Genomic DNA, 144,179 nt, shown 5'->3' with positions numbered 1-144,179 from the left:
GCCACTTCAGCCCCAATGATGAGGAACGTCCTGGATGACCGAGAGCGGTTGTTGTACCGGAGATCGTCGATGCTGTGCACAACCTCATACTGGAGAATCGATGAATTTGAGCTAAAGCAATAGCAGACTTCATGGGGATTTCCCGTGAAAGTGTTTGTGTCATTATCCATGAACATTTGGACATGAGGAAGCGATTTGCAAAGTGGTTCCCCAAATGTCTGACAACAGATCAGAGAAGCATGAGAGTGAAAACTTCCTGCTCCATTTGTCAGCGTTTCTGCACTGATAAGAACTTCCTAGATCGACTTGTCACTATGGATGAGACCTGGATTTATTTGTATGACCCCAAAAACAAGGAGCAGTTAAAAGAGTGGAGGCACAGTGGTTCTCCTCGTCCAAAGAAGTTCAGGGTGCAAAAATCAGCCACTAAGGTGATGGCATCTGTGTTCTGGGATAAGGAGGGTGTGCTGCTAGTGGACTACCTTCAAAAGGGTTCCACCATCAATGCAAGGTATTGCATTGTACTTTTGGACCAATTGAAGGTAGCTCTGAAGGCCAAAAGGTGCGGCAAGCTTTCCACAGGAATCTTGTTCCTGTAAGACAACGCCTCCGCTCACACTGCACAAGCGACCACGGCAGAGCTGGGCTTCCAGCTGATTGACCACCCACCTTATCCACCAGATCTAGCTCCCTCCGACTATCATCTGTTTCTAAACCTGAAGAAACACCTCAAGGGTACCAAATTTCACACCATATCTGATGCCATGGCTGCTACGGATGCCTGGCTTGAGGCACAACCGAAATTCTTCTTTTTGCTAGGCTTACAGAACTTGGAATACCGATGTAAGAAGTGTGCTGACATCAGTGGAATAAATGTACAGTTTCATCATCCTATCTAGTTTCTATCTGGGTAAAGCCAAAGACTTATCAGCAGCCCCTCGTATTTGACCTCTGGGAGCTGGTGCAACTTGTACGGTTTTTCTGCCAGATCTCCAGCTTTATAGGGAATCGCTGACCCCCATTTATGCTTATAGGGTAGCCTTTATGCACAGCGGGTGGCCTGGGTGTCAAATTGACTGACCAATAGGTCCAGAGGTCTTATCTCCCCCATCATAATATTATAACCAAAATCATAGCGTGAGCGTACCCCAATAACTTGTATATGGGAGTAGTTCCGAATACTTTCTGCACATTTACTATCAGTACTTGACTCTTTTAGTAAAATTATCTATAGAATCATTTACCCTTTACCATATACATTGTAACCCCTCTTTCTGTGACGATCTTTCTATTCCAGTGCGTTCTCTACCTCTGGAGCTTGAAAATTATCCACCCCAAAACCCTGTTCTTGTTGCGAGGGAACCACGAGTGCCGACACCTGACGGAGTATTTCACCTTCAAGCAAGAATGTGAGTTTTCCTGTCCCCGTCCTTCCTCCCCAGGGATGACGGATGAATGTCTTCTGCTGCCCAATATATATATATTTTTGTTTGGAGGCGCTGTTCTAGCCCCGCCATGTGCCCCCTGATCCTGGCATCTTGCCCTCTGCGCCCGCGTTCTTCTGATCTTTAGGCAAGCCCCCTGCCCTACCCTGTGTGGATTCTGCTGTGTCACTCGCTGCTCTCAGCGCTGTGGCTTTGCCCATCTGCTTCACTGCTACTTAGATATGTATATCCCTTAAGTATCTCTAACTGCGGACTGAATTAGGCGCCATTTATAAAACCTGCCCTACGCTCTACCTATTCTGAGTGCCCATGAACTCCGCGAGCTGCATGCATGCCACGCACCTAATCCCACGCCGTACAGCTGCTCCCTGTGCTGTCAGTGCAATCTGTTACTCCGTGCCCATCTGTGGCCATCACATCCAGATGCTTTCAGCACCACATACAGATCAGTGTGCCCATCTGTTCTGCCTGCCGCACTCATTTTCCGGGCCTGTCCCCGTGCAGGGAACACATTGACAGCTGTCCACATCTTGATTTTTTCACTGATATTGTGCCGCTGTACTGTGCATGAAACCCCTTAAATAAAACTATCACTATGGGGTCTATAAATTAAGAGTGGGGGGGTCCTCAACTAGTTTTGGTAAAGGTCCTGTGTCTGATGTCGGAGCTGAACACTAACGATAAAGATGTCGTATTGTTAATGTTTCACAAACTTTGTAGAATTATCTACATCAAGACTACCGAAGACCCCAGACACCTAAAATCAATTCAGCCTTTTTATTCCTACCACAGACCGGATCCATAAATTAAAGACCCCAAGACCTGACCCCTAAAACTAAATCCAATACCAGATCAGACCCCTGAGATTAAGCAGACCAAGGACTAGACCAGGGGTCGGGAACCTTTTTGGCTGAGAGAGCCATGAACGACACATATTTTAAAATATAAGTCCATGAGAGCCATACGGGGGAGCGGCGGTAGTGGAGAGGCTCAGAAGGTCCCAGGAGGCAGGATAGGCAATGCTGCGGGCAAGAGGGTCAGTGTGCGGAGGGTCGGCGATACTGCTGCGGGCTTGTAGGGTGTCACAGCGGCGGGCGCCATGGATCTGCCGGTGGGCTGCTTTGAATTTCTCGCAGTTGATGAGATCGACTTTAAGAAAATGGCAGTGGCGCGTGCGCAGATCGACGTGATGGACTTCAAGAAAATGGCTGCAGAGTCCTATCTGCGAATGTGACTCCTCTGCGGCCATTTTCTTGAAGTCAATCTAATCAACTGCGGGAGATTCAAAGCAGCACACCAGCAGATCAATGGTGCCCGCCGCCGCAACACCCCACGAGCCCGCAGTATCACCAGCCCTGCGCCACCACTGCCGCCCTGGTAAGCCATATGCAGTTTGCAAGACGCAACCCCAGTTTTCCTCCAGTTTTGGGGGGGACAAAGTGCGTCTTACAAACCGGAATTTTTTTTGTTAATTAAAGATTTGTCTGCGAGCCAGATGCAGCCATCAAAAAAGCCACATCTGGGTCGCGAGCCATAGGGTCCCGACCCCTGGACTAGGCCGCTAAGATAATTCAGACTCCATAAGACAGAATAAGACCCTAAAACAAACAGCTAAAATTAATCAGACCCCAGAGAAGACCCCTGACAGTAATCAGACCCCACACTAGACCTTAAACTAGACCCCTAAAATTCAGCAGATCACAGACTAGACCGTTAAAATAATTCAGACTAAATAAAACTGAATAAGACCCCAAAACAGACAGCTAAAAAGACCCCAGTAAAGACCCCTGACAGTAATCAGACACCAACCTAGCCTCTAAAAATTGATCAGACCTTAAACTAGACCCCTAAAATTAATTCAGACCATAGACTAGCTTCATAAATGAATGTGGACCCCAGAACAGACAAAAAAATAAATATATATCCCTGCTGCTCCGGGTTCTCTTCACTGTCGGGCCCTATTGCATAGACCTTGGCTGACATCGGGACCACACGTCCCGGGCCCCTGACAGATCTCCTAAATGTATTGGAGGAGACACAGCCCCTCTCCAATACATATATTGTACCCTGAAATGGCCCTTTAGGGGGATTTTGTAGGCGTAATTCAATTAATCCAATTCGGGGCCTTAAATTCCCCTAAGAGTATGAGTTCACGTGTTGTGAGCAGGTGTCGACCCCGACCATACGGACACTGGGGGGCTCCTGACTGCGACAAGTGTGTGCACATATGTAATCCTATGGAAGCAGCGGTGTGTAGTTCAGTATTTCATGCTTGTTTAGGGTGTGAATAATTTTCCTTTCCCTTCAGGTAAAATTAAGTATTCGGAGCGAGTGTATGACTCCTGTATGGATGCCTTCGACTGCCTCCCACTAGCAGCCCTGCTGAACCAGCAGTTCCTGTGCGTGCACGGGGGCCTCTCCCCTGAAATCTCTTGCCTGGACGACATCAGAAAGGTGAATTCTCTATGCAAATTGCCGGATAATGAACATTTCTGCAAGTTTTGTTCATTCACCTATTTTATTACCGTCATTTACATTCTGGTTAAACCCAAGAGGCAGAAAGCTCCTTATAAGCTGTGTTCCCCGCTTTCTATACTTAGTTTTCTGGGACCTTCATTCATGTTTTCTTCCTTCTCTGTGCCTCATCAGTTAGACCGATTTAAGGAGCCCCCCGCCTTTGGCCCTATGTGCGATCTGCTGTGGTCCGACCCAGCCGAGGACTACGGCAATGAGAAGACGTTGGAACATTTCACCCACAACACGGTGCGCGGCTGCTCCTACTTCTACAGGTAACAAGGCAGCCGATCCTTGTATTTATTACATACTAGCTGTAGTACCCGGGCGTTGCCTGGGATAGTAACTGTCTCTCTGTCTCTCTCCCAGTCTCTTTCTGTCTGTCTCTGTCTGTCTCTTTCTGTCTGTCTCTTTCTGTCTGTCTTTTTCTGTCAGTCTTTTTCTGTCTGTCTCTGTCTGTCTGTCTCTTTCTGTCAGTCTGTCTCTTTCTGTCTGTCTCTTTCTGTCAGTCTGTCTCTTTCGGTCTGTCTGTCTCTTTACACGTCTGGTTCTTTCCACGACTGTCTCTTTCCCCGGTCGGTCTCTTTCCCCGGTCTGTCTCTTTCCCCGGTCTGTCTCTTTCCCCGGTCTGTCTCTTTCCCCGGTCTGTCTCTTTCACCGGTCTGTCTCTTTCCCCGGTCTGTCTCTTTCCCCGGTCTGTCTCTTTCCCCGGTCTGTCTCTTTCCCCGGTCTGTCTCTTTCCCCGGTCTGTCTCTGTCCCCGGTCTGTCTCTGTCCCCGGTCTGTCTCTTTCCCCGGTCTGTCTCTTTCCCCGGTCTGTCTCTTTCCCCGGTCTGTCTCTTTCCCCGGTCTGTCTCTTTCCCCGGTCTGTCTCTTTCCCCGGTCTGTCTCTTTCCCCGGTCTGTCTCTTTCCCCGGTCTGTGTCTTTCCCCGTCTGTATGTCTCTTTCCCTGTCTGTATCTGTCTATCTCTTTCCCTTTCTTTGTCTGTCTGTCTCTTTCCCTGTCTGCCTCTTATTCTGTCTGTGCCTTTGCCTCTCTGTCTCTTTCTCTCTTTATCCGTCTCCTCACAGACTTCTTTTTACCTCACACATAAGCTTCTTATACTATGAATGTCCTTTGTTCCTATAGCAACCAATCAAAGCTGATTAATAACCTTTAGCTCGCAGCTCCATTGACTTTAATGGAGGCAGGTTTTTTGGGGAGGAACTGTAAAACGCAGGGTTAAATTTTCCCGTCAAAACATAGTCTCTAACATTCTCTGAGTCACATGGGGCGTCTGTGCAAAATTTCGTGATTGTAAATGCGACGGTGCGGATTCCTTTAGCGGACATACACTCAGCTTTATATAATAGATGGAGTACTTATTTATCTGCCGCATGTTCACACTGATTTGCGAGATTTGTTTCGCATTTCATCCCAACTAAACGGACCTGCTACATGTTTAATGTCTGTATCACTTGTCTGATTCCATGCAGATGTTTTTTTGCTTCTACTGTAATCCGTGCAGATTTTCCACCTGCAAAACCTGCAGTGTATGCACCATGTGTGAACATACTCTTATTAGTACTTTCTGAATTTCAGCTATCCTGCGGTCTGTGAATTTCTGCAGAGCAACAACCTCCTGTCAGTGATTCGAGCCCATGAAGCGCAGGATGCTGGGTAATACGTCACCTTCACTATTTATTCCATATGTCTCACTAATCCTGATTGTCTATGAGGCATTAAGGCCATACATGTTAAGGGGGCTTTACATGCTGCGACATCGCTAACGATATATCGTCGGGGTCACGGTGTTTGTGACGCACATCCGGCGCCGTTAGCGACATCACAACGTGTGACTTAAAGAAGCGACGATCAATGATCGTAAAAAATCGTTGATCGTTGACACGTCGCTCCTTTTCATAATATCGTTGGTGGTACATGCCGCTGGTTGTTCGTCATTCCTGCGGCAGCACACATCGCTATGTGTGACACCGCAGGAACAATCTCCTTACCTGTGTCCACCGGCAATGCGGAAGGAAGGAGGTGGGCGGCATGTTACGTCCACTCATTTCCGCCCCTCCTCTGCTATTGGGCGGCCGTTTAGTGATGTCGCTGTGACGCCGAACGCACCTCCCCCTTAAAGGAGAGATTGTTCGGTGTCTCCAGCGCCGTCGCTGAACAGGTATGTGCGTGTGATGTTGTTCGCTACGGCAGTGATCACCACATGTCTCAAGAACGACGGGGGCAGGTGCTATCGCTCGCGACATCGCTAGCAATCGCTTGCGATGTCGCAGCGTGTAACACCCCCTTTAGTCTAACACCGGTAACACCGATATTGACCATTTTAGTCCAGAGCATGAAAACGGCCATACACATTATAAAGCTGTCGTCTGAATGATACTTTGGCATACATCCATCCAGCCCATCTCTCCCATACACTGGACGCTTATTTGGCTGAGCATGTCTGTGTTCTCTATGAGAAAGTCGCCGACATCCATCTCTGACGTCTCTCCCATACACAGGCCGCTTATTTGGCCGAGCACATCTGTGTTCTCTACGAGAAAGCTGCCGACATACATCTCTACGGGCGGGTTATGTATGAGATTGCAAAGCAATCGACAGTCCGAAATTGGGCATGCGCAATCAAGATGTTGGCCGACGACGCCATACACATTAGACAGTCGGCTGAATCTGTCAATATTGACAGGTTGAGTCAACACTGGTCTAATGTGTATGGAGGGATTCTAGGATCCAGCATGTCCGATTTCAGACCGCTGACCCTTCTGTTCTGCAGAGGCTACCCGCCCCCAGAGATGTCTGACAATGGCGCTCTGTTAGAAGACACTGGAGTGTTTGGTAGCGTGAGCACTGCTGTGTATGAGAGAGTCAGGGAAGATAGCTGCCTGCCGAACAATCATCTGAACCAACGTTTCGACGACAGCCATCTAAGGCCCCCAACAGATGGTTGTCAAGGGGGGGGGGTCAAGGATCCAGCATGTCCCATTTTGGACTGTTGAGCTTTTGATCTTTCTGTTTTGTATAGATAAGCCGCCGCAGAGATGTCTGACAACGTCACTCTCATAGAAGACAGGAGTGTTCGGTAGAGCGAGCACTGCTGTGTATGAGAGAGTCAGGGAAGATAGCTGCCTGCCGAACAATCATTTGATCTATCATTTAGCCGACAGCCATCTAATGTCTATGGGACCCCCAAGAGATGACTGTCAGGGGGTTAAGGATCCAGCATGTCCGATTTCGGACGTCTGATCCTTCTGTTCTGTAGAGATAAGCCACCCCCAGAGATGTCTGACAACGGAGCTCGCCTCTCACCTTGCTCAGCATTAGGGGGGACCAAACCCCTATATTCTATGCAAGGCTGATTACTACAGGGGGGGGGGCTTAACTGCCCCGCTAAACCATAGCGGGACCCGGATGAGTGCAGAGATGAGACTGATCATTTTTAATGTCTGTTTTCCTCTCTGCAGATACCGAATGTATCGGAAGAGTCAGACGACAGGTTTTCCCTCCCTCATCACTATTTTTTCTGCACCGAATTACCTTGACGTCTACAACAACAAAGGTGAGCCAACAGCTGGTGTCGGTGTGACAGTTGTTTCCCTCCCAGAATTGCTGCCTGTAGTACATGATCACTACGTTGTTGCCATATACTATACATGCATGGTAAAGGGAATTGCTGTAATACTGTCGGCGTTCCTTGTTGTTCACCCTTCCTCTTCCTGGCAGAGACACCGATGCACTCACCACTGCTCTGTGCGGACCTCACCCATCCAATGCACTCACCACTGTTCTGTGCGGTCCTTACCCATGTCCACGGTCGTGGCTTCCAGCTCTCTGGTTCTGTGCACATCATTCCGGTCTCCTAGGAGTGCACTTAGGGTGCGCACTCTCCCCACTTCTTAAAGAGGTCGTGCACTTAATCTGGAAGTGCCTCCAGCCTATGGCTGAAGGACACTAGGTATTTAAGGCATCTTCCCCCTTTGGGAGGTGCCTGAGCAACAAGGTTTCTGGCGTGTTTGATTCCCTCTGCATGCCAGCCTATATCCATTGCCCATATCTCGTTCCTGTAACCCGTCCATTGTTCAGCCTGTGAACCCTACACCGTCCAGTGTTCAGCCTGTGAACCCTACACTGTCCAGTGTCCAGCCTGTGAACCCTACACCATCCAGTGTCCAGCCTGTGAACCAAATCCTGTCCAGTGTCCAGCCTATGAACCCTACACCATCCAGTGTCCAGCCTGTGAACCAAATCCTGTCCAGTGTCCAGCCTGTGAACCCTACACCGTCCAGTGTCCAGCCTGTGAACCCTACACCGTTCAGTGTCCAGCCTGTGAACCCTACACCATCCAGTGTCCAACCCGTGAACCCGACACCGTCCAGTGTCCAGCCTGTGAACCAAAACCCGTCCAGTGTCCGTCCTGTGAACCCCCCAGATCTGTGATTTGCTAGTGTTTTTGCACTCACACCTGCCTGACTTGAACCCATCCTGCCTGTCTCTCTTGGCCTTTCCTTTTACCTGTCCTCTCCCTTGCTCCTGACCCCCGGGGTCAGCTGCTACTACCAGGGATTGTATGGGAGTGGTACCTGGTGTCTACCAGCAGTCAAGTCCAACCTCACCATCCGAGGCTCTGGTGTATATCCGGTAGGCACTTAGTTACGCCCCTACGAGGAAAGCCTGGCCCGTGGTGCAGGGGGTCCACACGTGGGTGACAATTTCTGAAATATCATACAAATTTCCTCTCATGCATCATGAAAGAAAACTACACAAGTACGGCCTGGAATACTCAGCTGGTGTCTATAAGGATAACACGGCCTCCCCCTTCTGCCGGCCAGATGTTGAGGGGCACTCGCCCTGACACACGCTGTCTGCAGATGAATTTCTGGCATGGGATTTATCCCTGGTCATGCTGCAAGGATCATTAAAGGGTCGGACATTGACTTGTAGTGTAGATTTCTCTACTAGGAGATAATTGTAAGATCGTTTTTTTTCGTTGTTTGAGAGTGATAATTTGCATGGTTGTAAGGTCCTCCATACACATCAGATATTGGCAAATTGGTCGACCGCTGCCCCTCCTGGCTGCCCCCATACAGAGGAATGCTCGGCTCTGTAGAGCGTTCCTGTACTCTCTGTTTTCTTCATAAAGTTCCATATAAACATGTCATAAGTTAACAAAGTGTTGGCCATGTGAGCTCAGATCCTGATCCGAGTCTCAGATCAAGGGTAGAGGAGCTCAGTAAACCTCATCAACTCCTTTGAAGCTGGTCCGGTGTCTATAAATGAAAATCCCCATCCAATGCATCTTCTCAAGTCGTATTGATTTACTGAGACTTCACAAGGAGCTCTAAGTTACAGATTATTGCTTCAGAGCTTCTGGGGTCTGTATTCCTCAAGGTTAGAGCAAAATATCTGTAAGGGAGATCATCTCTCTTATATCTCCCAACTTTGAAAAGTAAGAGAGGAGGGCACATTTTTATTTTGCGCTAAACCTGCACCCTAACCTTGCCCAGTCCCAGTTATGTGTATACACAGAAATACTGCTCCTCGTGAAGCCCTTCAAGGTTCCCACACAGTAGGGCACCCCTTAATGGCCCCGTGTTTCTTTTAAAACAGTAAAATTCATTTACATATAGTAGGACGCTCCCACTGTATTTGAGGCCCACACAGACCCCCCCAATCACAAAATATGATTCCCCCATAGATGCTCCCACAGTATGACGCCTCCCCCAGACCTCACCACACAATATGATGTTCCCCACTGAGTACACATACACACACAACTTTGCTAAATTAATATACACACAGCTCTGGTGCATCAACACGCAGCTCGGCTGCATCAACACACAGCTCTGGTGCATCAACATGCAGCCCGGCTGCATCAACATACAGCTCTGGTGCATCAACACGAAGCAGTGCTGCATCAACACACAGTACTGCTGCATCAACACACAGCTCTGGTGCATCAACAGACAGCTCTGGTGCATCAACACGAAGCAGTGGTGCATCAACACACAGTACTGCTGCATCAACACACAGCTCTGGTACATCAACAGACAGCTCTGGTGCATCAACGCGAAGCAGTGGTGCATCAACACACAGCTCTGGTGCATCAACACGAAGCAGTGGTGCATCAACACACAGTACTGCTGCATCAACACACAGCTCTGGTACATCAACAGACAGCTCTGGTGCATCAACACGAAGCAGTGGTGCATCAACACACAGTACTGCTGCATCAACACACAGCTCTGGTGCATCAACACGCAGCCCGGCTGCATCAACACGAAGCATTGCTGCATCAACACACAGCTGTGGTGCATTACCACGCAGGCCGGCTGCATCAACACACAGCTCTGCTATATCAACATACAGCTCTGCTACTTGAAAACACACTAACACACACTAGGCTATGCTATATATAGCTCTCCTCTCTCATATATATATACACACACAGTGTATATATATATCTATATATCTCACACAATCAGCTCTGCTAAGCACTCACACACTGTCTTTTATAAATACACACACTCATCTCTGTTGTATACACACACACTCTTAACTTCTATAGATACACATTCAGATATATATTGAGTGTGCTGATGTAGCATAGCTGTGTGTGTGTCTATATACATACACACACACACCTCTGCTACATCAACACACTCAACTCCCCTACATCACAACACAAATATTCAGCTTTACTAAATAGAAACTCACTCAGCCCTGCTGTATATCTCACATACACAGACTTGCTACACACATACACCATGACTATGTCCTGCTCCTCTTTCCTTTTTTCCGCTGCCGGTCACGTGACTTGAGATTGTCTTGTAGCGTAAGGGTTTGGTAGGCCCTTTATTCTTTACATTGACTGACCAGAAGAGAAAGGACCTGTTTGCTCCACCATCATATTCAGCTGTAACTAATCAGAGGACACAGCTGCAGCCGGCCTCCCAGGACAGCGGTACAGCTCCCCAGATGCGGGACAGTCCTGCTGGATTCGGGACGGCTCGGTGGTACGTTCTATGTGCATCTCCTGGTGAGAATAGTGCTACAGTGTGTATGTGATTGGGGGACTTGTGTTGGATTTCTATCCTCTATCCTCTTACAACTTGATGGCCGGGGTAGTGAGCGTCCTGTAACCAAATTGTCATTTGCATAACAAATTTTAGTATCAGTAAAAATGGGGATGTCTGCAAATACACTCATCAGATGTGCAAGGGTCCTGCTACACATGACAAATGAATGAACAAGAATTGATCGAAATCTATACCACGGTCTCCGCTATGGATCATTATGAGTTAACATCATCCCAGTCTAGCATTATGTGATAATGAAATAATCCGTATATGTGCGAGGCTGCCGGAGCTGGCGCCACCACCACATGTCTTTGTGAGGAGCAGCTCCTGCCGCTGCCGGTGTGTGGGAGGCGTGTGCTGGAGCCGTCTGCAGTACATGTAAAATTGCTTCTTATTGTCTCTTACAGCCGCAGTGCTCAAGTATGAAAACAATGTCATGAATATCCGTCAGTTTAATTGCTCTCCACATCCTTACTGGCTGCCAAACTTCATGGATGTGTTCACATGGTCCCTGCCCTTTGTGGGGGAGAAAGGTAAAACGCAAAACGTGCACAATACACGGTCACTATTGTCAGATTATTATCAGATTGTCCTGCAGAGGCCGATTGTGGAAGCAGGAAAGGAGAGGCCGAGGGCCTGTGCCTGGGGGAAATGGACCTGTGCTGTGCAGGGGCCAAAATAAACACTAAAGTGCAAGTGGAAATGCTGAGAAAACCCCTGTACAGGGAACACAATGTCACACTGATGTCAGCAGGAAGCCCACTCTGCAGTACCTCGCCAACCCACCGGAGGGCGCAGCTGTCTCTGTGTTTATCTATCTATCCATCCCTCTATCTATCTATCCCTCTATCTATCCCTCTATCTATCTATCTATCCCTCTATCTATCCCTCTCTCTATCTATCTATCCCTCTATCTATCCATCTATCTATCTATCCCTCTATCTATCTATCTATCTATCTATCTATCCCTCTATCTATCTATCCCTCTGTCTATCCCTCTATCTATCTATCTATCCCTCTATCTATCTATCCCTCTATCTATCTATCTATCTATCTATCTATCTATCCCTCTATCTATCTATCCCTCTATCTATCTATCTATCTATCTATCTATCCCTCTATCTATCTATCTATCTATCTATCTATCTATCTATCTATCTATCTATCTATCCCTCTATCTATCTATCCCTCTATCTATCTATCTATCTATCCCTCTATCTATCCCTCTATCTATCTATCTATCTATCTATCTATCTATCTATCTATCTATCTATCTATCTATCCATCTATCCCTCTATCTATCTATCTATCTATCTATCCCTTTATCTATCTATCCCTCTATCTATCTATCTATGGCTTTGCAGGTGATGGCCATTGACAGTTCCTCTCTGGTTATCCTCCCTGATTCATCCCTAGTGTTATGTTTTGCTATTGACCCTGTCACTGCTGGTAGCATGAGGTGGTACCATTAAGGGTTTCATCAGTAGCCCAGCTCCTCCAAGTTGGCGCACCCACATATATTATTACAGGAAGGTTTGCCATATCTCCCAACACAGTCTCAAGAGCATGGAGCAGATATTGGGACATGGGCCATTACATGAGGAGAGCCGGGCAGGGCCATGACCCAGCGCCAGGGTGATCCTTTTATATGAGGAGGGACCCCTATATAATGACCTCCTGTGGCCTCTGGTGCACAAGTATCTTACTACGAGCTGCCAGAAACAGATTCCATGAAGAGCGGTATTATATAGCATTGTCAGTAGCGTTGCCATATCTTGCTCTTTTTCTCTGCAGTTACGGAAATGCTGGTGAATATTCTCAGTATATGCTCGGACGACGAGCTGATCACAGATGGAGAGGACACACTGGAAAGTAAGATGGCCATGCTGCTCTTATTCTTTATATTTCCTGAACTTCTCATTACAAGGCGTTTTGCACATTACTTATGTCCTGGTTTACACAGACCTAATATGCAGTCATTTCCATTATAATATAGAAACCAAAGCATTCATGAGAAGGCAATTATTATTATTATTATTATTATTTATTTATAGAGCACCATTGATTCCTGGTGCTGTACATGAGAAGGGGGTTACATACAGATTACATATACAAGTTACAGTAGACAGACTAGTACAGAGGGAAGAGGGCCCTGCCCTTGCGGGCTTACATTCTAAAGGATTTTGGGAAGGAGACAGTAGGTGGGGTGTAGGTTGGGCGTCAGCTCCGCACGGTGGTGGGGCAGCAGCTCCGCACGGTGGTGGGGCAGCAGCTCCGCACGGTGGTGGGGCAGCAGCTCCGCACGGTGGTGGGGCAGCAGCTCCGCCCGGTGGTGGGGCAGCAGCTCTGCACGGTGGTGGGGCGGCAGCTCCGCCCGGTGGTGGGGCGGCAGCTCTGCACGGTGGTGGGGCGGCAGCTCCACACGGTGGTGAGGTCATTGAGGGTTATAGGCATTTCTGAACAGGTGGGTTTTCAGGTTCCGTTTGAAGGTTGCAAGTGTAGTAGATAGTCTGACGTGTTGAGGCAGTGAGTTCCAGGAGACTGGGGATGCTCGGGAGAAGTCTTGGAGTCGGTTGCATGAGGAGAAAATGAGAGAAAAGGAGATCTTGGGAGGACCGGAGGTAACGTGGTGGAGTGTAGTGGGAGATTAGTTCAGAGATATATGGAGGAGAAAGATTATGCACAGCTTTGTAGGTCAGTGTTAGTAGTTTGAATTGGATACAGTAGAAGATTGGGAGCCAGTGAAGGGATTTGCAGAGAGGAGAAGCGGGGTGGTATTGAGGCGAGAGGTGGATCAGTCGGGCAGCAGAATTAAGGATGGACTGGAGAGGGGTGAGCGTGTTAGCAGGGAGACCACAGAGGAGGATGTTGCAGTAATCCAGGCGGGAGATTATGAGGGCATGCACTAACATTTTTGTAGATTGTGGATTGAGAAAAAGGCGGATTCTGGAAATATGTTTGAGTTGAAAACGGCAGGAGGTGGTGAGGGATTGGATGTGTGGTATGAAGGACAAGGCAGAGTCAAAGGTCACTCCGAGGCAGCGAACTTTGTGTGCTGGGGAGAGCATGGTGTTATTTATTGTAATAGATAGATCAGGTGGAGAGTGTAGGGGAGATGGAGGAAACATGATCAGTTCAGTTTTGGCCACATTGAGCTTTAGGAAGCGAGAGGAGAAGAAGGAAGATATAGCCGATAGGCACTCTGGGATTCTGGACAGCAGAGATGTAACATCTGGACCAGAGAGGTAGATCTGAGTGTCATCGGAATATAGGTGGTACTGGAAGGAAGCCATGGGACTTTATGAGTTGTCCCAGGGCAAATGTATAGATGGAAAAGAGTAAGGGTCCCAGGACAGAGCCTTGAGGGACGCCAACACAGAGATGGCGGGATGAAGAGGTTGTGTGGGAGTGGGAGACACTAAGGCTATGTGCGCACTAGAGATGTGAAGTTTCTCAAGAAAATTTCTTGAGAAACTTCTGGGAGTGAATGATTTCCGGACCTCCGGAAAAAATCCGCACCAAATCCGCATGCGGATTTGACGCGGATTAGCCGCGGAATAGCCGCGGAATTGCCGCGATTTTCCCGCGGGTGGTTCCCTGCGGATTTTTGCAGGCTGTACTGCAGAAATCCGCAGGGTACCTGCAGAAATAATGGACATGTTCATTTTCTCAAGAAAGTTTCTCGAGAAATTCTTCATGCGGAAATTTCTTAAGAAAAATCCGCACAAGTGCGCACAGCTTTTTTTTTTTTTCATAGAAATTGCTGGGAAATGTCTGCACAAAGATTGCAGACATTTCTCAAGAAATTTCCGCGGCAAATCCGCGGGTAAATCCGCGGGTAAAAAGCTCTAGTGCGCACATAGCCTTAAGGTGCGGTTGGAGAGGTATGAAGAGATCCAAGACAGGGCGAGGTCTCTGACACCAAGGGAAGAGAGGATCTGTAGTAGGAGGGAGTGGTCGACAGTGTCAGAGGCTGAGGACAGGTCTAGAAGTAGGAGTATAGAGAAGTGGTTGTTAGCTTTGGCAGTAAGTCATTCGTGATTTTAGTCAGGGCAGTTTCAGTGGAATGATGTGGACGGAAGCTGGACTGTCGGCTGTCAAAGAGAGAGTTAGAGGAGAGGTGGGAGGAGAGTTCAGCATGGACATCCTGCTCCAGGAGTTTTGAGGCGAATGGGAGTAGCGATATGGGGCGATAGCTGGTAGCAGAGGTTGGGTCGAAGGAATGTTTCTTTAGGATGGGTGTGACTGTTGCATGTTTAAAGGCAGAAGGGAAGGTACCAGTTGTTAAGGATAGGTTGAAGAGATGGGTTAAGGCTGGAATTAGGATAGTGGTGAGGTTGGGGAGGAGGTGGGATGGGATGGGATGGGATGGGATGAAGTGTGCAGGTGGTGAGGTGCACTTTTGAGAGAAGATGTGCAAGCTCTCCTTCGGTGATGGTGGGGAGGAAGTTTATGGGGGAGGAGCAGTGGTCTGTTATATGAAGGGGTTGTGTGTGGTGGTTGAGTTGAAAAGACTTGTCTGGTTTGGTCGATCTTTTCTTTGAAGTGTGTAGCAAATTCTTCTGCGGAGATGAGGGAGGTTGGAGGGGGCAGCGGTGGGCGAAGGAGGGAGGTAAAAGTATGAAATTAGTTTTCCTACCACCAGGGGGATCCACTGTAAATGCATTTATTGCAGAGTTCGCTTGGAGCTGTATATGGCGCCTATATACCGCATATACGTATATAGTATAAGCCGAGTTTTTCAGCCCACTTGTTATGCTGAAAACACCCCCCTCGGCTTATATTTGAGTGAGGTTCCCACTAAAATATTATTCTCACCTGTCCTCTGTTCCTGCGGTGTCCTCTTACCTGCTTCTTGCCGACCACAGGTACATAGACCCCTCCATGATCGCGTCCAGTGCACGGGGCTACTGCTGCCATCATTACTTTACTTCAGTTGAATGCTTTGCGGTGCTGCAAAGCATTCAACTGCAGTAAAGCGATGACGACAGTGGCGACACCGGACGCAATCATGGAGAGGGTCTATGTGTGGTCTGCAAGAAGCAGGTAAGAGGACACCGCAGGAACAGAGAACAGGTGAGAATATTTTTTTTGTGTGTGTGTGTATGTGAACAATGGCGTAATAGTGGACAAGAAGGGTACTGGAATGAGGACATTACTACAGGATGGGGCACAAGGATTGGCACATTACTACAGGATGGGCACATTACTACAGAAGACAAGGATGGGCACATTACATTTTATTGGTATCTATTTTTATTTTAGAAAAGTACCAGTAGCTGCTGCATTTCCCATCCTAAGCTTATACTCGATATATATATATATATATATATATATATATATATATATATATATATATATATATATATATATATATATATATATATAAAAATATATATAACCTGCCTTTCCTAGATCATTGTGTATAGAGTGTACATATGCAATGCTAAGAGCATGCACCCCAGCAGTCATAAAGAGATAGCCATGACCAATCGTTATCACTTCATATACTGGAAATATCCCTTTACCTTTGGTAATGGTCTGGCATAGGGGCTGCATTTATGGCGGCTCAGCATTCAATCCAACCTTTGTCATCAATTTCATATATACACTCACCTGATAAGTTATGATGCACAGCGTAATATTTTGTAACCTGCCACACAGATGATTAAATAATTCACTTTCTAGACATATTACACCCAGATGAAACCACAGTTTGCACCAATTACTGGTGTCTTTACCGCAGATATTGAGAAATGGGATAGGATTAGGTTTATGAGAGGAGACGTCCAGTAGTTGAGACCCCTTACCCCCACATGTAGAAGGAGAGGGCAGAGGTCTGGCAGCCAGGGTGTCCTGTATCAGACGTCAGGCAGTTTTACTTCTTTCCTTGAATTAATAAACTCTTTCTGTTTCCTTCTAGCTGGAGCTTCTGTGCGTAAAGAGATTATCCGGAACAAGATCCGAGCGATTGGGAAGATGGCCCGCGTGTTCTCTGTGCTCAGGTGACGTGTTCAGAATAAGTGCTATATACCTCGTATATGTGAATATATATACTAGCTGTAGTACCCTGCGTTGCCTGGGATAGTGACCCTCTCTCTCTCCCACACTTCCTCTCTCCCTTGCTCCCACTTTCCATCTCTTCCACTCTCCCTGTCTCCCACTCTTCCTCTCTCCCACTCTTCCTCTCTCCCACTCTTCCTCTCTCCTACTCTTCCTCTCTCCCACTCTTCCTCTCTCCCACTCTTCCTCTCTTCCTCTCTCCCTCTCTCCCACTCTCCCACTCTTCCTCTCTCCCACTCTTCCTCTCTCCCACTCTTCCTCTCTCCCACTCTTCCTCTCTCCCACACTTTCTCTCTCCCACTCTTCCTCTCTCCCACACTTTCTCTCTCCCACTCTTCCTCTCTCCCACACTTTCTCTCTCCCACTCTTCCTCTCTCCCACTCTTCCTCTCTCCTACTCTTCCTCTCTCCCACTCTTCCTCTCTCCCACTCTTCCTCTCTTCCTCTCTCCCTCTCTCCCACTCTCCCACTCTTCCTCTCTCCCACTCTTCCTCTCTCCCACTCTTCCTCTCTCCCACTCTTCCTCTCTCCCACTCTTCCTCTCTCCCACACTTTCTCTCTCCCACTCTTCCTCTCTCCCACACTTTCTCTCTCCCACTCTTCCTCTCTCCCACACTTTCTCTCTCCCACTCTTCCTCTCTCCCACACTTTCTCTCTCCCACTCTTCCTCTCTCCCACACTTTCTCTCTCCCACTCTTCCTCTCTCCCACACTTTCTCTCTCCCACTCTTCCTCTCTCCCACACTTTCTCTCTCCCACTCTTCCTCTCTCCCACACTTTCTCTCTCCCACTCTTCCTCTCTCCCACACTTTCTCTCTCCCACTCTTCCTCTCTCCCACACTTTCTCTCTCCCACTCTTCCTCTCTCCCACACTTTCTCTCTCCTACTCTCCCTCTCTCCCACTTGCTGCCACTCTCCCTCTTTCTCTATCACCACCGAAATCATATTACCTGACACATAAGCTTCTTATACTAAGAATGTCCTTCGTTGCCTATAGCAACCAATTACAGCTCCTATTAATGACCAGTAGCAAAATAGTTTGATAGTTTGTGCTTTTATTATTAGTTTTGCTGTTATCTGACCTGTGATATTTCATCCCCAGGGAGGAGAGTGAGAGTGTGCTGACACTGAAGGGCCTGACACCCACCGGAACCCTGCCCCAGGGAGTGTTGTCAGGAGGGAGACAGACTCTGCAGAGCGGTAACGTTTACTCTTTACGCCACCTCTTTTCTTCTGTATTGTACTTAGTCATGTTTCGGAGTCGTGTGTGAGGTGCACGGGGGTACAGTACCGGCACATAAAATACTGTCACCCTAAACTCAGGAGCTGAGTAATCCAGAATAGAGTCATACGTATATAACCGAACTTAGAGCATTATCACAAGGCACAAACAAAAAACATGTCAGACTCGGCTCTGCTACAAGTGTACTTTGGGTGGATTCTGTGAGATATCACCTGCAATAATGTGATCACTGATAAACATAAAGGGCAAGCGAGCAGCAGCAGTCATCAGTAGGATACGTAAAGAGAACCGGTCATCAGCATTTAACCTATTAGGCCATGTGCCCACAGGATAATATACCCGCAAACTTTGCCGCAGATTTGTCCGAAGGTTTCCCGCAGCTGCTCCCTGGAATCTGAAGCTATCCATTGCTGCAGGATTTGAGCATTTTTGTTGCGGTAAACCTGCATGACAAGTGCGGAAATACCTGCGGACGTCCCACCCTGTATCTCCATAGTGGAAAGGCGGGACATCCGCAGCATATTCCGCAGATGCACATACTGCAGCATTGATACAGCACTCCCCAAATCCCATAGGATAACATGGGTAGTGTCTGTACATGCGCAAACCTGTGGATTTATCTTTAAAATCCAGGTAAATCCGCAGGTTTTCCGCGGCAAAATCCATGGGTACGTTGTCCTGTGGGCACATAGCCTTACAGTAAAGGTACGGCAATAATGGCCCCGTATATATAAAATATAATCTTTTATTGAAAAGTCTCTTAAAATCAACATATATCAACAACAGTACATAAGTAAAAATATACAGAGGAAATTACAGACATAAATCCCACTAGTAGGGGGAGGGGGGAATTCAGGGAGAAAACCAATCCGAAACAGTGGGCAAGTACCTGACTAAAGTCAATCTCTGAGTGGGGTGAGACATCGAGCACATATATCACATCACAGCTAAAATAGCCAGAGTGAGTATACCCCTATCACCCTTCCACACAAAGAAGCATATATAATATTAATATGTCAGCTTACCCAGAATGGATGAAGATCTCCCAGAGAGCCCCAGCAACCCCGACGCGCGTTTCGCCTGGTGACTTTCTCAGGGAAGTTGCCTGATTTTTTGAATGTGTAAAAATTCGTAGCCTGGTTCTTGTTTAATTTACCTTGGTGCAATGAACTGTTTGTTCATCGAGACAGGACTGAGAGTAGGGTCTTGGGTTCTGTCATGGCCCCTCCTTTTTCAAATGTCGCGCTAGCATCACCCTCGCCACAAGCGGATTTTGTGCATAGCCATCTCCCGGCATTCTCCTGCAAAAAAAAAAAAACTGCTGTTGTTGGCGCATGTGCAGAACATTGAGCCGAGATCTTTATTTGCGCATGCACTGCCTACAGTACCATTTTGCTGATGGCCGCCAGAGGTTAATCCAAGCATGTTCCTCCTTCGGCACCATTTTGCCGGAGAACGCCGGAAGGTGGATGTGAGCAAGGGCGGCACTGAAAAAGGAGGATCATACATATGTGGAGGGACCACGACAGAGCCGAGGACCCCTACTCACGATCCCGTCCCACTGACCCGCAAAGCCTGTTACACCAGTAACCAGAACAAAGTTACGGAATTTTTCACTACACTTATCCATTAAATCAGTATAACGGGGCCATTATGGCCGTACCTTTACTGTGATAGGTTAAATCCTGATGACCGGTTCCCTTTAATGATTGCAGGGGCATGATCACTGGGACCCCCACTGATCCTGTGTATGAAGGGGCTGCAGAGCATTTCCTTCTTGCAGAGCGATTCTCCCAGGCACTCGGCTGTGCAGAGAACCCTGCAGCACAATCCCATTCACTTCAATAGTGCTGTGCTGCTAACTGTGAAGAGGGCGCAGCACTGAAACCCTTCACTTCCCAGCGGTTGGACCCCAAGTGATCATTTATTATTAGGAATACCCCTTTAATGTTACTTAGAGTCGGTCGAGCGCTCACAGTGACTGTTGGTTAGGACATGACTGGGATGTAAGTGTCATCATAGACTTTTATATGCCGCACCTCACTGTGGGTTGAGGCTAATACACCCTGTGTGCACTGGTCCATCGATGGCGGTTCACACATGGGTATGATATATGAGAGGATTGATGTGGGGATGTTCCTCCTCATCCTCTCCGCCTCGCACAAGCCTGCACAGGTTACACATGGGGTACAACGGCACAATGATGAGCTCTGTATTCCCGGAGAAGCACTGACACAACCTGCCGGGATCTGCACCAGACATTCCTGGATTTCCATTCACAATGAAGGAGCGTGTTACTATTAGTGGACAGATATCTGCACAATTTTAATTGTATGAACCAATCTAGAGGATTTAGTTTCCTAAAATAATAATGGAGCAATGCTAGGCCGGCAGCGATACCACGTTCCCTGCTGATGCCCTGCAGGCACTGACGGTATAGTGGATGGCCTGATCAGCACTGTCCGTTCTGCGTGCACAGCTCAGTGCTGCGCAGAACATCTGGGTCCAAGGTTGTGAATATTACATGTGCGGCCCCAGGGAAGAGTGCAAGGAATTGTGTCAGCGTGTTCCCTGGACCATGTGCATAGGATTGGTAGTTCGATGTGACCCAGATATACGTCTTATACATTGTCTCTCTGTCTCCCGTACAGCCACAGAAGAAGCGGTTGAGGCTCAAGAAGGTAAAGTAGAAGTTGCAGTTCATGAAAAGTACACTAGAGGGAGCTCTGCTGATAGGAAATAGCAGGACACAGGAGCCAGACTGATGGTTCAACGTTTGGGCCTAAAAACAAGCAAAACCTTTTTAAAGGGAACTTGACAGTAATATTACCCCTGTGCGTGCAGGATAGGGCGGTGTAAAAGAGACATTTTATGGCGCCATCCTCTGCATCGTTGTGCTGGAATTCAGCTTTTATTGATATGCAAATTAGTCTGGCAAGCGCACTGGCGGCCATATAAGTTCACTTGCGGTCTATGGCACCTTTGTGTTTCCACCATACCGATGTTGATTGACAGTGGAAAGCACAGGGAACGGGTAAGATTTTTCCGCTGCTGTCAATCAAGAAGCAGGGGACGGTGAGAAGCAAAAAGAACCCAGGGCTCCCTGATCAAGGTTCCCCCTATGACCTGATCAAAGGTGGGATCTCTGACTGCAGTTACTGTGTTTGCCCGAAAATAAGACACTGTCTTTTATTTGTTTTGCCCTGGAAAATGTGCTAGGGTTCATTTTTGGGGTAGTGCTTATTTTGGAGGTAAGTTTACCCCCAAAAAAAGCAGACTACCCCCCAGGAGAATCATACTTACCAGTCCCCAGACATCTTCATCGCTCCCAGGTCCTCAGCGCGCGCTCCCTGCAAGTTCTTGTCTTCTCCACAGCAGTCTTCCCTGCTGCCGGTCAGCCAGCACTCACACACATGCATCAGACACACATCAGACATGTACACACACACAGCGCATCGAGGACCTACGGTGGAACACATCGATGTGTTCCACCTCTGGTCCTCGATGCATTCCACCGCAGGTCCTCGAAGCACTCTACCTCAGGTCCTCGATGCATTCTACTGCAGGTCCTCTCGTTCCACTGCATCCCAGGTCACCCGAGCAGTACGGAGTTACTGGTGGTGTGTGTATCTGTGCGTTCGTTCCACCACAGGTCCTCAATGCGTTCCACCACAGGTCCTCAATGTGTTCCACCACAGGTCCTCGATGTGTTCCACCACAGGTCCCTGATTCATTCCACCGCAGGTCCTCTCGTTCCACAGAATCCCAGGTCACCTGAGCAGTACAGTGTTACCGTGGGGTGTGTGTGCGCGCGCACGCGTTCCACCGCAGGTCTTCAATGCGTTCCACTGCAGGTCTTCGATGCGTTCTGCTGCAGGTCCTCAAGCATTCCCACTGCAGGTCCTCGAGCATTCCACTGCAGGTCCTCTCTTTCCACAGCATTCCAGGTCACCAGAGCAGTACGTTGTCATCGGGTGTGTGTGGTGTCTGTGTACGTTCCACTGCAAGGCTTCGATGCATTCCACCGCAGGTCCTCACCTTCCACAGCGTCCCAGTCTGATGTGTATTATTGCGGGGTCGGTCTTCTCTCTTTTGGGGGTGTCTGCTTTCTATAATGCAGTGTCCTGCAGTATTCTTCACTTTTTTAGCTGCACGGACACTTCATTAATGAACCGCGACTAGGGATTATTTTCAGGGTACTTCTTATGCTTAAGTCTTACGCTGAAAAGGCTGAAAATTCCTGCTAGATCTTATTTGTGGGGTAGGGCTTATTTTTGGGCAAACACTTTATCTAAGGGTTAAATGGCAGGATTCACACGTTACCCCTATGTTTAGGCTGTCGTTAGTCAGCAAAGCGCACGTGGCACCGATAAAGCATTTATTCTAGAGCGCTGGTGTTGTTGGGGATGAGGCTCAAGCGATGTCTCTCTGGATCTGACTGCTGTTCCAAATTATATTGTCGTGTGTGCACAGCGAGAAAGAATAACAATTAGTTGAATCAATTATGAATCTCTCACGACTGACGAGCCGACAGACTGATCTTTATTCTTAGACAAAGCCCTTATAGGACCAAGAAGTAAAAGGGTGTAAACAAAAGTTTAGTCCAATCAAGTATCGTAGGTCGGGGCTCAAGACGTATAGAAATTAGCATAATCTCTTCTGGATTGGTCAGTCCAAGCTTTAGGAATTTCTCCTTTGTTCATCACCTCGGGTGTAGACAGGATGCGGCAGCGATCTTCAAATTACATATACTGATATATACTGTGTTAAGGAAAATCACTAAATATGCAATATACATATATACGTGTTAGTTTACATCTACTAAACTATATACCGGAGTCTATGAAATGGCTGAATTAAGTATTTTTAGTTACTTAATTCTTATCCAAAAACACTGTTGTCTGGGATTTTTTAAATTTTTGACAATTGTAAGAAATCCTGAAAAAAAAATATTCCCTTACCTCTTGAATTCCCCACTGCTCCATTGCTGACACTCCTGGTGGTCCCTGCCATTTCCAAAAGGGATGATATCCTGTCCATCAATCACCTGACTGCTGCAGACAATCACTGGCTTCATCAGTGACGTTTTCACATGACAGCAGGTAACTGATGGGATGTCAGCCCTTTTAGTACCAATTGGGGCTAGTGCATTGGCAGGAGAGCCAAGGGGTGAGTAACCGTCCTCCAGGTGCTTTCTATTAGCGAGCCTCTTCTGCCAGCAGTTGCTTTTTTATGTGTTTTTGGATGATAACGTGACCCCTGCCCCTAGCCTAAGTAATGCAGAAACATATATAACGTTTTCTTCTCCTTTCTCTTCCGCCCAGCAGTCAGGGGATTCTCTCCCCAACACAAGATCCGCAGCTTTGAAGAAGCCAGGGGTCTAGATCGAATCAATGAGCGTATGCCGCCTCGTCGTCCCACCACCCCCCAAGACATCAATCTGAACTCAGCCGACAAGAACAGTAACAGGAGCCAGCAGTGACACTGCCGCCGGCGACATACACGGCGTCATCAAACCACCAACACATGCTCGAGGGCAGGACTCTCAAACCAGGCCAACATATAAAAGCACGTACACACCGATGTGCACACACAATACAACCATGCTGCTCCATCTACACACCCAGTGGTACCGCAATCATGTGTACAAGTATTAACCGCTCATCCTCCAGGTATGTATAAGAATACGGGGTCCATACATAACTCTCCCGATACATACACTCATTTTCTCTAGACCGATCTGCAAACATACAGGAGCCTCAGACACACACGTACGGACTGATGTACACGCCGACACTTTGTAACACACAGTTTGTGATCACACACACACACCGAGCTGGTCTGTCCTCCAGTTTGTATCCTCTTTGTAAATGTTATTTGCGTTCTATATATATATATTTATACATGTGTAATATAAATACCCTGTTTTTTAATGTAGGGTCCATCTAGCGGCAGCGGCTGCAGTATTGTACCATATTACCAGGGCCAGTTTGCAGCGCCCCCCTCCTGCAGAGCCACCTGCATTGCACCCGGGTACAGATTCAGCGATCCGCTCCTTGTGTAGGTGGGCGCACGGCGTTATTGATCAGGTGCTAGTCACGGCTTCTTGCTTTCTCCGAGAAGTGACGTAAGGACATCACCAAATACTCGGAGAAATGCAGAACCTGATTCTGCCAATGAAGTGTAATAACCCATCGCCCTAGGAGGTTGCATAGCATGGCATGTCCAAAGCATCAAATGCATGATCACCGCACACATGGCTGTCCTCCATTAAGTGATGGGAACTACCATGGGGGTACACTCATACATTGCACTGAACACGTGAGAACAAGCGCTCTCCTCTGAGCTCTGGGTGACCGATTGCACTGCCGTGGGTGGCTCTGCACACATACACTGCGCTGCGGTGGGTTGCTCTGCAGTGTGTGTCGCTACTCTCTCAAGCACTAATAATCATATACGAGAGAGATCACGTATTTCGGGCTTTATTTTTAAGGGGTTATGCTGCCCCCTAAACACTCCTGATCACATGTCCATCTCCACACCCCACAGGGCACATCCATTATATTAAGGGAGTGCATTTAGGGCTATCTACATTGAAAAACCTTTGTACCACAAGGGCTTGAGGTGACACAAAGTTGTTTCTTTAGTGTGGCACTCAGATACTGGGCTCCCTATTGACCGGGGACCCAAACTGCCATTGCAATAAGGCACTCAGGAGTTGGGTTACCTTCAGACAATCTCATATTCAGCACATCTCCTGCAGGGGTCTTTAAAGCACCATGGAAGAGCCACCTTATGGCGGTGTCCTCGGGTGCTTCTAGTGATGAATAGCACAATAATTAAACTCACTGCTCCCATCTTTGCGTTTTATTTCGATAGCCTACTTGGAGGGAGTCGGGAGATGCGCTCGTTTCTCTATGCCCCATCTTCATTCTTTCTTCTCTTTATTAAGTCTATGATTTGCTGAGTTGTCTTGTATTACAAAGGAGGAAATGTTTTTAAAAAAGTAAATGATTTTTTTCCACAAAAGATTGGGAGAAAAAAAAATGTTCAGATTAAACTGCAAAATAGTTAATGCAAAGTGTGGCTTGTATTTAATTCCTGCCATTGGTGATGTGTGATATGTCAGTGTACGGCCTCGGACGCGAGTGTGCACTGTGTGGCATCAGATGTGAGTGTGCACTGTGTGACATTGGACGCGAGTGTGCACTGTGTGACATCAGACGCGAGTATGCACTGTGTGGCATCGGACGCGAGTATGCACTGTGTGACATCGGACGCGAGTATGCACTGTGTGGCATCGGACGCGAGTATGCACTGTGTGACATTGGACGCGAGTATGCACTGTGTGGCATCGGACGCGAGTATGCACTGTGTGACGTCGGACGCGAGTATGCACTGTGTGACATTGGACGCGAGTATGCACTGTGTGACATTGGACGCGAGTATGCACTGTGTGACATTGGACGCGAGTATGCACTGTGTGACATTGGACGCGAGTATGCACTGTGTGACATCAGACGTGAGTATGCACTGTGTGACATCAGACGTGAGTATGCACTGTGTGGCATCGGTCATGAGTGCACTGTGGTATTGGATGTGAGTATGCTTTATATGATATCAGATGTGTGTCTGCGTTGTGTGGCATCAGTTATGAGTGTGTGATGTATGGCATCAGAAAAAAAAATGCTCTATATGACAGGACATAAGTGTGCACTGTATGGCATTGGACTTGAGTGTGCTCTGTGTGGCCTCGGATATGAGTCTGCATTGTGTGGCCTCGGACATGAGTGTGCACTGTGTGGCCTCAGACATGAGTGTGCACAGTATGGCCTCGGACATGAGTGTGCATTGTGTGAGATTTGCTGCACGTATGTACTGTGTGGCATTGGACGCGGGTGTGCAGTGTATGGCATCGGACGTGAGTATTCGCTGTGTGGCATCGGACGTGAGTATGCGCTCACACTGTATGATTCCCTCATAGTCCCCTTTACAAGTACTATTAAAATAAAAAAACCTCACCTAACCCAGGAGGCCACCAGCAGACAGCGGCAAGGACAAATTTCTATACATTTTGAACCGATATGTGAGAACCGTTCTTATTCATAACTGGTTACAACATCTAAGTGATTAGAAAGAAGCGGCGCCCCCCACTGTTACTCCTCCTCCTCTCCACACAATGGCAGAGCGCTGTGTCACATCTACATTGCCAGCCCCCAGAGCACTTAAAGACTGAATTGCATATGACTTCTTGGCTAGATTTCTCATGACTGGCACATCAGATATCTACAAAAAAGGTATGTTATTTATTTGAGGACAAGCGCCTATATAGCTATACACTACATCCACATGTATAAGTGTGCCGACACATTCCTTTTAACTTGCATGATGAATACCACTAGAATTGCTATTCGGCAAGGTTTTTTTTTTTTTACTAAATAGGCAAACGAGGGCGTGTCGGGGAGTATTTATTCAAAGTTTTTTTTCTCTGTATTTGTGTTTTTTAACTACACTTACCAGGTTAGTAATGGGGGTGTCTGATAGACGCCTCACTATTACTAACCCCTTGGCTTGATACCAGCTGTCAATTGACAGCTGACATCAACTCCGCAAGTAGTACCCCAATTGGAACTGCACCAGGGCAATCGGGATGAGTCGGGCAAAGTATTAGAATTGCACGTGGGGTGACTGCGTGCTGCTATTTGTAGGCTGGAAGGGATCAATAACCATAGATCTTCCCAGCGTATTGGGAATTGTAATGTCAATTGTTTTTGCCATTTGGGTTTTGCACTGCAAAGCTGAGTTTTTGACCAAAGTTCTGCAACAAAAAGGCTGCAGTTTGAACAGCATAGTGCGGTTTAGAAAACCAAATTCCCATAGACTTTGCTTGAAAAGCAGAACACATCCATTTTGGCATTAAACGCTGCAGATGAAAAAGCAGGTAAAAAGCAAAGTGCGTTTTTACCCTAATACCAGCCCCCAGCTGTCTGCTTTACCTTGGCTGGTTATCAAAAATAGGGGGGACCCCACCCCTCTTTTTAAAAAAATTTTAATGTCAAAAAGCGGTGTGAAATCCCCTCTTATTTTGATAACCAGCCAAGGTAAAGCAGACAGCTTAGGGTTGCAGCCTGCAGTTGTCTGCTTTACCTGCGCTGATTATGAAAAATAAGGGGGAGTCCATGGCATTTTTTTTATCTTTATTGCTCACAGCAGTATACAGACATCTTCAGGATTCAATAAAGCCTTTCAAAAACTTTATTAACATACGAACAGCACCCAAACTCGGATACATCCGCGATCGAATCCGAGATGCGCTGCAAACCCCAAACTTTATCGTTTAGGTTTCTGACCTATTAGAGAGAAAAAAAAATATATGCCGGACAACTGAAGCCGGTGAGTCTTATACACATTTGTACGACAACCCAATAATCCAGAATATTTGATAATCCAGCTCCTGCCAGCTGTTACTGACACTGTGCAGGTACTATATATGTCTTTATCTGAGCATCTATGTGCGTGCGGTGCTGCAGGATTACTGCCTCGCTGCCATATGACCTTTGTGTAGTTTTATGGCGTTTTATAGGTAAATATTAACTCTTTGAAATGAGTGAATAATTTCCTGAAAAACGTGTCCTGATTGCCCCAAACAATTCTATTTTGGCACGTATACTCCAATGGATGGAAAAAAAAAGCAAAAAAGTAAAAGTTCCCCATAGTAACCAATGTGACAGCTACATCATTTTCAAAAGAGCGTCCAAAAAATCTGTTATCTGATTGGTTGTAATAGATCACTGCTGAAAATTTCCACCATTGTGTTCACGTGGATTTTGGTTTTCCTATCCCTGATGCCTGGAACGTCACCCGCCGCCCACGACAATGTCTGTCATAATGTGGAGTGTTGTAGCAGGGAGAGTGTGCAGGAGGACAAAACACAATGGCTCCTCTGTGCCCACAGGCTGCGTAGTACAGCGGCAGATCCCGGACAACAATGACCCAAATGAAGGGGGGTATGAAGAGGTATTCAGTGCTGATCTGATATAATTGGCGGTCACACGTCAAGAGCTTGGCCAAGAAAATGAATGTTCTCGAGACGTCATTATTGCTTAAGTATCCAATGCAAAATGAGAAATTGTGCAATTTTCTAATTACTTTGTGAGTACTTTGTGTACCTTGAGAATACTTTTTGTACCTTGAGAGTACTTTGTGAGTACTTTGTGTACCTTGACAGTACTTTGTGTACTTTGAGAGTACTTTGTGTACCTTGAAAGTACTTTGTGTACCTTGAGAGTACTTTGTGTACTTTGAGAGTACTTTATGTACCTTGAGAGTAATTTGTGTACCTTGAGAGTACTTTGTGTACTTTGAGAGTACTTTATGTACCTTGAGAGTAATTTGTGTACCTTGAGAGTACTTTGTGTACTTTGAGAGTACTTTATGTACCTTGAAAGTACTTTGTGTACCTTGAGAGTACTTTGTGTACTTTGAGAGTACTTTGTGTACTTTGAGAGTACTTTATGTACCTTGAAAGTACTTTGTGTACCTTGAGAGTACTTTGTGAGTACTTTGTGAGTAATTTGTGTACCTTGACAGTACTTTGTGTACCTTCAGAGTAATTTGTGTACCTTGACAGTACTTTATGTACCTTGAGAGTACTTTGTGAGTACTTTGTGAGTAATTTGTGTAGCTTGACAGTACTTTGTGTACCTTGAGAGTACTTTGTGAGTACTTTGAGAAACAAGGAAAACAAAAGCAGAGTATGGTGCAAAATAACAATATTTATTATACAAGAAGGACTGGCACATAAGGGAGTCAGCGGCACAAATCAGAGGTATGTGTATAACAAATTGTGTATAAAAAACATGTAGTATACACGTACAGTGTCAGTTAGCAACTGCAAAACAAATTGCAATCAGGGTATGAGGTGCTATAGGAGAAATCGCAGTAGAACAGATAAAGAACTGTTTATAAACACAAATACAGAGAGGTGGGCAATAGTCATAGTATTTAAACAGAATAAACGCCCCACACTAAGTATGTGTTGAAAACATCCTATATTGCACATAGCACAGATGACAAAATTAAGATTGTATGCATGTAGAATGCATCATGCAAAATAACAGATTGCAGACACAGCTGACCAGTACTTTGTGAGTACTTTGTGTACCTTGAAAGTACTTTGTGTACCTTGAGAGTACTTTGTGAGTACTTTGTGTACCTTGAGAGTACTTTGTGAGTACTTTGTGTACTTTGAGAGTACTTTGTGAGTACTTTGTGTACCTTGAGAGTACTTTGTGAGTACTTTTTTGTACTTTGAGAGTACTTTGTGAGTAATTTGTGTACCTTGACAGTACTTTGTGTACCCTGAGAGTACTTTGTGAGTATTTTGTGTACTTTGAAAGTACTTTGTGAGTACTTTGTGTACCTTGAAAGTACTTTGTGAGTACTTTGTGTACCTTGAGAGTACTTTGTGAGTACTTTGTGTACCTTGAGAGTACTTTGTGTACCTTGAGAGTAGTTTGTGAGTACTTTGTGTACCTTGAGAGTACTTTGTGAGTACTTTGTGATTCAATTTCTTACCCATCTTTAAGATCTCTGCTTGCTGTCAGTGAATACTGAAAACTGTGCAAACCTAAAGTCACCTTTAGACAATTTAAGGGGATATGGTGAACCCCTTACATCGCAAAGTGTGGACCTTTTGCTGTAGAATTTAACAAAATCTAACATGCGGTGAATTTGAGAATCCGCACTAACAGATTGCAAAGGAAGCCCTTTAGTCGTAATATGCCTGGATTAAAAGGTGAGTTTGTGTTTATCGCTCCTATGGAAACTTAAGGGTTTGCAGAACAAATATTTATATCGTGTCCTTCCATATATCTTATTCTGATAGAAGTATAGTAGACATATACACTAATTCTGAAATAATTAGCCGGGGGTGAACCTGTATAGAGGGGTCACTGGGCCTAGCTTGAAGAGACCTTCCTGAGTATCATATAAACCTGACTCTCTAAAAGTTATAACCATGAAAATTGAGCAACAGTCTCAAACAATATTATGCAAGTGTCCCTATTCAACAGAGAAGTGTACATTCCCCATCCTGTCCCTGGTGGTCGGGGAACAGTCATAGCCTAATCCTTCGACTCCTGTCCCTTGTAGCCAGTGGAACATAGACTGTCCTCCTCGTGATCAGTTGAACATAGAGAGTCTTGCTCCTGGTGCACAGTGAAATATCAGAGTTCATCTCCTGGAGGAACATAGAGAATCCTGCTTCTGATGGTCACTGAAACCTTCTGGTGGTCACTGAAACATAAAGCTCTTCCTGGTGGTCTGTTGAACATAAAATGTTTTTCTGGTGATCAGTGAAACTTAGAGAGTCCTCCTTGTGGTCAGTTGAACATAAACCATCGTTCTCCAGGTAGTCAGTAGAACATAAGTCCTTCTGGTGGTCAGTGGAACATAGAGAATCCTGCTTCTGGTGGTCACTAGAACATAGACCTTCTGGTGGTCAGTGGAACATAAAGCTCTTCTTGGTGGTCAGTTGAACATAAAATGTTTTTTTTCTGGTGGTCAGTGAAACTTACGAGAGTCCTCCTTGTGATCAGTTGAACATAAACCATCGTTCTCCAGGTAGTCAGTAGAACATGAATCCTGGTGGTCAGTGGAACCTAGAGAGTCCTGCTCCTTAAGATCAGTGAAACTTAGAAACTCCTCCTGGTGCTCAGTGGAACAATCAGAGGCATGCTCTTGGTGGTCAGAAATCTATAGAGATTCCTGATCATCAGCGAAACATAGTGTCCTTCTGATGGTCAGTGAAACACAAATGGTCCTTCTTATGGTCAGTGGAACATAGAGAGTCATGTTCTTGGTGGTCAATAGAACATAGAGAATCCTGTACTTAGTGGTCAGTAGAACATAATATTTCTCCTTGTGGTCACTGGAACATATAGAGTCCTTCTGGCCAGTGGAACATAGAGAGCCATGCTCTTTGTGGTCAGTGGAACATGGAGAGTCTTTCTCCTGGTGGTTAGTGGAACATTTGTCCTTCTGATAGCCAGCAGAACATAGTCTTTCTACTGGTGGTCAGTGGAACATAACTCCTGTCCCTGATGATCCTAATGGGGAGCTTAGGCGATTACTACAGATGGGGTTGAACCGACTACTGTGTACCCCAACGGCCTCCTGGCATAAATATCACGTGTCAGCGGCCACTTATCGGCTGCAGCCTTCACATTCCATCTGAACAGGACGTTCCGTTCTACTCTGGGACCATACACAATAGGTTTCAAGTAGCAGAAAACCCCTTTAACGCTCTGTGCGCACGCTGCAGAAAATTTGTTCACGAAAAAAACTGCACCTTGTGTCCGAAACAACAAAAAAACCACATTTTTTTACTCCTTTTATAGGGAAATCAATAGCTCGAAAGCCTAAAAAACAAATGACAAAAATGAACAAAGAATTGACATGCTGCAGTTTCTTTGTCAACCCAAAACTGCCGGCAAAAAAAGCAACATGCGCACAGCATTTCTGAATTCTCAAAGACTTTGTTGGGAGAAGGAGAGACATGGAGTTTTAGGCAACAATCTGCACCAAAAACGCAGCGTGTGCCCACAGCCTAAGGCCCCTTTCACACGTCCGTGCCTCCGGTACGTGTATGGTCAGTTTTCTCACGTACCAGAGACACGGGCACACATAGACCCATTAAAATCAATGGGTTTGCGCTCACGTGCGTGTTCTGCCATGGAACGTGTGTACGTGTGGAGCATACGTGTGCCCGTGGGCGCCACACGTCAACATGTCGGTTTTTCTCCGGCACCACGGGTGTCGCACGGAACGCAAACGGACCACACGGAGGTGTTCCATGTGACACGCGCCAGAGAAAACACATGTTTGAGGAAAAAAAAAAAAACTTTACTCACCTTCTCCAGCCCTGCAGTCTCTGCCGCTGCTGTCACTTGCTTCCGACCGCCGCTCATTATGCTCATTGCATATTCACTTCACTGCGGCCGGAAGCAGCAGCAGCGGGGAGTCGGCAGGGCCGGAGACCGAAGATCAGCACCACAGACAGCGAAGCCAGGGACAGGTGAGTAGAAAGTTCCCGTTCTCCGTGTGATAACACATGGAGAATACATGTGTGCCATAAACACGGCTCACGGAGGGCAAAACACACCTTTGACACTTCCGTGAAAAACATGCGTGGTTTTTCACGAACGTGTGAAAGAGGCCTAAGGGGTATTTATAAGTGTACGATATTTGATTATTCTCAGAATATCAGATTCCTGGGGGGGATGATTCTTGACGCATCCATAAAAGTATCACAGAATTCACAACCCCTTTAAAAGAATATATAATCAGAAAATAAACAATTGTGTTAATTCATATTGAATCTGTTTATAAAAATGTCTCTAGTTTTTTCCCCACAATTTTCACATTGGACAACAGGCCTTCTAAACTCATACATCCTGTTCTATACTGATGACTTTTCAGCGGTCTCATTATCATCACAGACAGAATTACAGTGAAAGATAACGCCTCTATATACAGCAGATAACAGCATTCACAATAGGTGATATCACAGCTCGCCTTCTCCTCCTCACTTCACCTTCCCAGATCAGAGCATGCCTAGAAAATACTTGTATATAAGTCAGTGGGTCATTCAGTCTATTGGTCCCTATACCTAAAATAACAGAAAGTACGGGCCTAATTTTACACCGAGTCGATAGTGTGAAAATTTAACCCCGTTTTAGCTCAAATTATACAGTTGCCCATTTGGTTGTACTTTTTCCGATGTGATCATATGTTACTTTTTACGGCAGATTTTGAGCCCAAATTTATCATCAAGATTCCCCTTATCTTCATGGCCATTATCGGTATATTATCTGCCCTCCTGCCCATCAGCCGTGAAATTTAGTAACCTGGACCCTAATAAAAGTTATTGTACATCTGAAACTGTAGAAGTGTTGGCTTTACTGCCACTTAATAAATGTGAGCAGAGTCTATAAATGTCTACTACTTGACACCCGACATATAAAGAAGAGCCGGATATCAGCTGATTTATGGCTCTCGGGATCAGTAAGTCGATGGGACTCCTGCTTGTAGCCTGGAACACCCTTTAGTCAAACACATAGAAGCTATGTAATATCCAAGTGATATTTGACTATATTGTCTGTATCTTACTGTATCTTGTAAAATAAGAGTCAACCATATATAATAATGTGTTCATGTTAGAGGTCTTCGCCGATAATAAGTATATAATGGCTGATCGGAACAGGTTCTTACTGACCTCTACCAGAGTATGGACCCGGGCATACATCCGAAGCCTCCAAACTGTTCCGCTAAATATATTATATTAATTTTTCATACGTGCATGTGGGCTATCATGTGTGCATTTATACTTAAAGGGGATGTCCACTAATTTTACATTGATGGCCTATCCTTAGGACAGGTCATTAATGTCTGATTGGACGGGGTCCGACACCCTCACCAATCAACTGCTGCTGCTGGCCGGAAATGCTCCGTTTCAGACATGCTCCGTCAACTGATAGTGGCCGTGGCCGAGTACATTTCCGGCTGCCGCCACCGAGAACACCTGATCAGCTGGAGGTTCCGGGTGTTGGACTCCGACCGATCAGACATTGATGACCTTGTAGTGGTCTACAAATATCTGAAAGGTAGTCACAGTGCAGAGGGAACCACCCTATTCTCATTAGCACAAGGAAGTACACAAAGCAATGGGATGAAACTAAAAGGAAAGAGATTCAGATTAGACATTAGGAAAAACTTTCTGACAGTGAGGGCAGTCAGGGAGTGGAACAGACGACCACGGGAGGTAGTGAGAGTAGTCAGAGAGTGGAACAGACGACCACGGGAGGTAGTGAGGGCAATCAGGGAGTGGAACAGGCGACCACGGGAGGTAGTGAGGGCAGTCAGGGAGTGGAACAGGCGACCACGGGAGGTAGTGAGGGCAGTCAGGGAGTGGAACAGCCGACCACGGGAGGTAGTGAGGGCAGTCAGGGAGTGGAACAGGCTACCGCAGGAGGTAGTGAGGGCAGTCAGAGAGTGGGTAAGGCGACCACGGGAGATAGTGAGGGCAGTCAGAGAGTGGAACAGGCGACCACGGGAGGTAGTGAGGGCAGTCAGAGAGTGGAAGAGGCGACCACAGGAGGTAGTAAGGGCAGTCAGAGAGGGGAACAGGTGACTACGGGAGGTAGTGAGGGCAGTCAGAGACTGGAACAGGCTACCACGGGAGGTAGTGAGAGCAGTCAGAGAGTGGAACAGGCGACCACTGGAGGTAGTGAGGACAGTCAGAGAGTGGAAGAGGCGACCACGGGAGGTAGTGAGAGCAGTCAGAGAGTGGAACAGGCAGCCATAGGAGGCAGTGAGGGCAGTCAGAGAGTAGAACAGGCTACCATGGGAGGTGGTGAGCTCTCCAATGGAAATCTTCAAGTGGAAGCTGGATAAACATATAGCTGGGATGATTTAGGAAAACCTGCACTTGTAGGGAATCGGACCCGATGGCCCTTGAGTTCCCTTCCAACTCTACAATTCTATGATTTTATGACCTATCCTAAGGATAAGCCATCAATGTAAAAGTAGAGGACAACCTCTTTAAGTACTTAATAGGGAAATATAGCATGACTATGGAGAGTAACATTGCCAAAATTGACAGTCATGAAGAAATACTTCTCCCCAAACACAGTCCAGTATCGAATTTACATCTCAGGAGCCTCTAGGTCTTGTCTGGCTCCTTCGCCAATCAAGTATTGCAAGTCATGTGTGGCTTCAATACGTACTGTATGTGTACTCTTACAGAATCATATAACACAACATCTAGTGACCTCTGAGTGTCATCCCCTCATTTCCACGATCCTGTGAGTGCCTATCTTATCCCTCCACTGTAACTGTCCCTTGAGTTGGGAAAATGTCCAAGGAGGTCGGTGTCATGTACTTACGTCAATGTTATTTGCATCCTCAGGATGTAGATACAGTTTAATACAATGGTGCAGCAGGGAGCCATCAACACCCTGCTCCACCATTCACCTGTGTGTCTGAGGGGCGGTGCAGCAGGTGCGATGATGTTAATACGGTAGGACATGCCTGCTGTGCCAAGCCACTCAATGTACAGATGTACAGAGCGGGGTAGAGATGATGGCAGAAGTTAGGCTAAGTGAGCATTTTTTATTTCTATTAGTGCATTACTCTGAGTGAGGTGTAGTGTGTGCGTATGTGGGGAGGCATGTGAGGTTGGCATATTTTGTCGGGGGCTTTTTGAGGTGTCATACTGTAGGGGGTAGGCATAATATTGTCCAGGGCCATGAAAGGAGTTTAATACTGTGTAGGAAGCCTAAGGGGCTTCACTAAGGACCTACCTTCTACAAAAAGAACTGGGTGAGGTCTGGCTCAAGTTAAAGAACTTATCCACTACCCTAACTCACTTCATTTTTTTATTAATCAATCGTGCTACTATGTGACACAATGCATCCATACTCTTATTACAGTAATATAAACCTTTTATCATGCAGATAGCATCACTTGGTGTTTGCCAGCTTCAGCTCTGATGCTTTTGAAATGAAGACCACAGCTGTCAGGCTACCACCAGGGGGAGCTGGAGCTCTGCAGGAAAAGACACTACACAGAGCTGAATCAGCATGGAGGTGGACACACAGTGTGTGCTGAAGCACTGCCCTGCAGAGTCAGGCAGAATACAGAGGTCACGGGGCGTGTGAGGGATGGTCAGGCAAGCCAGGTCATACACAGTACGGTGAGGAAGAAGACTGGAGGAACGAGCAAAAGCGGGGTCGAGGTCAGGCCGAGGTCAGTACCAGAGGAAGCAACCGAATGTGAAGGTAGGAGAAGGGGGAAGGAAGAAGGTGGGGCAGGACACAGACAGAGCACAGGGGAAGGACGGATCAGGAAACACTTACAGGGACCAGCAATCACAGGCAAAGCAGTGCTAATCTTATAGCTGGCGCTGGTTCACCAGAGATGACAGAATTTAAAGCATCCAAGCTCCGGAAGTGACGCCCGAGAGAAGGCTCCGCCCCTAGCCATGTGGACGGGGAGGTGGAACCATGACAACAGCACTTCACCAGGTGTCAGCCCCTGCAGTTTCTGCTGAATGAACCTATCCGTTCAGCTTGTGTGAGCCAGAATTGTGATTCACTCCAAAACATCCACACCCACCATCAGGAGCCCAGTGACAACTTCCTTTCACTTTATCTGATTTCTGTAACAGAAATGGAAGTATCGGAGATAACAGAGGAAGAATCTACATAACAATCCAGTACTATGTAATCCCTCCTGAGACACGCTCATAGAAGCTATACATCCAATACATATATATTACAAAAGGTATTGTTTCAAAGAATTATGGTATATGGCAAGGGGATGAAAAAAGTAGTGGGAAACCCCTTTAAAAAAATGATTCTGCCCTCACAGCAATACACTGCCTTTTTCCTGCCTTTCAAAGTTGGTAGGTAAGACTTTCCGAAACCCTACATCTCCCTGAGCCGCATGATAGTTTTATCTGTGATTGGGAAAGCTGGGTGGCATACATAGTGCTATCATCCATCTCTTCTAGAATTCTGAATGGCAAGTCTGCATTTTTACTTATAGGAATAAGGGGTGAATCACATCAAAACTAAGAAAAGACAGCTGACAGCTTCAGTGTATGGCAGTAAAGTTATATGATCGGCAATGGATGGCAGCTGGCAAAGTACCCATCAGGGAAGGTGTTGGGGCTTATGCTGGGCACAGAGTGGAGCATGTATACTCTATACGTGTGGTTGATGGACGGCCTGGCCTTCCTTCTACAGTTTCCATTCAATCTGTTTTTCCTATCCGTTCTCATGCATTGAACTGGGAATCATTATAACCGCTCATCCGCTGCAGCCTTACATAACCTGGCAGAAGTGGCGTCACTCCCAGTATGAAAATATTCACCACTGCACAATCATTTACCAGTTACTCGCAATGGGGAGTGGCCTACCCTCATACAAATCCACCTTTAGTCACCATTATAATAAAACCTGTCACGGGTGCCTTTGGTGAACACAAGGAAAGCTATACTGGCCCTAAAGCTGCGGGCCCCTGAGCTCACCCGAATACCCGGAGGTACCCTTAATGGTAGATAGGTCCGAACCTCCAACCTAGGCTCTATCTCCTGTCCTTGTCCCTGATGTTATGAACCCCCATCCACAACCCACCACCCAGGGAATGAGCAAGCACAGAAGACAACACCTCAACAAAAAGATGGAAAAACAGGGGTAACAACAAAAACAACGACTACTCATACACATGGCAACCACACACAAAGGAGCAACTAAAAGTGTACGAGGGAAAACAACATAAAAGGGGAGAAGAAAGCAGACTAATGGGAGACTATCATACCATAAACAAATACACCTGAAAAATGCTGCAGCAAAACACCAGTGCTGCAGCCCAAAGCACAACTGAGCGCGAGCGACAACAGCTCCTTCCACCTCCTGGCCAAGCTTCCAAATGATAGGAAATAACCGCCACCCCCTGGTGGAAGTTGATTGTATATATAGGACCTGGGCGTAGTCTGAACCAGGAGTAAGGAGCTGCTGAAAGGAAACCTGGCATTAACCCTCCTCTCCCCAAAGGAAACGGAATCCATTTAATAAGCAGAGTCCCATAAGAACAAGCGAGATTCAGACCCAGTCACCAAAGTCTGCCACAGAGGTATGTCCGTGACAACCTGGTCGGCCACAATGGCATCTGTAAGTCCATTCTCCTCATCCACTGACTTTAGTGTCAGTTTTTACTGCAGTTCTTCCATTCTGTTCACAAAAGAGGAAGATTAGGATGAACATTGCTATGGCCCCCTCCAAATTACATGGAGAGATGATTACCACCAGTGTCTGTGGTTAGAATGAGGGGCACTTGGTACAGTTCCCAAAATATTGGAGCATTTGGATATCCAGTGGGTTTCCTTTCATTAAAGGGAACCTGTCACCAGATTTGTACCTATTAAACTAAAGGAATCACTTTCTGCAGCTCCTCGGCTGAATTCTTTGAAGGTGCACCTTGACCCTGACTCCCCTTCCAGACCCCAAAAATAACTTTATAAAACTTGGCCGTTAGGTATGCTAATTACCTTGGTTGGCCAGATGGGCGGGCTCATTTTCTGCTCCTTTCCCCCCTCCTGCTGCTGATCACCGTCCTCCTTTCTTGATTGACGTGATGACGCCCTCCGTCATCCTCCTCATCGCATTTTCAAATCTCGCGCCTGTGCAGTTAGGTCGGCTCACGCAGGCGCAGTTTGCTCTGCCATATCGCGGGCAGAGCAGAAAACATAGCTGCCTTCGCTCGCGCCAATGAGCTAAATGCGCGGGCACGAGATTATGGGCGGGTACGAGCATGGCGCTGGTGAGGACTCTAGAGTCATCTGTGGATAAGTAGTTCATGCTTTTCCCTTGTGTGTCCTCCTTGTATCTTCTATAGTATTTGGTGGGGTTGACGAAGAGCTCATCCCACCCATTCCCTATTTAGGGTCTAGCAGTGGGGATGCCTAGGGTCAGGTATCCAGTTTGACGCATAGGTGGGGAACCTATCTAGGGTGGTGAGGGACCCCAGGGACCAGCAGTAGGTTTGGTCAGTGGTCACTATCTCACCGTTGCCTAGACACAGGCTTTCCCTTCCCTTTCGTCATTCGCTTGGTACTTCTCCATACCTAGTGTGACACTAAAACTGCGTCCCCATCTCAGGGCCCCCAGTATCCACTACAAACTCTTTAACAGACCGCCACCTACCATATGCCATATATAATACCGCCACCAAGGCCTGATTATGCACTCGCTATACAATGCCTCTTTCCATATATAATGCTGCCCTCTTTTCATGGTTACCCCATTAGAAGCATTATTTTTCCCTTTTTATACTGATGTGGCATTTGACTTTCTGTGATGTCGACATTTTTGCCACCGGAGCTCTCCAGTAATTATGTGTCATATTTATTCCATGCCAAGCTACACCCATAGTTTTCCAGATACTGATTTCTTCACTTAGCCCCATAGATTACAGTCACAGATGTAACATAATGTACTGAGGATAATCACAACTTATTTGGAAATTATTTTATTCCACCCATTTATATTCACTTTTGTTACTTGTACATTTAGAATTAAATTCCCTTTATATTTATATATTCTGCTATATGGATCTGAGCCTCATTGTTCATTCAGAGCGTCCTGGTTCATGAGTAAGCGGTAGAGTAGAGAATTGCCATTCAAGGACTGGAAAGTGGCAGTATTATGTGGGCACTAGTGATGGGCGAGCATGCTCGCCACTGTTCGATAATCGAGTATACCTTGTGCTCAAGCACTTTGCTCGAGTCCCCGCCTCACATGTTTCGCCGCTGTTTTTCAGCTACTGAACATTCGAGGATTGACTGCTAATCACGGTAATGCCTTAGCCATGTTAGCTACTGGCATTAATGTGATTGTCCGGCCACATCGCGTCATTGGGTCTATACAAGACTCGGTGACGTGACACTCGTCTCGCTTTACCTCGTAAACGGTGTAGGGTGAGCTGCTGGAGAAGGGATAGTGTATTAAAGTGATCATTGCCTTATAGTCCTTGCTGCTGCTATTCCCAAACAATTCCATTCTTACCTGTAATTAGTGTACGGAGAGGTGCTGGAGGAAGGATAGTGTATTAGAGGCATCTAGGCAGGCAGAATTGCTCTACAGTTCTTGCTTCTGCAACATAAAAGATCTATTCTATTTTCTAACAATAGAGCTCTTAGCTGCATTTAGTATAGGGCTAGCTGCTGGAGAAGGGATAGTGTATTAGAGGCATCTAGGCAGGGATTATTACCTTAAGTTTGCTTTACACACAGCGACATTGCTAGCGATGTTGCTGGTGAAAGCACCCGCCCCCGTCGGTTGTGCGTCATGGGCAAATCGCTGCCTGTGGCGCACAACATCGCTTACACCTGTCACACATACTTACCTGCCTAGCGACGTCGCTGTGGCCGGCGAACCGCCTCCTTTCTAACGGGGCGGTTCGTTCGGTGTCACAGCGGTGTCACTAAGCGGCCGCCCAATAGAAGCAGAGGGGCGGAGATGAGCGGGCCAAACATTCCACCCACCTGCTTCCTTCCTCATTGCGGGCGGCAGCAGGTAAGGTGATGTTCCTCGTTCCTGAGGTGTCACACATAGCGATGTGTGCTGCCGCAGGAACGACTAACAACCTGCGTCCTGCAACAGCAACGATAATCGGGAAAGGAACGACGTGTCAACGATCAACGATTAGGTAAGTAATTTTGATCGTTTTTTTTATGTTCTCTAATAATATTGCTCTTAGCTGCACCTACTGTAGGGAGAGCTGCTGGAGAAAGGATTGTGTATTAGAGTTTTTTAGGCAGGGATTATTGCCTTACAGTCCTTGCTGCTGCAACGTAAAAATTCTATTCTCTAATAGCGCTCTTAGCTGCATTTAGTGTAGGGCTACCTGCTGGAGAAGGGATAATATAATAGAGGCATCTGGGCAGGGATTATTGTCTTAAGGCCCTGTCACACACAGAGATAAATCTGCGGCAGATCTGTGGTTGCAGTGAAATTGTGGACAATCAGTGCCAGGTTTGTGGCTGTGTACAAATGGAACAATATGTCCATGATTTCACTGCAACCACAGATCTGCCAAAGATTTATCTCTGTGTGTAACGGGGCCTTTAGTCCTTTTCTGCTGCAACATATATCCAAAAGTCCTTTTCAGGGTTAAGTCTAATCTATTCTAGTCTCTAATAATACTGCTCTTAGCTGCAAATAGTGTAGAAAGAGTTTCTGTAGAAGGGATATTATATTAAAGTGATTATTGCCTTACAGTCCTTGCTGCTGCTATTCTCGAATAATACCATTCTTAGCTGCAATTAGTGTAGGGAGAGATGCTGGAGAAGAGATAGCATTAGAGGCATCTGGCCAGGAATTATTTCCTTACAGTCCTTGCTGCTGCAACATAAAAATTGTATTCTATTCTCTAATAGTGCTCTTAGCTGCATTTAGTGTAGTGTTAGCTGCTGGAGAATGGATAATGTATTAGAGGCATCTAGGCAGGGATTATTGCCTTACAGTCCTTGCTGCTACAACATAAAACCAAAAGTACTTTTCACGTCTAAAGGCTACTTTACACACTGCGATATCGGTCCCGATATCGCTAGTGTGGGTACCCGCCCCCATCTGTTGCGCGACATGGGCAAATCGCTGCCCGTGTCGCACAACAGCCGTCACACATACATACCTGTCCGGCGACGTCGCTGTGACGGGCGAACCGCCTCCTTTCTAAGGGGGCGGTCCGTGCGGCGTCACAGCGACGTCACTGAACCGCCGCCCAATAACAGCGGAGGGGTGGAGCTGAGCGGGACGTAACATCCCGCCCACCTCCTTCCTTCCTCATAGCGGCCGGGAGGCAGGTAAGGGGAGCTTCCTCGTTCCTGCGGCGTCACACACAGCGATGTGTGCTGCCGCAGGAACGAGGAACAACCTCGTTACTGCTGCAGTAACGAGATTTGAGAATGGACCCCCGTGTCGCCGATTAGCGATTTTGCACGTTTTTGCAACGATGCAAAATCGCTTATCGGTGTCACACGCAACGGCATCGCTAATGCAGCCGGATGTGCGTCACGAATTCCGTGACCCCAACGACTCCGCATTAGCGATGTCGCAGCGTGTAAAGCCCGCTTTAGTCTAATCTTTTCTATTCTGTAATAATACTGCTATTAGCTGCATTTAGTGTAGGGCTAGCTGCTGGAGAAGGGATAGTGTATTAGAGGCATATAGGTAGAAATTATTGCCTCACAGTCCTTGCTGCTGCAACTTAAAACCAAAAGTCCTTTTCAGGACCAAGTCTAATCCCCTCTAATCTCTAATAATTCTGCTCTTAACTGCATTTAGTGAAAGGAGAGCTGCTGGGGAAGGGATTGTGCATTAGAGGCATCTAGGCAGGGATTATTACATTACAGTCATTGCTTCTGCAACATAAAAATTCTATTCTATTCTCTAATAGCTCTCAGCTGCATTTAGTGTAGGGCTAGCTGCTGGAGAAGGAATGCTGCTGGAGAAGAGTGCGGAAGTGGAAGATGAGGGGGTGTACAATGAATTCACTGACCCAACCTGGCAAGGTGGTATGCAGAGCAAGAACAGCGGCGCAGAGGGAGAAGGGACCTGCAGCACCACAGCAGGCTGGAAGGAGCAGTCAGGTGGCCAGAGGAAGTAGGCATTATACTGTTCCCCATAGCACAGACATGCAGCAAATTTCCAGGCCAAGGATTAGGTGTTCCCCAGTCTGGCGCTTTTTAAAATAGGTATGAACGATAAAAAAATGTGCCATACCAATATCAGCAGGAGCCTGACCACTACCGGCCTGACCACCACCAGCATGCCAGGGCACATGTCGTCAAAGCACCCAACTAGGTGGACAGAACACCTCGGTCCACAATCAGTGTCTGCAGGTGACATCACTGCTTCTTCTTCTGTGCTACATCCTTGCCAATCCCCTGTCCAGGAAGAAGGCATGGATGCTTCTGATGCCCTCCTCTACATGTCTTCCAGGGTGTATTGCAGTCACTCCTTTAAACAAATAAGGAGAAAAACAATGAGAGATGACCTGGCTATTAAAGGGAACCAGTCACCAGGATTTTCGTTTATAACCTAAAGCCAGTGCTATACTGGCACTATCAGGCTGATTCTATACATACCTGTAGTGGTCAGCTAGGATGTATAGGTTTTGAAACACAAGCAAGTACAGTTTGTAAAATCGGCAGCTGCTTGAGTGACAGCAGCTGAGGATCAGATAATATCTGTGGGGTATTCATAGTTATCCCCTCCCCCTGTTAGAATTAGCATAAGTATTATACCATCGATTTAACCTTTCCCTAGCAGGACCTGTATGAGGTCATACCCATGTGACCAGAAGGGGTGGGGCCTCAGACAACAGAAAAATGTTGCTTCCTGGTATCAGCTTTGTTGGCTAAGGCCCTGCCTCTTCTGGTCATATGGGTATGACCTCACACAGGTCCTGCTAGTGAAAAGCTAAAGGCTGCTTTACATGCTGCAATATCGTGACCGATATCGCTAGCGTGCGTACCCGCCTTCATCGGTTGTGCGACACGGGCAAATCGGTGCTCAAGGCGCACAACATCGTGCGGACCCGTCACACTACTTACTTTTCTAAGGGGGCGGTTCGTTTAGCGTTACAGCGACGTCACAGCAGCGTCACTGAACCTCCGCCCAATAGAAAAGGAGGGGCGGAGATGAGCAGACGTAACATCCTCCTTCCTTCCTCATTGCCGGCGGCTGCAGGTAAGGTGAGGGTCCTCATTCCTGCGGTGTCACACATAGCGATGTGTGCTGCTGCAGCAATGAGGAACTACATCGCTAGCTGCAGCAGCAGCGATAATCGAGAATAGGGGGGCATGTCACCGATGAGCGATTTTGAACATTTTTGCGACTATTCAAAATCGCTCATAGGTGTCACACGCAACGACATCGCTAAAGCGGCCAGATGTGCGTCACAAAATCCGTGACCCCAATGAGATCGCTTGAGCAATGTCGCAGCGGCCTTAAATCGATGGTATAATACTTAGGCCCGTTTCACACATCAGTGAAAAACAGTGACGTTTTTCACTGGCGTGTAAAACACGCACATGTCCCTGCGTGTGCCGTGATTCACGGCACACGTGGGTTGTCTAAGTGCAATCCAGGCTCCGTTCTCCGTGGCCCGTGATTGCACTTAGAAAACAACTCACCTGTGCGCGCTCCCGCTCTCCATGGTGCTGATCGCTCCCGCGGTGAAGCATCCGGCCGGCGGTGACCCCCGCAGCAGCTGCTTCCGGGTCGGCTGTGTCGCGCATAATGAATATGCGCGACAATAATGAGCCGGCTCAGAAGCAGTAGGCTGCACGGGCTGCAGAGGACATCGCTGGACGCCGGGTGAGTAAAAATGATTTTTATTTTAAAAGCACATTTTTTTCTGGCACGTGTTTCACGGACCACACCACTGCGTGGTCCGTGGAACATCAGTGATGCCAGAAAAAAATGGACATGTCTCCGTGCGGCAATCACGCACACGCGGGTACGCCGCACGGAGACACGTGCAGTGAAAAATCACTGATGTGTGAGCAGACCCATTCATTATAATGGGTCTGCGTATGTCAGTGATTCTGGTACGTTTTAAAAAAAAGCACAAACGTCCCAGAATCACTGACATGTGAAATGGGCCTTATACTAATTTTAACAGGGGGAGGGGATAACTATGAATACCCCCCAGATATTATCTGATCCTCAGTTGCTGTCACTCAACCAGCTACCGATTTTACAAACTTTTCTTTCTTGGATTTCAAAACCTAGAAATCAGAGCTGACCACTAAAGAGAATCAGCCTGATAGTGCCAGTATAGCACTGGCTTTAGGTTATATACGAAAATCCTGGTGATTGGTTCCCTTTAATAACCAGGCCATCTCTCATTGTATTTCTCCTTATTTGTTTAAAGGAGGGACTGCAATACACCCTGGAAGGCATGTAGATGAGGGCCTCAAAATATTTTTTTTTTTTACAATTTTTAAAAAGTGTGACACCTACACAGGTAAAGGCTATGCATTAAGTATATACAAAAATCCTGGTGATTTGTTCCCTTTAAGGCTATGTTCACAAGTTGCATATTTGCTGCATTTTTTTGCAGCACTTTGTTGTTTTATGCAAATTAAAAGCTGATTTGTACAGTACCAACAAAAGCTATGAGATTTCATAAATCTAATGCACTTGATTGTTTGCTTTTTTCCTGAAATGGAAATCTGCTGCGTTTTTGAAAGAAACGGCATGTCAATTCTTTCAGCGTTTTTTCAAAATTGAAAGCAATGAGAAAGTGCAAAAATGCAGTAAAACGCGCTATGTGTGAATATGTGTGAACATAGCCTAAGGGGTGGTGGAGGTATTTTATTGCTTTCTCTTTTTATTTTGCCTTATATACATGTAATTTTACAGGAAATAATTTTTCCTACCATTTATTTCCTATAAAATCCATTTTATCTTCGGTTTTGTATGTTTTATTGTCACTCTAAAAGTGGCGTAATACTCTGACAACATTGTCCCCAGCAGGGATCTGGTAGTCAGGGATAATTTTTGCTATTTAGCAGTATGATGCGGGCTTTGTCTCTAGTATTATGTACTTTATGGCAGTATTATTTAGGCATTGTATTGTTCGGAGAGTCAATTTTTGTTATATTTGGTCCATATTCTGAAGGCAATACAAGTCGGTCTTATGTGAGTACTATATGGTAGTATTATTAGAAAATATGAAGGTTTTGTTTAAAGAGAATCTGTCAGCATACACATTTATTTGGATCATGTAGAAGCTTGTATTAATACCTCATTGGGCTGGTTATAGGAATGATCTATGATTGACAATGACGTGCGCTCAGCCTTATCCGTCTATGGTTATTGGGAGAGCCTTGGTGGAATTGCTTTGCATGCAGTTGTCTATTATGGTCTTCTAAGTGGCTTTATGTTGAAGGTTTGATAACTTTATATTATGTGGCTGCTCTTTTATAGAACGTTGCAAGTGTAAGAATTTTGGCTGTTGCATCTGTAACCCCTGCTCTATTGCTCTCTGTTATCTCCATTTGCAGTGTATCTGGCTCTCTGCAGTCACTTTTTCCTTCACCAGCCTTATCCCTCAGAGTTTCTGGGCTTTTTTCTGCTCTGAGTCACTGTGAGCCTCTCCTCCCTGACACATTCTTCAGCGCATTCTCCTGCTCCCACTTTCCATCATTCCTTTCCTCCCTCCACCGCTCACATCTTCCCTCTATAGTGGTACCTCTCCTCCTGCATCTTGTGACACTCCTGCCTGCCTGTCTCCCCTGCTTGCCTGTCCCCCTGCCTGCCTGCCTGTCCCCCTGCCTGCCTGTCCCCCTGCCTGCCTGTCACCCCTGCCTGCCTGTCTCCCCTGCTTGCCTGTCCCCCTGCCTGCCTGTCCCCCTGCCTGCCTGTCCCCCTGCCTGCCTGTCACCCCTGCCTGCCTGTCCCCCTGCCTGCTTGCCTGTCCCCCTGCTTGCCTGTCCCCCTGCTTGCCTGTCCCCCTGCCTGCCTGTCCCCCTGCCTGCCTGTCACCCCTGCCTGCCTGTCTCCCCTGCTTGCCTGTCCCCCTGCCTGCCCCCCCTGTCTGCCTGTCACCCCTGCCTGCCTGTCACCCTTGCCTGCCTGTCACCCCTGCCTGCCTGTCACCCCTGCCTGCCCATCTCCCTTACCTGCCTAGCTCCCATGTCTGCTTAGCTCCCCTGCCTATCTCCTCTACCTGCCTGTCTCCTCTACCTGCTTAGCTCCCCTGCCTGCCTGTCTCCCCTACCTGCCAGTCTCCCCATCTCTCCTATCTGCCTAGCTCCCCTGCCTGCCTGCGCTACCTGCCTAGCTCCCCTGCCTGCCTGTCTCCTCTACTTACCTATTTCCCCTACCTGCCTGCCTGTCTCCCCTATCTGCCTGTTTCCCCTACATACATGTCTCCCTTGCCTGCCTGTCTCCCCTACCTGCCTGTCTGTCTCCTCTGCCTGCCCACCTCCCCTGCCTGCCTGTCTCCCCTACCTGCCTGTTTCCCCTGCCTGCCTGTCTCCTCTGCCTGCCTGTCTCCTCTGCCTGCCCACCTCCCCTGCCTGCCTGTCTCCTCTACCTGCCTGTCTCCTCTACCTGCCTAGCTCCCCTGCCTGCCTGTCTCCCCTACCTGCCTGTCTCCCCATCTCTCCTATCTGCCTAGCTCCCCTGCCTGCCTAGCTCCTCTACTTGCCTATTTCCCCTACCTGCTTATCTCCCCTACCTGCCTATATCCCCTGCCTGCCTGTCTCCTCTGCCTGCCTGCCTTCTATGCCTTTTCCTTGTATTTCAGACCTCTCTTCCCTTCTTTCCCTGCTGTTAATTAGTTATCTGGGCTCTTAGGGCAGAGTTCAGGGGGTGGGTGTGCTGTGTGGCACTAGCCGGGCAGGAGGAGGGTGTGTTTGCAGTACTATGGGGTGTGCTCACAGTGCGGGGTGTGTGTACGTTTTCACTTTGAAGAATAGACATCTGCTGTGTGAGACAGAAGTGTGTGGGTCAGGGGATCTTGTATGACCGTGACGTGGGCGATTGTCTGCAGGAATGGAGTGGCAACCCTTCAAGACGGAGGACTGAGACCATGCCCTGGAGTGTGAGGCGCAGCATTGTGCACAGGCGTCTTATATAGAAGCCCCATCAGACGTCACATATCAGAGCTGTGTGCACAGGTGAGGCATCTATAATGGCACATATAGAGCTGTGTGCACAGGTGAGGCATCCATAATGGCACATATAGAGCTGTGTGCACAGGTGAGGCATCCATAATGGCACATATAGAGCTGTGTGCACAGGTGAGGCATCCATAATGGCACATATAGAGCTGTGTGCACAGGTGAGGCATCCATAATGGCACATATAGAGCTGTGTGCACAGGTGAGGCATCTATAATGGCACATAGCGTCCTATGGTTTGGCGAGACACTCATATATTTATCCTGATTCCACCAGCAGGAGGCGCTACAAGGGATGGACACCACAGAACTCCCATTATCATTGGATGACTTCATCCCCCCTCACCTGCAGAAGAGACAGAACCGAGGGGCTTCACAGACCTACAATGCACATACGGTAAGGCGGCGCTGAATAATAACCGCAATCCTCTTATATGAGGGGTCAGATGCCCCCTGTGTCATGTCGGTGCAGGAATGTCAGGATTGCAATATGTAGTAAAAGCCGAACCTGCCCATAGATACAAAGCTGTGGAGCCATCAGATTAACATTCCTGTAGGCACTTCTTATAGGAGCCTTTATAATACGATGCTTACTACCATCCGAGGGACTCCATTAGTATCTGATCTGATACTTGGATCTGATTATTTGTCCCTGGTTATCAGTACGAATGCAACTTACCCATCATATCGGAATAGGATCCATGTTTCCTGATATGCCCAGGTGTATTTCCCTCATAGGACCAGCTGTGGGGCACCACTCGGAGAAATTGGGCTTCCATCACTATATCCACACTTGATTCAGTCCTGTAAATTGCATTTTCCTTCTAATAGAGAAGATATATTTAGACAACTGTATGACGACATTATCTGGGCACTGCTTGGTGCTATTATTGTGCAAGCGGTTACAAGACGTTACCTGACGTGTTTCTATGTGCAGAGTATGACCTTATCGTTGTACCATTACTTAATATGAAGCAACCATACAAGGCAATTTCCTAAAAGTCTCCATAGGGAGAAACATTACCTCCTCGACCCCTGGACCAATATTTCTTGTTCCCATGAGATCCATACTGAGCACATTGGCTCTAAAACGTCAAATGCGCGGCCGCAGGTTTCTTGTTGGGTTCACCATATTGTAGAGCAACTTGGATGAATTAGATCCATTTGCTGTTCTTTAATTTTCATGTAAATGTCACGGGCGGAGGGGTGGGGAACGCCGCTCGTCTGGGATCGCTGGCGCTCGGGTCTGGTGCTTCTGCTCCTCGGTGGCTCGAGCACGGGGCCGGACCCCGGGGCTCGAGCAGCGCCTCCTCGCCCACGAGTGAAAAGGGGAGGTTTTTGGTGGATGTTTGGGATGTCGGTCGTGACGCCACCCACGGGTTGTGGTGATGGTGGGCACCATCGCTGCTGGTGACGGGGGATCCCGGGAGCGATGGCGGAGAGCAGCTAAGGTGTTGACACCTCCGTGGGTAGGGGCTGTTGGTCCCGGGGCCCCGGTTGGGGAGTAGGGAGGAGGTATAGGTGCAGGTGCCGAGGCGGGGAGGCAGCGTGGGCGCGGGTGCAACGTTGCGGTGCAGCGTGGTGCCGGATGGCACTGTTGTACTCACTCAGACACAGAAGGACAGAGTCTCTAGTAAACCAAACGGCTGGATGGACGGGGCCCACAGCCGGCTGCGGTGTTCTCACTCTTCCCGGACGGGTTGATGGTGGCTGTCGTTTTCCTGCACCTGCGTAAGTGTATTTGACTCCTATGGCTTCCCACGGGTAGTCCGCTTCCCGGCGTGTACGTGTCGGGAGAGCCCGTTTGCCCACAGGCGCTGGCCCTTGGATCTCTGGCCCTTGGCAGTGGCACTTATCCGGACGGGTTGGGCTGTTGCCTTCTGACGGGACTTAGGTGGGAATGAACCCCTGAGGTCCAGACCGCAATCAGATAATTTGACCTTTTCGGCGGCTCCTAGCCTAGTCGGGGTCTGAGTACCCTGTCTTGGTGCTTGGCTTCAATCTGCTCCCCAGTTCGGTACCGGCGGGCCACCGCCCGACCCCGGTCCTACGGTTCCGCTGACCTCCACCAACTCCTGCAGACGGCCACCACCGTCTGCCGACTTTGCTGAACGTGCCTGGGCTCCAACCCAGACACCAACAGTTTTCACTCCTCTCACTTTCACTGTCTACCACCTAACTACTGTCTTTTCCCGCCTCCAGGCCTGTGAACTCCTCGGTGGGTGGGGTCAACTGCCTGGCTCCGCCCCACCTGGTGTGGACATCAAGCCTGGAGGGTGGTAACAAGGATTTGATTGACTGATGTCACCTACCCAGGGGAGGGTGTGTGTGTGTGATGTTAGTGTACTGTGAGCCCTGGGGGTCCAGGGCGTTACATAAAGGCTGGTAAATTACCACAAGAAGTACTGACCGAGGATATGCCGGGGCGGATGTCCGACCAGGCACAGAGCAATAATCGGGATTATTCACGTGAATCATCATTTGGGCGATAACTGGTTTCATGTTACCGTAGTAACCCAGTATTTCTCTGCCAGCAGGACAGTAGTGTCGAGGGCGACCTCTTCTACAAGGCCACAATGGTCCTCACTGATGACAGTCGGGACCCTCCAAGCCCACATATAGAGAGGCGGTGGATTCGTTATGAGGGTATTGGACCAACAGATGAGGATGGGATGCCCTTCGCTTCCAGATCAGTAAGTTCCATCTTCTCCTGTATAAAGACCACTAAATATGTCCATTATGTTATGACGAGGGCAGCATGGTTGCCCAGTGTGAGTTCCGGTCCTGAATCCCCAACTAATCACTCAAAAACAGCCCAGAAGTGCGCTCCTGTCTGAGTGGGCACACAGAGCTTTGCGTTCCTGTCTGAGTGGGCACACACAGCTGTGCGCTCCTGCCTGAGTGGGCTCACACACCTGTGCGCTCCTGCCTGAGTGGGCTCACACACCTGTGCGCTCCTGCCTGAGTGGGCACACACACCTGTGCGCTCCTGTCTGAGTGGGCACACACACCTGTGCGCTCCTGTCTGTGTGGGCACACACAGCTGTGTGTGCACTCCTGTTTGAGTGGGTACACACAGCTGTGCGCTCCTACTTGAGTGGGCACACAGAGCTGTTTGCTCCTGCCTGAGTGGGCACACAGAGCTGTTTGCTCCTGCCTGAGTGGGCAAACACAGCTGTGCGCTCCTGCCTTAGTGGAGACACACACCTGTGCACTCCTGCCTGAGTGGACACACACCTGTGCGCTCCTGTCTGAGTGGGGACACACACCTGTGCGCTCCTGTCTGAGTGGGGACACACACCTGTGTGCTCCTGCCTGAGTGGGCACAAAGCTGTGCACTCCTGCCTGAGTGGGTACACAAACCTATGCGCTCCTGCCTGAGTGGGCACACACACCTGTGCGCTCCTGCCTGAGTGGGCACACAGCTGTGCACTCCTGCCTGAGTGGGCACACACACCTGTGCGCTTCTGTCTCCTGAGCTGTGTGCTTCCCAAGGTGTTTTTCAGTGACCACTAGGGGGGAAGTCTGCTTGAAATCAAAAACATCAAAATATGAAATAACTAACATTTAGTTACTCAGTAATCTATGGGTGCCTGCCTTGCAGCACTGGGGTCCTGGGTTCTCTTCGTGTTTGTGTGGGTTTCCTTCAGGTTCTCCAGTTTCCTCCCACATCTCCAAACACATACTGATAGGGAATTTAGATTGTGAGCCCCAATGGGGACAGTGATTATCACACCTGTAAAGTGCTGTGGCATTAATAGTGCTATATAAGTAAACTAAAAATGCTATTTGATTTTTTGTAAAGTGGCTCCACTGTGTGGCCCTGGTTTGGGAAAATATGTAATAAGTGAAACATTTTTCTGTAGTTTTTGTCAGCTGGGAACGATTCATTTGTTTATATACATTCAAAAACTTTGCATATATGAATAGTACAAGCCAATATAACCAATTTTGTAATATATCTTATGAGATAAATCATCTTCTGTCTCCACTTATGAGCCACTTCTTCCCCTTTCCCTGACTTCTGAATTCATCATCCACTCAGACAAAACGGGCTGCCACAACAGTCAGGTTACTGCAGTTACACCTCCTATTATACCTATGAAGAGGGACGGGGGAGGACTGATAAAGCAGAGTGAGGAAAGAGGATTGTGCTGAGCTTTCTAGCAAGTCTTTTACCTCATCTCAGAGCTCGATTCACATCTACAGTACTGGCAGTGGCGCAAAATTTGGACCTAGCCCCCCTCAATCCTTGTATCTTGGTCAGATGTATGTATATGTATACATTTAGCCTTCTAAATCTTATAAAGACATACGAGTGGCGCTCCTCCCATTATGTAACCCCTCCTGGGCTCCTTCCTGGTAAATATTTCCCCCTTCCTGGAATATATGTTCCCCATCCCAGTATATATGCCCCCATCCTGGTATGTCCCCCATCCTAGTAAATGTCCCCCAAGCTGGTATATATGTACCCCATCCTGGTATATACTGTCCCCCTCCTGGGCCCCTCTGGTATATACTGTCCCTCTCCTAGTATATACGTTCCTCTCTTGGGCCCCTCCTGGTATATACTGTCCGCATATTGGAATACACTGTCTCCCTCCTGATATATATATGTTCCTCTCCTGGGTCACTCCTGGTATCTACTGTCCCCCTTTTGGTATATATGGCTCCTCCTGTGTATACTGTCCCCTGCTTGGTACATACTGTACTCACCTTACCGCGGCTCCCACCTCTATAGCCGGCCTGCAGTAGACGGCAGCTTTCATCGGCATCCGTGCTATGGCAACTCATGACGTCATTGTCATGCGCCGCCTCAGTCATGGAGATGGAGATGAAAGCTGCCAGCTTCTGTTTGGCCAGCAGCATGTATCACAGCGCAGGGACCCCACGGGTCTCTGCACAGCGATGTATTTAAGCTGGATGTGCACCCTCGGAGGCACATCCAGCTGAAGCGCGGGCTGGGGCCGGTCGCGATCCCTGCGACCGCGATTGTTTTAGCCCTGAGTACTGCTGTATATTTTCCACCTTGCTGCTGCTCCCTGTGTGAGAAAAAAGGAATGAAAAGCAGGAATACATCCCTGTTTGATATACTGTGCTGTGTATGGGAGCCATCACACCAGCTTGCCTCTTCCCACCAGCTCAGGTCAACTACAGTTTAAGAGTTGAAGCCTAGAGAGGGGGAAACTGGTATAAATGGAGGATACAGGTCATATCATTGACAGAAATAGTGCTATACATGTCAACTTATTGTAAAAACAAAAATTCTGGAAAGTACGCTACCCTTAACTTCTTTTGTATTCTTCAAGAGTGTTGACAAGCCCCGAGAATGGTACAAGAACATGTACAAGGTTCTACACCAAATGTCAGGTGAGTGAATCCCAATGTTCTGTACAGATGTGTGACACCCTGGCAAAACCAGGGTGTCACAGGGCCTGCAGAAATCCAGCAAAGTGCAGGCCATTCTCCTCCTTGGTAACCTGATCCCACACCAGTGCAGCAGGACAGACCCCCCCCTCAGGGTAAGAGCAAAACAGAGCAGCAGGGGAGGGGCTGGAGCAGAGTATGTGGGGAGAGGAGAGGAGTCCGGAGTTGTAGCTCCCGGGCTGCTACAGAAGCGTGCTCCAAAAGGGCCGGGACAGGCTTTTAGTGAGGTATGGACTTGAGGTGACCGGGGCAGGGTAGTGGCCCGCCGGTATCGAAAGAGATCCCGGATCACTGCAGGGGAGTGGACTCCCCGTTCCCGGCCGAGGAGGAAAGAAAGAGAAAGAGTGGAGAAAGAGGCACCTGACTGCAGGAAAAGAACAGGGGTCTGCTGCACCGTGTGTGGGACTTAAACACCCTCCATACCGAAGGCTGCGGACACCGGCAGTTTCTAATTTACCAGTGCCCTGCAGCACGCTCCCTCCTACTGGGCCCCGGGACACCAGCCCCTAACCACGGAGGGGCCAACACCTCAGCTGCTCCCCGCCATCGCTCCTGGGAACCCTCGTCACCAGCAGCGGTGGTGCCCACCATCACCACAACCCCGTGGGTGGCGTCACAACCGACATCCCACCACCAAACCTCCCCCTTTTCACTCGTGTGCGAGGAGGCGCTGCTCGAGCCCCCGTGTCCGGCCCCGTGCTCGAGCCACCGAGGAGCAGAAGCACCGGACCCGAGCGCCAGAGATTCCCCAGGCGCCTCTCCGCCCACGACAGATGGAAAAAAAATCTCAAATATAACATAAGGAGGACTTGTCAACATGTCAAAAGTCGGCGGTTTTTGGTTAAAGTTACAAATGGAATGTGCAAAATTATCAGTCATGGACACAAAAGCAGAGGGGCAAATTCATTATTATCGTGTCAACCAAATCCACATGTCGTGGGATATAAAGGGAATAATTTAATGAGGAAGAAAATGGGGATGAACAGTTGATCCTCTATATTTGTTTGATTGTAGCTCTTCCTTATACCCATTGGAATAACAAACTGCACATAATATTTTTTCTTCAGACTCTGAGGAAAGTGATGGTGACAGTAACTGGCCGAAACCAGAAGATCACCATAAAGATGCCTTCACTCAATCAAATAAATCCACGTAAGTCATTTGTTACTGATGCGGTACTTTTACATTGTCTATATTGTATTATGGTGGATGTGGTATGAACAGCACTTTGTTTGTAAAGGTTTTGAGAGCTGATCTCCACACCACTTCCTCATATTGCCCTGTATCTGTTGGTGTCCCCCAAGGTTCAGTTCTTGGACCCCTCCTCTTTTCCATCTACACCTTCAGCCTGGGACAGCTCATAGAGTCCCATGGTTTTCAGTATCACCTCTACGCTGATGACATGCTCTACCTCTCTGGACCTGATATCACCTTCTTACTAACTAGAATCCCACAATGTCTGGCTGCTATTTCTTTCTTTTTCTCTGCTCGATTTCTAAAACTTAACATGGACAAAATGGAATTCATTATCTTCCTCCTCCTCTCTCAACCCATCCAACAAGTCTATCCATCATAGTCAATGGCTGCTCACTCTCCCCAGTCTCGCAAGCTCGTTGCCTTGGGGCAACCCTCGACTCTGCTCTATCCTTCAAGCCACACATCCAAGCCCTCTTCACCTCCTGCCGACTACAACTCAAAAATAGCTCCTGTATTCATGCATTCCTTAACCAAGAATCAACGAAAACACTAGTGCATGCCCTCATCATCTCCCGCCTCGACTACTGCAACATCCTGCTCTGTGGCCTCCCTTCTAACTCTCTTGCACCCCTCCAGTCTATTCTAAACTCTGCTGCCCGATTAGTCAACCTGTCTCCCCTCTACTCCCTGACCACTCCTCTCTGCTGATCCCTTCACTGGCTTCCCATTGCCCAAAGACTCCAGTTCAAAACCCTAACCATGTCATACAACGCCATCAACAACCTGTCTCCTCCCTACATCTGTGACCTAGTTTCCTGACACTTACCTACACACAATCTCCAATCCTCTCAAGATCTCTGTTACGAACCGGCGCCGCCATAGCCGGAAGCAGCCTGCTGCGGTTCCTGTTGCGCCCAGGCACCGGCTGCCGTTCTTGGCCGTGCCTCGGGTCGTCCAGTTGGCTGTTCCTTCCACCACGTCTAAGTGTGGAGAGGCGGCTAGTGCGCATGCGTGCGCCGATTTACCCCAGCCAGAGTTTAAGCCCGGTGTTTTGCCTAGTGAGCATGCTCAGCCTGATTGTGTTATGTCTGAGACTAAGTCCTCAGTTCAGGCTACTGAGCATGCTCCCACAATTAACCCTAACAGCCTCTTTGCACAGGTACTTGGACTTCGTGCTGTGTCTAAGTTCTGGGATGTGCCTACTGAGCATGCTCAAACTGATAGTCTGCTTTCTAAGCCTGTGGCTCAGGCTACTGAGCATGCTCAGGCACTTAGTGCATCAGAGGCTAGGTCCGGTAAGGACCTCACTGAGCATGTCCGTGAGGTGGCAGGCCCTGATAGGGCAGAGGGTGTCAGGTGTCCTGATGACGTGGCAACTCCGGACTGGCTCGCAGAGGCCCGCCCCTATGATCTGGCACCTCAGTATTGGTCGTCAGACGATGACTGGTGAAGTGTTTGGGGCGTGGCTGCCATGAGGTCATCAATAACGTGGCGGTTCCGGATAGGTCGCATGTGACGTCACTGATGACATGGCTCTCTGCTATTGGACCTTGGTGGTTCCACCCTGGGTTTGGGGCGGACCCAGGTTATAAAAGGGGCTGGAGACAACATGGAGGTGCGCAGTCTTCACTTTTGCTCAGTCAGAGCACACCTCCATGTTAGAGCCTCATTGCGGCATAAGCCTATGTTGGGAAGCGGTAGGTAGGGTTAGGCGAACGGTGCCTGTCATGCCAAGATTCGTGGCTCGGCACATCAGGGTCAGGCGCCGTGCTTCCCTCCTGCCGTTCCAGTCTTGCTATAGCAGCCCAGTGGCGTTAACTGGGCTGCGGCTGCTGTGCTTCCTGTCCGATTGTGCCCCCTACGCACACGGACAACGCACCTGCTGCGCCACCTGTCTGATTGTGCCCCCTACGCACACGGACAACGCACCTGCTGCGCCACCTGTCCGATTGTGCCCCCTACGCACACGGACAACGCACCTGCTGCGCCACCTGTCCGGTTGTGCCCCCTACGCGCACGGACAGCGTACTCCAGGACCCCTGTGGAGTTAACAGGGTGTTCCTTATTTTCCTCGGCTTCCCGGTCAACGCTACTGGTGTACCCATCTGGCCTGACGTGTCCTACACACACGTGGCCAGTCGAGAGGTGGCCAGAAACGCTAATCAGAGGACCGCTCGGCCTGACGTGTCCTACACACGTGGCCGACAGGGCGCTTTCGTGGCGGTCTTCCGGTCAACGCTACCTGGTTACCACCCGGCCTGACGTGTTTCCTGCACACGTGGTTGGTGTAGCGCTAGGTGCACCAAAACGCTAATCGGGTTGTCGTCCGGTCTGACGTGTCCCAACACACGTGACCGGTTCCCAGAGTTCCTGGGTTATCTCAGAGCCATCCAGCTCTATAGTCTCTGCCTAACCCTCAGGTGCCAGCAGCTCCATTGTCATCTGGAGCACGGTGGGCCCCGACTGGCGATTAGGATATATACCCCCTGGTCCTAATCTGCCGGTCCCCCCGTAACAATCTCCTTCTCTACTCCTCTCTTATCTCCTCTTCCCTCAATCGCATACAAGATTTCTCCCGCGCCTCCCCCATACTCTTGAACACTCTACCCCAACATATCAGACTCTCACCTTTCGTGGAAACCTGAAGACCCACCTCTTCCGACAAGCCTACAACCTGCAGTAACCCTCAGTCCTCTATACCACCGCACAACCATCTCTACCCTCCCCTACTGTATCTTCACCCATCCCCTGTAGACTGTGAACCCTCGCGGGTCCTCTCTCATCTTGTACCAGACTGTGCCTTGTATTGTTCATGATTATTGTACTTGTTTTTTATGTATACCCCTTTTCACTTGCAAAGTGCCATGGAACAAATAGCGCTATAATAATAAATAATAATTAATAATTGACAGAACCCACATTGTAAAGGTTAACCAAAATAAAATGATCTCCTATAATTCTAAAAAAACAAAAACAAACTAAGAAAAGAATATAAAGGGGTTTTCCTATCACCACAGGTTAGGTGGTCAATGTATGATTGCTATCCAATGTGTGCAAACATTTATTTATAAAAAAAATAATAAACTGAAAATTGGGGCGTGCAATATTATTCGGCCCCTTTAAGTTAATACTTTGTAGCGCCACCTTTTGCTGCGATTACAGCTGCAGTCGCTTGGGGTATGTGTCTATCAGTTTTGCACATCGAGAGGCTGAAATTCTTGCCCATTCTTCCTTTGTAAACAGCTGGAGCTGAGTGAGGTTGGATGGAGGCGTTTGTGAACAGCAGTTTTCAGCTCTTTCCACAGATTCTCAATTGGGTTCAGGTCTGGACTGTGACTTGGCCATTCTAACACCTGGATACGTTTATTTGTGAACCATTCCATTGTTGATTTTGCTTTATGTTTTGGATCATTGTCTTGTTGGAAGACAAATCTCCGTCCTAGTCTCAGGTCTTTTGCAGACTCCAACAGGTTTTCTTCAAGAATTGTCCTGTATTTGGCTACATCCATCTTCCCATCAATTTTAACCATCTTCCCTGTCCCTGTGGAAGAAAATCAGGCCCAAACCATGATGCTGCCACCACCATGTTTGACAGTGGGGATGGTGTGTTCAGGGTGATGAGTTGTGTTGCTTTTACGCCAAACATATGGTTTGCCATTGTGCCCAAAAAGTTTGATGTTGGTTTCATCTGACCAGAGCACCTTCTTCCACATGTTTGGTGTCTCCCAGGTGGCCTGTTGCAAACTGTAAACGACACTTTTTATGGATATCTTTGAGAAATGGCTTTCTTCTTGCCACTCCTCCATAAAGGCCAGATTTGTGCAGTGTATGACTGATTGTTGTCCTATGGACAGACTCTCCCACCTCAGCTGTAGATCTCTGCAGTTCATCCAGAGGGATCATGGGCCTCTTGGCTGCATCTCTGATCAGTCTTCTCCTTGTTTGAGATGAAAGTTTGGATGGACGGCCGGGTCTTGGTAGATTTGCAGTGGTATGATTCTCTTTCCATTTCAATATGATCACTTGCACAGTGCTTCTTGGGATGTTTAAAGTTTTGGAAATCTTTTTGTAACCAAATTCGGCTTTAAACTTCTCCACAACAGTATCACGGACCTGCCTGTTGTGTTCATTGCTCTTCATGATGCTATCTGCTCTTTAAACAGAACACGGAGACTATCACAGAGCAGGTGCATTTATACGGAGACTTGATTACACACAGGGGCTTATATTTATCATCATCAGTCATTTAGGACAACATTGGATCATTCAGAGATCCTCAATGAACTTCTGGAGTGAGTTTGCTGCACTGAAAGTAAAGGGGATGAATAATATTGCACGCCCCAATTTTCAGTTTATTATTTTTTACAAAAGTTTAAAATAAGCAATAAATTTAGTTCAATTCACAATTGTGTCCCACTTGTTGTTAATTCTTCATCATAACATTAACATTTTTATCTTTATGCTTGAAGCCTCAAATGTGGGAAAAAGTTGAAAAACTCAAGGGGGCCGAATACGTTTGCAAGGCACTGTATTAGCCATAAGCGTGATGTTCACACAAGCCCACTAACCAGCCATTCATACAGTTGTTACGCCTTACAGAGATATATATACTAGAAGGTGGCCCGATTCTACGCATCGGGTATTCTAGAATTTACGTATTGTGTAGTTAATGTATGATTTTTGTTAGATATATATATATATATATATATATATATAGATGATGTTGTGTGTAGTTACCAAGTGTTTGTGTAGGGTGCTGTACATGTTCTGGGTGTTGTCTGGGTGTGGCGGGGGGTGAGAGCGTTGTTGTATGTGTGTTGCGTGTGTTGCGTTGTTTGTGGAGCGCTGTGTGTCTGTAGCGTTGTGTGTGTTGCGCGGTTTGTGTGTGTGTGGTGTGTTTTGGGGGGAGGTATGTTTTGTGCAATGTGTGTGTTGTGCGGTATGTGCGTATATTTATGTATGCCGCGGTGTTTGTGTGTTGGGTGTTGTGTGTGTGCAGCGTTGTCTGTGTGTGTGGGTGTCTGTGTAGGGCGGTGTTTGTGGTTCCCAGTGTGTGTGTGGTGTGTTGTGTGTGTGTGTGTGTGCTGGGGGGAGGTGTGCACCCCCCATCGTGCTCCCTCCCCCATGCTGCGCACCCCCCATCGTGCTCCATCCCCCATGCTGCGCACTCCCCATCGTGCTCCATCCCCCATGCTGCGCACTCCCCATCGTGCTCCATCCCCTATGCTGCGCATTCCCCATCGTGCTCCATCTCCCATGCTGCGCACTCCCAAATGTGCTCCATCCGCCATGCTGCGCACTCCCAAACGTGGTCCATCCGCCATGCTGCGCACTCCAAAACGTGCTCCATCCGCCATGCTGCGCACTCCCAAACGTGCTCCATCCGCCATGCTGCGCACTCCCCATCATGCTCCATCCCTTATGCTGCGCATTCCCCATCGTGCTCCATCCCCTATGCTGCGCATTCCCCATCGTGCTCCATCTCCCATGCTGCGCACTCCCAAACGTGCTCCATCCGCCATGCTGCGCACTCCCAAACGTAGTCCATCCGCCATGCTGCGCACTCCCAAACGTGCACCATCCGCCATGCTGCGCACTCCCAAACGTGCTCCATCCGCCATGCTGCGCACTCCCAAACGTGGTCCATCCGCCATGCTGCGCACTCCCAAACGTGCTCCATCCGCCATGCTGCGCACTCCCAAACGTGCTCCATCCGCCATGCTGCGCACTCCCAAACGTGCTCCATCCGCCATGCTGCGCACTCCCAAACGTGCTCCATCCGCCATGCTGCGCACTCCCAAACGTGCTCCATCCGCCATGCTGCGCACTCCCAAACGTAGTCCATCCGCCATGCTGCGCACTCCCAAACGTGCTCCATCCGCCATGCTGCGCACTCCCAAACGTGCTCCATCCGCCATACTGCGCACTCCCCATCGTGCTGCATCCCCCATGCTGCGCATTCCCAAACGTGCTCCATCCGCCATGCTGCGCACTCCCAAACGTGCTCCATCCGCCATGCTGCGCACTTCCAAACGTGCTCCATCCGCCATGCTGCGCACTCCCAAACGTGCTCCATCCGCCATGCTGCACACTTCCAAACGTGCTCCATCCGCCATGCTGCGCACTCCCAAACGTGGTCCATCCGCCATGCTGCGCACCCCCCATCGTGCTCCATCCCCCATGCTGCGCACCCCCCATCGTGCTCCATCCCCCATGCTGCACCAGCATCAACCTCTCTGCCCCCAGCATCAGCCTCTCTCCTCCCAGCATCAGCCTCTCTCCTCCCAGCATCAGCCTCTCTCCTCCCAGCATCAGCCTCTCTGTCCCCAGCATCAGCCTCTCTGTCCCCAGCATCAGCCTCTCTGTCCCCAGCATCAGCCTCTCTCCTCCCAGCCTCAGCCTCCCCCAGCATCAGCCTCTCTTCTCTCAGCCTCCCCCCTCCCAGCCTCCCTCCTCCCAGCCTCCCCCAGCATCAGCCTGCCCCAGCATCAGCCTCCCCCTCCCAGCTTCCCCCAGCATCAGCCTCTCGCCTCCCAGCCACCCCCAGCATCAGCCTCTCTCCTCCCAGCCTCCCCCAGCATCAGCCTCTCTCCTCCCAGCCTCCTCCAGCATCAGCCTCTCTCCTCCCAGCCTCCCCCAGCATCAGCCTCTCTCCTCCCAGCCTCCTCCAGCATCAGCCTCTCTACTCCCAGCCTCCCTCCTCCCAGCCTCCCCCAGCATCAGCCTCCCCCTTCCAGCCTCCCCCAGCATCAGCCTCTCTCCTCCCAGCATCAGCCTCTCTCCTCTCAGCCTCCCCCAGCATCAGCCTACACCCTCCCAGCCTCCCCCAGCATCAGCCTACCGCAGCATCAGCCTCCCCCAGCATCAGCCTCCCCCTCCCAGCCTTCCCCAGCATCAGCCTCTCTCCTCTCAGCCTCCCCCAGCATCAGCCTACACCCTCCCAGCCTCCCCCAGCATCAGCCTCCCCCAGCATCAGCCTCCCCCAGCATCAGCCTCCCCCTCCCAGCCTTCCCCAGGATCAGCCTCTCTCCTCCCAGCCTCCCCCAGCACGCCGTGCTCCTCGGCCGACACTCACAGATCCGATCGCATACACTCACACACACACACACACACATCAGAACACACTCACACACACCCGATCGCATACACTCACACACACCCGATCGCATACACTCACACACACCCGATCGCATACACTCACACACACACTGACGATATTGCACATACACGCTCACACTCACAACATCCGGAGATACCACATGCTTCTGGCCATGTGATCCTCCGGCAGGTCCTGTAAGGTCACTGCACAGTATCGCCGCCGAGAAGCAAGCGATATCCCAGGATGTTGTGAGTGTGTGGATGCGATGTGATGTGTGTGTGAGGTGTGTGTGAGTGTGATCTGATGTGTGTGTGTGTGCGTGTGTGTGTGTATGTTCCGCCGCTGCAGGACCTTGATGCGCTGGTAACTATGCTACCATGGTTACCAGCGTATCCCGTCCCCCGCTCGCACGGGAGCCACACCAGCATACGGCGGCAACCCCAGCAATGCGAGGGTATGTGTCGGCTGGGTTGGCGGCGTACGCTGATGTGGGCTCCCGGGGGTACAGTACTCACCTGGGAGTCGTGGCTCCGTGTCGGTTCGGGGAATGCGTGCAGGGGGCGGAGCCAGAGCGAGCGTGCATTACGTGAGGGGGGCGGGGCGTGGCCGAGGGTGCCGGGGCGAGAGGCCAATCCGTGTGGGGGGCGGAGCCTGGGCGAGCGGCCGGCCAATCCGTGTGGGGGCGGAGCCTGGGCGAGCGGCCAATCCGTGCGGGGGCGGGGCCATGGCGAGCCCAGCGGCCAATCAGCTTTGTGTCACCGTAAGGACACAATTTTGGAGCAAGACAGACAGACAGACAGACAGAATAAGGCAATTATATATATATAGATATATATATCTGTTTTATCTCAAATATTGTTCACAAATTTGTGTAAATTTATGATAAGCGGGCTTTACACGCTACGATATATCTAACGAGATGTCGGCAGGGTCACGTCGTAAGTGACGCACATCCGGCATCGTTAGTGATATTGTAGCGTGTGACAGCTACGTGCGACGGTGAACGAGCAGAAAAACTCACCTTCTCGTTCATCGTTGACACGTCGCTCATTTTCAAAAAATCGAACATCCGGTTGTTCATTGTTCCCGAGACAGCACACATCGCTCCGTGTGACACCCCGGGAACGATGAACTGCAGATTACCTGCGTCCCGCCGGCAATGCGGAAGGAAGGAGGTGGGCGGGATGTTACGTCCCGCTCATCTCCTCACCTCCGCTTCTATTGGCCGGCCGCTGTGTGACGTCGCAGTGACGACGAACGTCCCTCCCCCTTCAGGAAGTGGATGTTCGCTGCCCCCAGCGAGGTCGTTTGGAAGGTAAGTGCGTGTGACGGGGGTTTACGACTTTGTGCGACACGGGCAAGAAATTGCCCGTGCCGCACAAACGATGGGGGCGGGTGCGATCGCAAATGCGATCGCACGAGTAAAGCAGCCTTTACTGAGTGCTTCTCCTTTGCTGAGACAATCCATCCACCTCACAGGTGTGGCATATCAAGATGCCGCTTAGACAGCATGAGTATTGCACAGGTGCGCCTTAGGCTGGCCACAATAAAAGGCCACTCTAAAATGTGCAGTTTCACGGTTTAAAATGGGAGCAAAACCAAAAATGTTGCATTTACATTTTTGTACAGTATATATATCTCTCTGCGTTGAGAAACACGTGATGGTGTCTCCGCAGTGGATATGTTGATCTCCCTAAGGTCAACAATGCTTGCTTAAGTAGTCTTTTACTAGGCATTGCCCCCACTAGCCAGATTCCTACTCCACACTGATGAGGGGCAAATACCCCGAAACGGCTGTCTGTGGATGGATACCATGTTTGGTATAGGTGGTCTCCTTGACTGGAGACTGCCCTTCCCATGGTTGTTCCTTCCCGGTGAAAGACCTGGCTAGTTTCCTGGCAGCGTTGAGAAACACGTGATGGTGTCTCCGCGGCTTTCTTATTTGCATACTTCCCAGGGGGCATTGCTCTAGAATCACTGCGTTGAGAAACACGTGATGGTGTCTCCGCAGTGGATATGTTGATCTCCCTAAGGTCAACAATGCTTGCTTAAGTAGTCTTTTACTAGGCATTGCCCCCACTAGCCAGATTCCTACTCCACACTGATGAGGGGCAAATACCCCGAAACGGCTGTCTGTGGATGGATACCATGTTTGGTATAGGTGGTCTTCTTGACTGGAGACTGCCCTTCCCGTGGTTGTTCCTTCCCGGTGAAAGACCTGGCTAGTTTCCTGCCAGCGTTGAGAAACACGTGATGGTGTCTCCGCAGGCCTTCTTGCTTTGAATATTTCCCAGGGGGCATTGCTCTAGAATCACTGCGTTGAGAAACACGTGATGGTGTCTCCGCGGTGGTGGATGTTGATCTCCCTAAGGTCAACCATCCTTGCTCACATAGTCTTTTACTAGGCAATGCTCCCACTAGCCAGATTCCTACTCCACACTGATGAGGGGCAAATACCCCGAAACGGCTGTCTGTGGATGGATACCATGTTTGGTATAGGTGGTCTTCTTGACTGGAGACTGCCCTTCCCGTGGTTGTTCCTTCCCGGTGAAAGACCTGGCTAGTTTCCTGCCAGCGTTGAGAAACACGTGATGGTGTCTCCGCAGGCCTTCTTGCTTTGAATATTTCCCAGGGGGCATTGCTCTAGAATCACTGCGTTGAGAAACACGTGATGGTGTCTCCGCGGTGGTGGATGTTGATCTCCCTAAGGTCAACCATCCTTGCTCACATAGTCTTTTACTAGGCAATGCTCCCACTAGCCAGATTCCTACTCCACACTGATGAGGGGCAAATACCCCGAAACGGCTGTCTGTGGATGGATACCATGTTTGGTATAGGTGGTCTTCTTGACTGGAGACTGCCCTTCCCGTGGTTGTTCCTTCCCGGTGAAAGACCTGGCTAGTTTCCTGCCAGCGTTGAGAAACACGTGATGGTGTCTCCGCAGGCCTTCTTGCTTTGAATATTTCCCAGGGGGCATTGCTCTAGAATCACTGCGTTGAGAAACACGTGATGGTGTCTCCGCGGTGGTGGATGTTGATCTCCCTAAGGTCAACCATCCTTGCTCACATAGTCTTTTACTAGGCAATGCTCCCACTAGCCAGATTCCTACTCCACACTGATGAGGGGCAAATACCCCGAAACGGCTGTCTGTGGATGGATACCATGTTTGGTATAGGTGGTCTTCTTGACTGGAGACTGCCCTTCCCGTGGTTGTTCCTTCCCGGTGAAAGACCTGGCTAGTTTCCTGCCAGCGTTGAGAAACACGTGATGGTGTCTCCGCAGGCCTTCTTGCTTTGAATATTTCCCAGGGGGCATTGCTCTAGAATCACTGCGTTGAGAAACACGTGATGGTGTCTCCGCGGTGGTGGATGTTGATCTCCCTAAGGTCAACCATCCTTGCTCACATAGTCTTTTACTAGGCAATGCTCCCACTAGCCAGATTCCTACTCCACACTGATGAGGGGCAAATACCCCGAAACGGCTGTCTGTGGATGGATACCATGTTTGGTATAGGTGGTCTTCTTGACTGGAGACTGCCCTTCCCGTGGTTGTTCCTTCCCGGTGAAAGACCTGGCTAGTTTCCTGCCAGCGTTGAGAAACACGTGATGGTGTCTCCGCAGGCCTTCTTGCTTTGAATATTTCCCAGGGGGCATTGCTCTAGAATCACTGCGTTGAGAAACACGTGATGGTGTCTCCGCGGTGGTGGATGTTGATCTCCCTAAGGTCAACCATCCTTGCTCACATAGTCTTTTACTAGGCAATGCTCCCACTAGCCAGATTCCTACTCCACACTGATGAGGGGCAAATACCCCGAAACGGCTGTCTGTGGATGGATACCATGTTTGGTATAGGTGGTCTTCTTGACTGGAGACTGCCCTTCCCGTGGTTGTTCCTTCCCGGTGAAAGACCTGGCTAGTTTCCTGCCAGCGTTGAGAAACACGTGATGGTGTCTCCGCAGGCCTTCTTGCTTTGAATATTTCCCAGGGGGCATTGCTCTAGAATCACTGCGTTGAGAAACACGTGATGGTGTCTCCGCGGTGGTGGATGTTGATCTCCCTAAGGTCAACCATCCTTGCTCACATAGTCTTTTACTAGGCAATGCTCCCACTAGCCAGATTCCTACTCCACACTGATGAGGGGCAAATACCCCGAAACGGCTGTCTGTGGATGGATACCATGTTTGGTATAGGTGGTCTTCTTGACTGGAGACTGCCCTTCCCGTGGTTGTTCCTTCCCGGTGAAAGACCTGGCTAGTTTCCTGCCAGCGTTGAGAAACACGTGATGGTGTCTCCGCAGGCCTTCTTGCTTTGAATATTTCCCAGGGGGCATTGCTCTAGAATCACTGCGTTGAGAAACACGTGATGGTGTCTCCGCGGTGGTGGATGTTGATCTCCCTAAGGTCAACCATCCTTGCTCACATAGTCTTTTACTAGGCAATGCTCCCACTAGCCAGATTCCTACTCCACACTGATGAGGGGCAAATACCCCGAAACGGCTGTCTGTGGATGGATACCATGTTTGGTATAGGTGGTCTTCTTGACTGGAGACTGCCCTTCCCGTGGTTGTTCCTTCCCGGTGAAAGACCTGGCTAGTTTCCTGCCAGCGTTGAGAAACACGTGATGGTGTCTCCGCAGGCCTTCTTGCTTTGAATATTTCCCAGGGGGCATTGCTCTAGAATCACTGCGTTGAGAAACACGTGATGGTGTCTCCGCGGTGGTGGATGTTGATCTCCCTAAGGTCAACCATCCTTGCTCACATAGTCTTTTACTAGGCAATGCTCCCACTAGCCAGATTCCTACTCCACACTGATGAGGGGCAAATACCCCGAAACGGCTGTCTGTGGATGGATACCATGTTTGGTATAGGTGGTCTTCTTGACTGGAGACTGCCCTTCCCGTGGTTGTTCCTTCCCGGTGAAAGACCTGGCTAGTTTCCTGCCAGCGTTGAGAAACACGTGATGGTGTCTCCGCAGGCCTTCTTGCTTTGAATATTTCCCAGGGGGCATTGCTCTAGAATCACTGCGTTGAGAAACACGTGATGGTGTCTCCGCGGTGGTGGATGTTGATCTCCCTAAGGTCAACCATCCTTGCTCACATAGTCTTTTACTAGGCAATGCTCCCACTAGCCAGATTCCTACTCCACACTGATGAGGGGCAAATACCCCGAAACGGCTGTCTGTGGATGGATACCATGTTTGGTATAGGTGGTCTTCTTGACTGGAGACTGCCCTTCCCGTGGTTGTTCCTTCCCGGTGAAAGACCTGGCTAGTTTCCTGCCAGCGTTGAGAAACACGTGATGGTGTCTCCGCAGGCCTTCTTGCTTTGAATATTTCCCAGGGGGCATTGCTCTAGAATCACTGCGTTGAGAAACACGTGATGGTGTCTCCGCGGTGGTGGATGTTGATCTCCCTAAGGTCAACCATCCTTGCTCACATAGTCTACTGTGCATAGGTGATAAATTCTTTTGATGAATCAATTCTTTTACATTAACCCCTTCACGACCATGGACGGATCTTTCCGTCATGGATCGTGTCCCGGTAAGCCCCGCCCCCTGCCGCGGGCAGGCAGCGTGGATCGGCACACATATCAGATGTTTTCAACAGCTGACATGTGTGCCTACATGTTCCGAGTGGAATCGCATTCCACCCGGAACATTAACCCCTTAGATCTCGCTGCCAAAGTCTGGCAGCGAGATCTATATGCGCGCGGCCATGTTTTTTACTTACTGCCGCCCCCTCCGGACGTCACGTGAGTGATCACGTGACGTTCGGTGGTTGCCATCGTAGCACAGGGTCATGTGATGACGCCTGCTGCTATGAAGTTTCACTTTCATTCTTCCTCGGCACGGAGCAGAGGAAAAAAGAAAGTGACTATTTCTGCTGTTTACAGCGGTATAGCTGTGATCAGCAGATAGCGATCAGCGATCGGATTGCTGATCGCTATAGCCCCCTAGGGGGACTAGTAAAATAAAATAAAAAAAGTAAAAAAAAGTTTTAAAAAATTTAAAAAAAACCCCTAAAAGTTCAAATCACCCCCCTTTCCCCCCATTGAAAATTAAAGGGTTAAAAAATAAATAAATATACACATATTTGGTATCGCCGCATTCAGAAATGCCCGATCTATCAAAATATAAAATCAATTAATCTGATTGGTAAACGGCGTAGTGGCAAAAAAATTCCAAACGCCAAAATTACGTTTTTTGGTCGCCACAAGTTTTACGCAAAATGCAATAACAGGCGATCAAAACGTAGCATCTGCGCAAAAATGCTACCATTAGAAACATCAGCTCGAGACGCAAAAAATAAGCCATCACTGAGCCATAGATCCCAAAAAATAAGAACGCTACGTGTTTCGTAAAATGGCGCAAAACGTGCGCCACTTTTATTGGACAAACTTGTGAATTTTTTTTAACCCCTTAGATACAAGTAAATCTATACATGTTTGGTGTCTACAAACTCGCACCGACCTCAGGCATCATACCTACACATCAGTTTTACCATATAGTGAACACCGTGAATAAAACATCCCAAAAACTATTCTGCCATCACACTTTTTTTGCAATTTTTCCACACTTGGAATTTTTTTGCTGCTTTCCAGTACACCATATGGTAAAACTTATGGTTTCATTTAAAAGTACAACTTGTCCCGCAAAAAACAAGCCCTCATATGGCAAGATTGACGGAAAAATAAAAAAGTTACGGCTCTCGGAAGAAGGGGAGCAAAAAACAAAAACGCAAAAACGGAAAGTGCCCCGGGGCTGAAGGGGTTAAAGAGGACCTATCACCAATCTGGATTTACCTAAAGGAGTGTGTTAACCCCGATTTGATGATTTTTCTAAATATCATGTAGTAACAAAAGTGTTCAGAAGGGTTCCTAATGTCGCCCACTTTTTAGCAGAAGTCAAGCTCCATCTTCTAGATTGTGCGAGCCGAGCATGTAAAGTAAGAGTTCACAACCATCCGCAGCCACTCACCGTGAATGAGCGAGATTTGGCTCTGCACTACGCGAGCGCTTCCGTGTACTTATTAACCGCTCTAATGATGTTACCGTTTGGATTGTAGAGCAGCGCTAAGTTAGTGAGATCTCGCTCGTTGACTGTGAGGGTGGCTGCGGAGGGTTGTGGGTTCCTTCCTGCGCTTCATTCCAGGAGGTCACAACCTGGAAGTTTGGGTTTAACCTTTTAAAGATGGTAAAAAGTATAACTTGAAGTTCCTGGGATCCAGCGCAAAATATATAATAGGATCTCCACCTACCATGAGCCATTTAAAGTATTGGTTCCAAGCAGGGGCGTAACGACCGCGGTCGCAGCGGTCGCCATCGCGACCGGGCCCGGGCAGTTTGGGGCCCGCGGGGACCCGACAGATCAGCAGCCAGCTCCTCTCAGTGAGAGAGAAGCTGCGCTGATCTGTCACAGTGCACGCGCCCACTATATGACCCGCTGCCGCCCCCGACACCGGGCCCTCCTGCCCGATGTCAGCGGCGGCACCGGGGCCCCCCTCCCCCGTCACCGCGCACAGTAATAATGAACCATAGAGCGGCCGGCGCCGCTCTGCATCATCATACTCCCCCTGTGCCTGCGCGGTGACGTCACTCCTGTGCGACTGCTGTGCTGAGTGCACAGAGCGCAGGGAGGGAGGACGCCGACCGGAGCACCGGGAGAGAGAGGAGGACGAGCAGCAGTGGAAGGAGGAGAGCAGGGAGTACAGCAGCAGTGGAACAAGGAGACGTCAGGACAGAGCAGCAGTGGAAGGAGAAGATCGGTGAGTACTTGTTTTTTTTTTTTTTATATATATATATAAAGTGAGTACACGGTGGTCAGAGGCCTGGGGTGGGGAGGCTGCATGATACTGTACATGGAGGCCTGGGGTGGGGAGGCTGTATGATACTGTACATGGAGGCCTGGGGTGGGGAGGCTGCATGATACTGTACATGGAGCCTCCATGTACAGTATCATGCAGCCTCCCCACCCCAGGCCTCCATGTACAGTATCATGCAGCCTCCCCACCCCAGGCCTCCATGTACAGTATCATGCAGCCTCCCCACCCCAGGCCTCCATGTACAGTATCATGCAGCCTCCCCACCCCAGGCCTCCATGTACAGTATCATGCAGCCTCCCCAACCCAGGCCTCCATGATGGAGGCCTGGGTTGGGGAGGCTGCATGATACTGTACATGGAGGCCTGGGGTGGGGAGGCTGCATGATACTGTACATGGAGGCCTGGGGTGGGGAGGCTGCATGATACTGTACATGGAGGCCTGGGGAGACTGCATTATACTGTACATGGAGGCCTGGGGAGGCTGGCAGCATTATTATAGATGGAGGCCTGGGGAGGCTGGCAGCATTATTATACATGAGCCCTGGGGAGGCTGGCTGCATTATTATACATGGAGGCCTGGGGAGGCTGGCTGCATTATTATACATGGAGGCCTGGGGAGGCTGGCTGCATTATTATACATGGAGGTCTGGGGAGGCTGGCTGCATTATTATACATGGAGGCCTGGGGAGGCTGGCTGCATTATTATACATGGAGGCCTGGGGAGGCTGGCTGCTATATTATACATGGAGGCCTGGGAGGCTGGCTGCTATATTATACATGGAGGCCTGGAGAGGTTGGCTGCATTATTATATATGGAGGCCTGGTGAGGCTGCATAATAAACATGAAGGACACCTTATACATTGAATATAGAGGTGTAATATACATAGAGGTCTATGAGGCTGCATTATACTGGAGGTCTATAGGGCTGCATTAAAATGGAGGTCGGGGGGGGGGCTGTATAATACAAAATGAAGGGACACCTTATACATGGAATATAGGGGTGAATTATACATGGAGGAGTATGGGGCTGCATAATACCATCTGAAGTTTTATGGGGTTGTGTTATAATACATATAGGACTATGGGGGCTGCATTATAATATATGGAGGACTATGGAGGCTACCTTATACATGGACTATGGAAGTGCATTATAAAACATGGAGGACTGTGTGGTGCAGTATAATATATGGAGAACTATGGGGTGAATTTTAATACATGGAGAACTATGGGAAATGCATTATAATTGAAGGGCTACTTTATACATGGAGGATTATGGGGGTGCATTATAATATATGGAGGGCTATGTATCTGCATTCTAATATATGAAGGGTTATGTGAGACCCTTTATACAATTATTTGGAAGGCTATGTGGGGGCTGTTATAGTATTTTGAGAACTTTATACAGGGGGGACAAAGATACAAGTATGGGATGGAAATGTTTTGTGCTGAGGGAAAAAGGCTCTTTCCCTCAGCAGCCAACTTTCCCATGCTCTGCTATACATCTCTCAGCACCCAGCTTTCCCATGTTCTGATATACATCTCTCAGCACCCAGCTTTCCCATGCTCTGCTATACATCTCTCAGCACCCAGCTTTCCCATGTTCTGATATACATCTCTCAGCACCCAGCTTTCTCATGCTCTGATATACATCTCTCAGCACCCAGCTTTCCCATGTTCTGATATACATCTCTCAGCACCCAGCTTTCCCATGTTCTGATATACATCTCTCAGCACCCAGCTTTCTCATGCTCTGATATGGGAAAGCTGGGTGCTGAGGACAAGATAAATATCAGAACATAGGAAAGCTGGGTGCTGATAGAGGGATTTCAGGGTGCTGTGGGTGAGAGCCAAGTGTCAGCGTCATTATCCTGTACCCCGAGTGTCAGTGTCATTATCCCTTACCCCATACCTCCCAACCGTCCCGGATACAGCGGGACTTTCACGCTTTACGTTGTTTGTCCCGTTGCCACGATCGGGACGGCCGGCTCCCGGGCTCCGCCCACCCACTCTCTCTCCGCCTCCCTGCTTTTCCCTCCTACTGTCCCAGTAGACGTGGCATAACAGAGAGGAGCGCTGCCTGTGCTGCTGCTGGTACAGTAAAATCTCCCCAGCGCTGATTTCCCTCCCTCCCCCCCCCTCACCCCCGGCCGGAGCCTCTCTGTGCGGTCGGCCGGCCGCCTGTCTGTGCGGTCGGCCGGCCGCCTGTCTGTGCGGGCGCCCCCCGGCCGCCTGTCTGTGCGGGCGCCCCCCAGCCGCCTGTCTGTGCGGGCGCCCCCCGGCCGCCTGTCTGTGCGGGCGCCCCCCTGCCGCCTGTCTGTGCGGGCGCCCCCCTGCCGCCTGTCTGTGCGGGCGCCCCCCTGCCACCTGTCTGTGAAGGCGACCGGCCACCTCACTGTGTGGGCGACCGGCCGCCTCACTGTGGCTCCCTGCGTTTCCATGCTGGAGGCCCGCCGGCTGCCTGCGTGTCCATGCTGGAGGCCCGCCGGCTGCCTGCGTGTCCATGCTGGAGGCCCGCCGGCTGCTTGCGTGTCCATGCTGGAGGCCCGCCGGCTGCCTGCGTGTCCATGCTGGAGGCCCGCCGGCTGCCTGCGTGTCCATGCTGGAGGCCCGCCGGCTGCCTGCGTGTCCATGCTGGAGGCCCGCCGGCTGCCTGCGTGTCCATGCTGGAGGCCCGCCGGCTGCCTGCGTGTCCATGCTGGAGGCCCGCCGGCTGCCTGCGTGTCCATGCTGGAGGCCCGCCGGCTGCCTGCGTGTCCATGCTGGAGGCCCGCCGGCTGCCTGCGTGTCCATGCTGGAGGCCCGCCGGCTGCCTGCGTGTCCATGCTGGAGGCCCGCCGGCTGCCTGCGTGTCCATGCTGGAGGCCCGCCGGCTGCCTGCGTGTCCATGCTGGAGGCCCGCCGGCTGCCTGCGTGTCCATGCTGGAGGCCCGCCGGCTGCCTGCGTGTCCATGCTGGAGGCCCGCCGGCTGCCTGCGTGTCCATGCTGGAGGCCCGCCGGCTGCCTGCGTGTCCATGCTGGAGGCCCGCCGGCTGCCTGCGTGTCCATGCTGGAGGCCCGCCGGCTGCCTGCGTGTCCATGCTGGAGGCCCGCCGGCTGCCTGCGTGTCCATGCTGGAGGCCCGCCGGCTGCCTGCGTGTCCATGCTGGAGGCCCGCCGGCTGCCTGCGTGTCCATGCTGGAGGCCCGCCGGCTGCCTGCGTGTCCATGCTGGAGGCCCGCCGGCTGCCTGCGTGTCCATGCTGGAGGCCCGCCGGCTGCCTGCGTGTCCATGCTGGAGGCCCGCCGGCTGCCTGCGTGTCCATGCTGGAGGCCCGCCGGCTGCCTGCGTGTCCATGCTGGAGGCCCGCCGGCTGCCTGCGTGTCCATGCTGGAGGCCCGCCGGCTGCCTGCGTGTCCATGCTGAATGGGTGTGGATGGGGAGTGGATATGGGCGTGACTGTGAAATGGGTGTGGTTAGGGGGCGTGGCCTAAAAATTTGCCGCGGCGCGCGTAGCGCGCCGCAAACTTTGTCCTTCTTTTCCTTCTTTAAAAGTTGGGAGGTATGCCTTACCCCAAGTGTCTGTGTATGTGGAGGGGGGGCCCAGGTCTAAACTTTGCACCGGGGCCCATCCAACTCTAGTTACGCCACTGGTTCCAAGTATGAGTCTCAGAGACCCTTGTATCTGCTCAGGGGCCTGGGGCTACACCAATGCCCTTAGTAACACTTCTGAGAAGTCCTGTTCTAAGGAGGTCACATCTTATAAACTCTTCAATCGTGAGGGAATTTTCTATTACATAGAAAGTTTCAAGCCATACAAATAATTATAGCCATCATTTATTTGAAGGAAATTCCTCCATTTTTGTTAATATTTTTACTTTCTGGTCCTAGGTTTAGAACAGAAGAAAGTAATGGGCAGCCTGAGCTGGAGGATCGACTCAATAGAAGGGGTCAAGAGGCTTCACATTTACATATAACAGTAAGATCCAACATTAGGGAATCACCGAACATGGGGAGCAGCACCCTAAGAGCAGAAACTTCTCCAGGTTCCTCACAATTCCGAGCTGCTACATTGCCGCATTCATCGTCTCGCCGGCCATCGCAGACGTCTCCACACTACTCCTCCAAAGTGTCACAATTTATCGATATCTCCAACCCCACCCACTCGTCACAGAACTATAACACCCAACAGTCCCACCAAGTATTGTCCAACGACAAGCAAAGAACATCAGAACCCGGCCGACGCCAATTTATTCCTGATTATTCATCCCGGGCTTCACAAAATAATAAGGAAACAACCTCACTTCAAAGTCTGCAGCAAAAGTCTAAATCTCCTTCATCGGCAAGTCCCTCCTCCGGCCCACCCGTCTTAAGTCCCACCTTCAAGGAATCCAGAAGATCCACCTCTAAGGTCTTAGTAAGTAAATCTTGTTTTAATAAGTCCATGCGTATTAGACTCCCCTTTTCACGGGAACGCTCGGATTACACAAGTGTGCTTGTGTTTTGTATGAGAGTCGATGCCAGAATCATTCGGCTATGGCTCATTTTCCCACCAAAAGATGTGATTCAACGATTGACTTCAAACTCCCCTATCCATATCTCATCCAACATAATCAGTCAGGGAAGAGTCAGGAGGCCGCACACACATTAGATAGAGGAACGATTCTGCTCAAATCAGTGGATTTAGCCCTTAAAAGGGGTATTCTCCTCTCCAAGATCCTATCCAAATATGTAGTAGGTGTAATAATAATAATATTAGCAAATATCTACAAATGTAGTAGAAATGTAGTATAGTTCTCCTAATAAAGCCATGTTTCTTACTTCATGTGCAGGGCATTGCAGTAGCTTAGGAATCCATGATTACGACCACGACCAACCAACTAACTGACTAGCTGTCAGAATATGAGTGGACGTAAGCATGGATACCTAAGATACTGCAATGCCCTGCACATGAGGGAAGAGATGTTTTTAATCAGAAGAACTATACTAGGTGTAATAATAATATCTGAACATACCTCCAATTAGAAATGTAGTATAGTTCTCCTGATATAGCCATGTTTCTTACGTCATGTACATGGTATTGCAGTAGCTTAGGAATCCATGGTTACGACCATGACCAACTAACTAACTGAGTGGATGTAACCATGGATACCTAAGCTGTAATGCCCTGCACATGAGGTAAGAGATATGGCTATATCAGGAGAACTATACTACATTTCTAATTGGAGGTATTTGCTAATATTATTATTATTATTACTACACCTAGTATAGATCTCCTTTTATAGCTATTTCTCGTACCTCATGTGCAGGGCATTATGCCAGCTTAGGTATCCATGGTTACATCCACTCATACTTGTGTTCATAACCATGGATTCCTAAGCTACTGTCATGCCCTGCACAAGATTAGATAACGTAACGTAAGAGACATGACGTAACGTAAGAGATATAGCTATATCAGGAGACTTATAGTACATTTCTAATTGGATGTATTTGCTAATATTATTACACCTAGTATAGTTCTTGTGATATAGCCATAACTCTTATCTCTTGTGCAGGGCATTGCAGTAGTTAGGTATCCATGGTTACATCCACTCATACAGTGACAATTCGTTGGTTGTGGTCGTAACCATGGATACCTAAGCTACTGCAATGCCCTGCACATGAGGTAAGAGATATGGCTATATCAGGAGAACTATATTATATTTCTAATTGAAGGTATTCGCTTATATTATTATTATTATTATTATTATTATTATTATTATGATAAGATCTTGGAGATGGGAATACCCCTTAAACACTTCTATTTGGTCATCTAAAATGATTTTATCTAGCTATATAATGTTAGCATAGAAATATCAGCACCATATTCTAAGCCCAGATATAAAGGGGCTGTCAGGGGATAACATTGATTGGTGGGGGTCCGACCACTGGGATTGCCATTAATCCGCAGAATATGCAACCTTTAACACCAGCAGATAGGTGATAACGTGTTTTCACTGGACAATCCACTGGACAATCCCTTTAACCTCCTCTCCTTTCCAAAACAGGATATCCCTTATTTATTATTAAGTAACATAAACCTATCCTTTGTATCCACATATTCTCCTTAGTTCACTAACCAGAGTACAGAGTGGCTGCAAAGAGTATCTCTCGCTCTGGAGGACCCAGTGTGATGCAGTCACTACTTACGGATAATATGGATGGAAGAGTAGTCAGGAAAGCCAAGGAGGACACGTAGGATCACAAGGAGTAAACAGAGGCGTAGTCAGGTCACCATCCGAGGGTCAGACATCCAGGAGAGCACATAATAGGTTCAGAGACAAACAGAGACGTGGTCAGGTGACGGTCCAAGATCAAAAGGCAGGAGATCATAACAGGAACAGGGAGGAGTGAAATAACATTCCGGGGTCAGAGAACAAAGATCAGAACAGAGACACAAACCAACAGCACAACTACAGAATCAGAAAATACAACTGGCTATGTCCTGGATGAGCATGCTCAGTAAAAAAGCCTGAGCAATTACCAGGAAGATGGGACAGCTGAGAGATAAGCACCAACATGGAATCCTGCGCTGTCAAACACTGCTAGCTCAGTAACTCAGGAAAGTGCAACAGAGCATCTCCAAAGGCAAGATGCTCTGCACAGAGGAATCATGTCACTGCCAGGTCTCAAGTCGCAACACAGCATCTTCTAGTCTGAGAGATGTTCCGCACAGAGGGATGGTGACACCCAACATGTCCATGCATAGCATTGTTCCAATAGGACAATAGGAATGGTGTAATGCCTGACTTCTCCTGCGGAGGTGCTGCAGGGAAAGTGAACACCTGCTGCTGGATTCTCCCACAGTTCCCAGTTTGATCCCTGCAGGTCTGACCAGCAGGTCACCCAATGATCAGTATTTTTAGTGAGGAGATTCCTCCACCAAAGCCGGGAACCCAAATACTGAGAAATTCATGGCAGGTGTCCATAGACCTCTACATATATCTACTTCTCATTGTCTGACAGGAGCAGCTGGAGGTGGATTTGCGGAATTTCACAGAGGAGCTGAACAAAGACCTGGACTCACGAAAACAGCAGCCCGAAGCAACACTGGAGCAGTGCGAGGTAAGGAATGCCCAGTCCACCAATGCCGGAAGTCTCTGCTGCCAAATACATAGGGTTAAAGGTGTTTCCTAGTTTGGGAAAACCCCTCTTTTCCGGCTGCAGCTTGTTATAAAAAAAAACCCTAATTGTGCTTTACTCACCCTTCCCAGGTCCAGCATTCATACTCCACTGCTCCTCCTGGTGTCTGTTATTGTCTGCAGCGCTGATATCACATTGACAGCACTGCAGCCAATCAGTGAGCTGAGAAGCTCTTGCCATCAACTTGGGCAGGGCCACTGAGCCCAGTGATTAGCTGCAGCGCTGTCAACGTGACATCAGCGCTGACATATGTAGATTATTATTATTATTTATTTATAGAGCACCATTGATTCCATGGTGCTGTACATGAGAAGGGGGTTACATACAAAATACATGTACAAGTTACAGTAGACAGACTAGTACAGAGGGAAGAGGGCCCTGCCCTTGCGGGCTTACATTCTATAGGATTATGGGGAGGAGACAATAGGTGGGGTGTAGGTGGGGCGGCAGCTCCGCACGGTGGTGGGGCGGCAGCTCCGCACGGTGGTGGGGCGGCAGCTCCGCACGGTGGTGGGGCGGCAGCTCCGCACGGTGGTGGGGCAGTGAGGTCATTCAAGGTTATAGGCATTTCTGAACAGATGAGTCTTTAGGTTCCGTTTGAAGTTTGCAAGTGTAGTAGATAATCTGACGTGTTGAGGCAGTGAGTTCCAGAAGACTGGGGATGTTCGGGAGAAGTCTTGGAGACGGTTGCATGAGGAGCGAATGAGAGAGGAGGATAGAAGGAGATCTTGGGAGGACCGGAGATTACGTTTTGGAGTGTAGCGAGAGATTAGTTCAGAGATATATGGAGGAGACAATTTGTGGATGGCTTTGTAAGTCAGTATTAGTAGTTTGAATTGGATACGATGGAAGATTGGGAGCCAGTGAAGGGACATGCAGAGAGGAGAAGCGGGGTGGTAGTGAGGCGAGAGGTGGATCAGTCGGGCAGCAGCATTAAGGATGGACTGGAGAGGGGCGAGCGTGTTAGCAGGGAGACCACATAGGAGGATGTTGCAGTAGTCGAGGCGGGAGATTATGAGAGCATGCACTAGCATTTTTGTAGATTGAGAATTGATGAAGGGACGGATTCTGGAAATATTTTTGAGTTGAAGACGACAGGAGGTGGTGAGGGATTGAATGTGTGGTATGAAGGACAAGGCAGAGTCAAAGGTCACTCCGAGGCACCGAACTTTGGATGCTGGGGAGAGCGTGATGTTATTTATTGTAATAGATAGTTCAGGTAGAGAGTGTAGGGGAGATGGAGGAAAGATGATCAGCTCAGTTTTGGCCACATTGAGCTTTAGGAAGCGAGAGGAGAAGAAGGAAGATATAGCAGATAGGCACTCTGGGATTCTGGACAGCAGAGAAGTGACATCTGGACCAGAGAGGTAGATCTGAGTGTCATCGGCATATAGGTGGTACTGGAAGCCATGGGACTTTATGAGTTGTCCCAGGCCAAATGTATAGATAGAAAAAAGTAATGGTCCCAGGACAGAGCCTTGAGGGACACCAACAGAGAGAGGACGGGATGAAGAGGTTGTGTGGGAGTGGGAGACAGTAAAAGTGCGGTTGGAGAGGTATGAAGAGATCCAAGAGAGGGCGAGGTCTCTGACACCAAGGGAAGAGAGGATCTGTAGTAGGAGGGAGTGGTCAACAGTGTCAAAAGCTGAGGATAGGTCTAGAAGTAGGAGTATAGAGAAGTGGTTGTTAGCTTTGGCAGTAAGTAAGTCATTTGTGATTTTTGTCAGGGCAGTTTCAGTGGAATGATGTGGACGGAAGCCGGACTGTAGGTTGTCAAAGTGAGAGTTAGAGGAGAGGTGGGAGGAAAGTTCAGCATGGACGTGCTGTTCCAGGAGTTTTGAGGCAAATGGGAGTAGCGATATGGGGCGATAGCTGGCAGCAGAGGTTGGGTCGAGGGAAGGTTTCTTTAGGATGGGTGTGACTGTTGCATGTTTAAAGGCAGAAGGGAAGGTACCAGTTGATAAAGATAGGTTGAAGAGATGGGTTAAGGCTGGAATTAGGATAGTGGTGAGGTTGGGGAGGAGGTGGGTTGGGATGGGATCACGTGCGCAGGTGGTGAGGTGCGCTTTTGAGAGAAGATGTGCAAGCTCTTCTTCGGTGATAGTGGAGAGGAAGTTTATGGGGGAGGAGCAGTGGTCTGTTATATGAAGGGGTTGTGGTGGTTGAGCAGAAAAGACTTGTCTGGTTTGGTCGATCTTTTCTTTGAAATATGTGGCAAATTCTTCTGCGGAAATGAGGGAGGTTGGAGGGGGCAGTGGTGGGCGAAGGAGGGAGTTGAAAGTATTGAAGAGCTGTTTGGGGTTGTGTGTTAAAGAGGATATGAGGTTTCTGAAGTATTCCTGTTTAGCCGAGGTAAGGGCCAAGCGAAATGTGTGAATTGCATTTTTGAATGTGGTGAAGTCTTCCTGGGAGTGCGTTTTCTTCCAGCGCCGCTCTGCAGCCCTAGACACTTGCCGTAGTTTTTTAGTGAGGCTGTTGTGCCAGGGTTGTCTATTGATTTGTGTCACTCTGCCATGCACAAGAGGAGCAACTGAATCAATAGCTGATGTGAGAGTGGCGTTGTAGAAAGTGGTGGCACTGTTTGTGTCGTGCACTGAAGATATGGAGGACAGTGGTAGGATAGAGTCAGAAAGGGTATGTATGTTGACGTGTGCGAGGTTTCTGCGAGGGTGTGATACGTGCTGGACAGGAGGGGAAGGTGAGGAGGACAGGGCAGTGAAGGTCAATAGATGGTGGTCAGATAAGGGGAGAGGGGAGGTAGTGAGGTTAGATAGAGAGCAGAGACGGGTGAAGATAAGGTCTAATGTGTGTCCATCTTTATGGGTGGCAGAGGTGGACCACTGAGATAGACCAAAAGATGAAGCAAGGGAGAGTAGTTTGGAGGCTGCTGACTGGCGGGTGTCAGTGGGGATGTTGAAGTCACCCATGATAATAGTGGGAATGTCAGCAGAGAGAAAGTGTAGAAGCCAGGCAGAGAACTGGTCGATAAAGGAAGTGGTAGGGCCTGGGGGTCTGTATATGATGGCCACTTGGAGGTTGGAAGGAGAATAGATGCGGACAGAGTGCACTTCAAAGGAAGGCAGGACAAGGGAGGGTAAGGGTGGGATTGGATTAAAGCTGCAGTTGTTAGAAAGAAGGAGGCCCACTCCTCCACCTTGTCTATTGCCAGGGCGAGGAGTATGGGAGAAGTGAAGGCCACCGTAGCACAGCGCAGCAGGGGAGGCAGTGTTGGATGGTGTCAGCCATGTAGATGAATAACAATCGGAGGTACGCCACAAGCTGTTACATAGTTACATTGTGACTTAGGTTGAAAAAAGCCCTAGGTCCATCTAGTTCAACCTTCCTCCACCAATTATACATTTGGTCACGAAGTCATTTATAACCAACAATGTTGTGTGTACTGAGGAAATCATCCAGCCCTAAAAGCTGTTACAGTATCTGCCATTACTACCTCTTGTGGTAGGGTATTCCACAGTCTGACCGCTCTAACTGTAAAGAACCCTTTCCTATTTAGCTGACGGAATCGCTTTTCTTCCACTCGCAGTGTGTGTTACTGTTTACTGTTCATATGAACTTTAAGAATAAAGAAGCTTGAAGTCTGTGGAGCTGGATTTTGTGGACCTTATGGAAATGTGGGTGTTTTTGTCAGGGCCGGGCGGATTTTCCGACTCTTCCCAGATTTTGGGAGGTCTCCCGTCTCCCCCTTATTTTGGAGCCTCTCGGACGTTCCAGGAATGTTGGAAAGTAAGCGTTAAGATTAGATTGGACTTAATGAGCCGGAATCTTTTTTTTTCTCAGCCTTATCAACTATAAAACTACTAAAGGAATCCGATCTTTGGGTTTCTGCTCCGGATCGTATGAACATGCCCTCTGTAGATAATTAGGAAATGTTTTTCCTGTGGATGGCGCTACTCTGCACCATTTAGCATTTAGTTTGTAAATCTAATTGTGTTTTTATTTTTCCTTTGAGCCCTAAAATGAGACAAATTTGGCTTTTCTGCATCTTTATCTCAATGCTACATGACAAATATACATGACTATTAAACTATTGCAAAATGTTAAAAGGGGGGGGCACTTCTCATAACAGCCAAATAGAATTTGGGTCTTGTTTGTTTGATGATTTTTGGAAAATGGAGCAGAGTTATTTGGGTGGTTGCCGTGAACCTCTGCTCCACATTTTCCATGCACAAGGTTTGACACATTTCCCCCAGTGTAACATGTGCTGAGCATTAAAGGGAACCAATCACCAGGATTTTCGCATATAACCTAAAGTCAGTGCTATACTGGCACTATCAGGCTGAGTCTATACATACCTGTAGTGGTCAGCTCGGATGTATAGGTTTTGAAATCCAAGAAAGTAAAGTTTATAAAATCATCAGCTGCTTGAGTGACAGCAGCTGAGGATCAGATAATATCTTGGGGATATTCATAGTTATCCCCTCCCCTGTTAGAATTAGCATAGGTATTATACAATTGATTTAACTTTTCACTACCAGGACCTGTGGTGAGGTCATACCCATATGACCAGAAGGGGCGGGGCCTCAGCAAACAGAAAAATGTTGCTTTCTGGTATCAGCTTTATTGGAATCATTGGGGTTATACTCTATGGAGGGGTATCATTAGGGGTCATATTATGTGGAGGGGCATCACTAGGGGTCATACTGTGTGGAGGGGCATCACTAGGGGTCATACTGTGTGGAGGGGCATCATTAGGGGTCATACTGTGTGGACGGGCATCATTAGGGGTCATACAGTGTGGAGGGGCATCATTAGGGGTCATATTATGTGGAGGGGCATCATTAGGGGTCATACTGTGTGGAGGGGCATCATTAGGGATCATATGTGAAGGGGCATCATTAGGGATCATGTTATGTGGACGGGCATCATTAGTGGTCATACTGTATGGAGGGGCATCATTAGGGGTCATACTGTGTGAAGGGGCATCATTAGGGATCATATTATGTAAAGGGGCATCATTAGGGGTCATATTATGTGAAAGGGCATCATTAGGGGTCATACTGTGTGGAGGGGCATCATTAGGGGTCATATTATGTGGACGGGCATCATTAGGGGTCATATTATGTGAAAGGGCATCATTAGGGGTCATACTGTGTGGAGGGGCATCATTAGGGATCATATGTGAAGGGGCATCATTAGGGATCATGTTATGTGGACGGGCATCATTAGTGGTCATACTGTATGGAGGGGCATCATTAGGGGTCATACTGTGTGAAGGGGCATCATTAGGGATCATATTATGTAAAGGGGCATCATTAGGGGTCATATTATGTGAAAGGGCATCATTAGGGGTCATACTGTGTGGAGGGGCATCATTAGGGGTCATATTATGTGGAGGGGCACCATTAGGGGTCATATTATGTGGAGGGGCATCATTAGGGGTCATACTGTGTGGAGGGGCATCATTAGGGGTCATATTATGTGGGGGGCACTATTAGGGGTCATATTATGTGAAGGGGCATCATTAGGGGTCATATTATGTGGAGGGGCATCATTAGGGGTCATATTATGTGAAGGGGCATCATTAGGGGTCATATTATGTGAAGGGGCATCATTAGGGGTCATATTATGTGGAGGGGCACCATTAGGGGTCATATGTGAAGGGGCATCATTAGGGGTTATATTATGTGGAGGGGCATCATTAGGGGTCATATTATGTGTATGGGCATCATTAGGGGTCATATTATGTGAAGGGGCATCATTAGGGGTCATATTATGTGGAGGGGCATCATTAGGGGTCATATTATGTGGATGGGCATCATTAGGGGTCATATTATGTGAAGGGGCATCATTAGGGTTCATATTATGTGGATGGGCATCATTAGGGGTCATACTGTGTGGAGGGGCATCATTAGGGGTCATACTGTGTGGAGGGGCATCATTAGGGATCATATTATGTGGAGGGGCATCATTGGGGTCATATTGTGTGGAGGGGCATCATTAGGGTTTATACTGTGTAGAGGGGCATCATTAGGGGTCATACTGTGTAGAGGGGCATCATTAGGGGTCATACTATGTGGAGGGGACTCATTGGGGTCATATTGTGTGGAGGGGCATTATTAGGGGTCATACTATGTAGAGGGGCATCATTAGGGTTTATACTGTGTAGAGGGGCATCAATAGGGCGTTATGCTGTGCAGGGAGGCATTTTAATGCATCTGATGCTTGAATCCCAGACTTTGCATCAGCTGCACACCCGTAGGTTGGAGGACACTGCAGAACTTTCTAGCTGAGGTCCCAGGGTATTCTGTGCCCCCTTAGGACTATTTCTTACTTAGATGGATTGCTTAACACAAGAGCTCCTGGATCCCGTTGCACAATCTATATTGCGGCCCCCGCTGCCAAATGCACCATCGTTGCTTGGAGGGTCTGGGCCGTCGTTCTGTTTAGTTACTGCAGTCAGTGTGTTTTGGCATTTGCTCTCATCAGACTGGATAAAATTACGTGTTTTTTTCTGACTCACTGACTTTTTGTTGTTTTTGGATTTGGAGCAAAGTGTGCGCCCAGTTACTATTGTATTACGTCCTGAGTTTTTCTCAGATATGACTAAATAAAATTCCCGTTGCCATTGTCATGAAATAACAGGTGTAGAGGATGCTTTTTTTTTTTTTTTTTAAGAATACTACATTGTGTTTTCCCTCTGTTACTCCTCCTGGAAATATACACATACACTGTTCATTACAGAGGTGTGTTTCTACTCAGTTTGATACAGTTCTGTCAATGATGAGTATATACAAGGGAACAATTCCTTCCCCACTTCGTATATAACACTCGAGTAGTTCCCTGGATGTATTGGTCTATTTACAAGAAGAATATCAGATGGACAGTTGCAAGTAAATGCTCCAGCAATTAATACTGTGATGTGAGTGCACGCTTAAGACCTTACTCACACTTGCGTATAAACACGCAAGTGCAATGCAAGAAACTATTCGATTGCACTCGCACCAATGTTATTCAATGAGGTAGTGTTGATCATGCTGTGTACGGCCGTGTATATCAGACGAGACTCACAATGCAAGTCTATGGGTGTGAGACAAAAATCTGATGGCACACGGACCATCTGTGTGGCATCCAATTTGTACTCACACATCGAAAAGAAAAAAAAATCTGATAAAGGGAGAAATATCCTGCAGCTTATATAATGTCACAACCCCCCTATATATTATACACTTGTACCCTTTAGTGGCTTTCAAGTGGCACTAAAGGCTATTTCGCCTGGTTTAACCTCATAAAGAAATAAATAGTTTAAAAAGCAAAGTAGGAACCCCCTATTTTTAATAACCAGCAAAGGTAAAGCAGACAGCTGGGGGCTGGTATTATCAGACTAGGAAGGCCCATGTAGTTGGGCCCTTCTCAGCCTAAAAAAAGCAGCCTGTAGCCACCCCAGAAGGGTTGTTTCACATTAGATGGGACACTTTTGGCGCTTCACCTCTGCTATTCTCGATTGCCCTAGTGCAGTGGCAATTGGGGTATTGGTAGTTGAAGTTAATATCAGCTGGAATCAAGCCCAGGGATTTGTAATTGAGAGGTGACTATCAGGCACCTCCATTACTAACACAATAAGTAAGAAGAAAAAAACACAAAATAGTTTATTTGAAAAAACACTCCCCGACTTTTTCACTGGTTCATCTAATGGATGCACCACTTCTGGGGTGGCTCTGAGCTGGTATTTTTAGACTGGGTAGGGCCCAATAAACATGGACCTGCCCTGCCTGATAATATCAGCCCCCAACTGTCTGCTTTACCCTTGCTGGTTATCAAAATTGGGGGAACTCACGCCATTTCTCCGAATTGTTTTATTTATTAATTTAAACCAGGCTAAACACCCTTCAGTGGCACAGGAAAGCCACTAAAGGACGCTAGTGTCTAATATATAGAGGGGTGGGATATTATATAGCAGTAGGATATCTATCTATATCTTTATATTATATTGCTTTATTAATTATGACAATTAGCTTAATATTACATAGCGTTATTATAGCATGTAAAAGATTGTTAAAAAAAAAAACGTCATGCAGATGGTAGGCGGGAAAAAGAAATCGCACCCTCACATAACATATGGACTGACATCCCCAGGATATACGCCTGTCACTCACCCCTGTTTTCTGGATGAGTATTGGAGCGATTATTTATACGCAGGTGGAGCGAGGCCTACAGAGGGGTCTGGCGCTGATATGTGATATGTGAGGCTCAGCACAGGGAAGCTGTAGCCGGCATTTACTGACATTGGTAGTGACATTAGCTGAACTCTCCAGTGGGAAATCTTTGGCTCGATCCAAGGCACTAATGGCACATTATAGTTGGGCCGGGGCCTATTACAGATTTCCTATTGGGTCCAAGGGGCTTTCAGTTGCTCCTCTGTATAAATGCTGAGCGGGATGGAGCACTTTACAGCCAGCGCCTGTTGTGGACTTTGAGATCATACTTGTATGGCTGCCAGTGACTGACAGATAAATCTCTCTCCAGGGACGGATTCTGTGTTACATGTGATATTTTTCACATAGACCTCAATCTACACCGATCGGCCATAACTAAACAACAACCTGCCCAATACATTGTGCAGGCCCCTCTCATACCTCATACTGCCGTAGTACTCTGTGGTTCCCGGCACAAGACGGTAGCGGTAGGTCCTATAAATCCTGTAAAATGTGAGGTACAAACTCCGCGGATCAGACTTGTTGTTTCTCCACCACATCCCACAGTTGATTGGATTTAGATCTGGGGTATTAAGAGACGAGCCAACGCCTTGTCATGTTGGGCAAACCATTGTTGAACAGTTTTTGTAGCGGGGGGCATTATCCTGTCACACAAATTAATGCTAAGACCCTCCTCATCACAATGCCTCCAGCGGCTTGTCTTCTTATAGTGCATCCATGATTCCTGAGACCAGGCTCCTTCTTCCATGGTCCAGTGCTGATGCTCTCCTGCCCATTGTAGGAGCTTTCGGGTGAAGGCCATGATTAGCATGGCCACTATGACCTGTCTATGACTACAGAGCTCCATACACACCACGCTGCCATCTTCTCTGTATAGTGACATCTTTCTATCATAGTAGCTCTATACGAGGCTTTGATTACCCCATTCACAGATGAACTCGGGGCTCACTGGACCCTGTCACTGGTTCACAGGTCGGCCTTTCTTGGACCACTTTTGGTCAGAATGAGCTGCTACCATCTTCCCATCACCATTGGCCTTAGTAACTGATACTGAAATCTTTATGCTTACCCACTTTTCCTGCTTCCCTCATATATCCCTCAATTGAGTGACAACCCTTTGCCCAAGAAGGCTCACCCGGCCAGCTTCTTGGCTTCCTAAAAATGTAACCTTCTATTTCTTTTTTTTAATTTTGTCCAGCATGCAAAGGTACAAAAGTTTGCAAAACATTTTTTAGGGGATTTGTCTTCATTCTTTAGAAAAAATTGCATGTAAGAGGGTTCAAAACCGCTCCTTTACCCCAGTCTATTTGCCTGCCTTTGGGGCTCCAGTTTGCAGTCTATGTTACTGCAGACTTGTGAATCCTCACAGCATGCAGAATTGCGTGCTGTCGGGACTCCCCACTGTTGGCACCGGGTGCGCGCAGTCATGTGACCACAAGTATGCAATTTGTATCCTTGTGGCCACATTCAGACTAGACGTGTCTGGCCTTTCTCAGTTCAAGGCTCCACACGTCTAGTTGGCATGTGACCTCATGTATGAATACGGAATACTTGCAGTCATGCCTCTGCCAGCTACCGGTGCTAGAGAATCATGACGACGTGCACACTGCGCACTGTGAGGAAAAAAATCTGCAATATAGAGTGATAAAAGACTTTAACCCCAAGCCTGTACAACTCCTTTAAGCTACATTGATACCATACTCATTTGAAGTACTGGCAGTACTCCTTGGCTATGTCCTTCGCAGAGGGATATCTGGCTATTTTCCGTGTTGAGACTCCTAACAGAGGCTGCATGGACTTTTTTGATTTGCATACTTCCCAGGGGGCAATGCACCTAGGATTTCACTGTGTTGAGCGCCTTTGTTGGCTGCCGGCAGTGTTTTCTCTGGCTGGTCTCTCCGAGATCAGTGATTGTCTTTTGTCTTGTTGGTCTACTAGACATTGCTCCCACCTAGCCAGATTCCTACTCCACACTGATCAGGGGCAATACCCCTCATCAGGCTCCATGGAGTTTTTGATTTGGAGTACTGGCAGTGAAAGAGTCAGCACCTGTGTCCTCCTCTGAGTGTTGTGCTATTGAGGAAGGGTACATTCAGACATCCATATAAAATCGGTCCGAGATCAGACAGCAATACTCAGACTGGCCATGGGGTCTCCCCGACTTGAGTGTGACTGCTTCATACAGTATATGTCTATGAAGCTGTCACACTTGGGTCAGGAGACCCGCGGCCAGTCTAGTCCCATCTTGGACCAATTTATACGGATGTGTGAATGCACCCTGAAGGAAGACACTCAGCAGAATTCACCGCTGCTAACCCTTTCACTGCTATCATCTGTACTCCAAAGGAGTACGTACTGATAACAGTGCAGCTGAAGACAGTAAAATAGTCTGAAGAAAAGTGAGGGTTTGGAAACCACCGCCAAATTTGACAAAAGAGGTAAGGTGACGGATAGTTCTTGCACTGTTCCCCCTCTTGTTTCGGGCCCTTGTCCTTTGCAGTCTGGAATGTATAAATCTCTGGATGGAATGAATGTAGACAATAAAGTGTTCGCTCTGATCTCACTCAGTTTTTGTGTCTCGTTGCAGGAAGTTATATTACGGAGATATTCACACCGAGCAGGTGAGACGGAGAATGGGAAAAGAATCTGTGTGTAAAACAATATTCATCTTTTCAGTCCAGGATTTACACAATGAATGTGCTTTATTATAACAGGAATGTAACATATCCACAGTGCAAAGTGATGAAATAGTCATATATAGTGACTGCCGGGTTACCACGGTGTAGGGGCAAAATGTCCTCCACCTGTGTACGGTAATTCCTCTACTAAAAAAACAAATCGGCAAATAAACAAAAAATGGTAGTAACCTGCAGATAAATGCCAGAAATTGCAGCTACAGGGAGAAAATGAAATTATATTCTCCCTGCAGCCGCTTCCTTTCAGAAATCGGGGCAGTGACATTGGCTGGTTCGGTCAATATTAATGTATATGGGGTCCTTTAAGATATTCGAGGGATGGTCTACAGCAAGAAGGTGTAACTATAGATTAGTTTTACTTCCTATAAGCAGCAATAAAGTTTTAAAGTTGTGGCTGTTTGTATCCATTGTTTTGGGAAGCTCAATGCAAGTGAATTTATATATCCTCCCATTGCACTCAATAATCAATTATTATTATTTTTATTATTATTATTATTTATCATTATAGCGCCATTAATTCCATGGCGCTTTACAAGTGGAAAAGAGTATATATAAAAAACAAGTACAATAATCATGAACAATACAAGTCACAGACTGGTACAGGAGGAGAGAGGACCCTGCCCGCGAGGTCTCACAGTCTACAGGGGATGGGTGAGGATACAATAGGTGAGAGTAGAGATGGTTGTGTGGCACTGAAGTGGACTGAGGGTTACTGTAGGTTGTAGGCTTGTCAGAAGAGGTGGGCCTTCAGGTTTCTTTTGAAGGTTTCCACAGTAAGGGAGAGTTTGAATTGCTGGGGTGGAGCATTCCAGAGTATGGGGGAGGCACTTGGAGAAATCTTGTATGTGATTGTGGGAAGAGGAGATGAGAGGGGAGGAGAGAAGGAGATCTTGTGAGGATCTGAGGTTGCGTGCAGGTAGGTACCGGGAGACTAGGTCACAGATGTATGGAGGAGATAGGTTGTGGATGGCTTTGTATGCCATCGTTAAGGTTTCGAACTGGAGTCTTTGGGCAATGGGAAGCCAGTAAACGGATTGGCAAGGAGGGGAGGTCGAGGAATTGCAGGGGAACAGGTGGGTTAGCTGGGTGGCAGAGTTTTGGATAGATTGTAAGGGTGCAAGAGTGTTAGAAGGGAGGCCACACAGCCGGGAGGTTGTAGTAGTCGAGGTGGGAGATGATTGGGGCATGCACTAGTGTTTTTCCTGATTCTTGGTTAAGGAATGCACGAATCCGGGAAATATTTTTGAGTTGTACTCGGCAGGAGGTGGAAGGGGCTTGGATGTGTGGCTTGAAGGATAGAGCAGAGTCGAGGGTTGCCCCAAGGCAACGAGCTTGCGAGACTGGTGAGAGTGAGCAGCCATTGACTTTGATGGATAGCCTTGTTGGATGGGTTGAGTGAGGAGGAAAGATGATGAATTCAGTTTTGTCCATGTTAAGTTTTAGAAATCGCACAGAGAAGAAGGATGAAATAGCAGACAGACATTGTGGGATTCTGGTTAGTAGAGAGGTGATGTCAGGTCCAGAGAGGTAGATCTGTGTGTCCTCAGCGTAGAGGTGATACTGGAAGCCGTGAGAATCTGAGCTGTCCCAGGCCGAAGATGTAGATGGAAAAGAGGAGGGGTCCTAGAACTGAACCTTGAGGGACACCGACCGATGGAGGGCGAGAAGAGGAAGTGGTGTGAGAGCCGGAGACACTGAAAGTCCGGTCTGTTAGTATTCAGTCTGATGCCTCTACATTTTAGCCAAGACTTGCCAAAGATCCACAATAAGTGCAGTAGACAATCCCTTTAAATGGTTAAATGTTTTGCAGAATGCCCTGGATTAGAGAAACATGGCTGCTTTTTTTTCCCCCAGAAACAGCGCCACATTAGTCCACAGGCTAAGCCTGGTATTGCTGAGGTTTTTTTTTTCATGAAAATGGCGAAGTTTATCTAATCCTGGACATTTCCTTTAAAAACTGCAATGTTGGACACAATAACTCTGTATTTATTAATAGTAAGTAGGTAAAGATGATATTTTCCAAAATTGGGCCGTAGTTCATGCCCTCCCTTGTGAAAATTGTGCAGGATTTTGGATTAACCATTAACCAAGAAGATTGATGTGGTTTGATAACCTTGTAATTTTGAGCGGTCAACGATTATTGATCCCCGTAGGGTGTTATCGTCACTTCCCACGATGACTATTACAAGCCGCCGTTAAAAGAAGAAGTGAAAAATGAGAAATGGTTAGAAAAATAAGCAGTCAATTCTTGATCGGCGGAGGTCTGACTGCCGGATCGCCCACCAATGCCTTAGGCTGCTTTCGCACATCAGTTTTTTGTCTTCAGGCACAATCCGGCAAAAACCTGAAAAAATGGATCCGGCCTCTGTTGCCGCCGGATTCGTTTTTCCCCCATAGACTTCTATTAGCACCGGATTGTGCCGGATGCCCTTGCGTTCCATACAGCTTTCACCAGATCCGGCAAAATTTGCTTGTCCGGCGGTCGGATGGAGCGCTGAGGGGAAAGTTTTTTCTCTACGGCAAAAAAACGTATTGCACCGGATCCGGCGCCAAACGGCGTGTTTTATAATGGAAGCCTATGGACGCCGGATCCGGTGTAATTCAGCAAAAAAACTGATACGTCTGCCGGATCCATTTTTTTGAACTGAGCATGCTCAGTATCACAACGGATCCGTCAAAAAACTGAAGGAACTGATGGAAAAAACGGATGCAACTGATCCGTTTTTTCGACGGATCCATCACATCAGTTTTTTCACCGGATCGTGCCTGATGCCAAACAACTGATGTGTGAAAGCAGCCTTAAACTAAGGATACCCCTTTATGTGGACATATAATGCAATGCGTTTAGTGATAGTTTTGTAATCACACTTTGTGTCCACCAGGTGGCAGTCCTGAGCCAAAAGCAAATAAATCTAGAAGGCGGAATACAGAGGAGCAGGTGAGCGGTACAGACGGCAAATTTTATTGTTTGCATTACTGGACAGGTGAACGTAGTATTTAGTAGATATCAGTGTTTTACCGGGGACCTGTGTATGATTTATTATCATGTTTATTACCAATCATGGCCAAAAAATGCAACAAATAATAAATAAATAACATAGTTACTTAGGTTGAAAAAAAGACCTAAGTCCATCTAGTTCAACCTTCCTCCACCAGTTCTACATTTGGTCACTAAGTCATTTATAACCAACAATGTTGTGATCATTTATTTATTTTTATTTATTTATTTTTTATTTATTTATTTTATTTATTTATTATTTTTTATTTATTTATTTTATTTATTTATTATTTATTTATTTAATTTATTTATTTATTATTTTTTATTTATTTATTTATTTATAACCAACGAAATATAAAAAATGATACAAAGCCGGAGTTTGCGAATAAGTAGAGATGAGTTTGTTATCGGCGTTATGTGCGAAGAAGAACTAAGATTATAGAGTTTGGGTTTTTGTTGTTTTTTTTTTTTTTTCATTTTACACGCAAAATATTTAGGTCCTGATTCATAAGAAAGATATTTTGTACACCGGGCTCATGAATTTGCCTTCTCCTACTCCAGCGCTCCATCTATTAAGAGAGGCGCCACTTTTTATGTAATTTGGCGCATGTTTTAATTGGCGTGCGTCACCTCCAGAGGATAGTGCATTTATGATGAATTCGTCAGGGGCGCTTTCCACTGCCTTCGCCCGCCTGAAATCTGCCCACTTTTCTCAAGTAAAAAATGCCCAAAGTAGCAACATTTTTAGGTTGCGCAAAAAAAAATTTCAACATTTCAAGAAGTTTTATGCCAGAATTCTGGTGAAAATGTCGTGATGAATTGGGCTTTTAATTGTGAAGGTGAACAGGGCAGATCTCTATGGGTAAGGCTGTTTTCACACATCAGTTTTTTGGCATCAGGCACGATCCGGCGAAAAAAACAATACGATGGATCCGGCGAAAAAACGGATCAGTTGCATCAGTTTTTTCCATCAGTTCCTTCAGTTTTTTGACGGATCCGTTGTGATACTGAGCATGCTCAGTTCAAAAAAACGGATCCAGCGGCCGTATCCAGTTTTTGCCACATTACGTCGGATCCGACGTCCATAGGCTTCCATTATAAAACATGCCGTACGGCGCCGGATACGGTTTTCGGCGGAGACAAAAAAAGCATTCCCCCTCAGCGTTCCATTCGGCCGCCAGACAAGCCGGATGGAACGCAAGGCCGTCCTGCACAATCCGGCTCTAATAGAAGTCTATGGGGGAAAAACGGATCCGGCGGCAACAGATGCCGGATCCGTTTTTCAGGTTTTTGCCGAATTGTGCCTGATGGCAAAAAACTGATGTGTGAAAGCAGCCTAAAGTCACACTTAGCTGATTTATGCAGACCTTTCTGTGACTGTGCCGTTTATACTTTCAGGATCTATCACCGATTTGTAAAGCTGTGGTCAAGTTTGATTTTGTGGCCGAGTCAGAAAAGTGAGTGAGTACGACTTTATTTCTATTTACTGATTTTCTCAAAGGTGTTCTCTCTTGACATATATGTGGTAAATCTATCCATTTATGACTTTGTTGGTCGCTTTTATATACCGTACACTGGAGATCAGAATTAGAGAACAACGCACAATTTCCTAAATGTTGCGGTCATTGTGTTGTCCTATGTGATTATATCCTAACCTGTGGAAACTCGCAGGATTTTAAGCTTATTTCATAAATTGAATTTATTGTAAAGCACATAATACAAAAGTAAAGGAGATAAATGAAAAAGAACACGGATCACAATTAGAGAACACTTTCAGATCCCTGCAAGTTATTGGTGTTATTTAGGGATGAGCGAGTAGTGAAATACTCAGACTCGCTATACTCGTAACGAGTAGGTCCTAATACTCGGGTACTTGTTACGAGTAGCGACTCCGATGCAAGTCAATGGGAAATGCGAGTAATTGTCTGCTGGACCTTACAAAGCGGTCTGGGGCTGAGCAAAAGGCTGAAATTGATGCATGATTGTTTAAAAGCCGGATGGGAAAAAGCCACTGGCTTTTCTAAACAATCAGCGATGTCCCCGGCGGTGCTGTCCTCAGCTGTGCTGGCCGGCGCTGTCCTCGCGATGCTCCGGCTTTCAAATCCTCGAACAGTGAATAATCAGTGAAAAAAATGAGCGGAGGTCAGGAGCGGGAGGCAGCATCGCTGGATACAGGTAAATATAGAACATCTTTTCATTGCAGAGACACGTGTTTTACCCGGTACGTGTCACACGTATGTGTGAAGCCCCTCACCTGCAGGTCGCCTCAGGGTCTTCACGTGCTGGGAATCTTCTGGCAACAGGTATGTCAGGTTAACTTTAATAGGAATCGTGATGCCACTCTCGGTAATTGCGGTCAGGGGGGGACCGCCACTGTAGTTTAACGAGCGTCTGGGGCTGATGGTGTTTGCAGTCTGGTGTTATGGCCTCCTGAGAGTGAGGCTGGCCCCAGGGGCTCGGGTGTAGGTGCGTATAGAACCACAGGTCGCAGAAGAAGTCACACACAGGCAGCAATGTCTTTCAGGGTTTTTGCTCACTTTCAGTTGGTAGTTGTGAGACAACCCGGGCGATGCTATGATGAACCAGGTGGAACCAGGTATCCCTCAGGCTGATATAGGGGTGACTGCTGACTCGCCTTCCTGCACCTTTGTTTTGGACCACCTCTGACTTGAAGTATATCGTGGGATGCATCCAGGGAAGTCGCTGCTGCCTTTCTCCCCTTTCTGACCCGTTTGCTCGATCCTCCTTATGGGCCCCCTTGTTGCTGTTGATGCTGCGGGTTCTTTGTTGGTTGGTGTGGAACCCCTAGTCCCACCGCCGACAGTATTTAGCAGACCACTAAATGGATGTCTGGCTCTAGGGACCTGTACCCCGTGTGTGCTTCCACTGCCAGGAGTTCCCGTACTCGACTCCTTACTGCTCTCTTTCTTCGGGTGTCTTTCAGTCTGACTTGGTGGTAATGTTCTCTCCCGCCAGCAGCCACCGCACGTGCAGGGTCTGACAGTGTTTCGCTCTTCAGCCCTACACTTCAGACTCGGCTGCTCCACTCCTCCTCTGACTGCCACTGCACAACTCTCCTTCCAGCTCCACTACAGCACCACACTATCTGAGATGCGAGGGCCACGCCCCTTTCCTGGGTCTGCCCAGGGGTCCCCTCTAATGTGTGTGTGTGAGTGTCCTGGTCAAAGGGTGCCTGTATATACAAACCCTAGTCAGCCTTTGGGATTACCAGTTTGTACTGACCCAGCATGGGTGCAGTACTCAGTGGTGCCTGACCAGGGCAGGGGCGCCACATATTCAAACACAGATGTCACATGTGTGACCATAACCATGCGTGTGACTAGTACCTGAGTAAACACGGACGTCTGAAACCAGCCTTATTCTGTCCATTTATTTTTGTAGAGAGATTTCCTTGCAGCGTGGGACCGCGGTCACCATCCTGAAGAAGATCGATGAGCACTGGCTGCTGGGAGAGCAGCATGGAAGGAGAGGCATCTTCCCTCAGAGTTACATCAAGGTCAGCAATTGTCTACATACAGTATGTATCACCGTACATTGCGAATGTTGACAACTAATAAGGGCACGAGCCCACAACGAGCTTTTGTCGCTGCATCAAAATTGCAGCATTTTACAGTCACAGCTCAGTGTAGAGTCAAGAACATGATGGTTACTGCCCATAACTGACTCTCAATGATGGCCCCTATTACTAACGCTTCATAAATATTCAATTATTGCTAATCACTGCTTGTGAGCTCTCATAATGATAGCTGTCACTCACTAATAGGACCGCCCACTGGACTCATACAGCAGATAGCTGTCACTCACTAATAGGACCGCCCACTGGACTCATACAGCAGATAGCTGTCACTCACTAATAGGACCGCCCACTGGACTCATATAGTAGATAGCAGTCACTCACTAATAGGACCGCCCACTGGACTCATATAGTAGATAGCTGTCACTCACTAATAGGACCGCCCACTGGACTCATATAGCAGATAGCTGTCACTCACTAATAGGACCACCCACTGGACTCATACAGCAGATAGCTGTCACTCACTAATAGGACCACCCACTGGACTCATATAGCAGATAGCTGTCACTCACTAATAGGACTGCCCACTGGACTCATATAGCAGATAGCTGTCACTCACTAATAGGACCACCCATTGGACTCATACAGCAGATAGCTGTTTCTCTAATAGGACCGCCCACTTGGCTCATACAGCAGATAGCTGTCACTCACTAATAGGACCGCCCACTGGACTCATATAGCAGATAGCTGTCACTCACTAATAGGACCACCCATTGGACTCATACAACAGATAGCTGTCACTCACTAATAGGACCGCCAACTGGACTCATATAGCAGATAACTGTCACTAATAGGACCGCCCAATGGACTCATAGAGCAGATAGCTGTCTCTCACTAATAGGACCGCTCATTGGACACATACAGCAGATAGCTGTCACTCACTAATAGGACCACCCACTGGACTCATATAGCAGATAGCTGTTACTCACTAATAGGACCGCCCACTGGACTCATACAGCAGATAGCTGTTACTCACTAATAGGACCGCCCACTGGACTCATACAGCAGATAACTGTCACTAATAGGACCACCCACTGGACTCATATAGCAGATAGCTGTCACTCACTAATAGGACCGCCCACTGGACTCATATAGCAGATAGCTGTCACTCACTAATAGGACCACCCATTGGACTCATACAGCAGATAGCTGTCACTCACTAATAGGACCGCCCACTGGACTCATATAGCAGATAGCTGTCACTCACTAATAGGACCACCCACTGGACTCATATAGCAGCTGTTACTCACTAATAGGACCGCCCACTTGGCTCATACAGCAGATAGCTGTCACTCACTAATAGGACCGCCCACTGGACTCATATAGCAGATAGCTGTCACTCACTAATAGGACCACCCACTGGACTCATAGAGCAGATAACTGTCACTCACTAATAGGGCCGCCCACTGGACTCATATAGCAGATAGCTGTCACTCACTAATAGGACCGCCCACTGGACTCATATAGTAGATAGCTGTCACTCACTAATAGGACCGCCCACTGGACTCATATAGTAGATAGCTGTCACTCACTAATAGGACCGCCCACTGGACTCATATAGTAGATAGCTGTCACTCACTAATAGGACCACCCATTGGACTCATACAGCAGATAGTTGTCACTCACTAATAGGACCGCCCACTGGACTCATATAGCAGATAGCTGTCACTCACTAATAGGACCACCCACTGGACTCATACAGCAGATAGCTGTCACTCACTAATAGGACCACCCACTGGACTCATATAGCAGATAGCTGTCACTCACTAATAGGACTGCCCACTGGACTCATATAGCAGATAGCTGTCACTCACTAATAGGACCACCCATTGGACTCATACAGCAGATAGCTGTTTCTCTAATAGGACCGCCCACTTGGCTCATACAGCAGATAGCTGTCACTCACTAATAGGACCGCCCACTGGACTCATATAGCAGATAGCTGTCACTCACTAATAGGACCACCCATTGGACTCATACAACAGATAGCTGTCACTCACTAATAGGACCGCCAACTGGACTCATATAGCAGATAACTGTCACTAATAGGACCGCCCAATGGACTCATAGAGCAGATAACTGTCCCTCACTAATAGGACCGCCCACTGGACTCATACAGCAGATAGCTGTCTCTCACTAATAGGACCGCCCACTGGACTCATACAGCAGATAGCTGTCACTCACTAATAGGACCGCCCACTGGACTCATATAGCAGATAGCTGTCACTCACTAATAGGACCACCCACTGGACTCATATAGCAGATAGCTGTTACTCACTAATAGGACCGCCCACTGGACTCATACAGCAGATAGCTGTCACTCACTAATAGGACCGCCCACTGGACTCATACAGCAGATAACTGTCACTAATAGGACCACCCACTGGACTCATATAGCAGATAGCTGTCACTCACTAATAGGACCGCCCACTGGACTCATATAGCAGATAGCTGTCACTCACTAATAGGACCACCCATTGGACTCATACAGCAGATAGCTGTCACTCACTAATAGGACCGCCCACTGGACTCATATAGCAGATAGCTGTCACTCACTAATAGGACCGCCCACTGGACTCATATAGCAGATAGCTGTCACTCACTAATAGGACCACCCACTGGACTCATATAGCAGCTGTTACTCACTAATAGGACCGCCCACTTGGCTCATACAGCAGATAGCTGTCACTCACTAATAGGACCGCCCACTGGACTCATATAGCAGATAGCTGTCACTCACTAATAGGACCACCCATTGGACTCATACAGCAGATAGCTGTCACTCACTAATAGGACCGCCAACTGGACTCATATAGCAGATAACTGTCACTAATAGGACCGCCCACTGGACTCATAGAGCAGATAACTGTCCCTCACTAATAGGGCCGCCCACTGGACTCATATAGCAGATAGCTGTCACTCACTAATAGGACCGCCTACTGGACTCATATAGCAGATAGCTGTCACTCACTAATAGGACCGCCCACTGGACTCATATAGCAGATAGCTGTCACTCAGTAATAGGACCGCCCACTGGACTCATATAGCAGATAGCTGTCACTCACTAATAGGACCGCCCACTGGACTCATATAGCAGATAGCTGTCACTCACTAATAGGACCGCCCACTGGACTCATATAGCAGATAGCTGTTGCACACTAATAGGACCACCCATTGGACTCATACAGCAGATAGCTGTAACTCACTAATAGGACCGCCCACTGGACTCATATAGCAGATAGCTGTCACTCACTAATAGGACCGCCCACTGGACTCATACAGCAGATAGCTGTCACTCACTAATAGGACCGCCCACTGGACTCATATAGCAGATAGCTGTCACTCACTAATAGGACCACCCATTGGACTCATACAGCAGATAGCTGTCATTTACTAATAGGACTGCCCACTGGACTCATATAGCAGATAACTGTCACTAATAGGGCCGCCCACTGGACTCATAGAGCAGATAACTGTCACTCACTAATAGGGCCGCCCACTGTACTCATATAGCAGATAGCTGTCACTCACTAATAGGACCGCCCACTGGACTCATATAGGAGATAGCTGTCACTCACTAATAGGACCGCCCACTGGACTCATATAGGAGATAGCTGTCACTCACTAATAGGACCGCCCACTGGACTCATATAGCAGATAGCTGTTGCATACTAATAGGACCGCCCACTGGACTCATACAGCAGATAGCTGTCACTTACTAATAGGACTGCCCACTGGACTCATATAGCAGATAACTGTCACTAATAGGACCGCCCACTGGACTCATATAGCAGATAGCTGTCACTCACCTAATAGGACCGCCCACTGGACTCATATAGCAGATAACTGTCACTCACTAATAGGACCGCCCACTGGACTCATATAGCAAATTGCTGTTACTCACTAATACGACCGCCCACTGGACTCATATAGCAGATAACTGTCACTAATAGGACCACCCACTGGACTCATAGAGCAGATAACTGTCACTCACTAATAGGGCCGCCCACTGGACTCATATAGCAGATAGCTGTCACTCACTAATAGGACCGCCCACTGGACTCATATAGTAGCTGTCACTTACTAATAGGACCGCCCACTGGACTCATATAGCAGATAGCTGTCACTAATAGGACCGCACACTGGACTCAGAGCAGATAACTGTCACTCACTAATAGGGCCGCCCACTGGACTCATACAGCCGATAGCTGTCTCTCACTAATAGGACCACCCATTCGACTCATACAGAAGATAGCTGTCACTTACTAATAGGACTGCCCACTGGACTCATATAGCAGATAACTGTCACTAATAGGACCACCCACTGGACTCATAGAGCAGATAACTGTCACTCACTAATAGGGCCGGCCACTGGACTCATATAGCAGATAGCTGTCACTTACTAATAGGACCGCCCACTGGACTCATATAGCAGATAGCTGTCACTCACTAATAGGACCACCCATTGGACTCATACAGCAGATAGCTGTCACTCACTAATAGGACCGCCCACTGGACTCATAGAGCAGATAACTGTCCCTCACTAATAGGGCCGCCCACTGGACTCATATAGCAGATAGCTGTCACTCACTAATAGGACCGCCTACTGGACTCATATAGCAGATAGCTGTCACTCACTAATAGGACCGCCCACTGGACTCATATAGCAGATAGCTGTCACTCACTAATAGGACCGCCCACTGGACTCATATAGCAGATAGCTGTCACTCACTAATAGGACCGCCCACTGGACTCATATAGCAGATAGCTGTCACTCACTAATAGGACCACCCATTGGACTCATACAGCAGATAGCTGTTACTCTAATAGGACCGCCCACTTGGCTCATACAGCAGATAGCTGTCACTCACTAATAGGACCGCCCACTGGACTCATATAGCAGATAGCTGTCACTCACTAATAGGACCACCCATTGGACTCATACAGCAGATAGCTGTCACTCACTAATAGGACCGCCCACTGGACTCATATAGCAGATAGCTGTCACTAATAGGACCGCACACTGGACTCAGAGCATATAACTGTCACTCACTAATAGGGCCGCCCACTGGACTCATACAGCCGATAGCTGTCTCTCACTAATAGGACCACCCATTGGACTCATACAGAAGATAGCTGTCACTTACTAATAGGACTGCCCACTGGACTCATATAGCAGATAACTGTCACTAATAGGACCACCCACTGGACTCATAGAGCAGATAACTGTCACTCACTAATAGGGCCGCCCACTGGACTCATATAGCAGATAGCTGTCACTCACTAATAGGACCGCCCACTGGACTCATATAGTAGATAGCTGTCACTTACTAATAGGACCACCCACTGGACTCAGAGCAGATAACTGTCACTCACTAATAGGGCCGCCCACTGGACTCATACAGAAGATAGCTGTCACTCACTAATAGGACCGCCCACTGGACTCATATAGCAGATAACTGTCACTAATAGGACCGCCAACTGGACTCATATAGCAGATAGCTGTCCCTCACTAATAGGACCGCCCACTGGACTCATATAGCAGATAACTGTCACTAATAGGACCGCCAACTGGACTCATATAGCAGATAGCTGTCCCTCACTAATAGGACCGCCCACTGGACTGATATAGCAAATAGCTGTCCCTCACTAATAGGACCACCCACTGGACTGATATAGGAGATAGCTGTCTCTCACTAATAGGACCACCTATTGGACTCATACAGCAGATAACTGTCACTCACTAATAGGACTGCCCACTGGACTTATAGAGCAGATAGCTGTCACTCACTAATAGGACTGCCCACTGGACTGATATAGCAAATAGCTGTCCCTCACTAATAGGACCACCCACTGGACTGATATAGGAGATAGCTGTCTCTCACTAATAGGACCACCTATTGGACTCATACAGCAGATAACTGTCACTCACTAATAGGACTGCCCACTGGACTGATATAGCAGATAGCTGTCCCTCACTAATAGGACCACCCACTGGACTGATATAGGAGATAGCTGTCTCTCACTAATAGGACCACCCATTGGACTTATACAGCAGATAACTGTCACTTACTAATAGGACCGCCCACTGGACTTATAGAGCAGATAACAGTCACTCACTAATAGGACCGCCAACTGGACTTATAGAGCAGATAACTGTCACTCACTAATAGGACCGCCCACTGGACTCATACATACAAACACCAAGGATTACACTGAATAAATTGCAAGTTTTGATTAATACTTTCCAACAAACCTATGCATCATTCTGCTCAGCTTCTCGCTGTCTATACTAAGCTGTCCACAGATCAGGCGGCATACAACGTGACAGGTTCTCTACAGTTATCTTTTCAGTTATGTCTATTACACATTTTCAGCTGATAATCTGTTCATAACCATCATGTCCTCTCGTCAGCTCATAATTAAATTACTGATCAGCCGGAGCTCATCATGTATTGTGTGAGCAAGTCATAACGATCTTATCTCAGTCTCAACTCGTGACGCCTGATCAACTCATTCCGCTCATGTCTGCTGATCATCTTGTAATGCCTGAGTAAGTCATCGGAATCATGAACTAATTAATCCATGTTAATTATGACCTTAGGTGTAGAAATAGTGAGCGCAGTCTTGTCTGACCATTCTTGTGTGATCATCCTGATATATTAGTCATTATTTGCTTCCTTTCACAGGTGCTGACCCCGGGTGAGCCCGAACATCCGGACGCTCCTCAGCTCTCAGGAATTGCCCTTTATGATTTCAAGGCGGATTCTGAAAGAGAGCTACCTCTCCATAAAGTAAGGGCCGGTCCCGTGTCATTAGAATTCCTCTTACCTGTCATTCCTGCATGTGCAAACAAACAAAGGAAACCATGGCAACTAGAATGTGATCATAAGCCGCATTCCATCATATACCGATTCCGCTCCATTTATGGGGTGACATTTTCATTTATTATATTTTAAATATTCCAATCATTTTTAATGGTCACGTTATGAGAGAGCGGAAATATTTTGTCTTTTTAAGTTATCAACACAGAATGATGGAGATTTGATTATCTAGAAAAAGAAAATTCTGCTTCATTATCAAATCGTCAGGGATTTTCAGGTGTTGGAAACAGCACAGGGCAGCGTGGGAACAGTAGGGGGCACAGCTTACCTCCTCTCCTCTGGCTCTGATACATGACTCTATACCTGGTACTCTATGGCAGTAATGTGACTATCACTTTAACTTGACAGCTAAAGGGACTGTCACATCACTGCCATAGAGTACCAGGTATAGAGTCATGTATCAGAGCCAGAGGAGAGGAGGTATGCTGTGCCCCCTACTTTTCCCACGCTGCCTGTCTGCTTCCCTGATTTATTAGCTTATATTCTTCCTAAATTAACAATTCTGCAGAATATTTTCATAGGACTCTCCTCTGTTACTCCTCTTGGAAATTTAGAGATAAATTGAGACCTGACAGCTACTGTTCCCCTCATCAATTAAATGTGTTCCTATACAGTCTATGTAGGATCACACCCTGTTTACAAGGTGAGCGATAATGTTCTATTTATTCATATATTTCCAGGAGGAGTAACAGAGGAAAGGCATTGTCCATAGTTGTAAGATTTCTAAGACGCTCCAAAAGAATGTGGAAGTCACGTACAGACAATGTATGAGGTTCTTTTTGCCCGAATTTCAGCTGTATGACCCGTAGTTTTGACAAAGTTTACTGGATAAATCTGACCATTGTATAGCAAAGTAATACCCACTGTTGTTGCTTGTCTCACCGATTGCCAGCTCTGTCTTCCTGAGCTTTCTCTGTAGACAGGGATGCTCCAGTGAGGTCAGTGCTGTCAGTCACCAATTAGGGAGGCGGGGCATGTAAATAAGGGGGAGGAGCAGTAGTGTACTGGCCACACCCAGAGTGCGCTAAGTGTCCTAATCAGCATATCTGGTTATACTTCAGTGCAATTTTTATAGACGCTATCCTCTACACGGCGGTGTGCGGGGTTTATATGATGAGGTTGGGCTGACAGCCTCCCTATACCGTAATGACATTCCTGACATTAGTGCTCAGGGGCAGACATAGCATTTGTGTAACCTGTGCAGCTGCACAGGAGCGCTGCAGGCAACGCTGCCGAAGAAGAACAATGGGGCAGGTTTACTAATCCTGTCTAATATTTCATCAGTGTAAACTTAGACTAGACAGCTTTAAAATTGGCTAAAAATTTATTTCAGCAACTCACGCTGGATGACAAATTTGGAGAATCTTTAGATGCTTTTGTCTTACCTTACACCACCTCTTAGTTGTCAATAATTTCCATCATGCATGTAATTTTGCACAAAAAGTGTCGAGAAACAATAAATGTAGTGCAGGGCATATACCCAACCTTTTTGGTGCAAATTGCAACCGGGATTATTGAACACACATCTACTTCTAATTCCCCCCACATACATGGGTGCTTCGCTCGGCTGAGCGGTCATTTGTTTTCAATGGGGAAAGAGGAGAAGGCTGCTGCCAGAATATGTCTGGCAGTGGTTTATCTGCCAGAAAGAGGGGAAAGCTGCTGGCAGAATATGACTAGCAGTTGTTTAATTGCCAGAAAGAGGGGAAAGCTGCTGGCAGAATATGGCTGGCAGTGGTTTATCTGCCAGAAAGAGGAGAAGGCTGCTGGCAGAATATGACTAGCAGTGGTTTATCTGCCAGAAAGAGGGGAAAGCTTCTGGCAGAATATGACTAGCAGTGGTTTAATTGCCAGAAAGAGGGGAAAGCTGCTGGCAGAATATGGCTGGCAGTGGTTTATCTGCCAGAAAGAGGGGAAAGCTGCTGGCAGAATATGTCTGGCAGTGATTTATCTGCCAGAAAGAGGGGAAAGCTGTTGGCAGAATATGTCTGGCAGTGGTTTATCTGCCAGAAAGAGGGGAAAGCTGCTGGCAGAATATGTCTGGCAGTCGTTTAATTGCCAAAGAATGAGGAGAAAGCTGCTGCCAGAATATGTCTGGCAGTGGTTTATGTGCCAGAAAGAGGGAAAAGCTGCTGGCAGAATATGTCTGGCAGTGGTTTATCTGCCAGAAAGAGGGGAAAGCTGCTGGCAGAATATGTCTGGCAGTGGTTTAATTGCCAAAGAATGAGGAGAAAGCTGCTGCAAGAATATGTCTGGCAGTGGTTTATCTGCCACAAAGAGGGAAAAGCTGCTGGCAGAATATGCCTGGCAGTGGTTTAATTGCCAGAGAATGAGGAGAAAGCTGCTGCCAGAATATGGCTGGCAGTGGTTTATCTGCCAGAAAGAGGGGAAAGCCGCTGGCAGAATATGTCTGGCAGTGGCTTATCTGCCACAAAGAGGGGAAAGCTGCTGGCAGAATATGTCTGGCAGTGGTTTATCTGCCAGAGAGAGGGGAAAGCTGCTGGCAGAATATGGCTGGCAGTGGTTTATCTGCCAGAAAGAGGGGAAAGCTGCTGGCAGAATATGTCTGGCAGTGGTTTAATTGCCAAAGAATGAGGAGAAAGCTGCTGCCAGAGTATGTCTGGCAGTGGTTTATGTGCCAGAAAGAGGGAAAAGCTGCTGGCAGAATATGTCTGGCAGTGGTTTAATTGCCAAAGAATGAGGAGAAAGCTGCTGCCAGAATATGTCTGGCAGTGGTTTATCTGCCAGAAAGAGGGAAAAGCTGCTGGCAGAATATGGCTGGCAGTGGTTTCATTGCCAAAGAATGAGGAGAAAGCTGCTGCAAGAATATGTCTGGCAGTGGTTTATCTGCCACAAAGAGGGAAAAGCTGCTGGCAGAATATGGCTGGCAGTGGTTTAATTGCCAGAGAATGAGGAGAAAGCTGCTGCCAGAATATGGCTGGCAGTGGTTTATCTGCCAGAAAGAGGGGAAAGCCGCTGGCAGAATATGTCTGGCAGTGGCTTATCTGCCACAAAGAGGGGAAAGCTGCTGGCAGAATATGTCTGGCAGTGGTTTATCTGCCAGAGAGAGGGGAAAGCTGCTGGCAGAATATGGCTGGCAGTGGTTTATCTGCCAGAAAGAGGGGAAAGCTGCTGGCAGAATATGTCTGGCAGTGGTTTAATTGCCAAAGAATGAGGAGAAAGCTGCTGCCAGAGTATGTCTGGCAGTGGTTTATGTGCCAGAAAGAGGGAAAAGCTGCTGGCAGAATATGGCTGGCAGTGGTTTAATTGCCAAAGAATGAGGAGAAAGCTGCTGCCAGAATATGTCTGGCAGTGGTTTATCTGCCAGAAAGAGGGAAAAGCTTCTGGCAGAATATGGCTGGCAGTGGTTTAATTGCCAGAGAATGAGGAGAAAGCTGCTGCCAGAATATGTGTGGCAGTGGTTTATCTGCCAGAAAGAGGGGAAAGCTGCTGGCAGAATATGGCTAGCAGTGGTTTAGCTGACAAAGAGGAGAAAGTCTGTGCCAGAATAGTCTCAGCTAGAGAAAGAGGAGAAAGCCGCTGCCCGAATATGTCGGAAGCAGTTTATCTGCTCAAGAATGAGGAGAAAACCGCTGCCACAAAAAGTCTGGCAGTGATTATCTACCGGAGAAAGAATAGAAAGCCGCTGCCAGTGAGTTTAGCCATCTTTCATCTAATATGTATGGGGATCTTTGGACAACATCTTGAAGCTAATGAATTCAATGACTCAGAATTCTTGGTGGACTGTAATCTAGAGAGAGAAATGTGCCTAGAGAAGACCAGGGGCCCATATACTGCCCTGCACAAGGCCCTTCTGGGCAGTTACCAGGAGCAGATGTATGTACCGTAGGTCTCCTGTGACCACCTGATATCACGTGCAGCCGCCCTGTGTGACATTTTATGTGCATATTACTGAGAAATAGCCGGTTATAAAATCATCTCATGATGCCGGCGTGAAACTGACACAAGTGCTGTTGCCATAGGCGTGTAAACATGAATTATACATCGGCTTCATCACTAAGGAGGATGACAGCAAAAACATGACACGTCAGCTCTACCCGATGGAACATTCCTGGGCCTGAGGTGGAACATAGGACAATGTGAGGGAGAGAGGACAGAGGAGGTGACGTAAAATGGCGAGTGACGTACTATATTTCTCTCATCACTAATATGTCAGCAATTTCTATTGCCACACAGCTTTCCTAGTCTGCTGAACAGCAAACCTGTCCTTATCTCCACAATGTACAGTACAAGTAGGGGATTGAATAATTAGGCAGATTTCTTATCTGAAAGACCCAGAAAAAAGGGTGACAACCCTTGTGGGAACTATAGTGGAAGCCATTTTGGTCGTCTCACATCTTTTCCAGTCCCCTGAGTGTATAAACTGCCCATATAGCCAACAATATGTCAGTAAATGATGCGCAACAATTTATAAGGCAGATTTGTGAGGCTATAAGCTTGGGAAAGATGGATGACAACCCTTACTGGAAGGATAATGATAGCAATATTGGTTTCCTCTATCTTTATCAGTCTTCTGTATGGTAAATCTGCCTGTACATCAAGCAATATACAGTAGAAGTAGAGGATGTGTAAATTCACAATTTGGCAGATTTCCTATTTAAGAAATTAGGAAAGCTGGGTGACACTGGGAAATGCTGGGAAAGCTTGGTGACACTAGTACAGTTGTGTGACGCTGGGAAAGCAATGTGACACTGGGATAGCTGCGTGACATTGGAAAAGCTGGGTGACAATGAAAAATCAGTGTGACACTGGGATAGCTGGGTGACATTGGAAAAGCTGGGTGACAATGAAAAATCAGTGTGACACTGGGATAGCTGGGTGACATTAGAAAAGCTGGGTGACAATGAAAAATCAGTGTGACACTGGGATAGCTGCGTGACATTAGAAAAGCTGGGCGACAATGAAAAATCAGTGTGACACTGGGATAGCTGCGTGACATTAGAAAAGCTGGGTGACAATGAAAAATCAGTGTGACATTGGGTTAGCTGGGTGACACTGAAAAAGCTGGGTGACACTGAAAAAGCTGGGTGACACTGGGAAAGCTGGGTGACACTGGGAAAGCTGGGTGACACTGGGAAAGTTGGCTGACAGTGGAAAACCAGGATGACACTGGGAAAACTGGGTGACACTAGGAAAGCTGTATGACACTGGAAAAGCTAGGTGATACTGACGGGCTGGTTGACACTGCAAAAGCTGGATAACACTGGGAAAGCTAAGTGACACTGGAAAAGCTGGGTGACACTGGGAAAGCTGGGTGACACTGGGAAAGCTGGGTGACACTGGGAAAGCTGGGTGACACTGGGAAAGCTGGATGACACTGGGAAAGTTGGCTGACAGTGGGAAACCAGGATGACACTGGGAAAACTGGGTGACACTAGGAAAGTTGTATGACACTGGAAAAGCTAGGTGATACTGACGGGCTAGTTGACACTGCAAAAGCTGGATGACACTGGGAAAGCTAAGTGACACTGGGAAAGCTAAGTGACACTGGAAAAGCAGGGTGACACTTGGAAAGATAAGTGACACTGGGAAAGCTGGGTGAACCTGGGAAAGCTGGGTGACACTAGGAAAGCTTGTTGACACTGGGAAAGTTGGCTGACTGTGAGAAAGCTGGATGATACTGGGAAAGCTGGATGGCACTGGGAAACTGGGTAACACTAGGAAAACTGGGTGACACTGAGAAAGCTGGGTGACAATTCTTGTGGGAACTATGTTGGGGGACGTAATGTTTTGCTTTCCCAGTTGTATACAGTAAATGGAAAAATTGTTGAAAAGACCAACAATCTTTACTTTAACTTTTCTCCATATTGATTGTATTTCTCAGACTCCAGAATGACAAATATCAGTCTTTATGTACTAGGAGGCCCCTTGTTCTCATGTCACAGCATTAAAGGGCACATAGATGGTCACCCAGCTTTCCCAGAATCCGATGTAACCGAGAACATCTGAATGCAATTGTACATTGTGGACAGAGCGTTGTATGTGAGTGTTTGCATCATGACCTGAGGGACAGACATACTGGCCGCCCATCCGTACTATTTAATATGAGGACGTCCTGGAGGAATTACATTCCGGATACTTTGCATTATTATACATGCAGTGGATATCGGGGATGACGTCTGCTATCTGTATACTGTATTACAACATGGCGCATTCCTTGTACATGACTCATTTTGACAAACAGATCAGGGTTTATTGTATTTAATACCGTGATATTCAGGATATTTACTTGTGTCTTGGGGAGGTCAGCTACTTTAGAGTGAGCAGACCTTTGGAAGTCTGGACTTTGTGCCCAGTAGAAATAATACCGCCTCATCACCTTCCATTGCAGCGCACTATGCACTTTGCTGTCCGATACCCGACCCCTCTGCAATCAGCTGTCAGCAAGAGTGCATGGGGTAAGGAGTCAGGTCAGGACAGCGCCACACACTGTGTAGTGGCCGTTCTTCGTACTGCAACTCAATTCCTATGAAAGTGAATACTGATGGCGCTGTGTTCATTGTTGGAGTTTAATACTGTAATGTGTGACCTGTCTGGTTTGCTTGTGTTCAGTTTCTCTTATAATCCCATGTGTTGTGATGATATAGATAATGGCTGCTGTAACTATTCATTAATCTTCAGTTTCTGAGTGCTGATAATCCTGCTGAAAGCTGAAATCTACAACAGGCAGTGCTTCATAAGCTCTGTATCTTGTAATGTTATAGTTAAAGGAGTGATCGGAAGGCCAAAATAATTTACATTTTTAATCCCTATCTATTTACGGCTATAATCTAAACTATTTTCTGATATGCTTGCATTAAAAATTCTCAATCCTTTCCTCTCTACACTATGAAACTGCTATTCTTGTTTTTTTTTCCCCTACTTCCTTTCTGATGATGCTTTGTTTGAGAATTTCCATTGCATGCTGGGATACTCAAATGAAGCATCATTAGAGGGAAGAGCTGAGCTGTCACTGAGGTTAATCGCGGCCACCGCTGGATCCAGCGGTGGCCGTGAGTTACCTGACTGACAGCAGCTGATCGCGATACTCACCTCATTTGTTGCGTGGAGGTGACAGGAGCGGTGTCTTCTGCTGCTCCTGTCACCTGCATGCAGCAGAGCTGGATGCGACGCTGGAGGTCCGTGGATTACGCCGGACATGGAGGGCTTTGTCGGGGTTAATAAATTGGTGATGAGGAACTTTGTTAGTGTTTTTTATTTCTAATAAAGGATTTTTTCTGGTGTGTGTGTTTATTTACTGTAATTTACAGATTAATTATGGAAGGTTTCTCGGGGAGACGCCTGACATGATTAATCTAGGATTTAGTGGCAGCTATGGGCTGCCATTAACTCCTTATTACCCCGATTTGCCAACGCACCAGGGCAAATCGGGAAGAGCAGGGTACAGTCCCAGAACTGTCGCATATAATGTATGCGGCAATTCTGGGCGGCTGCTGACTGATATTGTTAGGCTGGGGGGCTCCCCATAACGTGGAGCTCCCCATCCTGAGAATACCAGCCTTCAGCCGTATGGCTTTATCTGGCTGGTATTAAAATAGGGGGGGGACCGCACGCCGTTTTTTTTAATTATTTATTTATTTATTTATTTATTTTACTGCACAGTATAGACACGCCCACCGGCTGCTGTGATTGAGTGCAGTGACACAGTTGTCACTCAGCGTGGGGGCGTGTCTCACTGCAACCAATCACAGGCGCCTGTGTACGGGTAAAGCAGGGAATTCGAGATTGTTTAAAGAGCGGCCGGCTTTTTCAAAATAGTAGAAGCCGCCGGAGTTATTATAACAGCCGTGCAGCGCCGCGCCGGAGATCGGGGAACGGTAAGTATGAGAGAGGGGGGAACTGACCGACAGACAGCGAGAGGGACAGATAAGAAAGAGAGACCGAGCGACAGACATAGAGAGAGACCGACAGACTGAGGGAGAGAACGAAACAGAAAAAGAAAAAAGACCGACATCACATGAAAAAAACATAAAACGTACAGGGAGCAAACAGAGATGCGTCCGTGTCACTCGGACGTGCGCACAGACCCATTGACTTTCATTGGGTCCGTGCTGCGTGTTGCGTGCTGAAAACGGACATGCTTCCGTGCAAAACGGAGACACAAACGTAGCACGCACACGGACCCACGGACCTTAATGAAAAACGCACGTGTCCTCAAACATTAGATAACATTGGTGCACGTTTGGCCGTGTCTACGGTATATACGGAAACGGACCAAACACGCACGTTTTCTACGGATGTGTGTTGCAGGCCTAAGAGATTGGTTTTTAGGCATTTCGGGCCAATCTCAGGGGCAGAGCTTGATTATCTAGACTCATGCTTTAAAATATTGGTATGTATGCGTAAAGGGGTTTTCTCATCTCCAAGATCCTATCCCAATATATAGTAGGTGTAATAATAATAATATTAACAAACACCTTTAATTAGAAATGTAGTATAGTTCTCCTGATTAGCTATGTCACTTACCTCATGTGCAGGGTATTGCAGCTTAGGTATCCATGATTACGACCATGAGCAACTAACTGTCACTATGTGAGTGGTTGTAAACATGAATACCTAAACTGCAATGCCCTGCACATGAAGTAAGAGACATGGTTATATCAGGAGAACTATACTACATTTCCAATCAGAGGTATTTGCTAATATTATTACACCTACTACATATTGGGATATGATCTTGGAGATGGGAATACCCCTTTACGGCCAGCATAAACATAATATTTGCTCAGCAAATTGAAAAATAATATACCCAAGCCAAGAGTTTTATGTTTGTAGTGGTGTCACAGGGAGTTTTGCTCCAAGTTCGCTGTGTGTCATGGCAGCATCAGCCGCTGTTCACACTACAGATTTTGACACTCCACACTATGGTTTCTCTGATGTTTCCGAGTAAGGCTATGTGCGCACAGTGCGTTTTTCGCGGCGTTTTTGCGCGTTTTTCGGGTGCGTTTTTGGCCTTAAAACTGCAGGACTTTGCTTCCCCAGCAAAGTCTATGAGTTTTCATTTTTGCTGTCCGCACACATCTGGTTTTTTTACCTGCGTTTTTGAGTTAAAAAAAAAAATGTCATCTTCTTTCCTGCGTTTTTCTGCGTTTTCCCCTCATGCAATGCATTGGAAAAACGCAGCAAAACGCAGAGATCAAAAACGCAGCAAAACGCACCAAATCGCGGCAAAAACGCATGCGTTTTTTATGCGTTTTTTCGACGCAGGTGCGTTTTTGTGCGTTTTTAGCGGCCAAAAACGCACAAAAACGCAGAGTCAAAAAGACCCAGTGTGCGAACTTAGCCTTACACAGGCAGGCTTGGGCGTCAGCCAGCTGTGTGCTCATTAATGGTCAGGTTAGCAAGAATTAACCTCTGCTAGCCTGCTGGCTACCTCTGTGATCACATGTTGTTGGAAACCTATCACATTTACTCCATGCCTTTTTAAGGTGGTGGAACTGTCTTCCTATGCCGACTATAGTTTATTGCTGTGTTGGTCTGTGTGCTGTTGGGTCCCAGTCCTGCTTGTGATTATATTGCGTGATGATTGGAGTTGTTGTAGAATTCTCTCATTGTCTTGTTGTTTCCTCCCTGCACTTATTTTCTTCCTTACCTCTTATTGTCTGTGAGATAGAGTTTTCGTTTCCCCTGTTTGTTTATCTCTGTTGGTTTTATGACACTCCTGTTCTGGCCTTCCCCTGGGGTAGGGGGTATAAGAACAGGGCTGGTCAGGAGCAGGGTCACGAAGGCGGCTCAGACCTCCTTACCTTCAGAGGTAAGTCTGAGATAAGGGATAGCTAGGGTCCCCCTAGTCTGAGGGCCAGTCTAGGAGCTTCTGTCCCCTGGGGTAGGGGGTAAAAGATCAGGGCTGGTCAGGAGCAGGGTCACGAAGGCAGCTCAGACCTCCTTACCTTCAGAGATAAGTCTGAGATAAGGGATAGCTAGGGTCCCCCTAGTCTGAGCGCCAGTCTAGGAGCTTCTGTCCCCTGGGGTATGGGGTAAAAGATCAGGGCTGGTCAGGAGCAGGGTCACGAAGGCGGCTCAGACCTCCTTACCTTCAGAGTTAAGTCTGAGATAAGGGATAGCTAGGGTCCCCCTAGTCTGAGGGCCAGTCTAGGAGCTTCTGTCCCATGCGCTCCCTGATCAACGTGACTACTGGTGGGTATGGGCCTCAGATCTCTATCTGTTTGATCCTCCAACATGAATAGAACCAGGGGGTTTACATAAACTCCGCCATTGTCTTGTATCGGACAATTTGGGGCAGTGTTGGCAAATTTGAGACTTATCTATGAGAACAGAACAACTGATTTTCAGAATCTCTCGGTAGCGCAGACTCGGGCTTTATTCTCTAACGATCTCGGCCTAGCGGTGAGATATTGAAAAAAGGGTTTTCACACTTTTATTGACTAGTAAGGGCCTTTTTTCCTCTCTTGTGTAATCCCGCATAATCTGCAGCATGACTAATACTAGTAGCAGTAGAGGAAAGGCGCTGTTGTAGGTTTTATTACCTCTAGTCGCTGGGTTTATCATATTATACCGGGATCTCTGTAATTTTGTGAGTTTCGCTCTCAGTTTCTGTCCCGGGTGGGGAGTTGCCTCTGGTATAGGGGACAGCGGTGATATGCTGAGACAAGATATGTGAGAAAGATATTTGTTATCTCACGTGAAACTTGTCTGTTTACCTGAGTCTCTTCACAATCTGAACATTGCACCTATGATAACCCGATACGTACCAGGCCGTCCCATCTATGTGATACGGACTCCGAAAATACAGCAGGATTTACCTTAGCCCTCCACTCCCTGTACAGCCTAGTTATATGAAGCGTCTTATATACAGTATGCTATGACTATACCAGAGAATTAGGATATTTTTGACCTAGCAGGTCATAACTTGCAGCAGCCAGCCCACCAGGATCATTAAGGCCTGCCGGGATCAGGATTGTTTTAGATCAATGCATGCACCAAGCAAAAAGCAAACTTAACCCTTTTTGAGAGTAGCATTATGACAATTTTCAGATTGTTACATATGGCCACCTTTTTTAATAATGTTACAGTATTTACAGTGTGGAAAATAAATATTTGATACGCTGCCAATTTTGCGCATTTTCCCACCTACAAAGAATGGAGAGGTCTATAAATTTTATCGCAGGTAAACTTCTACTGTGACAGAGAATAAAAAAATCCAGAAAATTACATTGTCTGATTTTTAAATAATCAATTTGCATGAAATAAGTATTTTATCACCGACCAACCAGCAAGAATTCTGACTATTTTTTCTATAAGAAGCTCCTACTCTTCACTCATTACCTGTATTAATTTGCACATGTTTGAACCTGTCACCTGTCCACACAATCAATCACACTGCAACCTCTCCACCATGGCCAAGACCATAGAGCTGTCTAAGGACACCAGTGATAAAATTGTAGACCTGCACAAAGCTGGAATGGGCTACAGGACAATAGGCAAGCAGCTTGGTGAGAAGGCAACAACTGTTGGCACAATTATTAAAAAAAAAAAATGGAAGAAACACAAGAAGGCTGCCAGTTTGCTCCATGCAAGATCTCGTCTCCTGGGGTAAGGATCATTCTGAGACAGGTCAGGAATCAGCAAAGAACTACACAGGAGGACCTGGTCAATGACCTGAAGACGGCTGGGACCACAATCTCAAAGATTACAGTGAATAACACACTACGCCATTATGGATTAAAATCCTGCAGAGCACGCAAGGTCACCTTACTCGATCTGGGGTTCAATGCAAGATCTCGTCTCAAGGGGTAAGAATGATTTAGGACTCAGCCCAGAACTACATGGGAGGACCTGATCAATAACCTGCAGAGAGTTGGGACCATAGTCTCAAAGATTACCGTTAGTATCACACTACGCTGTCTTGGATTAAAATCCTGCAGAACATACAAGGTCCCCCTGCTGAAGTTCCCTGATGACCACCTTGGATGATCCAGAGGAGGCATGGGAGAAGGTCATGTGGTCAGAGGAGACCAAAATAGAACTTTTTGGTATCCTCTCCTCTCACTGTGTTTGGAGGAAGGAGAAGGATGAGTACAATCCCAAGCACACCATCCCAAACGTGAAGCACAGGGGTGGAAACATCATACTTTGGGGTTGTTTTTCTGTAAAGGGGACAGGATGACTGCACTGTATGGAAAGATGGATGGATGGGGTCATGTATCGTGAGATTTTGGACAACAACTTCCTTCCCTCAGTAAGAGCATTGAAGATGGGTCGTGGCTGGGTCTTCCAGCATGGCAACTAAGGAGTGGCTCCGTAAGAGGCATTTCAAGGTCCTGGAGTGGCCTAGCCAGTCTCCAGACCTGAACCCAATACAAAATCTTTGGAGTGAGCCAAAACTCAATGTTACCCAGTGACAGCCCCGAAACCTGAAAGATCTGGAGAAGATCTGTATGGAGGAGTCAACAAAATCCCTACCGCAGTGTGTGCAAACCTGGTCAAGAACTGCACAAAATGTCTGACCTCTGTAACTGAAAACAAAGGTTTCTACCAAATATTAAGTTCTGTTTTTCTATTGTATCAAATACTTATTTCATGCAATAATATTCAAATTAATTATTTAATTATCATACAAGGGATTTTCTGGAGTTTTTTATTCTGTCACAGTTGAAGTGTACCGACAATAGCAATTACAGACCTCTCCATTCTGTGTAAGTGGGAAAACGTGCACAATCGGCAGAGTATCAAATACTTATTCTCCCCACTGTATTGTAGCCGAGAGCTGCATTCACTATTTTGTAGTCTTCAGAGCTGAAATCTGCCATTATTTCTTGTTGGCTCAATGTCTGCATACAGCTTGCTTTTAATTATTAGTCTTATGGAAAGCATCGTTCTCCCCAGGCATTGTACAGTAATCATAGGAAAATGTCTTTGGATTATAAGAGCTTGGCTAAACCTTTACGGATATGCTTGATTGCAAGCTTAACTGTTTTAACTGACGACTATCAGAATGAAAAAGTAATAAACATTTTGAAATGTTTTTTTCTTCATAAGTCATTAGTACACATTAAAATAAGACACTTTGTAATATTCCTTACTAGCTGTAGTACTTGGAATTGCCCAGGATAGTAACTGTCTCTGTTTTTCTCCCGCGCTCTCTCTCTGTCTCTCCCACTCTCCACAGATATCATATTACCTTACACATAAGTTTCTTATACTAAGAATTTTCTTCATTGCCTATAGCAACCAGGCACAGCTCCTATTAATGACCTGTAGCAAAACAGAAGCAGAGCTGTGATTGGTTGCTATAGGCCACCTGATAAATATCCAGGGTAACTGTCCAAAAACAAACAGTTCAAAACAGTTTCTGTGTGTGTCTCTTTCTCTTTGTGTCTTTTTCTGTGTGTGTATCTCTATTTGTGTCTCTTTGTGTGTCTCTTTGTGTTTGTGTGTGTCTATTTCTGTATGTCTCTTTCTGTGTGTGCCTTTTTCTGTGTGTGCAAAGAAGAGGGGAGCCAGCACTGCTCATGAATGGCATGCAACAATGAAAAAATAAAAAGTGTAATATTCACAAATTCATTCCTACTGTAACAATTCAATGATATTTTTTGCAAATTATTGATCAATGATTTGAGCCCCCCTCCCCCGTCACGGCAAATCTCTATAGGGGGGTCCCTACACTATGTTATAAATTAATATTGTACCATAGGGTCTCATATAATGGCTTGAACAGGACCATATAAGAACACCACTTACACGGGGAATGTCAGAACCGCTCCCATGCTGCTAGGACTGACAACTGCGAATAAAGGCAGCCCAGGTGCCAGTGTGTGTGGCAGAACCACACACACACCAGCACAATGTCAGGACTGGCCCTCACAGTGCCAGACCAGCAATCATGGATGAAGGGAGGAACAGCTTAAATAATGATGCCTATGGACCAGGGGGCAGTGGCTGTGTGTGAACAGGCACCAACATGAATTTTGATGGCAACAGAAGGAATTTGCAAACCACACTGGGCGTGCACGGCAAGGTGGCGGTCAACCACCGACCAGTAAACGCCTTTTTCTGTGTGTGCCTCTTTCTGTGTGTGCTTTTTTCTGTGTGTCTCTTTCTGTGTGTCTCTGTCCGTGTCTCTTTCTGTATGTGTGTCTATTTCTGTGTATCTGTTTTTGTGTCTATTTCTGTGTGTATCTCTTTTTTGTGTGTGTCTTTTTGTGTGTATCTCTTTTTGTGTGTCTCTTTCTATGTGTGTGTCTTTTTTTGTGTGTGTGTGTCTTTTTATGTGTCTCTTTCTGTGTGTGTGTCTTTCTGTGTGTGTGTGTCTTTCTGTGTGTGTGGGTCTCTCTGTGTGTATGTCTCTTTCTGTGTGTGTGTGTGTGTCTCTTTCTGTGTGTATCACTTTGTGTGGGTCTCTTTGTGTGTGTGGGTCTCTGTGTGTCTCTTTTTCTGCCCATAATAGGAGTCTATAACCACAGATCAGTTCTCAGCTCCATTGACTTTAATGTAAGCAGGTTTTTTGGTGAATAACTATAAAGCACGGGGTTACATTTCTCCCTCAATCCATAGTCTATGACGTTCCCTGAGTCACATGAGGCAGCTGTGCAAAAGTTTGTGATAATGCGACGGTGCGGATTCCTTTTGCGGACATAAACATACACACACATACATACATACATACACTCATACATAGACACACATGTACAGACATACATATACTCAATATATATATAACTCTCACTAACTAAATATCTAACTCTGTCTTTGACAACCTACAGTCCGGCTTCCGTCCACATCATTCCACTGAAACTGCCCTGACTAAAATCACAAATGACTTACTTACTGCCAAAGCTAACAAACACTTCTCCATACTCCTACTTCTAGACCTGTCCTCAGCTTTTGACACTGTTGACCACTCCCTCCTATTACAGATCTTCTCTTCCCTTGGTGTCAGAGACCTCGCCCTCTCTTGGATCTCTTCATACCTCTCCAACCGCACTTTTAGTGTCTCCCACTCCCACACAACCTCTTCATTCCTCCCTCTCTCTGTTTGCGTCCCTCAAGGCTCTGTCCTGGGACCCTTACTTTTTTCATTCTATACATTTGGCCTGGGACAACTCATAAAGTCGCATGGCTTCCAGTACCACCTATATGCCGATGACACTCAGATCTACCTCTCTGGCCCAGATGTCACATCTCTGCTGTCCAGAATCCCAGAGTGCCTATCTGCTATATCTTCCTTCTTCTCCTCTCGCTTCCTAAAGCTCAATGTGGCCAAAACTGAGCTGATCATCTTTCCTCCATCTCACCTACACTCTCCACCTGATCTATCTATTACAATAAATAACATCACGCTCTCCCCAGCACCCAAAGTTCGCTGCCTCGGAGTGACCTTTGACTCTGCCTTGTCCTTCATACCACACATCCAATCCCTCACCACCTCCTGCCGTCTTCAACTCAAAAATATTTCCAGAATCCGTCCCTTCCTCAATTCTCAATCTACAAAAATGCTAGTGCATGCCCTCATAATCTCCCGCCTCGACTACTGTAACATCCTCCTCTGTGGTCTCCCTGCTAACACGCTCGCCCCTCTCCAGTCCATCCTTAATTCTGCTGGCCGACTGATCCACCTCTCGCCTCACTACCACCCTGCTTCTCCTCTCTGCATGTCCCTCCACTGGCTCCCAATCTTCCATCGTATCCAATTCAAACTACTAATACTGACTTACAAAGCCATCCACAAATTGTCTCCTCCATATATCTCTGAACTAATATCTCACTACACTCCAAAACGTAATCTCCGGTCCTCCCAAGATCTCCTTCTCTCCTCCTCTCTCATTCGCTCCTCATGCAACCGCCTCCAAGACTTCTCCCGAACATCCCCAGTCTTCTGGAACTCGCTGCCTCAACACGTCAGACTATCTACTACACTTGCAAACTTCAAACAGAACCTAAAGACTCATCTGTTCAGAAATGCCTATAACCTTCAATGACATCACTGCTTCACCACCGTGCGGAGCTGCCGCCCGACCACCGTGCGGAGCTGCCGCCCGACCACCGTGCGGAGCTGCCGCCCGACCACCGTGCGGAGCTGCCGCCCGACCCCCCCCCCACCCCACCTACTGTCTCCTCCTCAAAATCCTTTAGAATGTAAGCCCACAAGGGTTTCTTCCCTCTGTACTAGTCTGTCTACTGTAACTTGTATATGTGTTCTGTATGTAACCCCCTTCTCATGTACAGCACCATGGAATCAATGGTGCTCTATAAATAAATAATAATAATATATATATATATATATGTCGCGGGCGGGGAGGAGGGTGTCAGCACACTACGCTCACCCCTTCTGCTCGGGTCCGGCGGCTGCTGCTCAGTGGTGGCTCGAGCTGTGGGCCGGATCCCGGGGGTTCTCGAGCGGCACTCCTCGCCCGTGAGTGAAAGGGGGGTTGTTGGGTGTGGGGATAGTTTATTGTCCGTGACGCCACCCACGGTTGTGGTGATTTCACCACCGCTGCTCAATATGGGGATCCCGGGGATGGTGATGCGAAGCAGCCAGGTGTTGCGTTGCCTCTCCGTGGGTAGGGGTTGGTGATCCCGGGGCCCGGTGATGAGATGAGAGATTCAGGGCCTGGTGGACGCAGGGACGCGGGGGCAGCGCTGTGCCTTGCGGCACTGTGGTACTCACTCAGCCTGAGACGTTGACACAGTTTTACGGTAAACCACACGGCTGGAAAGACGGTTCCCACGGACGGCTGCACTTGCTCTCCCAGTAGGTAACGGTGATGTCCCTCTGACCTGCACCTGATGTTTCTAAGTTGGTAGCGATGGGTTCCCACCGGTAACCCGCTCCCCGGCTTCAAGCTGGACCGGAGGAGCTCTACTTTGCCCGCAGACGCTGGCCCTGAGGAACTGGTGCCTTGGCAGTGGCGGTGTTCCTCCTTAATGGTTGGACTGTTGCCTTCAATCGGGACTTGGTTGTTGGGGGATCAACGTCCCCTTCACTGACGGATTTGGCAAATTATGGCGACTCCTAGCCTTGCCGGGGTCCGAGAGGCCCCTGCCCTGGTGCTGACTGTCCTTTGCCCTCTGCTCCAGACCGCCGGGTCACTACCCGTCCGCGGTCTTTCCAGGAACTCCCGAACAGCCACCCCTCTGGACAGTCACCGTCGTTGCTGACCTTGCTGACCCGGTCCTGCACACAGCTGGACCCACTTCAGGCTTTCTACTCTCTTTCTCTCCTGTCACCACTCTTGCTTCCCTCCTTTACCACTTTACTTCCTTCACTTTACTCCTCTACTTAGCTCCTCACTCCAGCTCCTCCCTGAGCTTTCTTGCTGTTTACTCAAGCTCGTCCCTGAGCTGACTGCCTGGTTTCTCCCGCCTTGAGAGCTGTGAACTCCTCGGTGGGCGGAGCCAACCGCCTGGCCCACCCCCTGGTGTGAATCATCAGCCTCTGGAGGAAGGCAACAAGGATTTTTGGTTAGCTTTGGTGTTCCTGACTGGGATGTAGGGTGTGTTGGTGCATGACCTGTGACCCCTGGCTTGCCCAGGGCGTCACATTCCCCCTTAGCAAAATGCAGACCGTCCGCGGGCTGCCCGTCCAACACCGGTTTTATTTTTCTGCAAAATATAACATGGTAAACGGTAACATATATACATTTTTAATAACTCTTCCCATAACGGGAGGCACATTTCTTAAACGTTGCAAACGGTTTACGGTTACGGTTTCCGCTCTCTCCCACCCAAGCAACCTGGCCCTGATGCTGCCCCTAAAGCCCAGGCAGCACCCCTTGACCCACAGTCCAGCACAAGTTACCCGAGCGGAATCTGTCCTTTCCCTCCAGAGAGTAGCCACCGGTTCCTTTGGTGGCTGGGCCCCAGCCTGCTCTGCTGAGGGCCCTCCCTCCAACCTGCCTCTCCGGAGGCGGCATTGCGGAAAACAGTAACGGTAAACAACTTATTTACAAGCCACTTAACGTTTGTGGTTGCCCTGCAAGTTCACGGGCTTGTCCATGGATAGTCCTCCATGCAAAACAACTTTCAAACGGTCCCCACGGGGACAACGGTGCCGGCTCCGGCCGGTTGCAAATCAAGTAGACAATCAGGTGAAGTACTCGGTATCATTTCACTTATCATCAGCAGAACTTTCAACTTTTTCAAACTTTTTAACAGAACAAAGGTGGTCCCAACGAGAACTGGACAACGGTGCTCCGCTGCCCTACTCCAGGCCTTCAGCTTCATCCAAGGGAGGGGGTGCAGGACTCACTCTGCTCTCCTGGCTGCCCCGCAGTTTCACATCCAGGGCAAACCACCCCCTCTCTCCACAGTGCCGGGTGTACTGGACGATGTCGCCCGGCATTAGATTACGGCCGGGATGCTCCTCAGGCAGGTGGGCATTCACATCCCGCCGGGCCACAAACACTTCGGCCTCCAGGCCCGGTTCATAGATAAACCCGTAGCCCCGGCGGACATCAAACCGCCTCACCTGCCCCATGTACAGCGGTCCCCGGACACGGAATGTTGCTTGCCGGAGATTCTCTTTTTCTCTAATGGCTCTGGCCACCAGCTCGGCCTTCTTCCTCTCCCTCTCTCCGATCTCCAGGCCCAGCGGTACCGGCTCCCTATCCCAATACGGCGCTGCTGTGAGCTCCGGCGCACGGGTCGGGCCCCGCGGGACATTCTGGACGTTGCCCACTGTCAGGAATCTGGGCGGCGTGTCCCGCGGTGTCTTGGCCTTGGGCGCTGCCTTACAGCAACAACCCGGCGCTACCTCAGCCGAGGTGTGGGGGATGGGCATAGGGGCTTTCCGCTGCTGGGCCTTCGGCTCGGAGCGGGGCATCGGCTCCGGCTCGGGGGATTTTTCAGGGGATGCCTCCGGTTCAGCCTTCGGGACCTTCCACGGCAACACCTCCGGTCTACTACGGGCTCTGGCTACAGGTCGGTCCGCCTGGGCGGGGACGCTGGGTATTGCTACCGGTTGCGGTGGTAGCAGGCCTAGTGGCGGGGTCACGGCCTCTGAGACGGGTGGCGAGGGAGGCAACGGGGGGAGAGGGCTTGGACCGGGCCCCGCAGCCGCGATGACCGGCCCTTCCAGGGCATCGGGACGTGGGTCACTCACCCTCCCTTTCTCCGCTTCCTCCTCGCGTCTCCGCACGGTGGCTATAACGTCCGCCATGTCGGTCTCCCACTCCTCCATGAGGAGCTGCATCCTAACCTGCAGCCGTTGGTAGAGCTGCGCGGTCCGGATTTCCACCCACGCCGCGGACCCAGGCGCGGGGGCTACGGTGTCGCCGGACGGCATCCACATGGTGACTTCTTCTTCCAGGAACGGTATGTCTGCAGAGTCCTGGCGTCCCTGCTTTTATAGCTGCAGCTACATGCAGCCAGCCGCCATCGCGTCCCCCTTAGCTCTTTCCGGCCCCTCCTCTCTCGGGGCGGAGTTTTGGCCTTCGCGCCTCTGCTACTCGAGAAGACGCTCGAGCGGGAACTTTTCGCGCCAAAGATGGCGACTTCTGAAATTTTTCAGCCGGATACCTCCGGCGGTAACAAGGCGCACCTCTACTAAACGGCAGAGCGGTAAGATCCTGTTCGTGACGCCAAGTTGTCGCAGGCGGGGAGGAGGGTGTCAGCACACTACGCTCACCCCTTCTGCTCGGGTCCGGCGGCTGCTGCTCAGTGGTGGCTCGAGCTGTGGGCCGGATCCCGGGGGTTCTCGAGCGGCACTCCTCGCCCGTGAGTGAAATGGGGGTTGTTGGGTGTGGGGATAGTTTATTGTCCGTGACGCCACCCACGGTTGTGGTGATTTCACCACCGCTGCTCAATATGGGGATCCCGGGGATGGTGATGCGAAGCAGCCAGGTGTCGCGTTGCCCCTCCATGGGTAGGGGTTGGTGATCCCGGGGCCCGGTGATGAGATGAGAGATGCAGGGCCTGGTGGGCGCAGGGACGCGGGGGCAGCGCTGTGCCTTGCGGCACTGTGGTACTCACTCAGCCTGAGACGTTGACACAGTTTTACGGTAAACCACACGGCTGGAAAGACGGTTCCCACGGACGGCTGCACTTGCTCTCCCAGTAGGTAACGGTGATGTCCCTCTGACCTGCAACTGATGTTTCTAAGTTGGTAGCGATGGGTTCCCACCGGTAACCCGCTCCCCGGCTTCAAGCTGGACCGGAGGAGCTCTACTTTGCCCGCAGACGCTGGCCCTGAGGAACTGGTGCCTTGGCGGTGGCGGTGTTCCTCCTTAATGGTTGGACTGTTGCCTTCAATCGGGACTTGGTTGTTGGGGGATCAACGTCCCCTTCACTGACGGATTTGGCAAATTATGGCGACTCCTAGCCTTGCCGGGGTCCGAGAGGCCCCTGCCCTGGTGCTGACTGTCCTTTGCCCTCTGCTCCAGACCGCCGGGTCACTACCTGTCCGCGGTCTTTCCAGGAACTCCCGAACAGCCACCCCTCTGGACAGTCACTGTCGTTGCTGACCTTGCTGACCCGGTCCTGCACACAGCTGGACCCACTTCAGGCTTTCTACTCTCTTTCTCTCCTGTCACCACTCTTGCTTCCCTCCTTTACCACTTTACTTCCTTCACTTTACTCCTCTACTTAGCTCCTCACTCCAGCTCCTCCCTGAGCTTTCTTGCTGTTTACTCAAGCTCGTCCCTGAGCTGACTGCCTGGTTTCTCCCGCCTCCAGAGCTGTGAACTCCTCGGTGGGCGGAGCCAACTGCCTGGCCCATCAGCCTCTGGAGGAAGGCAACAAGGATTTTTGGTTAGCTTTGGTGTTCTTGACTGGGATGTAAGGTGTGTTGGTGCATGACCTGTGACCCCTGGCTTGCCCAGGGCGTCACATATACATATATATATATATATATATATATATATATATATATATATATATATATATATTAGAGAAATCTGCTTCTTTCTCTTCCAAGGTTCATCTTTCATTCCTAAAATTCTCAACTCACAGGTAAAATGTGTCTTCAGTGAATACAGATTTTCCCATTACTGAGATAGGAGATGGCAGTTGGTGCTTATAAAGTTCTATGGAGAGCTGTAACTGTTCATCAGGAGAAGTCTGCCTCCTGCTATCTCATAATGGAGTAATCCATCCACATTAAGTACAGATTTTACCCATAAAGTGATAGTGAAGGATCAGTCCAGGAGGAAATGGAAGTAGATTTCTCTGATATATTACAAAGATAATTTTTTTGTGTACTATTGATTTATGAAATAGAACATAAAATGACGATTACGCTTAAAGAATGCAACCGTAACTTGTATTTAGAACAAGGCAATAAGTGAATATACTGATCATAAATATACTCAATATATATATTAGGTATAAAATGCTGATCGATAGTGGACACGCTCTTCAACGTGGAACATAACATTTGCTCTATTATCAGTAAATATATTTTCTGATTTCTTTGTGATTTTTTTTGCTCTTCCTCTTCTTTATATGTGCGTTTGTCACTGTTACTGTAGCTGTGTATATACATGTGTCGTCTCTGCGTCGGCTGCTGTGTCATTGTTGCTCTCTGCCTCAGGGCCAGCATGTTCTTATTAATCGAAGGGTTGGTGGCAATTGGTTTGAAGGGCGAGTTGAAGGCTCCAGGCGACTTGGCCTCTTTCCTGCAAGTTATGTACAGGTCAAAGATGTGCAGGTCAGGAAGGCGGACACCCTAATAAAGCGAGCAGCAGATACTAACTCTGTAGAGCAGGTCAGTACTAACAATGTATATACCCATAATCATACATAATGCTAACCCCGCCCTGCTCCATGCACCGCACTTGGTCTTTTTTCCTGAATTTGTCTGCACAATCTCATACTTCCTCAAATTTCAGATTATAGAAGAGGACACGGCACAGGTTCATGTTTTCCATGATCCATAATCTCTTTTGTGAGCCAGTGTGGTGAACACCATTAGACTACACTATATTTTCTGCCCACTGACTCTGCTCTACATGTCCTGTCCTCTGTCTACACTCTTCATGGCTTATCTCCTGAATCCGCTCTATGTCCTCAATCCTGTCCTGTCTCTGCTCTATGTCCTCTATCCTGTCCTGTCTCTGCTCTATGTCCTCTATCCTGTCCTGTCTCTGCTCTGTGTCCTCTATCCTGTTTCTGTCCCCTGTCTCTCCTCCACGTTTTGCCATCTGACCATGCTCTGCTGTGTCCTCTGCCCTTGCTGTACATGCTGTCTCCTAACTCTGCTTTATATGCTCTGTCCCCTTACTCTGCTCTATATGTGGTTTCCTGTCTCTGATTTGCATGCTCCCTCTCCTAACTGTGCTCTGCATGTGTGAAGCCCCACAGGTGCAGTGTCGGTGCATTACCTTCAGGGACTCCACTCAGCTGGATCTGGTCACAGGTAGGAGATCTTCTTCTTGTCGTGACGCCACTCTCAGTATTGCGGCCAGTAGGGACCGCCACTGCAGGTTGAGGGACGCCTGGGGCTGATGGTGAGTGCAGTTAGTTGGAATAGCCTCCTGAGAGTGAGGCAAGCCCCAGGGCCCTGTGTAGGTGCGTAGAACCACAAGGCGCAGAATAACTCCACACAGGCAGAATGTCTTTCAGGGTTTTTTACTCACTTCAGGTGGCAGGGTGAGTAACCCGGGCGTAGCTGGGATGAACCAGGCGGGAACCAGGTATCCTTCAGGCTGACTTCTGATGGTGACTACCAACTCGCCTTCCTTAGCCCTTGGTGGTTTGGGGTAACCCCGACTTTTAGTCCCTATGGGGGTCACCCAGGGAAGTTGCTGAAGCCTCTCTCCCCTTCGTTTGCCGTTTGCTTGTTGCCTGGGCCAGATCACTCCAGCTGCTTGCCTCCTGTGAACTATGGGCCCTAACTGTGGCTACGTGGCTGCGGCTTTTAGGTGTTGTGGTGTGGGCTTTGAGGGCCCCACACCGGCAGGTTTAGCAGGGAAAGGTGGATCTATCCCCGCTCCGGGATCTGCCGCCCGTTTGGGCCTGGTACTCCCTAGCAGTCTCCTTACTTCCCACTCTGTGCTCTCTCTCTAGCTGGAGATGGGTTTCGGGTAGCACTCCTAGGTGACCGTTCTCCCCCGTCGGTAGCCACTGCGCGGACGCTGTCAGACTACAGCAGCCCAGGGGAAGGGGTCAGCTCTCCTCGGAGCTCCCTGGACTCTGCACTGCACTGAACCGGCTCACTGCTCCTCCTCTCCTGTTCTTGCCTACGCCACCTAGCAACCAGACTCTCTTACCACACCCCTTGAGAGGAGGTGGAGGCTTTTGGCCCCCTCCACTATTCCAGTGAAGGTGAAGGCTTTTCCCCCTCCTGGGATCCCCAGGGGTCCTCTCATAGGTACATGTGTGAGACCTGATCACTATGCGCCTGTGTAGTCACACCTCGGTCAGCCTTCTGGATTACCTGTATTGTACTGTCCCCAGCATGGGTGCAGTACTCAGTGGTGCCTGACCAGGTCAGGGGCGCCACATTCCCCCTTAGTTATCACCAGCACGTCCTCGGGCTGCAAGACAACATTTTAAAATGCATAAAACATTAAAACATGTAAAACATTTAAAAGCACCAGGTACCATACATCACCACCCTCCACCCACAAGTCCGTTAACCCACCCAAAACCCTTTCACGTTGGCCGCGCCTTCAGCCACTTCTGGCAGGATGTAGAGGCGGCTTTCATGGTCTGGTGGTCTTCAGGGTATACCTGGCCTGGTGGATCCGCGCCTTCAGCCACTTCTGGCAGGATCCAGAGGCGGCCTCCACAGTTGGTGCTGACCAGGTACCCTCTTTGTGGTGGAGAGCCAGGCCCCATAAACAGGCATGCTCTCTGGTTGCAGGTAAGCCAAGGCCCTATATACGGACGTGCTCCCCTGGTTGCAGACGAGCCAAGCCCCTAAACAGGCTGACTCTGGTGGTGGGTGCCCTCTGGTGTAACTATTTACACTGCGAGAGTTTGTGGCTATAGCCAGTTCATAGCCTTAAGGTTCATTTCTCACATTAGTTTATGTGGGCACATCTCTTAAACAGTAACGTTGCAAAACTTCAAAACTGGTAACTTGCTTTACTTTACATGAACTTTATGCAGACTCCTCCTCACCAGGGCTTGGGCCTGTAGGGCTGCGGCACCTGTTGTTTCCTTGACCTTTTTCTTCATCTGTGGTAGCCTCATCAGTGGGTCCTTTGTCTTTTCTTTCTTTATCGCTGTCTTTCCTGTCTTCTTCTTTAGGACATGGTGCTACATCTAGCGCATACCACCCTCTTTCTCCTTGATGCATGGTAAATTGTACGGAGTCTCCCATCTTTAAGTTTCTGCCAGGGTGTCCTCTGGGCAAATGAGCTCTCACATCTCTTCTATTGACGAAGATACCTTCCTTTATACCTGGTGCCACTATAAAGCCATATCCGCTCTTCAAGTTAAAGTCTTCCACAACTCCTCTACAAAGGGGTCCTCTGACCTGTGCTTTGGCTCTTCTCAGAAATCGTTTTTCTTCCAGGTCTCTGGCCGTTATGTCATCTCTCTGCTCTGGGGATGGCGGTGCAGGGAAAGACTGGGTTCTACTACGGCGCCGTGTCTTGCGGACTGGATTCTGCGAGGTACAGCTTACCAGCTCCCAGGTGAGGCTTTTGGGTAAATCTTCTTCAGCAGACGGTGTCAGGTCTTCTTCATCCCAGCGGGAATAGGGCAACATCTCCGGCTCTGGGCATGGATCCACTGCTGGTGGCTCCTGAGTCAGCTCCTCAGCTTCCTGGCCTCCCCTCCCCCTTAGTGCTTCTGAGCACTCCTTTGGTGGCAGTGCTGGGGATGGACTTTCTTCAGCAGGCCCAGGCGGGGGACTCTTTGGCGTAGTTGCTGCAGGGGTTGCCGGAATCCTCTTGGGGGTGTGCGGAGGGAGCATGTACTGATCCACCATCTCCTGTGGGAACTTGGCCTCCATGTCAGCCTTCAGCTGCCAGTATGCGGGGTCCTCACCTACCAGGGACTTCCGAGCAGGGACCTCTTTGGACTGGGGAGCGGTGTCTGCTCTGGCCTTGCAGGCCGGGGAAAATGGTGATGCAATCTTATCTTGGCGGGCCGCGCCCGACATGGCGGCGGCCTGGTCTTGGCGGGCCGCGCCCTGTATGGCGGCAGCCTGGTCTTGGCGGGCCGCGCCCTGTATGGCGGCGGCCTGGATCGGCGTCGCAGCTGCGATGGGCTCTGTGCAGGCTGGGCTGGGCGTCGCTGCAGCGATCGGAGCTTGGCGGGCCGCACCTGACGGGGCTGCGGCCTGGTTCAGCACCTCACTTGCGGCGCGGACGAGCGTTGCTGCTGCGGTGGGGTCTCGGCGGGCCGGGCCTAGCATGGCGGCGGCCTGGGTCAGCGTCACACCTGCAGCGCGGATGAGGGTCGCGGTGGCAGCCGGTTCTTTACGGGCCGGGCAGGGCATCGCTGCAGGGACCGGGTCTTGGTGGGCTGAGCAGGGCATCGCTGCGGCGGCCGGGGCTTGGCGGGCCGCACCTGGCGTGGTTGCGGCCTGGCTCAGCGTCGCCGCGCCGGGCGCCTCTTCAGGGACCGCGGGCGTGGCAGCAGGGGTCGGGGCACTCGCGCCGGCAGGGGCATCACTGGACTCACCCATCGGTGGCAGCATCGGGGTCTGAGTCGTCACCGCCCGGTCTGGCACTCGGCGCGCGGCTCTCCCCTCATAGGCCTGAACCGCCGCGGTCATCCACAGAAACTCCTTCCGTCCCTCTCTAATCAGCCTTCCGACCCTGGCTTCCAGTTGGTCGCAGAACTCAGCAAGCTCCCGACACCACCAGGCAGCGGAGCCTGGCTCTGGGTCTCTGCATTCAGACGCCATTTTCTCTAACAGCAAGCTGCTGGCCTCTTTTCCGTTCCGCCGTCTCTGGACGCTTCCGCTCTCTTCACAAGCGAGGTCAGAACCCTGCAGGGGATCTCTGGGTAGCCACACCTCTTCGTGGGCGGTAACTTCTCCCAGCGCGGGCTGCTGTTGTTTTTCAGCGCGCTCTTCATGGTGGCAATATGGCGGCGCTTCCAATTTTTCAAGCGGACCGCCCAGGCACATGGTCACCTGTCTGGACAGGTCTAGTCCTTATCCTGTTCGTGACGCCAGATGTGAAGCCCCACAGGTGCAGTGTCGGTGCATTACCTTCAGGGACTCCACTCAGCTGGATCTGGTCACAGGTAGGAGATCTTCTTCTTGTCGTGACGCCACTCTCAGTATTGCGGCCAGTAGGGACCGCCACTGCAGGTTGAGGGACGCCTGGGGCTGATGGTGAGTGCAGTTAGTTGGAATAGCCTCCTGAGAGTGAGGCAAGCCCCAGGGCCCTGTGTAGGTGCGTAGAACCACAAGGCGCAGAATAACTCCACACAGGCAGAATGTCTTTCAGGGTTTTTACTCACTTCAGGTGGCAGGGTGAGTAACCCGGGCGTAGCTGGGATGAACCAGGCGGGAACCAGGTATCCTTCAGGCTGACTTCTGATGGTGACTACCAACTCGCCTTCCTTAGCCCTTGGTGGTTTGGGGTAACCCCGACTTTTAGTCCCTATGGGGGTCACCCAGGGAAGTTGCTGAAGCCTCTCTCCCCTTCGTTTGCCGTTTGCTTGTTGCCTGGGCCAGATCACTCCAGCTGCTTGCCTCCTGTGAACTATGGGCCCTAACTGTGGCTACGTGGCTGCGGCTTTTAGGTGTTGTGGTGTGGGCTTTGAGGGCCCCACACCGGCAGGTTTAGCAGGGAAAGGTGGATCTATCCCCGCTCCGGGATCTGCCGCCCGTTTGGGCCTGGTACTCCCTAGCAGTCTCCTTACTTCCCACTCTGTGCTCTCTCTCTAGCTGGAGATGGGTTTCGGGTAGCACTCCTAGGTGACCGTTCTCCCCCGTCGGTAGCCACTGCGCGGACGCTGTCAGACTACAGCAGCCCAGGGGAAGGGGTCAGCTCTCCTCGGAGCTCCCTGGACTCTGCACTGCACTGAACCGGCTCACTGCTCCTCCTCTCCTGTTCTTGCCTACGCCACCTAGCAACCAGACTCTCTTATCACACCCCTTGAGAGGAGGTGGAGGCTTTTGGCCCCCTCCACTATTCCAGTGAAGGTGAAGGCTTTTCCCCCTCCTGGGATCCCCAGGGGTCCTCTCATAGGTACATGTGTGAGACCTGATCACTATGCGCCTGTGTAGTCACACCTCGGTCAGCCTTCTGGATTACCTGTATTGTACTGTCCCCAGCATGGGTGCAGTACTCAGTGGTGCCTGACCAGGTCAGGGGCGCCACACATGCTCTGTTCCGTCTCTGCTCTACATGTTCTGTCCCTTGCTTTTCATCTGTCCCCTGTATCAGCTGTACATGACTCTGTCCCTTTACTCTATATGACCTGTCCCTTTACCCTGCTGTACATGCCTTGTCCTGTCTCTGCTTTGTATTTTCCATCCCTTTCTTTTGTTCTGCATGCTCTGTTCCATCTCTGCTCTATATGCTCTGTTCTGTCTCTGCTGTGCCTGCTCTGTCACCATTTCTTGCTCTGTCCCCTTACTCTGCTCTATATGCTCCGTTCTATCTTCTCTTCTTGCTCTGTTCCGTCTCTGCTGTACATGCGCTGTCTCCTGTTCTTGCTCTGTCCACTTACTCAGCTCTATATTCTCTCTTCCATTGCTTCTGTACATGCTTTGTATCCTGATCTTACTCTGTCCTCTTACTCTGTTCTCCATACTCTGTTCCATCTCTGCTGTACATGCTCTGTCTCCTGTTCTTGCTCTGTCCCCTTATTCTGCTCTCTATGCTCTGTCCCCTCTTTGCTGTACATGCTCTTTTCCCTTACTCTGCTCTCCATGCTCTGCTCCGTCTCTGCTGTACATGCTCTGTCCCCTTACTCTGCTCTATTTGCTCTGTTCTGTCTCTCCTTACATGCTCTGTCTCCGTTTCTTGCTCTCTCCCCTTACCCTGCTCTATATGCTCTGTTCTGTCTCTGCTGTACATGCTCTGTCCCCTTACTCTGCTCTCTATGCTCTGTTCTGTCTCTCCTAACATGCTCTGTCTCTGTTTCTTGCTCTGTCCCCTTACCCTGCTCTATATGCTCTGTTCTTTCTCTGCTGTATATGCTTTGTCTCGTGTTCTTCCTCTGTCCTCTTACTCTGCTCTCTATGCTCTGTTCCGTCTCTGCTGTACATGCTCTGTCTCCTGTTCTTCCTCTTTCCTCTTACTCTGCTCTCTATGTTCTGTTCCATCTCTGCTGTACATGCTCTGTCCCCTTTCTCTGCTCTGTATACTCTGTCCCTCCTCTGATCTCCCCATGCACGGTATCCTGACTCTCCATATTCAGGGTTATTGTACAGGTATCATTAACCTGGAGTTGTCTCCTCCAAACCTTGCTCTTTGACCCTTATGTTCCATTTTTAACTTCTGTTCTCTTATCGCCCCAGACCTTGGTTGGCTACAAATGTCGCCCGCTCACACTTTATTATCTGATGTGACATTCCTCCATGTTTTATTGCCTCTCTACTTCCTTTCTGTTGTTTTCAGTCCAAGTCCTTCATAGTCCCTCTATTTGCAGGTGTCTAGTACTCTGACCCTTAAAGAAAGACCGTGTACTGTGAAGGCCCCTGCACCCAGCCGTCTTCAGGAGCTGCGCGGGACCCTGTAAGTGCTGCATGGAGTTGGGGTTTAGAACGGTCACCTTACGATGTAGAAAGCATTACCGAATCACATCTGGAGCCGGCCGAGTTTTGTTATTGATTCCTCCCAAGTATATGGTGAATGTTTTGAAGTGTCAGTGTAATCTTTTCTAAAGTCGTAGTTATGAAGCTCCCCATACACAATGGACTAATGTCAGCGGGTTGTGCCAATTAGTTTAATGTGTACGGGATCCCTGGACAATTTATTGTTCTGGGAAATATCGATCCAGAGTGTCCAATTTTGGATACCAATCTTACTGCTTCCCGGAGATAAGCCACCACCAGACATGTCTGTCCCAAAGAGAACACAGGAGCACTCAACTGAATGAGCACTGCTGTGTATGGGAGAAACGGCTGAGATGGCTGCCGGTAAATGGTTGGCCAAACCATTGTTTGCTCAAACCATTGTTTGCCCGACAGTCATCTAATTTTTATGGTGGGCATGTGCCGAGTTAGCAGGTGCACCCACGTCCTGGTGCCTAATGGAAGCCAATACTAGAGCCCCTAAGACAACAACAGTCTTATAAACCATTGGGGCCCAATTACTAATTTTTGCATTAGGACCCATCAAGTTTTACTTGTCAATTAGTGAACACCACATGAATAGCTACAAACATGTACATGTAAGTCCAGGCCCCCAGATCAACCAAGAACCCCACAAAACGGATTGTAGCGCTTTTGTGGGGGGGAGGCTTACACAACCCCTAGCCCCTTTTGGTCTGCATAACTAAATAGTGGAGCATTGAAAGAGAATCAAGGTTTTTCTTACTTTCAGGTACCGTGTAAAATTTAATTACTCCCCGAAAAACGCCGATGAGCTACAGCTAAATGCCGGGGACATGGTGACCGTGACGCAGCAATGTGAGGATGGATGGTATGTAGGTAAGTAACCCTCCACCGTAGGTAACGTAATGTGGCTTCTCTTACTGTATGATCCATCTCGTTCCTCTCTGTGTCTCGCAGGGGTCTGCTGGAGGACAGAAAAATTTGGAACATTCCCTGGAAATTTTGTCACCTTGTATGAGGCCCCGTAGCCGGAATCTTCACCCATGAACTATTCAACGATGGTCATGTCAACCACTCAGCACGATATAATGCTATATGTACGGACAACCCAAGTGATTATCACCAGATACGGAGAAATATATTGACTTATGACGTTCTTACTTTCTCATTAGTGCCAACATGTGTCACTGTCCCATTATCTAACATCAAACCTGATTCCTATCTTATTAATCTTATGATTCCTGATCGACAAGTTTCCATAGTCTTGTGTTATGTCTTACATCTGATATGTAAATAAGAGTGTATGTAATCTCCTACCCGCCTTTGTTCCTTCATTGCACAAACATCAACGTTGCCGAGCCCGGTGCCCATGATCTCCATTTTTGTCAAACACAGATGGCACAAACTGGCAATTTTTTCAGTACCCAAAATTATGTTTTCAAGATGGCGGTGTCGTCAAATAGTTGTTGTTCTTGACACACAGTGAGACCCCCAGCGACAACGATAGCAGGTGCTACTCTCCATTATAGTTTTTAAGAGTTAAAGGGTTATTCCCATTTCCAAGTTCCTATCCCTATATCTAGTAGGTGTAATCATAATAATATTAGCAAATACCTCTAATTAGAAATGTAGTATAATTCTCCTGATTCACTATGTCGCTTGCCTCATGTGCAGGCCATTGCAGGACCTTAGGTATAGTTAGGACCACGCATACAGTCACAGTTAGTTAGGTACTAGTGATTATAACCATGGACCCCTAAGGTCCTGCAATGCCCTGCACATGACGTAAGTGACATAGCTAATCAGGAGAACTATCCTACATTTCTAATTGGAGGTATTTGCTAATATTCTTATAATATATATCTACTACATGTAGGGATAGGAACTTGGAGATGGGAATAACCCTTTAACTCTTAAAAACTATAATGGAGATTACCACCAGCTTTCGGCATTGCTGGGGGTCCCGCTGTGTTTTCATATACCCTAGTAGAGTGTATAGAGAGAGCGTTCTGCTCTGTATACTTACGTCTTGGCCGGTGTGCACAGAGTCTACCCAAAGCGTCTCTGCTTCTTCTGGGGGGCTTGCCCTGTCCTGCATTATACACACAACCTTTCATTTGAATGTAAACTATGTGATATCTAATTTGTTCTTTGGTGGAAATGCAGGGAAATGAAATGTTTAAATGGGTATTCCCAAGTTTGGAAGTCATCCCATATACCTTGGCTGGAGATCCAACTGCTGGGACCCCCGCCGATCCCAAGAGCCATAAGTCTTCCGCCATTGATGATGCGCACTGCCACTTCATTCATTTTTAATGGGCCTGTCTGCATTTGGCTGGTCTGTGACACTACCATAAGGCCACGTTCACATGTTGAGTATTTGGTGAGTTTTTTACCTCAGCATTTGTAGCCAAAACCAGGAGTGGGTGATAAATACAGCAGTGGTGCCCGTGTTTCTATTATACTCTTCACTCCTAATTTTGGCTTATAAATACTGATACAAAATACTGAATAAAAAACTAATCGTGTGAGCGTGGCCTAAGAATGAAAGAAGCAGCAGATCACATGGTTGCCACTGTTCCATTCACACGGGGCTCTTCAGATCAAAGCTTAGACCCAAGTGATCGGATAGTTATCCCCTGGGGCGGCCATGGGTAGAGGATAACTTCCAAATTTCAGACAACCCTCTAAAGGGTGCTTTACACGCTGCGACATCGCTAACAATATATCGTCGGGGTCACGTCGTTAGTGACGCACATCCGGCGCCGTTAGCGACATCGCAGCATGTGACACCAAGGAGCGACGATCAACGAGCGCAAAAACGGGAAAAGACGTTGCTCGTTGACATGTCGCTCCTTTTCCAAATATCGTTGCTGCTGCAGGTATGATGTTGTTCGTCGTTCCTGCGGCAGCACACATCGCTATGTGTGACACCACAGGAACGACAACCATCTCCTTACCTGCGGCTGCCAGCAATGAGGAAGAAAGCAGGTGGGCGGCATGTTCCGGCCGCTCATCTCCGCCCCTCCGCTTCCATTGGACGGCCGCTTAGTGACGCCGCATGAACCGCCCACTTAGAAAGGAGGCGTTTCGCCGGCCACAGCGACGTCGCAGGGAAGGCAAGTCCGTGTGACAGGTGTTAGCGATGTTGTGCGCCACGGGCAGCAATTTGCCCGTGACACACAACCGACGGGGGTGGGTAAGCTCACTAGCGATATCGATAGCGATATCGCAGCGTGTAAAGTGCCCTTAAGGCCATGTTCACAGTATTTGGTGAGTTTTTTACCTCAGTATTTGTAGCCAAAACTAAAAGTGGGTGATAAATCCAGCAGTGGCGCCCGTGTTTATATTATACTTTTCCTCTGATTGTTCCACTCCTGGTTTTGGCTACAAATACTGAGGTAAAAAACTCACCAAATACTCAACGACGTGTGAACACAGCCTAAGCCAAAATCAGGAGTGGGTGAAAACTGAAGAAATGGAGCCTGCGTTTCTATTATACTTTTCCTCTGACTTCTCCACTACTGGTTTTGGTTACAAATACTGAGGTAAAATACTGAACATGTGAACATGGCCTTAAAGGGTTATTCCGATCTCCAAGATCCTATCCCAATATATAGTAGATGTAATAATAATAATAATAATAACAAATACCTCCAATTAGAAAGGTAGAGTAGTTCTTCTGATTCACTATGTCACTTACCTCATATGCAGGGCATTGCAATCCCTGGCGATCAGTTTCTTTGGTCGTTGAAACTAGTAATAAGTTTTTCTTATAGCAGCCACTACAGGACACATATAGCCTAAAGCGGGCTTCACACGCAGCGACATCACTAACGAGATGTCGTTGGGGGTCACGGAATTTGTGACGCACATCCGGCCTCGTTAGCGACGTTGTTGCATGTGAAACGCAGGAACGACCGTTAACAATCAAAATTACTCACCTAATCGTTGATCCTTGACACGTCGTTCCTTTCCCGATTATCGTTGCTGTTGCAGGACTCAGTTTGTTCGTCGTTCCTGCGGCAGCACACATCGCTATGTGTGACACCGCAGGAACGAGGAACTACATCGTACCTGCGGCAGCCGGCAGTGAGGAAGGAAGGAGGTGGGCGGGATGTTACGGCCGCTCATCTCCGCCCCTCCGCTTCTATTGGGCGGCCGCTTAGTGACGGCGCACAAACCGCCCCCTTAGAAAGGAGGCGGTTCGCCGGCCACAGCGACGTTGCTAGGCAGGTAAGTCTGTGTGACGGGTGTAAGCGTTGTTGTGCGCCACGGGCAGCGATTTGCACAACCGACGGGGGCGGGTGCTTTCACCAGCGACATCGCTAGCAATGTCACTACGTGTAAAGCCTGCTTTACATGCTGGCAGTTCAAATTAAAGGAGTATTTCCATCTCCAAGATCATATTCTAATGTATAGTAGGTGTAATAATAATATTAGCAAATACCTCCAATTAGAAATGTAGTATAGTTCTACTGATTCACTATGTCGCTTACCTCATGTGCAGGGCATTGCAGAACCTTAGGTATCCATAGCTACAACCACTAGCAACTAACTGTTACTATATGTGTGGACATAACCATGGATACCTAAGGTCCTGCAATGCCCTGCATATGAGGTAAGCGACATATTGAATCAGAAAGCTATACTACATTTCTAATTGGAGATATTTGCTATTATTATTATTAATAATAATTAATAATAATCCTACTACATACTAGGATACGGAATAACCCTTTAATGTCAGGATGACTATAGAAAGAACCATCTGATCACACTTACTGATGAGTCTGTCTCTCCCATAGATATTGATGGAGAGTGAATTTGCCCATAGCAATAAATCCTGACAATGAGTCCTGGGCACCTTTATTTTCATGGCTGGTAGATGTTCTTTCAGTCTGACTTTCACCATTTTGGCCTTTCTTACTAGATTGATTTGTTGTAAATATACTTCATAGAACACATTTGGCGTAGGAATAGGGAATATAGAAAATAATACCCTTTTCTCATCTTTTTTTTTAATCAAAATAAGAGCCATTTGGCCTTTAGATAAAGATCTGGGTAACCTGAGACTTGTTGCTAGGGACAATCTGCCTGACAACCACAATACATAAGACTGCGGTTGTTAGGCAGAGTACACGTAGCAACCAGTCTTGTCTTATATGCTACATTGACTCGTATGATAATGTTATAGAGTGGCATATTCAGCTATGGCCATGGTTGGACTGTTTGCTATGGTGGCAAGGTTGCCAGCAATCTTGTTTCCAAAGTTGTTAGTCTGCTCTTACCATAAGTCACCATATTCTCCGAACCTAATTGCAATGTTTGGGATATATTCTTACATAATGCACCCGGATAATTTGCACATGTGATATATAATAGATTGTACGTGTCATATAAAACATGTCTATATGTTTATGTAATTACATAGTGAGGCTCATCTGAATGTATAATGTATTTTCCAGTGTCGTCTGTAAAATATCAATAGTCCCAGCGCTGGGTTGGACTTCAGAAGGGTGTGCTGCGTAAATATAGACATCTCACATGAGAAGGAAGCGGAGGGCTCAGGAGGTTAGGAGAAAAATCCTGAACCAGATGAGGAATTTGCACAAGACACAAGGAGTCACGGCTCTGCATCCTCTCAAAATAATAGAAGCTGACCAACCAGGAGAAATGAGGCTAAAAGCCACCATGGATGTGAATCATAGAAGTATTTGAGAACTATGACAGTGAAATGGTTAATTTATTTCGAGTAATAATTAGTAAGGTGCGTGTATAATTACCTTTATGTGACACACCTATATACATCATTTGTAGTAAAATCCTTGTCCACCGGGGGAGCTAGCAATCATTTGTGGCTTGGGGATCCCCCCTGTCGCGGGCGGAGGAGGGGACGCTGCGCTCACCCACTGCTCGGGTCCGGCTACTGCTGCCGCTGCTGCTCGGTGGTGGCTCGAGCGGTGGGCCGGATCCCGGGGACTCGAGCGGCGCTCCTCGCCCGTGAGTGAAAATATGGGGTGGTTTGGGTTCAGGGATATTGTCCGTGACGCCACCCACGGTTGTGGTGAGGTTGTGCCACCACCGCTGCTCTGGACGGGGATCCCGGGAGCGATGACAGGGAGCAGCTTGGATGTTGGTTCTTCCCTCCGTGGGTAGGGGGGTTGGTTGTCCCGAGGCCCGGTGAGGGGTATGGATGTAGGGAAGGCGGGTTACGGGGCCTGGTGAGGTGCAGGGTCGCGGGGGCAGCGCTGTGCCGCACGGCACGGTGGTACTCGCTCAGCCAATGACGAATGTAAAGTCTCCGGTAAAACAAACGGCTGGATGGACGGGTCCCACAGACGGCTGCGATGTTTCTCCTCCCGGTAGGTTGGTGGTGACTGCCTTTCCCTGCACCTCTGTTGTGTTTACGGTTCCAATGGGTTCCCACCGGTAACCCGCTCCCCAGCTTGGATGGATGCTGAGGGAGCCCCTTTTGCCCGCAGGCTCTGGCCCTAGGAACTGTAGCCTTGGCGGTGACTGTGTTTCCCTTTACGGTTTGAGCTGTTGCCTTCAATCGGGTCTTGACTGCTGGGAAACCCCGGAGGTTCCCTTCGCTAACGGATTTGACCAATTTCACGGCGACTCCTAACCTGGTCGGTGTCCTAAGCCCTGCCGGATGGTGCTGGCTTCTCTTTGTTCACCGGTCCGGTACCGCCGGGCCACCGCCCGTCCACGGTCCTTACGGCTCACTCTAATCGGCCTCTCCTGCAGATGGTTACCACCGTCTGCCAACCTTGCTGTTCCGTCCGGGCCACACACCCGGACGCTGTCAGTCTCCTCTCTTACCACTTGACTTCACTCCTAAACTCATCTCCCTCCTTTTCCCGCCTCCAGGACTGTGAACTCTTCGGTGGGCGGGACCAACCGCCTGGCCCACCCCCTGGTGTGGACATCAGCCCCTGGAGGAAGGCAACAAGGATTTTGTATTTGGCTTCGGTGTGCCTAACCGGGGTGTGGGGTGTGTTGGTGTAGTACCTGTGACGACCTGGCTTGTCCAGGGCGCCACACCCCCATAAGTTGATATATTAAGCCCCAAGCAGGTACATTGTTATTGTTATGCTCACCAACAAATTTAGTACTGCAGTAAGCAAAATTGTACCCACTGGACCACAGGGGGGCCCGGGGCTTACCCTTTTAGTGGGAGGATGCTTGACTAAGCGCCAACCGCGAGGGGGACGCCAGGTGCTATTACCAGGGTAGGGACCAGGACTGTGGCAGCTGACCCCCAGGACAGGGGCATACACAGGACTAGACAGGGCTCAATCTCAAGTGTAGACAGGGACCACCAGACTGGTAGAGGCAGATGGCACTATCAGGATGGATAGGCAGGGTCTCTGGTGTAGTAAGGACTACCAGGGTAGCTGAGGCTGAAGGCATAGCAGAGTTGGACAGGCATAGTCTCTGATATAGCAAGGGTGTAACACACTGTAACAAAAGCACAGCGGGCAAGGGGACCTAACAACTAGCTGGCCAGAACAAACACTAACAAAATACGTTGATCAGGCACCTCCCCTAGTGGGAGAGAGCCTTACGTACTCAGTGCCTCTCAGCGAACGGATGAGAGGCACTTCCTAGGGGTGACGTGCTGGCCCTTTAAAAAAAAGGCAGTAGCGCAAGCGCAGCCCAGGAACATTCCCGGAGGACCTGTGCGAAGTGCACAGGCCTCGGGAGGCAGAAGCAGAGATCGTGCATGTGGGGGAGTGAGAAGATGCCGGGACACGTGATAACTGGCAGCGGCGGTGAGTAGCGCGTGTCCCTGTGGGAGGAGGAGAGCAGGGACTGCAGGGATGCCAGCGCTACAATTATAATATAACAATTTTAAGTATGTAGATAATTTGAGGATTTGTGTCAGAAAAATGGAGATCCGAACCTCTGACTTTGAACCCAAATAGCCAACAAGACCCGTGTTTGTGCGTTCTCCACCTATGAGATACTAAAGAAGACACACGAAAATGTGCATGAGGATATGGTCCATCACAAACTGTCTCTAAAAGAAGTACATTACCTTACCCAAACCCTCTGAGCCATACGGTCCCATAAGGGTTAAAGATTGATGGCCACTTGTCACTGATGCTTTGCGTGCGTTTCAGTTTCTACCATCACTATAAAGTTTGGCTCCCCTAGAAGGGTGGGGGGGGCTACTATTGTAGGACAGTAAGGAACATGATGGCCACAACCCTCAAGACCTCCAAGAGAAATATTAAAAATGTTTCTCTGAATGATCCTGGTACAAGCAACATGAAAGTGACCAAGCTGTGTGGTTGCAGCCCTGCTATCAGACTGGAAGTATACAAAATTTCTTGATATTTGTCCTAATGAAAAGGCCCAAGTGAATAGAAATGTATGTTTTTGAATGAAGAAAGTAGACTGTGTGCAAATGGTATTGCATGCCCAGTGATATCAGGTACCCTAAGTTCAACATTTTGGGGGTATTACTGACCTTCTGCATTTTGGGCTTTCAAACTACCTTTCAAATGGCCACCTACGAGGACAACTTTAAAACCAAAGACTCCAGTTCAAAACACTAACCATGACATGCAAAGCCATCCACCACCTGTCTTCTCCATACATCTGTGACCTAGTCTCCCAGTACCTACCTGCATGCAACCTCAGATCCTCGCAAGATTTCCCTAGCTCCTCTTCCCACAATCGTATACAAGATTTCTCCTGTGCTTCCCCCATTCTCTGGAACTCTCTACCACAACATATCAGACTCTCACCTACCGTGAAAACCTTCAAAAGGAACTTGAAGACCCACCTCTTCCAAAAAGCCTACAACCTGCACTATCCAAGGCACCAAAAACTCCTTCTTCAAGTATAAAAAACTTTATTGATCCCAGTATACATGAAGAGAATAAAACAGCAACGTTTTGGCTAACGTGGGGTCTTTATCAAGCCATAAAAAAGGTGTACATATTGATAAAGGCCCCGCGTTGGCCGAAACATTGCTATTTTATTCCCTTCATGTATACTGGGATCAATAAAGTTTTTTCTATTTGAAGAAGTTTTAGGTGCCTTGGATACTGCAATATTGACTTGATCTGTGGTATATGGAGAGCTACACCAAGTATCACAAAAAGTTGGAGTGGTGCATGGGGGATACCTGTTTCATGTAAGCCTACAACCTGCAAAAACCCTCAGTCCACTACACCACTGCGCAAGCAGCTCTTCCCCCACTTACTGTATCCTCACCCATTGCCTGTAGACTGTGAGCCCTTGCGGGCAGGGTCCTCTCTGCTCCTGTTCCAGTTTGTTTTGTATTGTTTATGATTGTTGTACTTATTTTTTATGTATAACTTTTTCGCTTGTAATGCGCCATGAAACAAATGGCGCTATAATAATAAATAATAATAATAACCCGCAGTGTATAACAAGTGCTTATGACCTACCAAGGTCTGTAGATCCATCCTGCACTATGAGCTTTTAGCCACTAGTACGAATGGCCACTACACTTGGTCTAAGCCACAAGACCAAGAAGTGATTGTTCTCTGTGTCCACTCACATGATGCTGTCACGTATGGGTGACGTGGCCACGTATGCACATGTCCTAAAAACTATGGGTGTTTTGGAGATAGCCAAAAGAGAGGGGCAGCCTCATGTGGACTGTATAGGGTCACCTAATTGGTATCAAGGAGAGACATCAAGACATGTGTCCTACCTATACCAGGCTTAGCCCTTAGCCAATAGTGATGCTGTTTTTGGAAGAAAGTAGACATATTGTTTTCATTTCTGTGGTATGCTATTGGCCAAGTGAGCCTTCTTGCATGGTTCTGATATGTTCCCCTTCCTCTTTTTCTCCCGTATCTTTATAACACACTCTTAGTTTATATTGATCTCTCGTTCCCAGTTTCTTCTTACATCCCTGCCTCTTGCTCGTCTTCTCGTCCTCATATTGTCTCTGTACCTGTGAGATCTGCCCACCCTGGGTGTGTCTTCCTCCATATGCCTTACGTAAGTGCCCTACCTCTATCTGTCACTGTGCCCACTGCCTTAGGCAGAGTTGCAGGGCGAGGTGGCAGTGATGAAGATGCCGGATTACATTCCACATCCACATTATATGAATCAGATTCTCTCAGGTTTCTGGATGAGGCACTTAAATTAATTGCTGAACCTCGTTATAGAACAGTCTTCAGTAGTGCATGGAAATAAGACCTGTCATCACCTGTATATCTTATATTTTTTTGAACTTTTCGTCTTGCTTATCAAGGTACCAATGAGGTTGGCACTTCATGGTGATGGTACATTTCTGTGAAATGTAAAAACACCCCAATTTTACTTTGATTCTACCATAATTTATGTTTCAACATTTCTTAACTATTAACCAGTGAAATGATAGCAGGACTCTCATCATAGTTTCAGCTACAGGACCATGAAAACAGTGACAGCCACTTAGCTACATAACAGTAACAGCCAATGGACCTTAGTAATAGTGACAGTCACACAACACTCATAACAAAGACACCCACATAATACCATAACAGTGACAGCCATAGACCCCTATACCAGCGATAACCTCAGGACCCCCATAACAGTGACAGCCATACAGCCCAATACCAGCGATAACCACAGAACCACCAGAACAGTTACAACCATACATCTCTACATCAGAAATAACCACAGGAGCCCCATAACAGTGACCAGCCATTTAACTATATACCAGCAATAACCACATGACCCCCATAACAGTAACAGCCATACAGATCTATACCAGCAATAACCACAGGACTGCCATAACAGTGACAGCCATAGACTCCTATACCAGTGATAACCCCAGGATCCCCATAAGAATAACAGCCATACAGTTCTATACCAGCAATAACCACAGGACCCCCATAACAATGACATCCATAGACCCCTATACCAGTGATAACCTCAGGACCCACATAATAGTGACAGCCATACAGTTCTATACCAGATATAACCATAGGACCGCAAGAACCTCAATGGGGAGGGTGCAGCTGTGCTGGGGGAGAAAATGGTCAGACGGATGGAGGAGCTTTTAAACTAGGATCTGGGGGGAGGGAGGGTAGTGGAGCAAATAAGGGGATAGATAGAGCAGATAGAGACAGTGAGATGGTAAGGGTCAATGAAGGATTGGGGGGGATGGGACATGCAAGGAGCGTAGGGAGGCTAGGAGTAATAAAGGTGTTAATAGTATTAAATGTCTACTGGCAAATGCAAGAAGTCTTGCAAACAAAATGAATGAATTAGAGACTCTTATGTCAACCATGGATTATGATGTGGTGGGCATTACGGAAACCTGGCTGGATGAAAGCCATGACTGGGTGACAAACATACAGGGTTATACTACATTTAGGAAGGACAGGAAAGACAAAAAAGGTGGTGGGGTGTGTATATTTATCAAATCCAACCTAAAACCTGTGTTGAATGATGACATTGGGGGGAACTGCAACAATGTAGAGTCAGTATGGGTAAATGTACATGGGGAGGGGAATAATGGAAAAATGCTATATGCCTCCTAACATACCTGAACAAATAGAGGGTGAAATGCTGGAACAAATTGAAAAGGCAGCTAATAATAATAATCGGGTTCTTATTATGGGGGATTTCAACTATCCAGACATTCAGTGGGACATAGAATCTTCTGGTTCTGCTAAAAGCTGTAAGTTCTTATCTACCATTCGGGACCATTTCCTCTCTCAGATGGTAGGTGAACCGACCAGGGGAGATAATTTGCTAGATTTGGTCCTGTCAAATAGACCGGATACAATTTCAGATCTACAGGTCCGGGAGCACTTGGGCACCAGCGATCATAATATGGTAAGCTTCGACATAATATTCAATAGAACATTTCAAAGGGGAAATTCAAAAACCTGGAATTTTAGGAAAGCTGATTTCAACAAATTAAGGGAAGAGCTTAAAGGTGTAGATTGGGACAAAGTAATGGTAACTGGGGATGCCGAACATAAATGGGGTAAGTTTAAGGATATACTACTAGAGTCCTGTAAAAAACGTATACCCTCTGGTAATAAAATGTCCAGGAATAAAAAGAAACCACTATGGATAAATAAGACTGTACAAAATATAATAAAACAAAAACAAAGGGGGTTTAAAATCTTAAAGGCTGAGAATACAGAAAAAGCATTTCAGCAATATAAAGATATCAATAGGAAATGTAAAAAAGAAATCAAGCAAGGAAAACTAGCTACTGAAACAAAGATCGCCAAGGACATTAAAATAAATCCCAAAATCTTTTATAAATACATTAATGCCAAAAGGAAAACAAAGGATAGTATTGGCCCCTTAAAATATAATAACAAGTTAGTTATAGAGGACAAACAAAAGACTGAGATATTAAATAGGCATTTGTCATCTGTGTTCACCAAGGAACTGACTGTACCAGGGATCATTCAACAAGAGAAAAATCAAAGTTCACCACCCGATATAATTAATTTAACACAAGAAGAAGTACGCCTACGTCTAAGTAAACTAAACATTGACAAATCCCCAGGGCCAGATGGCATTCATCCACGAATATTGAGGGAATTGAGCTCCATTATCGACAGACCGCTGTGTCTCATCTTTTTAGACTCGCTTGTAACAGGGTTGGTGCCTCAGGATTGTAGGATTGCTGATGTGGTACCGATATTTAAGAAAGGTAAGAGGGTAGATCCAGGCAACTACCATCCAGTAAGCCTGACATCAGTAGTATGAAAAGTTTTTGAGGGCATTTTAAGGGATGACATGCAAAAATATATTGAAGAAAATAATATAATAACTGACAAACAGCATGGGTTCATGAAAGATAAGTCATGTCTAACCAACCTGTTGGGGTTCTATGAGGAGGTAAGTGCAAACCTGGATATTGGTAATGCAGCTGATGTGATTTATTTGGACTTTGCAAAGGCATTTGATACTGTACCACACAATAGCCTTATATTAAAGCTCCAGAAGCAAGGACTAGGGCAAACTATATGCAACTGGGTAAGGAATTGGCTAAAATATAGGAAACAAGAGTAGTCATAAATGGTACATTCTCTAAATGGGCTATAGTCAGCAGTGGGGTGCCGCAGGGATCTGTGATAGGACCAATTCTTTCTAATCTCTTTATTAATGACCTTGTGGATGGGATTGATAGTAAAGTGTCAGTCTTTGCTGACGACACCAAACTATGTTGAATATTAAAAACTGACCTTGATAGTACAATATTACAAAAAGATCTGGATAAGATGTCAGAATGGGAAGATACTTGGCAAATGAGATTTAATGTTGATAAATGTAAAGTAATGCACCTAGGACAGAGTAATCCTATAACTACATATACATTAAATGGAAGTAAACTCGGGACTACAGAACAGGAGAAGGACTTGGGTATTCTCATTACAAATAAGCTGAGCAGCAGCACTCAATGTCAGGCAGCAGCTGCTAAAGCAAACAAGATTTTAGGGTGTATAAAAAGAGAGATTAGAGCGCAGCATGGGGGATGGAGCACGATAGGGAGTGCGCAGCATGGGGGATGGAGCACCATGGGGAATGCGCAGCATGGGGAATGGAGCACGATGGGGAGTGGGGATGGAGCACGATGGGGGGTGCGCAGCATGGGGGATGGAGCACGATGGGGGGTGCACACCTCCCCCCAAAACACACACACACACACTGCCACACACGCCCTGCATAAACACTGCCCTACACAGACACCCACACATACAGACAACGCCGCACACACACAATACCCAACACACAAACACCGCGGCACAAATATACGCACATGCCGCACAACACACACATTGCACAAAACATACCTCCCCCAAAACACACACACGCACTCCACACCCACACAAACTGCGCAACACACACGCACAACGCTACAGACACACAGCGCTCCACAAATAACGCAACACACGCAACACACAAACAACACCGCTCTCACCCCCCGCCACACCCAGACAACACCCAGAACATGTACAGCGCCCTACACAAACACTTGGTAACTACAGACAACAACATCTATATATATAACAAAAATCATACATTAACTACACAATACGTAAATTCTAGAATACCCGATGCGTAGAATCGGGCAACATTCTAGTATATATATATATATATATATATATATACTTGTTACCACCACTATCATGGCAACCTGTAGAATATACATAATACGTACATTATTTATCATGACTTAGAAAGAAGAGTTTCCCAAAATATTTTTGCCTACTATAGAAGGCAGCTTATCTGTGTCAAATCATGTGCCGATGTGTCCATAAATGTGCACACAGTAATGTCTCCGCTGCTTCCAATCCTGTTTTATGAAAACTAATGTGTTTATGATGTCTTTGTTTCATAGTAACTGAGGTGGACTCTGAACGGCAGCAATATCCACAGAACACCGGGGGCAATGACCTGTAATACACAAGTCAAAAGAAAAACCAGGAAAAATAATGAATTCCACACTATAACATATACATACAGTGGCTTGACTCTTGTATGTCAGATACAGCTGGTGAAATAAGTATTGAACACGTCACCAGTTTTCTAAGTAAATATATTTCTAAAGGTGCACTTTACATGAATATATCACCAGATGTCGGTAAAAACCCATGTAATCCACAGAGGCAAAAAAATCAAACAATATAAGTCCATAAATTGGGTTATGTGTAATAATGAGAAATTTCACATGATGAAAGAGAAGTGCAAAAAGCCATGGAAAATCAGAACAGAGCTGAAATCTATCAATAATTAGAAAGCAATCCTGCCACTTAGTAAAAAATAATAGCTGGTTCAACTGATGGCGTGTAAACAGTTGTCTCATTACTAAGGTGACACACAAGAAACATCTCATAATGAGTAAAACCAGTGAGCTGTCTCAAGACCTTCGCAACCTTATTGTTGCAAAACATACTGATGGTATCGG

The 144,179-nt window shown here is 48.0% G+C and overlaps 2 protein-coding genes across 17 annotated transcripts in view; both read left to right on the top strand.

Annotated features, from left to right (window-relative positions):
• PPP3CC (protein phosphatase 3 catalytic subunit gamma) overlaps positions 1-25,421 on the top strand; it is a 77,517-nt gene extending 52,096 nt beyond the window's left edge. Inside the window, exons 4-14 of one of the 2 annotated variants that reach the window (XM_075346445.1) lie at positions 1,298-1,409; positions 3,754-3,899; positions 4,095-4,234; positions 5,542-5,619; positions 7,425-7,519; positions 11,444-11,569; positions 12,831-12,908; positions 16,960-17,041; positions 18,200-18,297; positions 20,992-21,021; positions 23,668-25,421. In XM_075346445.1, coding sequence (XP_075202560.1) covers positions 1,298-1,409; positions 3,754-3,899; positions 4,095-4,234; positions 5,542-5,619; positions 7,425-7,519; positions 11,444-11,569; positions 12,831-12,908; positions 16,960-17,041; positions 18,200-18,297; positions 20,992-21,021; positions 23,668-23,822 — 1,140 coding nt within the window. In that variant the 3' untranslated portion in view covers positions 23,823-25,421. Of the gene's footprint in view, positions 1-1,297; positions 1,410-3,753; positions 3,900-4,094; positions 4,235-5,541; positions 5,620-7,424; positions 7,520-11,443; positions 11,570-12,830; positions 12,909-16,959; positions 17,042-18,199; positions 18,298-20,991; positions 21,022-23,664 lie in introns of both variants that reach the window. The other variant, XM_075346444.1, reaches the window with a different exon arrangement.
• A 20,776-nt stretch (positions 25,422-46,197) lies between these two features.
• On the top strand, positions 46,198-130,705 carry SORBS3 (sorbin and SH3 domain containing 3). 15 transcript variants are annotated; one of them, XM_075346430.1, is made up of 18 exons: positions 46,199-47,600; positions 47,883-47,999; positions 50,137-50,295; positions 52,912-52,972; positions 54,097-54,181; positions 73,010-73,535; positions 76,124-76,222; positions 87,062-87,095; positions 90,053-90,108; positions 91,567-91,625; positions 93,571-93,685; positions 100,453-100,557; positions 122,094-122,272; positions 122,918-122,980; positions 125,087-125,207; positions 129,133-129,218; positions 130,029-130,135; positions 130,217-130,705. In XM_075346430.1, the coding sequence occupies exons 2-18, from the start codon at positions 47,898-47,900 to the stop codon at positions 130,285-130,287; spliced, it is 2,028 nt and encodes a 675-aa protein (XP_075202545.1). In that variant the 5' UTR covers positions 46,199-47,600; positions 47,883-47,897; the 3' UTR covers positions 130,288-130,705. The 15 variants fall into 15 exon arrangements, 14 of the variants coding, with proteins under 14 accessions (XP_075202551.1, XP_075202550.1, XP_075202545.1 ...); XM_075346429.1 differs by having other exon boundaries at positions 47,880-47,999; XM_075346431.1 differs by having other exon boundaries at positions 46,201-47,600; positions 47,880-47,999; positions 50,140-50,295; positions 130,217-130,704.
• The last annotated feature ends 13,474 nt before the right edge of the window (positions 130,706-144,179 follow it).

This window comes from Anomaloglossus baeobatrachus, chromosome 4 (genome assembly GCF_048569485.1).
Source record: "Anomaloglossus baeobatrachus isolate aAnoBae1 chromosome 4, aAnoBae1.hap1, whole genome shotgun sequence".
Taxonomy (NCBI): Eukaryota; Metazoa; Chordata; class Amphibia; order Anura; family Aromobatidae; genus Anomaloglossus; species Anomaloglossus baeobatrachus.
The sequence above is the reverse complement of the archived record's forward strand: the minus strand, read 5'-3'. Positions and strand labels throughout refer to the sequence as shown.

Bases quoted from the DNA above. Each gene is read 5' to 3' on its own strand.
- SORBS3 (XM_075346430.1), top strand. From the start codon at position 47,898: ATGGACACCACAGAACTCCCATTATCATTGGATGACTTCATCCCCCCT. The intron at 87,096-90,052 runs GTGAGACGGAGA...TGTGTCCACCAG, and splicing joins GAGATATTCACACCGAGCAG to GTGGCAGTCCTGAGCCAAAA. The intron at 91,626-93,570 runs GTGAGTGAGTAC...TTATTTTTGTAG, and splicing joins TTTGTGGCCGAGTCAGAAAA to AGAGATTTCCTTGCAGCGTG.